General features: G+C 44.2%; 2 protein-coding genes across 3 annotated transcripts; one reads left to right on the forward strand and one right to left on the reverse strand.

Moving 5' to 3' along the window:
- Positions 1-18,041: 18,041 nt before the first annotated feature.
- On the forward strand, positions 18,042-23,912 carry LOC147465657 (ribonucleoside-diphosphate reductase small chain-like). 2 transcript variants are annotated; one of them, XM_086521208.1, is made up of 9 exons: positions 18,048-18,325; positions 18,793-18,953; positions 22,216-22,264; positions 22,344-22,470; positions 22,546-22,611; positions 22,703-22,819; positions 22,959-23,121; positions 23,207-23,277; positions 23,378-23,912. In XM_086521208.1, exons 1-9 carry the CDS (start codon positions 18,199-18,201, stop codon positions 23,493-23,495), a joined length of 999 nt encoding a protein of 332 aa, XP_086377334.1. In that variant the 5' UTR covers positions 18,048-18,198; the 3' UTR covers positions 23,496-23,912. The 2 variants fall into 2 exon arrangements, with proteins under 2 accessions (XP_086377326.1, XP_086377334.1); XM_086521200.1 differs by lacking the exon at positions 22,216-22,264 and having other exon boundaries at positions 18,042-18,325; positions 18,793-18,981; positions 22,314-22,470.
- A 5,113-nt stretch (positions 23,913-29,025) lies between these two features.
- Positions 29,026-115,314, reverse strand: LOC147465658 (uncharacterized). The gene is made up of 5 exons (XM_086521190.1): positions 114,914-115,314; positions 30,539-30,769; positions 30,328-30,462; positions 30,147-30,210; positions 29,026-30,032 (listed from the first exon to the last, which is right to left on the reverse strand). Exons 1-5 carry the CDS (start codon positions 115,185-115,187, stop codon positions 29,114-29,116), a joined length of 1,623 nt encoding a protein of 540 aa, XP_086377316.1. The 5' UTR covers positions 115,188-115,314; the 3' UTR covers positions 29,026-29,113.
- Positions 115,315-144,179: the final 28,865 nt, after the last annotated feature.

A 144,179-nucleotide genomic window follows, 5' to 3' on the forward strand; every position in this document is an offset into this window, starting at 1 on the left:
ATCTCTCTCTCTCTCTCTCTCTCTCTCTCTCTCTCTCTCTCTCTCTCTCTCTCTCTCTCTCACACACACACACACACACACACACACACACACACACACACACACACACACACAAACACACACACCCACAACCCATTTTGTTAAAGAATATGATGTTAAAGAATATGCCCATTGTGCTATGGGCGGCTGGACACTGACTATACTATGTTGTAAATATACTTTGGATAATAGTTCAAAAAAAGTGAAGAAGAGAAGAGCAGCTCGTTGAATGGCTGCTACAGGGTAACGATTGTGTGTGTGTGTCTCGATGTGTGTTGGTGTGTGTGTGTAGTCTTCTTTTCTACCTTCTCCATCACCTGCGCACTCTACAAAGTGGTATCAGAGCTCAGTTTGAGGAGCTACAGTCAACACACAGGTTTCCGCAGCTCTGGAAAACAGCAAAAAAGAGAGGTTTTTTGGTCATAACTCCCTCACCCGAACTCGGAATACAGTGATCCAGGAGTCTATCTTTATGTTTTTGGGCGTTCCGGACGCATTGGCATGCTCAGATTTGCCAAAATCTGCAATTTTCTGCAGCAAACAGCCAGTTCACACAAGCATAGGAGATGTCGAGTTTTGCACTCGGCAGTAGATTTACAGGTTACAGGTGAAGAATTCAGCATTTACACAGGTTTTGGAGAGCGACATAGAGCTTTTGCATCATGATATTGTGTTATCGAAGATTATGTTTGGTTGTTGTGGGTCCGTTATGGACAGCCGCCTATGTAAGAAAGGTTGTGGGAAGAAGTTGAGGCGGTTATATTGTCAGATTGAGTACTTTGTGGTTATGTATGGATATGCGGTCTATGTATTTTGGAAAACTGCAGCCTTTGTGAGGGTCGAGTGAGGTTTTTTGAAGCCTTGCCTTGGGAGCTTTGGTACCTTGGCAAGGTGGATTAGGTACTGGAGCGAACCCCCGACTGGCCCCGCGAAAGACCTCATACGTCGTTTACGACTATGGGAAGAAGGTGGATGTATGGATATGTGGTACAGGACAGCGTATGGATTGCATTTGCATACAGGTCCATGTGGACATTGTTTTAGAGTATTTATGCATAGTACTGAGTCAGTCTGTGGCAAAGTGAGTCAGTGGATTTTCCCTTGGCAGTGAGAGATTTTATGTCAGTGTTTATGAGTACTTTGGTTGAGATTGTCACTTGAGATATTGTCCAAATACAAACGAAACTCTGTCGAAATTTTGTCAAAATCCTTTGGAAGAAATTGAGAGAGTGAAGATGGCAGAAAGTTCAACTCAAGTCACACAGATTGTTGGAGAGAAGCTGACCAGAGAGAACTACAGCATATGGTCTTACAGGATGGAGAACTTTATCATGGGCAAAGGTTTATGGGATTATGTTACAGGTGAACAAGAGTGTCCCGAGGTTGGTTTGGAACCAAATAGAGAGAATGTTGAAGCATATAAAACATGGCAAGCAGGAGTAGAAGCTTACAAGAAGTGGATCGAGAATTCAAGGAAAGTGATGCATTGGATTTCACTATGCATTAGTGACTTCTTTATACCACATGTGAAGAAGGCTCAATCTCCAAAGGAAGCATGGGAGATACTAGCAAGAATGAACAGCTCCAATACAGAACCACGAAAAGTTCACTTGAAGCAAAGGTTACATTGTGTATGGCGAGGAAATAGATCCATATCAGATTATGTGACAGAGATAAAGCAAATACAAGAAGATCTTGCGAGCATTAATGTTGAAGTTCCAGATGATGACTTAGTTTCAGTGACATTGAATGGTTTGGGACCGGAATACAAGTCATTGGATACATCTATATCTGTTCGAGGACACATGCCTGATTTTGAAGAGTTAGTAAACCTTTGTTTGCAAGAAGAGGTAAAGTTAGGCAAGTCAGGTCCTTCTACATCAAATAACAATTCCAGAGATCAGGTTTTTTACTCTAGAGGTCGTGGAAACAATAGAGGTGGAAGAGGAAACTATGGTCGTGGAAACAATGTTGGAAGAGGTCAATGGCAAAACCAACAAAGTCAAAGTTACAATGATTATAGCCAAAGAGGCAGGGGGAGAGCCCGAACTCGTGGACGCGGAGGTGGACGATTTGTACATCCTCAAAGAGATGGATATTGTAACAGATGTGGCATTTATGGTCACTTTGAAAGAGAATGTTACACAAGGCTAAATCAAAATCGTGATCGTGGTGGAAGAGGCCGAGGTTATGGCAGACATGGAGGAAACTTTGCTGGATACAATCCTCATGATCATAATATATATGACAATAGGTCCAGTGGATATTTATTTCCTATGGAGCATGTTGTTGGAAGCATGGTGGAGCCACATCATACAGATGATTGGTATTTAGATAGTGGTGCCACAAATCATATGACATATCATGGTGAATGGTTTGACAGAAAAGAGAAGTTAGAAGAGGATGAGTTTGTCGCTACAGGTGATGATACTATGCATCGGATTACACATGTTGGTTCAGTTCCATTGCTAGAAAAAGACGGGACATACAACACATTGGGAGATGTTCTATATGTGCCTTCGATCACAAAGAATTTAGCATCAGTTGGACAAATGACAGATCAAGGGTTGCAAGTCCGTTTTAATCGTTATGGCTGCTTCATAGAGGAGTTTCACAAAGGCAGACCAGGCAAGATATTGACACGTGGAAGAAAGAAAGGCCGCTTGTTCTCATTGGAAGCTGGAGATCCATGTTTACACAGTGGTATGTATGCAAACAAATCAGCCACTCAAGATGATTGGGCAAATTTATGGCATAAGAGAATCGGTCATGTCAATTTTAGAAGACTAAAGCATATGCAATCAAATCAAATTGTACGTGGATTACCAAAGTTTGGCAGATTGAATTTTGATCATGTTTGTGAAGCTTGTCAATTTGGAAAGCAATCTCGTTTACCATTTCCAAAGAGGGGGAGAATTAGCCGAAGTCCTTTGGAAATTGTTCATTCAGATATTTGGGGACCTTGTGATCATGCTACACCAAATGGTTGTCGATATTTTATCACATTTACGGATGATTATAGCAGAATGACATGGGTTTACTTTCTCAAGGCAAAGTCAGAGGCATTTGAAGTATTTTTGGAGTTCAAAGTTATGGTTGAGAAAGAGAATGGCTGTCACATTAAATGCCTACGTACAGATGGAGGGGGAGAGTACATGTCACACAGTTTTGATGATTACTTACGTGAACAAGGCATAAGAAGACAGATTACTTGCAGATACACACCACAACAAAATGGAGTTGCTGAGAGAAAGAATAGAGTCATAGCAGAGATTGCAAGAGCCATGATGAATGAGATGAATATGCCATTAACATATTGGGCTGAAGCAGTTCATACAGCAGTACACATTATGAATCGAACACCAACAGCTGCCATTCATGAAATTTCACCTTATGAGAGACTTTATGGGATCAAGCCAACAGTTTCCTACATGAAAGTTTTTGGATGTGTTTGCTATGTTCATGTACCAAATGAAGCAAGAAAGAAGATGGAGCCAAAGGCAGTGAAGTGTATATTCTTGGGCTATCCAGTTGAAAAGAAAGGTTACAAGTGTTATGATCCTACGACAAGACAAGTTTATGTCAGTAGAGATGTCAGATTTTGTGAGCATGAACCATGGTATAAACCAAAGCCAGTGATGATAGAAGATGAGTATGAAGAGCAAGAGAATGTGCGTCATGTTGTTGATAAGCCAGGACCATCAACAAGAACTATTTCAGGACCACATATAGCGGAGGAGAGTACAGGAAGTGTCAACCCATGGAGTGGTCGTTTGCGAGATAAGAAGCAAGACGAGAAAGGCAAGAAGAAAGTGGTTGAAGAGAGTTCTGGAGATGAAAGCCTCGATGAAGAGCATGATTTACCACATTTGAGGACACCTGGAAGTAAGCATATTGAGAAATATGTACCCCCATATGCAAGAGTTGAAGAGAAGAGTGCACCACAGTTGAGAAGATCAGAGAGGGTGCGTTATCCAGTTGATAGATTGACATACAATGGTTACATGCGTACACATTATGCATACATGGTTTCACGTGTGCAACATAAAGAGCCTACATGTTTTCAAGAGGCAATTGGAAAATCAGAATGGGAGTCAGCTATGGATGATGAGATGGATGCTCTTGTGAAGAATGACACTTGGGATTTGGTTCGCTTGCCAAGTGGAAAGAAAGCAATTGGTTCAAAATGGGTATACAAAGTCAAGTGCAAGTCAGATGGTAGTGTGGAAAGATACAAAGCGAGGCTTGTTGCTAAAGGTTATCCACAAACAAAAGGTCTTGATTATGATGAGACATTTAGTCCAGTTGCAAAGATGACAACAGTCAGATTGGTGATAGCAATGGCAAGTATGTTCGGTTGGAAGTTACGGCAAATGGATGTGGATAATGCATTCTTGAATGGTGACTTGGAAGAAGAAGTTTATATGATACAGCCAGATGGTTATCAACATCCAGAGTTTCCATATTATGTGTGTAAGTTGAAGAAAGCATTGTATGGTTTGAAGCAAGCATCTAGAGCTTGGTGTGAAAAGATAACCAGATTCTTGAAGAAGATTGGATTTAAACAATCTATTGCTGATCACTCATTATTTTTGAAGCATGTTGATGGAGAGATCGTCGTTATTGTTATCTATGTTGATGACTTGATTCTCACTGGAAGTCATGCTGAGCAAATTTTGCATGTCAAGAAGAGTTTGTTGAGAGAATTCAACATGAAGGACCTTGGTGAGTTGAGATATTTCTTGGGAATTGAAATTGTCAATACTTTATCAGGAATTTGGATGATACAAAGACAATACGCGTTGGATATGCTTGAGAAGTATGGAATGACAGCATGCAAACCGGTTGATACACCTCTTGATCAAAATGTGAAGTTGTTTGATGATGGACATTACATTGAGGATGTCACTATGTATCGCAAGATGGTTGGAAGCCTTATTTACTTGACAATAACAAGGCCAGATTTGAGTTATGCAGTGGGTGTTGTGAGTCAATTCATGCAAAAGCCATGTAAAAGTCATCTTGATGCAGTGAGACGGATTATGAGATATGTGAAAGCCACTGTCAGTTATGGAATGTTTTATGAAAAGAATGGGAAGCTTTGTCTTTATGGTTACACAGATGCAGATTGGGCAGGAGATTTTATGGATAGAAGATCTACAAGTGGTTATGCATTTTCCATTGGCAATGGTATGATAAGTTGGAGTAGCAAGAAGCAATCAACTGTAGCATTATCAAGTACAGAAGCTGAATATCGTGGAGCAGCTTTGGCAGCATGTGAAGAGTCATGGTTGAGAGTACTTATGGTAGAATTTGGTTTTGACTATCTTGACAGTGTCATTATATATTGTGACAATATTAGCAGCATCATGTTGGCAAAGAATCCAGTCTACCATGCTCGCACTAAACACATTGAGGTCCATTATCACTTCATTAGAGAAAAAGTTTTGGCAAATGAGATTGATTTGGTATATGTGAAGACAAATGATCAAGTTGCGGATATATTCACAAAAGCTCTTGGAAAGGAGAAGTTTTGCTACTTTCGTGAAGCATTGGGAATCCATCATATGCAAGCTCACTCTGAGCTTGAGGGGGAGTGTTAAAGAATATGATGTTAAAGAATATGCCCATTGTGCTATGGGCGGCTGGACACTGACTATACTATGTTGTAAATATACTTTGGATAATAGTTCAAAAAAAGTGAAGAAGAGAAGAGCAGCTCGTTGAATGGCTGCTACAGGGTAACGATTGTGTGTGTGTGTCTCGATGTGTGTTGGTGTGTGTGTGTAGTCTTCTTTTCTACCTTCTCCATCACCTGCGCACTCTACACATTTGCATTTCCCTCTATTCTTGCTATTTCTTTAAATGGCATGTGCAATCACATGTGTAGAGAAAGATACACCATAAGATAGCTTTGGTGCTTTGACATGTATAAATTGAAAAAGTCTAAAAACTTACGTAAAGCAAAGTTCTCATTTTTTGGTTGCATAGAAAAGAAATTTTTAAGTACATATATCATAAGCGGTTTGCACTTTGTTCACGTGCATTGTAGCCAACACAATTATTTGGCTTTGGCAAATTGTGTTTGACCATTGCATTTAGTGTATTTGAAGTGGCTTGAATCTCTAAAACTCCAGAACCTTGTAGCTTTGTTAAAGCGCCCAATTTATTTGAAGTGGCTCGAATCTCTAAAACCCTAGAACCCTGTAGCTTTGTTAAGGCACCTAGTTTGTTCACAGTGCTCCTTAAAGTAGGCACAATTTCACCCAGGGCATGACCTTGGTCATTGTGTTGGCCCCGTAAATTCCCAAAACCTTTGTGCGAAAATTCCCAAGAAACTCCAAGACCTGTCGTTGACTCGCCTCAATCCAAGCGATGGCTGCCTATAAGTGCACTTGATTTTCCAAGATCTTTGACTGGGTCTCTTTCATTTCATCATGCAACTTCCACGCAATTCCACCCTCAACCTGATTGTTGGAGCTAAGTGTTCAAAGTATATCCACAGTGCTCAACTGAGTTGTCTCTACCCGCTCGCAGGAAGACTTGATTGCTTCAAGAGATTCAAGAACTTGTCTCTTGGTTAGCCCACCCAACGTCCGGGCTAGCCTCTTTGCACCACGCACATTACGAAGAGGAAGAGATGTCACAATGGCCTCATCATTAGTGGTTGAAGTATATACTTCTATGTGGAAGAGAGAGGAAAATAAATACATATATTTATTGAGAAAACATTGTCTCTATCATCTCTATGCGGAAAATTGAACCACTTCTTGATTCATTCTCATCTATATAACTACTATTCACTATTTCCTTCTTACCACAATGAGAGGAACTAGAATTTTAAGGGTATTTCAAGTACTTTTTAAGTACCAAGAGGTCATCGACTCATCAAAAAAGTAGTGCATGATACATGTGTCACGAATATTCTAAAGGGACAATTTTGCGACAAAGGGCTTTCTAAAACCTATTCAATTTTGAAGCACCTAAAGGTTTCTTGGTCGTGTGTGTGTGTGTGTGTGTGTGAGAGAGAGAGAGAGAGAGAGAGACGCGTGCTTGAACCCAAGGCTCCCAGATCCCCCACTTCAATTTATTGGGCCTTTGTTTTCGACCCTTGGAACATACGTACTCACATTGCATTTTGCATACATGGCCTCTCGTTCCCTCTCTCTCATGTTCACATGCTTGGCCTGAATAATGATCATTTGAAAGCTTCCAGGTGCAAGGGAGTAATTCCTTCGATTATACATTAACATTGTGTGCAATGCGTGCGTGCATTGAGGGATCTACATAGAAGCTAATGGAGCAGTGTTCGCAAAAAATCATTTTCTCAGACATACAATATTCCTTTCCTTGAATTTGCCAAGAGGAGATGTCAAATAAAATGGGTTATTATTCCGATTACACTAGTTTTCCTTTTCCCTTGCCCTGAACCGACATTTTTGGAATTGAAAACGGCATGACATTACGCTGAGACGATACATTTCCCCTTGCCCTGAACCGACATTTTTGGAATTGAAAACGGCATGACATTACGCTGAGACACATTTTTCCTTTTCCCCTTGCCTTGAGCCGACATTTTTGGAATTGAAAACGGCACGACATTACACTGAGACGATATATTTCCCCTTGCCCTGAACCGGCATTTTTGGAACTGAAAACGGCATGACATTTTGGGAAAAACAGCATCACATTATGCTGAGACGCATTTTTCCTTTTCCCGTTGCCCAAAACCAACATCACATTACGCTGAGACACATTTTTTCCTTTTCCCGTTGCCTTGAACCAACATCACATTACGCTGAGACACATTTTTGGAATTGAAAATGGCATCACATTACATTTTTCCTTTTTCCGTTGCCCTGACTTATTTCTACTAATGACGTGGAGGGCCTCTCTCTCTCTCTCTCTCTCTCTCTCTTGCATGAACCCACGGATCCCTCTCAACTCTATGTTTCACCACCTGCATACGTAGGTTATGTAGGGCCAGCTGGCTCTCTCTCTCTCTCTCTCTCTCTCTCTCTCTCTCTCTCTCTCTCTCTCTCTCTCTCTCTCTCTCTCTCTCTCTCACACACACACACACACACACACACACACACTCTCTCTCTCTCTCTCTCTCGCTCTCTCTCTCTCTCTCTCTCTCTCTCTCTCTCTCTCTCTCTCTCTCTCTCTCTCTCTCTCTCTCTCTCTCTCTCACACACACACACACACACACACACACACACACTCTGTTTCGCGTTCAATCATTCACATGCACAACTTGATCTCGTTCTCTCTCTCTCTCTCTCTCTCTCTCTCTCTCTCTCTCTCTCTTTGTCACACACACACACACACACACACACACACACACACACACAGTTTCGCCTTCAACAATATGCCATGAACTCCACTTTATTGCCTTGTTTGGTAATAATCGACTACTAATTCAGCCTTCAAGCTCATTGTGTTCGATGGTGGGTCATGTAAGCTATCTCAACAATCAGAAGCCGCACAGAGAGAGAGAGAGAGAGAGAGAGAGAGACCATGCAATAAAGCCGAAAGCCACACACACACACACACACACATAGAGGCTAAATACCTGGAGATAGTCTGGTCCTTCCCAGCTAGCTGCAGGTGCGCTCTCTCCTGGATGAACACCAGCTCGCTAGTAGCAACAACGGATCTCTCTCTCTCTCTCTCTCTCTCTCTCTCTCTCTCTCTCTCTCTCTCTCTCTCTCTCTCTCTCTCTCCCCCCCCCCTGCTTGTCAATAGGAGCTCGCCAAATGGAATGGTCTCTCTCCACTTCCCCACTCGGCTGACGGTTGGGCTTACTCCAAGCGTTGCGGCACTCCCCCACTCCGGCACCTGGTCCTCGTCCTGGCGGCTTACCACTCGCTTCACTTTCCAGCTTCACTTTCCTCTCCTTGAGCCACATGGCAGCCTTGAATCTCCTCTTCCATAATAGAGTTACATAGATAGATAGAAAAGAAATTTTTAAGTACATATATCATAAGCGGTTTGCACTTCATTCACATGCATTATAGCCAACACGATTATTTGGCTTTGGCAAATTGTGTTTGACAATTGCATTTAGTTTATTTGAAGTGGCTTGAATCTCTGAAACTCCAAAACCTTGTAGGTTTGTTAAAGCGCCCAATTTATTTGAAGCGGCTCGAATCTCTAAAACCCCAGAACCCTGTAGCTTTGTTAAGGCACTCAGTTTGTTCACAGTGCTCCTTAAAGTGGGCACAATTTCACCCAGGGCACGACCTTGGTCATTGTGTTGGCCCCCTGAAATTCCCAAGACCTTTGTGCGAAAATTCCCAAGAAACTCCAAGACCTGTCTGTTGGGGTATAAAGCCCAATGTGGTCGCCCAGGTAAGTGGGCGGGCCGCCAGGTATGTACACATATTCTTTTGTAAAAACCTAATAAGAACTCACTATGCTCTACACATTACAGTAGAGCAAGTTCACCATATCGTCGTGATCTTCTTCTCGCACTCTCTCTCGCGTCGCACTTCCGCTCGTACTCATTCAACTGGTATCAGAGCTCAGATCGAGGCTCGGGGCAGCACTGCAGGAGGCTAGAGTCACCAGCTCAGATTGGAGTGAAATTCGACAGGCGAAGACATTTTGAGGTCATCTCGGCCACCGTTCGGCTTCGACAAAGGTCTGCGCAGGCCATTTTCGACTACGTGGTCTCAGCAGGTGCAGATCCGACTCTGCAAATTTGGGTTTTTTCGGCCTACGACTGCAGGTGCTGAGGTAATCGACACTCCCAGAGTGTTGATTTGTGGCTGTCTACACATCGAAGGACGGCTCACAGTTCTTGGAGGCGTGTCACATACGACACGGGCGCATCTACACACAGACTGTAGGCAACATCCACTAGTTCATCAGGTAGCTTGTGTTTACTGCTTGATATTCCAGATTTCATCCTGACATTGCAGGTACTTCACATGGGATGTATTGTCAGAGATGATGTATGTTTATTGAGGGTTTGCTGGCTGTGAGTCACGCAGCAAACAACCGCCGCAGCGGTTACAGCATATAGTGGGAAATTTGTGGATGTATGACTTTGTGGGAAGTCTATGTACTGTCAGATTTACTGCAGCCTTTGTTGAGGGTCGAGTGAGGTTTTATTGAGCTGGGGGATTCTCGAATGTTGAGATCCTTTTGGTGATACAGGTCTTGGAGCGATCCCTCGAGCACCCTTAGATAGGCAGCTAGGATGTATTGACTGTGAGTTAGACAGTTGGGATTGCATCTTTGCTTTACTACCGTTGAGGCATTGTCACAGTCTATGCTTATAGGACAATGACAGGACAGTGAGAGACAGTACAGGTGCAGGACAGGTTTACCCGCAGCTTACAGTGTCAGAGAGACAATGTTTTTTGAGCTGTTTTTTAGTACACCAGAGCCATTTTACAAAGGAGACTGCCGAAATTTATGCAGAATCTGAAGCTTTCTTGGTTCATTTGACAGGTTGATATTGGTTCAGAGGTCAGTTTACAGGGGAAACTCTGTCGAATTTTTCCCAGGAAAGTAAACCAGTGTGAAGCGTAGCTATGGCTGGATCACAGGACACTGCTCTTTACAATATCAAGAAGCTGGATGGAACCAATTTCCCATTGTGGAAGAAGCAGATTTGGCACGTGTTGGTACAAAAGAAGCAGATAAAACCTATAAAGCTCAAGGGGATAAAACCAGAAGATATGGAAGAAGATGAATGGAGCGAAATGGATGAATTGGCACTTTCTACCATTATGCTGACTTTGGCAAAAAGCGTTTACTTCAATGTAGCAGACGAGATGTCGGCTTATCAAGCATGGTTAAAGCTGAGTGATCTTTATGAGAAGCAGAGTGCAGCTTCACAGGTATACTGGCTTAAGAAGCTTGTTGACTTGAAGATGAAAGAAGGGACACCTATGTCCAATCATCTGAATGAATTCAACACAATCTATAGTCAGTTGTCAGCTCAAGGTGTCAAGTTTGATGAACCTGTTAGAGCTATGTTCCTGTTGATCACATTGCCGGAAAGTTGGGACACTTTTCGCACAGCTTTGAGTAATTCTGCACCTCCAGATGGTTTGAACATAGCAGGTGTAGAAGGAAGTCTGCTTACTGAAGAAACCAACAGAAAGACACTGGACAAAGGCAAAGGAACAGCCTTAGTTGTCAGGGGAAGGACCAAAGAAAAGTACAAAGCTGGAAAGAGGAATCAGTCTCGTAGCAAGTCCCGCAGTGCTAAAGGCAAGAGTGACATAGAATGCTACCATTGTGGCAAGAAGGGTCACATGAAAAGAGACTGCAGAGAATGGAAAGCAGAAAAAGGCAAAGAGAAAGCTGAAGACATTGGTGAGAAGAACAAGTCCTCAGTGAAGATTCAAGAAATAAATGTGACAAACACTGTTGCAGAGGATGACAGTCTAGTGTCAGGAGACGTCTACTTCTTGAAGAATACAATGGACTCAGCTCTTCTTACAGCATCTGATGGAAATGCACTGAGTGACTGGATAATAGACTCAGGGGCATCACTTCATGTGTCTCCAAACAAGGAGTGGTTTACTTCTTATGTGACCACTAAAGATCATGTTCGGCTAGGCAATGAACAGACATGTGAGATCTTAGGTGTTGGAGATGTTCAATTGAAGTTTCAGAATGGCTCTTCTTTCACGCTGAAGAATGTGAGACATGTTCCCGCAATTACAAAGAGCTTGATCAGCACAGGTTTACTTGATGATGCTGGCTACGTCACCACTTTTGGATAGAACATGTGGAAGATATCCAAGGTTCTATGACAGTAGCACATGGAGTAAAGTCTGGAGGACTTTACATGATTTATGTATCAAATGTCTCTAAAAATGTAATCAATGTAACCGAGCAGCCGAACGTTTCTTTGTGGCATAGCCGGTTAGGACATATGTCCAAGAAGGGAATGGAAATCTTGTCTCGTTCTGGTTATTTGCCTGGCTTTTCATTTAATGATTTTGAATTCTGTGAACATTGTCTGTATGGTAAGCAAACACAACAGCCACATAAGCATAGAAGCAGTAGAAGAGATACACAGTTAGCACTTGTTCATAGTGATTTGTGTGGACCTATGCCTAACCTATCTCTAGGGGGAGCTTCTTACTTTATGACATTTATAGATGATTACTCGAGGGAAGTATGGGTTTACTTTCTCAAGCACAAGGATGAAGCATTTAGTGTTTTCAAAACGTTTGTGACACTTGTGGAGAATCAGAGTGGCAGGAAGATTAAATGCTTACGCACTGACAATGGTGGAGAGTATGTTTCAAAGGCCTTTCAAGACTTTTGTGAGTCAAAAGGTATAAAACGTGAACTTACTGCTCCTTACAATCCTCCTCAAAATGGTGTTGCTGAGAGGATGAATAGGACCATACAAGAGAAGGTCAGAAGTATGTTGTCTAATGCACAACTGCCAAATGGGTTTTGGGTTGAAGCTGTATCAACAGCTGTTCATCTTGTAAATAGATCTCCTAGCAAGGTTTTGCAGAAGGATTCAGTGCCAGAGATGGTATGGTCAGGCAAAATGCCCTCATACAAGCATCTCAGAGTCTTTGGCTGTGAGGCATATACTCACGTTCCAAAGGAATTTAAGAACAAACTTGAGCCAAAGAGTAGAAAGTGCATCTTTCTAGGCTATGGTAATTCTGGTGAGATGGGGTACAGACTTTGGGATCCCGAATCCAGAAACGTTGTCCGCAGCAATGATGTTCACTTTAATGAATCCAAATATCATTCTAAACCAGAGAGGGTTGAGGAGATTAGAAGAGTTGTCTTCTAAGAAGATGGACCTGCACGTGCAAGACATAATGTCAGGGCTCAAGAGGAGCAAGGACAGGATAGAGTGGAACCACAGGTTGTGGCTGAGCTTGAGCCACCTATTGTGCGTAGATCTGGACGTGTCACGCGACCTCCTGATAGGTTTGTTCCATCTATGAACTATGTCATGTTGACTGATTGCAATGAGCCTTCATGTTACAAGGAAGCAGTGCAAATGAAGGACTCCGGGAATTGGCAATTGGCCATGCAGTCAGAGATGACAGCTCTGCATAAAAACCAAACATGGAAGCTAGTTAAATTACCACGGGGCAAAAAGGCTCTACCTTGTAAATGGGTTTACAGGTATAAGATCACCGCTCATGATAGTCAGCCAAAGTACAAAGCAAGGCTTGTTGCCAAGGGCTTTAAGCAAGAACAAGGCATTGAATTTGATGAAGTCTTCTATCCGGTGGTCAAGATGACTACATTGAGATGCTTTCTTGCATTGGTTGCCATATTAGATTTGGTGTTGCACCAAATGGATGTCAAGACAGCGTTCTTGCATGGTGATTTAGATGTGGAAATTTACATGCAGCAGCCAGAAGGGTTTGTTGAGAAAGGCAAGGAAGATTGTGTATGCCAGTTGTTAAAGAGTCTTTATGGCTTAAAACAATCACCGAGGGCATGGTACCATAAATTCCACAAGTTTATGCTTTCTCAAGGCTACAAACGTAGTGAGTTCGATCACTGTCTATATACAAAGAAGGCTAAGGATGGCAGTTGGCTGATCCTTATTTTGTATGTGGATGACATGTTGATTGCTGGCAAGCACTTGGAAGAAATTTCAGCTTTGAAGTCAAAGATGGCAAAATCGTTTGACATGAAAGACATGGGTGAGGCAAGTCATATACTTGGTATGCGCATTGAGAGAGACAGATCAAAGAAGTTGATTTGGTTATCTCAAACAGAGTATATTGACAAGGTTTTGCAACGTTTCAATATGGAGAAGGGAAAGGCATTGAGTGTTCCATTGCCACCATATGTGAAACTTAGCAAACAAGATTGTCCTGTGTCTAAGGAAGAACAGGCTGAAATGGATAAGATTCCATATGCGTTTGCAGTGGGTAGTTTGATGTATGCAATGATTGCTACTCGCCCAGACATTGCATTTGCAGTGGGAGTAGTAAGTCGATACATGTCAAACCCAGGCAAGAAACATTGGGAGGCAATGAAAGGAATATTGAGATACCTGAAAGCTACAAAGAGTATGCGTATATGCTATGGGAGTCAGGAGCTAAGTGTAAAGGGTTTTACAGACTCAAATTATGCAGGTGACTTAGACAACCGAAGGTCTACGTCAGGGTATGTCTTTACATTGGCTGGTGGAGCAGTATCATGGCGTTCTAGATTACAAGATTGTGTTACTCAACCTACTACAGAGGCTGAATATGTTGTAGCATCAGAGGCATGCAAAGAATCAATTTGGCTTAATCGACTAGTAACAGATTTGGGAATCAAAGAAGAGATGCCTGTGTTATATTGTGATAGTCAAAGTGTTATACAATTGGCTCGCAACTGGCTCGCAATCCATTTTATCACTCAAAGACAAAGCATGTGGATGCGAAGTATCATTTCATCATGGAAATGCTCGAGGATAAGCAACTTCAGCTTGTCAAAGTTCACACCACAGAAAATCCTGCTGATCTACTTACGAAAGGACTTCCCTCAGAGAGCTTTGCGCATTTTCGCAAGCAGTTAGGTGTAGGGTAGTACATCACTTCTCTACATCTCTTGTATATTAGCTTCTCTCACACTTAAAGTACCACATTGGACTTTAAGTGGGAGGTTGTTGGTGTATAAAGCCCAATGTGGTCGCCCAGGTAAGTGGGCGGGCCGCCAGGTATGTACACATATTCTTTTGTAAAAACCTAATAAGAACTCACGATGCTCTACACATTACAGTAGAGCGAGTTCACCATATCGTCGTGCTCTTCTTCTCGCACTCTCTCTCGCGTCGCACTTCCGCTCGTACTCCTTCACTGTCATCGCCTCAATCCGAGCGATGGCTGCCTATAAGTGCACTTGATTTTCCAAGATCTTTGATTGGGTCTCTTTCATTTCATCATGCAACTTCCACACAGTTCCACCCTCAACCTGATTGTTAGAGCTAAGTGTTCGAAGTATATCCATAGTGCTCAACTAAGTTGTCTCTACCCGCTCGCAAAAAGTCTTGATTGCTTCAAGAGATTCAAGAACTTGTCTCTTGGTTAGCCCACCCAACGTCCGGGCTAGCCTCTTTGCACCACACATGTTACGAAGAGGAAGAGATGTCACAATGGCTTCATCATCAGTGGTTGAAGTATATACTTCTATGTGAAAGGAGCTTGCATCATTGGTTGCACATGCAGAAGGTATAGGTGTAGTGCAAGTTAGGTCCATTTTACTGCACATAGACACACATGGAAGAGAGGGGAAAATAAATACATATATTTATTGAGAAAACATTGTCTCTATCATCTCTATGCTGAAAGTTGAACCACTTCTTGATTCATTCTCATCTATATAACTACTATTCACTATTTCCTTCTCACCACAATGAGAGGAACTTGAATTTTAAGGGTATTTCAAGTACTTTCTAAGTACCAAGAGGTCATTGACTCATAAAAAAAGTAGTGCATGATACATGCATGTGTCACAAATATTCTAAAGGGACAATTTTGCGACAACGGGCTCTCTAAAACCTATTCAATTTTGAAGTACCTAAAGGTTTCTTGGTCCTTGGTTGGAGAGAGAGAGAGAGAGAGAGAGAGAGAGAGAGAGAGAGAGAGAGAGAGAGAGAGAGTCGCGTGCTTGAACCCAAGGCTCCCAGATCCCCCACTTCAATTTATTGGGCTTTTGTTTCCGACCCTCGGAACATACATACTCACATTGCATTTTGCATACATGGCCTCTCGTTCCCTCTCTCTCATGTTCACATGCTTGGCTTGAATAATGATCCTTTGAAAGCTTCCAGGTGCAAGGGAGTACTTCCTTCGACTATACATTAACATTGTGTGCAATGCGTGTGTGCGTTGAGGGATCTACATAGAAGCTAATGGAGCAGTGTTCGCAAAAAATCATTTTCTCAGACATACAATATTCCTTTCCTTGAATTTGCCAAGAGGAGATGTCAAATAAAATGGGTTATTATTCCGATTACACTATTTTTCCTTTTCCCTTGCCTTGAACCGACATTTTTGGAATTGAAAACGGCATGACATTACATTGAGACGATACATTTCCCCTTGCCCTGAACTGACATTTTTGGAATTGAAAACGGCACGACATTACGTTGACACACATTTTTCCTTTCCCCTTGCCCTGAACCGACATTTTTGGAATTGAAAATGGCATGACATTACACTGAGACGGTATATTTCCCCTTGCCCTGAATCGGCATTTTTGGAACTGAAAACGGCATGACATTTTGGGAAAAACGGCATCACATTATGCTGAGACACATTTTTCCTTTTCCCGTTGCCCAGAACCAACATCACATTACGCTGAGACACATTTTTTCCTTTTCCCGTTGCCTTGAACCAACATCACAGTACGTTGAGACACATTTTGGGAATTGAAAGCGGCATCACATTACATTTTTCCTTTTCCCGTTGCCCAGAACCAACATCACATTACGCTGAGACACATTTTTTCCTTTTCCCGTTGCCTTGAACCAACATCACAGTACGCTGAGACACATTTTGGGAATTGAAAGCGGCATCACATTACATTTTTCCTTTTCCCGTTGCCCTGACTTATTTCTACAAATGACGTGGAGGGCCTCTCTCTCTCTCTCTCTCTCTCTCTCTCTCTCTCTCTCTCGCATGAACCCAAGGCTCCCTCTCCACTCTCTGTTTCGCCACCTGCATACGTAGGTTATGTAGGGCCAGCTGGCTCTCTCTCTCTCTCTCACACACACACACACACACACACTCTCTCTCTCTCTCTCTCTCTCACACACACACACACACACACACACACACACACACACACACACACACACACACACACACACACTCTGTTTCGCCTTCAATCATTCGCATGCACAGCCTGATCTCGTTCTCTGTGTGTGTGTGTGTGTGTGTCTCCAACACACACACACACACACACACACACAGTTTCGCCTTCAACAATATGCCCGAAACTCTGCTTTATCGCCTTGTTTGGTAATATCGACTACTAATTCAGCCTTCAACCTCATTGTGTTCAATGGCGGGTCATGTAAGCTATCTCAGCAATCAGAAGCCGCAGAGAGAGAGAGAGAGAGAGAGAGAGAGAGAGAGAGAGAGAGAGAGAGAGAGAGGACATGCAATAAAGCCGAAAGCCACACACACACACACACACACACACACACAGAGGCTAAATACCTAGCGATAGTCTGGTCCTTCCCAGGTAGCTGCAGGTGCACTCTCTCCTGGATGAACACCAGCTCGCTAGTAGCAGCAACGGATCTCTCTCTCTCTCTCTCTCTCTCTCTCTCTCTCTCCCCCCCCATCAACAACAGCTCGCCATAGCTGGCCAAATGAAATGCCCTCTCTCTCTCTCTCTCTCTCTCTCTCTCTGCGGCTTCTGATTGCTGAGATAGCTTGAGTGGAGAGAGACCATTCCATTTGGCGAGCTCCTGTTGCAGGGGAGAGAGAGAGAGAGAGAGAGAGAGAGAGAGAGAGAGAGGCCATGCAATAAAGCCGAAAGCCACACACACACACACACACACACACACAGGCTAAATACTTGGTGATAGTCTGGTCCTTCCCAGCTAGCTGCAGGTGCGCTCTGTCCTAGATGAACACCAGCAGCAACGGATCTCTCTCTCTCTCTCTCTCTCTCTCTCTCTCTCTCTCTCTCCCCATCAACAATAGCTCGCCATAGCTGGCCAAATGAAATGCTCTCTCTCTCTCTCTCTCCTGCTTGTCAACAGGAGCTCGCCAAATGGAATGGTCTCTCTCCACTCCCCCACTCGCCTGACAGTTGGGGGCTTCCTCCAAGCATTGTGGCACTCCCCCACTCCGGCACCTGGTCCTCATCCTGGCGGCTTGCCACTCGCCTCACTTTCCTCTCCTTGAGCCACGTGGTGGCCCTGAATCTCCTCTTCCATAATAGAGTTACATAGAGGCGGCTTGCCACTCGCCTCACTTTCCTCTCCTTGAGCCACGTGGCAGCCCTGAATCTCCTCTTCCATAATAGAGTTACATAGATAGATAGATAGACAGATAGTTTCCTCTTCAAAACCGACATAGGCATTCAAATTATATACCGCACACGCGCATAATCTTCGCCATCTCCAAGGGTGTACGAGGTTCTCGCTATGCCACCCAAAATTTGAAGACATACACAGAGAGAGCGAGAAACCGAGCGATGCCTTCCACGACGGAGCTGGCCGAGCCTTTACTTGCGGACAATCCGCAGAGGTTCTGTATGTTCCCCATCAAATATCCTGCTATCTGGGAGATGTACAAAAAGGCGCTGGCAAGCTTCTGGACAGGTGAACTACTTGTATTGATGGTGTATTTTTCTCTGCATTTGTCTGTTCTCTCTCTCTCTCTCTCGCTGAAGGAGAGGTGGGCGCTAAGAGCAAGGCCACAAATTGGATTTTCTCATGCCTATCAAAAACTCGGCTAGTTTATGTGAGCACTCTGCACCAGCATTTTGCATCAATTGTCCCAGGGAGGAAAAACAATTGTCCCAGGGCATTGTTACTCATTTAAGGGTCAAAAATCTGTTTTTATTGAGGATACAATACTTTTTGACATAGTGAACTTCAGTCGTGTCAGCAATTTCAAGAAAGCATGGACTATGAGTATGCCATAAGCTTGAGATGCAGGAAAAGAATCGTGAATAGTGCCGACTCATTGAGACCTTTGAGGGTTTTCTGATTGTGCTAGTTACGTTTCTTGCAATATGCCTGTTATCAACTCTTGTTCTGCTCAATGATTTATGCCTTGCATGCAGCCGAGGAAGTGGACCTTTCAAATGATCAAATGCATTGGCTAGGGTTGACAGACGGGGAGAGACATTTTATAAGCCATGTGCTAGCATTTTTTGCAGCTTCTGATGGTATCGTGCTCGAGAATCTCGCTGTCCGATTCATGAATGAAGTACAAGTTCCAGAGGTGGAGTCCCTCCCCACCCCGCCCCCAGGTCATTTTTGAATGAACAAATGTGGGCTCTCTTCAGTGTGCAATCTAGATCTATTGTTCAAAGTTACAGAGTGCTTCTGCCCATAGACTTTACAAAAGCTGGGTGTGGCAATGTTTTGGAGCCATTTTCTTTGACCATTTTATTGAAGAACCAGGGAAAGATATGAACTAATTTTGTCACCGACTGATGTTGCATACGGATGCTTGTTTTGATTCAATTATGTCATTGAGACCCTACTGACTGACATTGCTTATAGTTTCTTGTTTCGATTCAATCATCTCATTGAGATCTTACCAAGTGACATTGCATATAGTTGCTTGTTTTGATTCATTGAGACAGGGCATGTAATAAATATAAACAAATATTTAAAAAAAAAAATGTGTTCTAGTCTTTTATTAAATGTCAGATTGAATCTTCTTTGTTTAATATAGACATGGGTGCTACGTCATTGTCTGTTTTGTGCGAGCGTTTTAAAAGTGTGCGGATGTGTGTGTGCACGGTGCAGGAGAGGGAAGAGGCAAGAGAGTGTGTAGGTGGAGTTTCCCTCCAACATGAGAGAGGGAGCTCCTTATTCTTTTTGGTATATGAAGAATAAGGAAAGGATGTACACACAGTGGGTGGGCTTTACCCCAACCACCTTCTACTTAAAGGCGATGTGCCGATGAGTGGGTTCTACTAGCTAAACTATTAGTATGTACAAGAAAATAGGTGAGAGACTCTCTCAATCTACGTTCATTGGCTCGCTCACTCGATCTACATGCAGCCATATCGGCTGTAGTGATAGGCGAGCGTGCGCATCCACGCTAGAGCCCGCATGCAAATTCCCAGCCAACTGTGTACGGTTTGCATAGCTCCACAATGCATTATGCTAGTTTCAGTCATCGTATGATTGATAATCCCTCCTATGGATAATCCCTATTACAAATGCTCCCAATGGAGTTGCTAGATCGAGCGTGGACACTAGTGCGTCGTACATGAGACGTCCGAGCTTTGACAAATGTACGCAAACCTGACCGTACTAGTCTCCTCAACGCTATGTGCATGCATTGCACCATCATGATTGCTCATCACGTATGGATGTGTCATCACCGACACGGGGATGTCTATGTCCCTCTCATCCATAGGCGGAATTGTGTGTCCTGGCATCAACTCATTAGTCTCTAGCATGAGCATATCAAAGAACTCTATGTCCGACATCTCTGTCTGTGTCTCTAGGTAGCAGACCCGCTCTACCTCTATCTGCACAAACTTTGATGACACCTGCTGTCTCACTAGAGCGCTCTACCTCGTATCTCTATAGAGTCTACTGGTATGTCTTGCATAGCTACATGCTCTGTCTCCTGAGTATACTAGAGCGCACTAGCGAAGGATACACATCTCGTCCCTCACTCAACGCATGCCAACAATAAAACCGAGACTATATTGTCTCGTACTTCAAATACATGCATAGGATATACCAAGCCAGTCTGGGCTCCCGTGGCAATTACTAGTGATCTCCAATGCATCTCGCTAGCCAAATCTCTGATGTCAAAGCCCTGAATGCCGAGAAGAGCGCTGAAAAACTAGAAAACCGGTAGTCAATGCCGTAGAGAGTATGCTGCCGGGGATGTCGGGCCGATGGCGGGTGATGCCCGGGCTCACTCGCCCCTGTGCTAGCTGCTCGTGTAATCTACTTTGGCCGCCTGTGCTTGAGCCCCTTTTCTCTGCATGAAGGGGCCTGAAGAGATTAAAAAAAAAACCTTTCTTTTTAATTTCACAAAGAAAAAATAATTATCTGTCCTATCTCTGTAGTGAGTGTGTGTGTGCACTGTGCGTGCGCGCAACACACTCACTCCCTCTATTTCCCCCTTCTCTGCTTTGTGAATTTTCAACGCTGGCCTACTTGCTTCAGATACTCAGAAAATGAAGAAAGCCTCCCCAGCGTTGCGCGTGAGCTCTGCAATTTTGTGCTACTGTGGCTGCCGGACTGCAATTCCAGCGCTGCGGACTATTGTTGCTCTTTCCTCCCTTGCTCGTTGCACCGCTATGTCTTACTGCGCTTTTACCAGCACTGCCTTGGTGGTTTAATTCGGCCCTGCTTTCGATTCTTTCTGTCATTTCTCTGCAGAGATTCCAAGCTTTGCAGATGCCTGTACTGCTGCACTCCCTTTGCCTTCTAAGCCTGCCTAGAAGGCTTTGAATTTGCCCAGCTCTACAGATCTGCAGCCGATTTTTGACTACAGAACCCGACTTCAATCTGTTGCAATGTGCATTGTGTGTGTGTGCACACACACCACCACACAACCAATGCTCCTGCTTGATTTCGCTCCCAAGCTCTGCCCGATTACTTTGCCTCCTTCAAGCTCTACAAACTTCAAAGCTCTCTTCGATTCCCTGGAGCCTTGAATCTCCAAGCTTTGCTCGTTGTTAAATTTATGCAGATCTTCAACTTCCCTGCTTGCTCGATTCCTATTGCAGATACCCAGACCTCCTCAAGATTCCATCTTGAGCTCCAAAGGGGGCTGCACACGCCGGGAGCTTCGAGCTCCGCCGGATCTATTCCCGACGTCACCGATCCGCCTTCTCCTTGTTGGATCCGGGAACATCGAGCTCGAGCCTCAAGCTCCCATAGCCGCCGCCGAGAGCTTGCCGGAGAGGGGGGAGTGCACCGTCGTTTATCACTGCCACGGCTCTGATACCGGTTAAAATACACGGATGGGTGAGTGCGTGGTGCAGGAGAGGAAAGAGGCAAGAGAGAGTGCGGGTGGAGCTTCTCTCAAGAAGGAGAGAGGGAGCTCCTTTTTCTTTTGGTATATGAAGAATAAAGGAAGGATGTACACATAGTGAGCGCGCGGCCGGCTGCCCGGTTGCAGGCAGAGGCATAATGCCTTTACCCCAACATGTTTAGCCCTTCTCATATTTTGTGAGTTCAGACCCGTATGAAGGTACATGTACAAAAAAACCTGTTGCCAATGGAAGAACTTGTGAGGATGAATGATACAGATTAGAAACAAAGTTTCTTGCCAATAATTTCTGTAAAGAGTAGTAGATTTTTCCTTTATTTCCTGCAAAGGCACAACAAAACGTGTGATTGCAAGTCCATATGCGCAATGAATCAGCTGATGGATTTTGGCTTGGTCATAGGGAGATATGGAGGTTGCATGAAGATTCTTTTCTTGTTTGTGATGGGATAAAGTATTAATAGATACTTGCAGCTCAGCTTGGTTTGTAATCCTTTGCCTTTATGCTCTGCAGGCACGCGCTTTTTATGGCTTTCAAATAGCTATTGAAAATATTCACTCTGGTAAGGTTATGGCTTCTTTTTAAACTGAGTATTCCTGTTTGTAGGCCAGGACTGTTTATGCACGACAATGTCTTGCCAGAATTATACAGCCTATTGTTGGAGACATATATTAAGGACTCGAAGGAGAAAGAAAGGTTATTCAATGCCGTGGAAACAATTCCCTGTGTCGCAAAGAAAGCTGATTGGGCCATGCGTTGGATTGGCAGGTAATTGCGAGGCATGGGCATCATTCTTTTTGTGATGGAAATCCTATGCTAATTTGATATGTTCTATTCTTCCAGTGCTACAAGCTTTGGTGAGAGGCTAGTTGCTTTTGCCTGCGTAGAGGGAATTTTTTTCTCTGGAAGGTAGCCTACCATGCAATCTATTTAGTAGAGATTCTCGACCAAAAACTGGATTTCTCCTTGCACTAATCGTGTCTCTTCTTTGCTAATCCAGCTTTTGCGCCATATTTTGGTTGAAAAAGAGAGGATTAATGCCGGGCTTGACGTTCTCAAATGAGCTGATCTCAAGGGATGAGGGTTTACACTGCGATTTTGCTTGTTTATTGTACAGGCAAGTAGTTCATCATTTCTGTTTTATAGAATTTCTGATGATCACTACTCTCATGCTTTTCCTGAGTTCCTTTTGCGCTCTTGAAAGGATTCATAGAGGTATATATGTATATAATATATTAGTGCTTATTGGTCTTCAGGTTACTGAACAATAGGCTTTCAGAGGAGAGTGCAAGAGAGATCGTGTGCGATGCAGTCAATATCGAACGGGAGTTTGTCTGTGAGGCTTTGCCATGCGACTTGATTGGCATGAATTCAATACTCATGAGCCAGTATATTGATTTTGTCGCGGATCACTTATTGGTAAGAGCTGAAATTAATGTCTGTAGCATAACAAGAGTAGAGTTTACAATTTGCTTTGGCCAGTAGTAAAATTGAGCTAACACAGGTCGCGTTGGGTTACAAAAAAGTTTTTAGAGCAGAGAACCCTTTCGACTGGATGGAGTTGATCTCTCTTCAGTAAGTTCGTAGTATAATAATATATTGAACTTCTATCAGTTCTGTTGGGTTTGTGTGTGCATCTCGCTATGTCTAGACTAGAGTTCCTTTGTTGCTGCAGGGGGAAAACCAACTTTTTTGAGAGGAGGGTCGGTGACTACCAAAAGGCATCAGTAATGGCAAAATTGAGGGATACAGACAGCAACAAGCACGTTTTCAGGCTTGATGAAGACTTCTAGGCTTATGTAATAATACCCTTTGCAGAAAGCAGGAGTGAGAGCTGCCTGTTTAATTTTGTAGCGTGTTGTTAGTCTAGTTGTTACTTGCATCAAATGATCATATAAGCCAGTCAACCTACCTTAATTTATTGCATCGGATGCTTACATTTTATTACTTGATCCCTGGCCTTGATAAATTGTGGCTCATCATACTACCTACTTTATGGAGAGACCTTCACTATTTGGCAGGAAAATTTCCCTTGTAATATAAAGAGTATGCATGCTTTGAGTGGATGTTGCATAATTTGTACTATTACCTATGGTAATGTTGCTCCGGTTTTCGACTAGAGGAGATTAGTCTGGTAAAGTGGTTTCAGGGCTTGTCAAAAACATTTTTCTTAACAGAAGAAAATAAGATGAAATTCTTCCCTTTTGCCATAGCGACAGGTAAATTTTTTGTGGCACTTGTGGCATTGTTCTGGCGTCATTAAAGCTTAATGCTCAATATTACCCAGGGGCCAGCAGTTATCGGACCTCAAGCTTGAAATTTATGCTCTGATATAAAGATGCTTGCTTATCACGCTTGCTGGCTTTAATGCTGTCAATCTTTCGCTTTCCAAAGAGGAATGTTAGTTGTCTTCTTTTCTCGTCAATGGGTACATATTCTTGCAGATGGATGAATGTGAAGGGGATGCTTTTGTTACTGGTTTCTGTACTTAGGGCTCAAGAGTAGAATGCAGTGAAAAGAGAGGACCTCTTCACAAGCCATAAAAGCTGAATTTTAGTTGCAACTTAAGGAATTCCTTGTAATATATAACTTTGTTGGGCAAGTGATTGGTTGTATGATTATCAGAACCAAAAGCTGAATACAGTTATTATTAAGGTAGCATGACCATCTTGAACGGTAGGAGGGAGTCCAATTTTATGAAAGCATCAAGATTGAATTCTCATGTATAGTGGATAGTTATACCCATCCAGTTTGTCCTCGGTAGACATGTGGAAAGCATCATTGTTGTCAACATCATCATCAAGGTTGTTTCAAAATGCATTTATTGATCTCTTTCGTACCGTACGGTATGGAACAATCCGTACAAGTCAATTTTTGAATTTCTTTTTGATGAGATGAGGCCATCGAGTGATTTCGCGAGGGTTTTTGAGCCATTTCGTAGACTTTTGGGCACATACACAGAGATGTCTTCAAAAGCTAATGCATGTAATCTTGTTTTTAATTGGAAATGTCCTAGAAAGTTCGGTGATTTAAGGTTTAACGTACGTGTATATATATATATATATATATATTTGTGCGGAACCGTACACATTCGCCACATTCAGTATGTTATGAACCACCTTGATCATCATTGTCTAACAATGGACACGGTTTTGTGAGATCATTGGATCCATACCTTTCTAAATTCTAATAATTGAGATGAATTCCAATCATTCTAGCAAAAAAACCAAACTATACGGATGCAAATAAGTATGTTATTCCAAGATGACCAAGTGCTAAAAGTTTGTGAACGAGAAATCGAAGACAAGGGGGGGTGGAAGGAAAGTCCACATTTTATTATCAATTGTGTTTTCCCTCTAGATAAGTTTCTTTAGAGAAAGCCATGTATGATCATTTCTAATCTCATCATCAATATTTGATCTTGCCATGGGTTTTATATTCGAGGATGAGAAGTATAAAAGGTTTTATCCCCTTACAAAAATGCCAATGATTCTTTTTAGGATATAATTTATGAGGATGAAACCTTTTTAATGCTCTCATTACATACAAAGAAGGTGATGAAGTGACTGCACATGAAGGTGACACAATTCATCTTGCATGGACAAGACAGAACAATAAAATACTTAGGTTTAGAGTGATCCCACTTGATTTTAGTTTATCTCTAGATTTGAAACTAGGGGGAAAAAATCTACAAGAATTAGAGACCTTAAAAAACACTACAACATTAGAGTGCCAACCTAATGGCTTCTCTATGTTAATATTAACGATCAGCAGAACACCAAGACAAGTAGACTTTTTTGGCCTCAAGTGTGACTTTTCCAATGATGTACTTGATTGCAAAGGTGGTAGTGTTGCTTCCTCTCACAATTATATTATAAATGACTATCAATACTTTGTACCTTGATAATAATTGTGTGATTCTTTCTAAAAATAATGGAGGACTAGATTATAAAACTATCAGATTGGTAGGAGTGTACCCTTTCACCATGGGAATGCATTTTAATCAAACAGTTGGATGACCATTATAGTTCTTGCGCTTTTATGAATGAGGAAATGAATATCACAATGCGAGTAAGGATAATTTTAGCTATCTCAAATAGAAAGGAAGGCCTAGTTTGCTTAAGAAACCTAGATTGGTATGACCATGTGGCTCAATATAGGTGAGTAGTTTTTGAAGGAGAAATGACAGATCACACACAAGTATTAGGGATTCGGTTTTATCATGGTCTCAAGAGCTTTAACATGATATTAGACTTTGAAATCAAGTTTGATGCATGAGTTTAGCATCCTAGTTAAATATTTTTTTGAAGCACATTCAAAGATTGGAATCAATCAAGTACAACACTAGTTAATTTTGACCCTCAAGAAAGAAGAAAAAGAGACACCGAGGCAAATCATAGATAGGCTTAGAATGTACATTTGCAACATATAATCTTCCAAAAGTGCAGTCCACACATCTTCTACAATATATATCCACATACCTAATGTCGTAAAAACTATTTACATGCTAATTTTTCAGTGAAAAGTGGTTGCTCAATTGTGTTAATTGTTTTCTATTTTAGTTTCTTTCGGAGAAGTAGCAATGCTACTCCTCGATGCTAAACTTGGCCATTCAATGTGCAGTGCTAAATCAAAGAGAATTTTCATTAGAAGTAACATGAATTTCACAGACTTTTAAAAAAATCTTGAGAATCATAAAGGGACTGAGATTACTCAATTAAATGTGATGTCCATTGACACTAAGCATTGTCCAGTTTTTAGTCACTCTGATTGGATACAACTATTTGACACCTCTATAAACTCTTTTTCCATTGAAAATGCCGATATATATATTTCCTTACTCATTCCATTGGATATGTATATGTGCTCGACCTATATGGATTGCTTTTGCATGCAACATTATTTGAGTCAAAGCAAATTACCCTTGTAGTACATCAAGAGTAGCATAATTTTTTGAGAACCTTAAAAAGAATTTTGGAGAATTATATAGGTCACTAAGGTGACTCAAATAACTGTTGTGCTTGACGACACTAAGAATTGTCCATTTTTAGCCACTCTGAGTTGATATACCTCTACTCGTCTAAAAACTCCTTTTGCATTGAAAATACCAAGAAATATGTACTTTGTTACCTCCATTGGGTATGGATGTGTTCTCTATGCACTTGATTTTCATGCAAAATCTTGGGCTTAAAAAATAATAGTTGTCTTACCATTTTGATCGAATATCGTCATGCTCCTCCTCTATATATTGCATTGGTTTCTCATGCAAACTTTTGGGTTTCAAAAATAATAGTTTTCTTACCATTTTGATTGGATATCATCATGCTCCTCCTCTATATATTGCACTGGTTTCTCATGCAAAATTTTGGGTTTCAAAAGTAATAGTTTTCTTACCATTTTGATTGGATATCGTCATGCTCATCCTTCATATATGGCTTCCTCTTTGACAAATTCAAAAGATACATTGATGTGAATGGAGGCACTTGATATGAGATTCAAGTCTATGGTCATGGATGCAAGTATGTATATGTTTGCAAAGAGCTCTGTGATTTGCCCCTCTTGATGTTGGAAATGAGAAGCCTTGATCATAGTACCTTTCTAAACTCCCATAAGGGGAAAAGAATAGTCTTTGCAAGCAAAGAGGTGGAGTTTGTTCACAATCAACTAACTACCAAAATGGGCAAGAATAGCAAGTGATAGTGAGATAAGAAAATAATCAGGGAAGTAATCACACCCTCAAATAAGTATTTCATAGGATTTGAAAACTATCAATCCTCAAGGAGAAGGAAAGACCAAGGGATACAAATAAAAGAATATGAAAGATATATGCATATTGCATGTATGTTAGAAACCTTCCTTATTTAGGGCGTCAATGCACATAAGACTTTTCCCTTTCAACACCATTCTGGCTCTTTTTTCCCCTCACTTGATTTTTTGAAAGAATTTTTTTTTCAAAATTATAGGGAGTAATACAATCCCTTTAAAATCCAAAAAGATACAATTGACCTTGAATTTGCATAGAATTATAGCTTTGCAAGTACACTTACATGTGCGCTTTAGTAAGCCCAAAAGGATTTATAGATACCTCAAAGCAAGCAAGAATTTTAAGAATTAGGGCTTGTTTGCTCCACTTGAGAATATTTGCAAAATGATCAAATAAAGAATGAAGCATGACAGAGTTCTTTCTTGTGAGCATGAAGGCTTGCTAAAACCTTTTTAGAATAGAATAGCTCTCCTTAGGAATAGAAACACAAATTTTGAAACGAGTGGTGAATTTTAGAGATTACTTCATCCCTAAACTTGACTTGTATTCTAAATAATTATTGTGTGAGAAGTAGCATTGCTGATTCCATGTATTAAATTTGGTCAATTTGTGGTAGTGAAACAATTGGAATTACCCTTGTATGACTACGAAGATTACCATGCGTTGGCAACGACAAAGACCTCAATGTAGTACTCATTGACTCAAAGATGTGTCTTACCTACTAACAACCTAGAGATTCCATTCTTCAATCACTTCAATAGGATACAAGTATTGTCGGCCTCTATGAACATGCTATAACTATTTGCTATCCCATGCTAAATTTTGGGCTGCATTGATTTGATTGATAGAGGTGTTTTAGTTTTGGAGGTCATGACCAAGGTTTCTTTTCTAAATCTAGTGAGTGGTGGCTTCTTTGTGGTTGTACTTGGCCTTTTACTAGTTTAGAGGCATCATGGGGTTTTTGTCCGGTATGGTGGCTTAAAGGTCTTTTTGAATGGGCACCCTATTTATTATCTATGGCGACTCTTCATTATTTATTTTATTTTATGGGTCGTGGGGTGTCTCAATTATTTGAACCCTTATACGTGGGTGGTTGGCGGGCACGTTGGCAGCGATTTAGCATCTGTGTACTCTCTGATGTAGAAAAGTTTGCCTGGCAGTGCTTGAGTGCTCTCTCTCTCTCTCTCTCTCTCTCTCGCTCCCGTGTTACCACAAAGAGGCACTTCTTGTCTAGCTTAAGGTTCCAGTCTCTTACGTAAAACCCAGACAAATTTTCAACAAATTAAAAATTTTTCAAACCAGAGCAACACATTTTTTGTTTTCAGACATTTTAATGACAACTCTATAAATGTTTTCCTTGAGAAATGGATCACACACATCACCTGCAAATATAATCACGAATTATAAAATAATCCATGAAAATGTAACAAATTTTCAAAACAGAGCAGTACCCTTTTTGTTTTCAGACATTTTAATGACAACTCTATAAATATTCTTCTTAAGAAGAAGGTCACACTATCAGCTACAAATATAATCATATTCATGACTGCTACAAAAAGTACTCATAAAATGATTTTAAAGAGAATTTGGGTACTCAATGGTTAGATAAGGTATCTTCCTATCATTTAAGTATGACCTCATAATATCTCACTTCATGTTATCTTTTCTCCAACCACCTTCACTTGAAGTAGATGATTCATTTGCACCATCTACAATTCTTGTGTGAGAAGTACCATTACTACTCTCGAGTGTTATACTTGGGCCTCCCATTTGTGGTGCTGAATCAAAAGAAACTGCCCTTGTATTACTATGGAGGTTAGCATGAATTGGCAAGGCCTTAACGGAGAATCCTTGAGAGCCATCAACGGCAATAAGATGACTCAAAGATTTCCATTCTCTGGTTGCTTCAATTGGATTCGAATGGGCTTCACCTCTACAAAATGCTTCCGATTCTCTTACCCGTTCCATTCGATATGGATATATTAGTCCTCCGTGTACAGTTTCTTCCATGTACTGCTTCCATGTTGGTCCTCCATGTACTGCTTCCTCATGCGAAAGTCCAAGCAGCTGCATTGACGACGGCACTTGCTGTGAGATTCGAGTTTCTGGCAATGGAGGCACGTCTTCATATTTTTGCAAAGAGCATTGTAGTCCAGTCTCTCTCAATCCCGAAGCAGAGAAGCCCTGATCAAAGAACCTTTCGGAGCCACCTTGAGGGAACACACTCCCCATGCTCGTAGGTAAAGATTTGGAGTCCATGTACGAAACAAAGTTCGCTGCATCGTAACCAGTAAATGGTATCTGGGTTAAAACTCTATTGCACAATGGTGGCTGATTCATAAAAGTCAACTGTGGCCTCGGATCCGGGAGAGTCCAACCATTCAACCGTGTGTGTAATGTGTCTATAACAGTCTCTGCATTGTTGCATAAAAACATATCATCATCGATACTCTTGTGGGACCCGACTCCAAGAATATCGTGTTCAGATGGGATACGTGACCCTTGCATGTGGTAAGGTCCAGATCTTGAATGCGATGAGAAGAGTTCATGATGACCACCTGACAAACTTGCACACCATGAAAACATGTAGTAATAAGCATCTCTTTTATCAAGAGTTATGTATGAACTCATACAAAGCAATTGAAGACGCTTAATTTAAGTAGTTTTATGCTTTCCTTACGTGGGTGATGGGTTCCCTTGCTGTATCAGTTGCAATGCTCTATTCCACGATTCATTCTGACGTTCTGAAAGTTAAAAATTCACTTGTTAAATGAATCTTGCAATGAATGTCTATGGTTTACTTCTATCCAAACATAAATTTCAAAAGCATTGAACATACAAAATGAGAAAGAAACACTTGCCTTGCTTGTGTTTATTCATATGCCCCCCCAGAGCTTGTGCTTTTTGGAATGTCATGGTGCAGAACCTGCATTTGTAGCGTTTAGAAGAATCCATCTCTTTGTCGCCCTCAATCTTGTAGTGCAACCTTTTCCGATCTGTCAAAATTGATTAAGATTATGTTAATCTCCTTACATTAGATCATTATGATGCATTGCCTTCCATGCCCACTACCTGACTTTACAGAATGTTCATCTTGCTCTTCGAGCTCATCTTCAAAAGTTGTCAATTCAGAAGTGCTGCCTGGAGGGCGCCCAAGTGCCTCCCAGCTGAAGTTCTGTAGGAGACCTGCATTAGAGCCTCCAGAAACACCTCCTAAACCATCCTCCATGTCCGAGCAGAAAAGACTGTTTGACTTTTGGCTTTCAATTTGATCACTTTCTGGAGTATTTGCATTTTCTTGAACTAAGAAACACATAACAAAAACTTAGTCGCAAAGCGTTACACAAATGCTTTCATCAAAGCTCAACAACCACAAAAAAACTTGGACCAAGTGCTCAAGGCTTGTTAGCGTATATACCAATTAGAGAAACCTTTAAGAACCAAGATTCTTTTGCCTACTTTGATGCAATTTCTAAAGGTGCAGCAGATACAATGCCATCGGATACCATACAACTTATCAAAAATAAAAGCATGTGTGCATCCACTCACTCATTCCTTTTTGCGTAAAAGTAATGTACGAATGATCCTTTGAGGATTGTTCTTTGAAAGAAGAAAAAGTTTAGCTTGCAAGGAAGTACAAAACATTGATGAAAAAGCTAAAAGTGGGGTCTGTCCAACCTTGAAGAGATAAGACTTTTTGACACGAACGAGAACAAAGGATGCTTAAAAAATATATTAGCAACAAACAAAATGTTCAAAAGTTACAACATTCCTAAGACATTACCAAGTCATGAATCAAACCTCTTCCCAAAGCTAGAGGAGGAAAAACTGGAACGAAGAGAAAAATACACCCAATAACACAAATACTCCGAGCTTACGTAAGGCCAAAAAATATATGGAATAGTGTTGTGGCCAGCTGCCTTGCATGAGCCACCACATGCCATGCATGAACTGCCTTGCATGGATCACCACCTGTCACCAAGAGGTGTATTTTTCTTGTTGCCTTCTCTAAATATGTATTGCATAATTTTTCTTTATTTTATTTTTTCTTGTTTTCCCCGAAACCCTTGAAAAGGTGCAAGTGGACATTGCATGGACAGTGTGAAACGGCTGCAGCTAAACGGGTTTCTCACATTGAGAATCTAGGTCGGTCAGTCAGTGACTGTTCGGGCCAGTTAGCGCTAAACACTTATTAGAGTATGGAAGCATACGTATAAATGGAATTTGGCCACTCAGGAAGTCACTAACAACTTTATAAGTTGGGAGAGATTAAAGAACTAAGCCGTTAGGGGCATAGTGGACACATGTCAGTAGGAGATCAACCTAGTGGTCAACACACTCTAGAAGCTGATTCCCACTTGGGGGGTGCCCAAAAGAGAGAGAGGGTTGTACTTTTCAGATTTGTGAGTGGATTTTTAGCTTCGCAGCTTTAATGGAAAGCTTGCCTTCTCCCTTGTCTGATGTAGCGCGATGATTCCGCTCTCGTGCATCTCTCTCCCTCTTTACACATATGGTAATGCCCCACTAGTTGCACTCCTCAGATGACTATTGACAGTCTTGTGGGTTTTATGCGCGTTTGCCAAGGCAAGAGCCTTTTGAACAAGAACCGGATCAGCTAATTGCTAATCCCCCACAGGTACACACAGTTCCATCGTGACAAATTGCGAAACAAGAGAGTTTTCTCGCGCGGAAACTCCTCCAAATCCAAGGGGAAGTATCCCATTGCATGCGAGAGCTCTTGAAACACTGATAGACGTGTTTGCTCTGCTCAAAACGATCCAAAAGACAGAGTTACAACTTACTGACTTTATTTGTAGGCTTAGGGTTTCGCACCTAAACTGCAAGATAACACTAGGAAAGCCTTGGGGAAGCCATGGGATGGTTATACAAGCATTTGGGTTCCTGTCAATGACAAAAAGAAGAAAATTACAGCATGCTGAAATTTAGTTACAGCTTCTAAAATGCAAGGGAATGCGACCTAGGCTTGTGCTTTTGACCTACAAAGATTTTGGCGTTGTTATGTTGCCAAAATGGGGTTGAAAACCTACAATTTTCGCCCTTGACAGGTTTGGACAGCTTGGTGAGAGTTTCTGTAAGTTTTCGGATCGTTTATTTCCATTGAATAAAGAAATACCAAAAGGGGCGCCAGTCTTTGGGGCCTACAGGTGTCAGTCTTTGTGTGAGTAACATTCTAGTTGCTAGATACATCCGTGTTCTCTATTCTTCTTAATCCTTTGTGTGAAATTATCACGTAACTGAATTAGCGCCGCCCTCTACTGTGTACTGGCCGGTTATATGGTTCCATCAACAAGATAGTCACTTTTTCTTCAAAAAGTGCAGCGTGAATTGTTGTGGGTGAAAGCAACACAGAGCATATCATTAAGGCAGAGAGAGAGACGAGATAATTGAAGAGGAATCTTGGCACAAAGAAAGTTCCTTCAACTCTTCAAGAAGAGGACAAGTTGTTTAAAGCTCAACTACTTAGCTGCATGGAAATTTTTTAGTAGTTGGTCAAGAACCCAAGGATGTAGGACTTCTTACACGCTCCTACACAGGGCATGCTGAGGCGTTGCAAGAAAAGGAGATTTCTTATGCAATGGGGTCTCTTGATGCTCGAGGGAAACCCATGTGATTGAGTAACCAGTGGTGTCCATTGATCCAAAGAAATTTGCTTTACTTGGACACGAACCGTTTGTGAATGGTCAAGGGAGTAATGAACATGCTATGTGTCAGACCCTTCCATTGTCTACTTCATATCCTGGCTATTTTACAGGTGGTTCAATGGTTGGACCTCCCATAGCTTTGCAAGGTTATATGCTAGGGAAAGTGTTTGGGACAATGCAACCAAGCATGGTCAACCCTATGTGGGGGAACATAGGTGTCTAACCAGCTTTTCAGGGTGCCTATGGTCATTTTCGAATGCTTTGGTATGGCTGGTTTTTCACAGCCATATGCCCAAAATGAAGATATGACAGATATGCCCAAAATGAAGATATGTCAAGTAAAACAGGTGATGCGAGTGTTGGATCATAAAACCTTCATGGATACATTCTTTGATGACATGATTGTCTTTTCAAAGTCTGAAGAGGAGCATAGGGATCATTTAAACGTAGTTTTCAATGAGCTAAGCAGGAACATGTTACTCGTTAATGCGAAGAAGAGTGAATTCTTTCTGGAAGACATGGGCACATTGTTTCAAAGGATCGGGTATGTATGGATCCTGCTAAAATGAAAGCAATCATTTCTAGGTTTATGTTCCTATTACCGCTGGTTTATCCGAAATTTGGTTGAGATTGCTTCTCCACTCCATGTTCTACAAGGAAAGGGAGTTATTTTCAAGTGGACAGCAAAGGAAATTTTAGCCTTTAAACACTCGAAAGAAAAGCTTACTTCGGATCCGGTTTCATTATGCCACTGATGCGTATGAGTATAGCCTTGGTGCAGTTCTAATGCAAAATGATCGATTAGTGGCATATGAAAGCAGACTTATTTTGAAGGCCGAAAAGAACTTGCAAGTTTAGGAGAAAAAATTGTTGGCAATAATTCACGCTCTCACTAGTTGGAGGACACTATCTGCTAGGGGCTGATTTTGTTGTCGAAACAAATCATCAAACCTTGCGATACTTTCTCACACATACCAAGTTGTCTGAGAAACACATGCGATGGGCAAACATCTTGTCAATGTTCATTTTCAGATTGTGAATGTGGAAGAGAAAAAGAACGTGGTGGCTGATGCGTTGTCACGAAAGCCCCAAATTTCAGCAGTGTCAATTTCGTACCATTGTGAACTAGACAAAATAAAGATACAATATGTTGAAGATTCAGATTTTGCAAGAATTTATGATCAACTTGTTGATGGGAAACATCATGAACACTATACGCTTAAGAGTGACTTTCTCATGATGCATGGAAAATTATGCGTTACTAAACAGTTACGACCAAAGGTTTTAATGGAAAGTCATGGTCCACCATATGCTGGAATTGATGCGACACTAAAAGCGGTTGAGTCATTCTTTTATTGGCCAAGATGTTGACATATTTGTAAGATCATGCCTAGTATGCCAGAAAGTCAAATTTGATAGGCAAATGCTACCAGGATTGTTGCAGCCATTGCTGATTCCTGATAGGCCATGAAAAAGCATAGCCATGGACTTTTTCTTTGATCTTCCAAGAACGCAAAAAGGTAATGATGGGATTTGGACTATCATTTGCAGGTTCAATAAGCACGCTCATTTCAATCCTGTCAGGAAGAAGATAAAGCCAGAATACATGGTTAAGATATTTATGAGCAATATCTTTTAGTATCATGGGATGACTCATCAATTGTTAGTGACGGGGAAACACGTATGACGAGGCTTTTCTAGAAGACATTATTCGAGTACATGACGCTAAAGTTCTCATCTTTGTTTCCTCCACAAACTGATAAAGAGTTAAAAGAGGCAAATTCTATTTTCCTAGATCTGAACAAATGTTATGTGTTACATGGCAACTTGAAAACACCACCTATCATTGGTTGAATATGCTTACAATAACACTGTGCATACATCAACAAGCAAGGCGCCATTTGAGATAGTGGAAGGAGGGAAGATTTCAGAAAGTCCCACCCATTTTGCAAAGTAAGGATAAGATATTTGAGGCACACAAGTATGTATAAGATATGGATGAAACATACAAGAAGATAAAGATAGCTTTGGATAAAGATAGCTTCAGACTAAGCAAAAGAAAGTTTTTGATTGTTATCGTTGTAAACTTGTATTTTCACTTGGTGATTGGGTACTTTTGCGCTTTGAAAAGGCCAGGGTAAGAAAAAGGAAAGGCAAGGAACGTTTCTTTCCAGAGCTTAGTATGCGATATTATGATCCTTTTCAGATTTTGGATAAGATCAACGATGTCGCTTACACATTAAAGCTACCAGAAGGCTGGAAAATACATAATGCTTTTCATGTCAGCCTTCTAAGGGCCTTTGTTGGTGATGTGCTAGAGAACATGTGATGAGGAACAACCCGTAGTGGAAGAATGAGATAAGAATCTACTTCTTGAACATATATTGGCACATAAGAAAAGGAAGGTTAGAGGAAAGGTTGCACGACGCTACTTGGTGAAGTACTATCCATCAATGGATGCCGAATGCATGCAAGAGTCTGAATTGGTTGATTCACCTTAGTTATTGCAACTTTATCTTGAATCTTTTCAAATGGAACCCACTGTGACTTGATGTGGCTCTATAGGGCAATGTGAGAGCATGGTGTAGTTAAGCAATTGTAATCTACTCTTCCCATACACAATTTGAGTGCAAGGAGTTTGAACTTGAGAGTACACCAGAAAACTTCTATGTTTGATATAGGTGTGATAGCCAGGTTGGTGGGATTCTTAATCGTACAACGCTACAGTTCTGGACGAATGTATATCTTTGATTCCCATCATAGAATATATGTGATATCAAGAGATATCGGCGAGTATTATTGGCATGCAAGCGAGGTCGCTTGTAGTATTTCAAGGGTGGGGTATGTCACCAGGAGGTGCATTTTTCCTATTGCCTTCTCTAAATATGTATTACATAATTTAATTTCCCGAAACTCTTGAAAAGGTGCAAGTGGAGTCTGGACATTGCATGGCGAGTGTGAAACGGCTACAACTAAACGGGTTTCTCACATTGGGAATCTATGTCAATCAATCTGTGACTGTTTGAGCTAGTTAGCACTGAATTCTGATGAGTATGGAAGCGTGCGCCTGAATGGAATTTGGGCCACTCGGCAAGTCACTGACAACTTTATAAGTTGGGAGGAATTTAAAAAAATTAAACCATAAGGGGCATAGTGGACACATGTCAACAGGAGACCAATCTGTTGGTCAACATGCACTCCAGAAGCTGATTCACAGTTGGGGGCCGCCCAGAAGAGAGAGAGAGAGGACTGTATTTTTCAGATTCGTGAGTGGATTTTCAGGTTCACACCTTTAATGGAAAGCTTGCCTTCTCCCTTGTCTCATGTAGAGCGATGATTCCACTCTTGCGCATCTCTCTCCCCCTTACACATATAGTAATGCCCCACTAGTTGGGCTCCTCAAATGACAGTACACTCTTGTGGGTTTTATGCATGTTTGCCAAGAAGGCAAGAGGCTTTTGAACAGGAACCGGATTAGCTAATTGCTAATCTGTTGGAATTAGGGTTGCAGAAGAACACACACAACTTGGAGAAGACGAAGGAAGCTCAAGGCACACAAAAGAGAGTGTATCACTTAGTGTGCAATGGAAAGATAGATAGCCTTGAGCAAGCTCACTGATGTTGTCCTACTCCCACCCTTGCGCTACCCCCCCCCCTCGCTCCAGCTCTCGCGCCGCCCCCTCGTCCCAGCCCCTCTCCTCTCACTCCTGTGACATCCCCCCCTCGCTCCAGCCCCCCTCCCCTGCCGCGCTGCTCCCTCGCTTCTTCCCCCCTCGCGCTGCCCCTCCCACTCGCTTCCATTTTGCCTGCCTCTCCCCCCTTCGTGCATTGACCCCCCCCCCCCCCCCGTTCCGTTCGCTGGCTCCTCTCCCCCTGAAGGCGCCTCTCGACTTGCTACGAAGGGTTCGACCTCCTGACATTGCTTGTCGGGGTTTCCTCAGTGGGTCATCTCCTTTCATCTCGCGTTCCTACACAACAGCAGACACGGATGGAGGCTCGTGCTCCATCCTAGAGGGACTCTCAAGAAGCCCCCTCGCTCGACCCTGTAGAGCCCACGATCCGACTTTCTCTTTCACCGAGAGAGCAAGCGAGCCTCGCAACACAGGTAGAGCGCCTTCAGGCGACCTCCGTCATTTGCAAGATCATCCATCGGCACCCGACCTAGCAGAGGAGACCTCCAGGCTCGCCTTTTAGCAGAGGTGGCAAGATCCTCGACGTTCAGCTTCTTGGGTGTTGCTATTGTCACAAAGTGATGACGTGGCTGCCCAATTGCTAGGGTTTTGATGACATGAATGTCCGACTGTTGAAACCCTATATTCTGAAAACCCTAAATTCTGTCAAAAACCCTAATCTGCAGAAACCCTAATTGCTGATGACACGTAGTAGCAGTACGGATGTCCGAGATTTGCGCCGGATGTTGCGGCAGGATTCACGCTGGCTGTACAACAGCTTTTGGGGCGATGCTTTTTGCTTTTTTCACGCAAATTGGAAACAGAGAGAGAAGAAACTCTTTGCTTTAATTTTGAAGCTCAAGAGAGCTTGTGAGAGAAAGAGCCTTTGCTTTTATTTTTAGGCTTTTGACTTTAAGCTTTTGGGGCTCTGCTTTTGGCATCCCTTGTAAAATAAATAAGTGGATTGGGCTCCCACCCTGCAAAGCATCTGGACGCAGAGTGAGAGTGAGACCCAACCACTCTTGTACTTTGAACTTTGATTAATACCAAAAGAAATACCGAAAGGGGTGCAAGTCTTTGGGGCCAATATCTCTAGGCACGGAACTCCGCCAGGCCAGTGCAATTCTATTTGAACTGTGAACTGTTTTGAAGTGGTTATTTGGTGCTGTTGCGGTAAATTCTTGACTTGGAGTGTCCAAGTCTATTACAGTGGTATTAGAGCATGGCGGATTTCTCTTCTACAGGAAATCCGATCCCAATTTTTTTTCCGCGGCACCTATGGCTTCACGCAAGAATCAGTCGACTCCCTCTGCATCCGGAGATGCGGGAAGGGATCACAACGAAGATTCCGACAGAGTATGGCCAGCCTCGGCCTACTTAGGCGAAGCGACGAGAGATGGAGCATCGTCAATTGATCGGCGATGCAAAAAGATGATGCTCAGTTTTGCGAAGGACCCAAAATTGGCAAAATATATGAGCAAGACTTCTTTTCAGGAAGTGCACGAGCAGTGGCAAAAAACAATAACACCACCCCGGAAACCCGCTCTCAAGAAACCTTCTGCTCACAAGAAATATTCAGAGAAGGAATTAGAAGAGGTGGTTGATGCACAGATTGCTCAGCTTTTTCACACGCAGAACAAAGCTAAAAAGCACGGCAAAAAGCAGAAGAAAGGCACTGACTTCCCGGGTTATTTGGGTCGTCAATCGACATTTGATAAGGCAAAGAAACAGAAGAAGCGTGTTTGATTTGAAGGAGTACCTAGTTTTTCTTCTTCCTCTTCTTCTTCTGACAGTTCTTCTAGCTCTTCTAACTCGAGCGAAGAAGACAGAGAAGGCAAAGAGCGAAGCAAGAAACAACGCTTCGGAAAGGGCAAGAAAAAGGAAAAGAAGTCTAAATCTCGCCTAGTGAGTGACAGTTCTACAGAGGACTCGTCTACAGACAGTTCAGACTCTGATGACGGCAACTTTTATTCGAACAAGAAGAAATTTTATAAAGCCAACCAGTATGACTTTCTGGAAGATAAAAGCAAGAAAGTCCGAGAGTTTAAGGAAGGTGGACAGTCAATCAAATTTGACACCTTTTCAGGATATAAAGATGCTTCGAAGGCTTTGTCTTTTATACAACAGTTTGACATCGTTTTCGCGGGAGGACGCTACTCAGAGCACTCCAAGATTCGGAGAGCTGCCTCTTATTTTAAGGGGAATGCTCGAACTTGGTGGTCCACGCTTCTTTTAAACAAGACTGCGCTAGTTAAATGGCTGAAATTTAAGAAGCTTTTTATTTCTTCTTGGCTGACTCAAGAGTATGAACGCGATATATGAGTTGCTTGGAACCATCTTCGGATGACCAAGAGAGATCCAGTGGATGCTTATTGCGAGAGATTCTGGAGCTCTTTTCTACCCGCCTCTTCATTCAAGAAGGTCTCGTTCAGAGAACAGATTGAGCGGTTTACATTGGGTCTACCTATAGAGATCCGAGATCACTGCTTGGAACAGAAGTCAGCTTCTATTCAGGAGTTGATGAGTCATGCGAAACGGGGCTTTGCCATTCACTCTGACAGTCTGACCTACCCCACCGATGAGGTCATGACACAACGAGCCGAACAGCCTTCAGCGAATGAAAGTAGAAAGAGAAAGAGCAACCCAGAAAAGAAGGATGCACGACCCAAGCTTACGACCCAAGCTTACTCCTTAGGAGAGAGCTCGCTTCATCAGGGAGGGAAAGTGCTTTGGATGCGGGGAACATGGACATATCTTCGCGAAGTGCCCTAAAAAGGCACAGAGAGAATATAATGACAAGGACGATGAAAGGCCTGAGAGTTCGAGAGCAGCTGAGGAACGTGGAAGAAAAGGCAAGATGAAAACAGGACTAGTTCCAGATTATGTGGGTACCGATCCCAACACCATGGACGAGAGTACAGAACTTTGCCGAGCTTGGGGCAACCAAGAGGCCTTGATCTTCTTTGATGGAGGAGCCAAGGCCAACTTCATTTCACCAGAATTGGCGGCACGGCTCGAGATCACTCCCGATCGGATGGGACCACTTGCGGAGGCTGTTCTAGTGGCACTCGGCAGGGACGTAGCCATTGCACCTGTCATTGGCAAACTTCGGTTGCATTGTCAGGGGTATTTGGGGCATGAGGACATTTGGGGATTCCCTGGTACCACAAGAACAACGCCGTGGTCGATTATCGGGCGAGGAAAGCGACATTGACTACAGAGAAGGGCAGAACCATTGTACTTGACATTAAACTGAAGGGCGATTCTATTCCTATTGTATCGGCTTCGGCCATTTCTAAATTAATGAAATCCAGTCTGTTTGTTTACTCGATCTCTCTGAAAGAATTGAGTGATAAGGATAGGACAAATATGTCTAAACTTGATAAAGAACGCTAAGATTTTCTCCACTCTCACACCGATTGCTTCTCAAAGGGCCTACCAGGCGAATTACCGCCTGCTCATCTTGAAGATGATACCATTGATCTGATACCTGGAAGCACACCACTGAACCGGCCACCTTAACATGTGAGCCGAGCACAGAATGAAGAGATTATGAACCAAGTGAAAGACCTCTTGGAAAAGGGTCTTGTCCAGCCTAGTACTTCACCGTATTGCTCTCCAATGTTGTTGGTTTTGAAGAAAGACGGATCTTGGAGAATGTGCATCAATTATAGAGCTCTCAACAAAAACAGATTTCCGATTCCTAGGATCGATGATATACTCGACATATTACAGGGATCCTTGTGCTTTAGTAGGATTGATTTGAAGAGTCGATATCATCACATCAGAATCGCGCCGGGAGACGTCTACAAGACAGATTTTCGGACGACTTTTGGGTTATTTGAGTTTTTGGTGATGCCTTTTGGCTTAACCAATGCTCCTGCGACATTTAACCGGATAATGGAGAGGATTTTTCGAGAGTACAGGCTATTTGTTGGCACTTTCTTTGACGATATCATTGTTTTCTCCAAGAATGAGGCAGAACATAGAGATCATCTGCTTCAGGTCTTTTAGGCATTACGAGATCACAAGTTAGTGATTAATGCAAAGAAAAGTGAATTTTTCCTACCAGAGATACACTTTTTGGGACACATTGTCTCAGCAGCAAGAGTGCAAATGGATCCGACCAAGATAGAGACTATCCGTGATTGGCCCGATTTGAGGAATGTCCATGAAGTTAGAGGCTTCTTGAGACTGTGTTCGAACTACAGGCGGTTCATTTGAAAGTTTGCAGAGGTTGCTTCCCCTTTGCATATCTTGACACAGAGAGGAGTCCCTTTCTCGTGGGGCCCCACAGAGGTGACTGCCTTTCAGACATTGAAAGAGAAATTGACTACGGGACCAGTTTTGACTTTGCCGGACTTGCAGAAGTCATTTGGAGTATATTGTGATGCTTGTGGTCGTAGTCTGGGTGCGGTCTTAATGCAAGATGGGTGCGGTCTTAATGCAAGAAGGCCATGTCATTGCTTACGAGAGCCGATTATTCTCAAGGCCGGAAATGACAGCACAGATTTATGAGAAAGAGCTTTCGGTGGTTATCCATGCTCTTACTCAATGGCGGCATTACCTACTAGGAGCGGATTTTACTATCTTTACAGACCATCAAAGTTTGCGCTACTTCTTGTCACAGAAGCAGCTTTCAGAAAAGCAGATGCGGTGGGCAAACATCTTGTCACAGTTTCACTTCCAGATTGTCCATGTGCAGGGACAAAAGAATATGGTGGCAGATGCTTTGTCTCGAAAGCTGTTGGTTTTGGCTATTTCCGTGATACATCATAGGAGCTTGGAGGATATGGTCGACCAGTATGCCATAGATACAGATTTTGCAGACGTTTTCACACGGATACGGGATGGAAAGACAATAGCGGGATATTCCATTCGGGATGGCTACTTGATGAGAAAAAACATGTTGTGCGTTACACAGCCGTTGAGGAAAAAGGTTATGACTGAATGTAGTGCACTGTCCACCTTTTACGGGTCACCGCGGCATTGCTACCACCATGAAAGGGGTAGAGAGATACTTCTTTTGGCCGAGACTCAAGAAGGATGTGGAAGAGTTTGTGCGCAGTTGCTTAGTATGCCAGAAGGTCAAGTTTGACAAGCATAAAGCACAGGGATTCTTAAAACCTTTACCCATACCCTCCCGCCCCTGGAAAGTATTGCAATGGATTTCATTTTTGATCTCCCAAGAACACAGAGTGGTCATTATGGTATCTGGAATATTATTGACAGATTTAGCAAACAGGCTCATTTCATTCCAGTGAAGAAAACAGTCAAGCCGGATCACTTAGCGAGACTGTTTGTGGCCTAGATCTTTAGATTGCATGGCATGCCTGAGACGATTGTCTCCGACAGGGACCCCAGATTTACAAGTTTGTTTTGGAAGGCAATTGGGAGAACATTGGCACGCGGTTGCAGTCCTCGTCATCGTTTTACCCGCAGACTGACGGGCAATCTGAGATTGTCAATTCAGTGGTTCTAGATTTATTGAAGTCTTATATCTCGGATCAGAAGATTCAATGGGAAAAGTACCTACCTTTGGTGGAATTTGCCTACAATAACACAATACACTCGACGGGGAAGGCGCCATTTGAGATTGTTGAAGGTGCTGCGAAGGTTCCACCCTTCCTAAGCACGAAAGATAAGATTTTTTAAGCAGATGAATATACGCGAGACTTAGATACGGCTTTTGCCAAGGTTCGCGAGGTTTTGCAGAAATCTCAAGAACGACATAAAAAGGCAGCGGATCGCCATCGTCGCGACGTGAAATTGAAGGAGGATGATTGGGTGCTCTTACGTTTTGAGAAGGCACGCCTGAGAAAGAAAAAGGGAAAGGAGAGGCTTTTTCCAAAGCTTAATATGCGATACTACGGACCTTTCCAGATCTCTGAAAAGATAAATGATGTCTCCTTCCGACTGAAACTCCTGACACTTGGAGGATTCACAATGCATTTCATGTGAATCTCTTGAAACCTTTCAAAGGTGATGTGCCTGATGATGGGGAGCCTGATGAGCAACCGGAAGTGGAAGAAAACGAGGAGATCCTTGTTCCTGAACAGATTTTGGCACATAAGGATACAAAGAATAAAGGTAAAGTCCGAAGGCCGTTCTTGGTTAAGTTCAAGAACTATCCTGCATTGGATGCAAAGTGGATGGAGGAGGAGTACCTAGCAGATACTCCTCAGATTGTGAAACTTTACCTCGAGGCTTTTGGTTTAGCATAGTCTACTCCAAATGGAACCCAGAATTCAGCTTGGCCGGAGATCTGGTGCAGTGGGATGCACAAGAGGGGAGCCACTCCGCTCCTTTGTCAACAGATGCCTCAATTTTGATACTAGAGTCACTAATGTTTCTTTGATACTGAAAGCTGACAGTATTTTGCTGTATGACTTTATGAAATGGAATTCCTGAATATGATACTGATTTGTTCTTGACTTCTTTTTTAAGTGTAGGAACTCATAGACGAAATGACTGCAGCATTTTGGTCTAATTGATCTTGAATAGACATGATTGCAATAGGGGTTAGTCAATCAGGCATCGATGAGGTTCCGATTGGATCTAGATGCGATTGCTAGCTACATTGCCGATAAATCACGGTCTAAGATCCGAATGAGTGTTGAATGTCATGTGATGTCCTGTGATGTCTAGTGATGTCCCGTGATGTGACTGTCGATTGATACATGTGCTAGATGTGTGTTCCTAGTACGTAGGTGCTAACAGTCAGTGTCTACTAAGACGGTTTATGGCCTCTGTCTGTTTTGCAGGCGTAATCGAGGGCGATTATTTTCAAGAGGGGGGTATGCCACAAAGTGATAACGTGGCTGCCCGATTGCTAGGGTTTTGATGACATGAATGTCCGACTGCTGAAACCCTAAATTCTGAAAACCCTAATTTCTGCCAGAAACCCTAACTTCTGAAACTCTAATTTGCCAAAAACCCTAATTGTTGATGAGACGTGGCAGCAGTACGGACGTCCAGGATTTGCACCGGGATTCACGCTGGCTGTACGACAGCTTTTGGGGCGATGCTTTTTGCTTTTTCTACGCAAATTGGAAACAGAGAGAGAGAGAAGAAACTCTTTGCTTTAATTTTGAAGCTCAAGAGAGCTTGCGAGAGAAAGAGCCTTTGCTTTTAATTTTAGCTTTTGCCTTTAAGCTTTTGGGGCTCTGCTTTTGGCATCCCTTGTAAAATAAATAAGTAGATTGGGCTCCCACTCTGTAGAGCATCTGGACACAGAGTCTAAGAGTGAGACCCAGCCACTCTTGTACTTTGAACTTTGATTACTACAAAAAGAAATACCGAAAGGGGCGCCAGTGTTTGGGGCCAATATCTCTAGGCACGGAACTCCGCCGGGCCAGTGCAATTCTATTGTGAATTGGGAGCTGTTTTAAAGTGGTTATTTGGTGCTGTCGTGGTAGATTCTTGACTTGGAGTGTCCAAGTCTGTTACAGCTATTACCGGATATAGTTTGAGACCCCCAAGATGGCGTCCAAGGTCATTGCGATGAGCCCCCTGGCCATGTGAGCAGTTCGAGCTCATTTTCGACAGTGATGCCATGGTTTCGACCCAGCTATCGACGTTCTTGTCGAGGAGGCAGACCTTTCCATCTCGGTTTGCTTCCCTGGCAGGAGAAGGGAGTACCTTCCGCTCCTCTCTAGGATAGGCTCAAAGATTGGGACCGTCTTAGAGACACCTCGCACGGTAGCCTCTGTAGCAGCCAAGGCTGCTGGCATACTGAAACCGGCCCATAGGGCGGTAGGCTTTGGCTTTCACTCAAAATTCTTTACTTTAGACACACACAGAGGAAGAGAGAGTACTTTGCAAAAGGAACCTGCGACGGGAATTAACACTTAAGCGCACACACGGCTCGGAAGCTAGAATGCTCCGAGCAGACGTTGACAACCTTTAGGCCCCAAAATTAGCGTCCCTTTCGGTATTTCTTTATACTTTGAGAGGGTTAATTACAAAGTAGAGTCCTGGGAATTCTTTACCTGTATCCAGCTAGATACCACCTGTTTTGGCCAAATTTCGGTAGCATAAATACCCCAAAACTTGCGCGAAACCAAGTCCCTTGCTGGAACTCACTTCCACTGGCATAAACCCTCTGATTCCTGCCCAAAACAGTAAATTCAGCACGCTGTATTTACTGGTTTTTGCCCTGTTTTCAGCCATAAACAGTCCCCGAACTGTCCTGTGCCAGTGGGGCACTATTCCCAATGGTTCTGGCGTCCGTATGGCTGAGAAACAGTCAAATTACAGCGCATACACAGTGCTGAAAACGCACCTGTACGGTGAGGTTATGACCCACACCGGTGTCTGCTTTGGAGTAGCAGTTAGCTACCCCTGTTCCTACTCAAGGAGGTTCTTGCCTCAGCACAAAAGCATGAAACCACATAGCTATACATCAGTCAAATGAAGAGCCCTCTTGTGGGGCATTACATAACTGCACGTAGGGGGGAGAGAGAGCAGTGTGTAGTGTGCAGGGCATCACTCCTAGCACCACACTGTACATAGAGTGGAACGAAAGCACTCCATAGCTCTTAACCTGACAGGTTCTCAATGAAGCATCCCCCCAACATAAATCGAGTGCCCCCTCTTCTGCGCTTGATCTGTAATGCATCTGTGAACAAATAGATGCAAAAAGGGGAAGATTTCCATGGCTGCCAAAACCTGCGTATCGCTGAAAACGCAACAAAACAGCCCTGTAAACACGCATATGATGCCTTCCAATGCTGAAAATGAGCTCCCTTGGTCCTAGGTAAAGTCATGAGAAGCTCAAAAATGGAGAGAAATGGTTGAAAAGCACAGTTATCAGTCTCCAAAACTGCTCCAAATAGTTAGTTACGAGTTTTGTTCTCCCAAACTTGGTAAATTGGCCAAAAAGTACCACTTGGCACTCATGCATGCAATTTCCCCGCATTGGGCTTCCTTATTAAAAATCTCTCAACTGGTGCATCAGTTGACTTTGTAGCAGAGTAATGAAATGTTCCCCTTGTCATTCTGAAGCTAACGACACGAATAGATTTCGTGGCCCAAAATAGCAGTTCCCTAATTTTTTGGAGATGCTTCCGTTGGGTTCCCACTGGTCTTCTGACCATCTATCCCCATTGGGACTGCATCCAAAAATGCAATGTGGCCCAACTGTCGGGTATTTCCCTTGGTGATCCCACCTTGACTTTATGCCTTTATTGAGTTCACTTCCTAGTATCCATCAACTTGCTAAGTGCGATGAGGGCACCTACATGATCTTGAACTGAGCCTAGACATCCTCTTACTTTCCGAGTTTCAGTGCCGACCAACTTTCTGTTTGCAGATGAAACTACCATTCACATTGGCCATACAATGTCCGACCGTTTGCTACTTCAAAAAGAGGGTCTCAAAAATAAAACAAAAATCATTGGAAAGAAACCAACAACTAAGGTTAGTAGTTGCCATGTCCTCGTGACATTGTGAAACAGCTGCCACGTGCTCGTGACACATACCCACAATACGTGTTCTCCTTCGGGACACCCACACTCTCCCGAAGGTCATTCTACTACCTCGTGTGAGTGGTGGTTGGCTCCGCCAGAGCGTGGAGTATTCGGGCCTCCCGAATCAGTGCTTCATTTGTTGACAGATGGGCCATCTTACGAAGGCCTGTCCACGGAGGAGGCCTCGATCTTCACCTCAGACTCAGCCCTAGCCTTCTAGGGCTAGCCAGCATCAGCAGACAAAGTCACAAGGTACTCGGGCAGACTCACCCTCTGAGCCTGGGGCTCATGCAGAGGAGGGCTAGTAACAGGTTCGTGGTTAGCGTCGACAGGGGCCACCACATCAGCCTGGCCCTCCAGGTGGTCGCCAGGCTCCAGGCCAGTAGCAGTCGGTTCCCACTGGGAACCGTTTCGACCCACTTCAGCAGGACGAGGCCCTAGCTCCACCCTCCACCTCAGCCTCACCTTCGACATCCCCTACTCCCCCTGAGGCCCCCCCCCCCCATTAGCCCCCTTGCTTCCACATCTCCTCCCGCTCCTACCCCACAGCCGACCCATGGGCCAGGACCTTCCTCGGCTGCTAGGAGATCTCTTGGCAGCACTTTTGTCATGAGTCGCTTGGCAAGAGGGACAGCCTTTCTTGCGAACCCCCCTTCTGGTGCAGACGTCTCCCTTTGCAGCAGTTCCTCGCGGACAGACGTGCTTCGACATTCGTTGTAGGTGGGACTTCTTCGCCTACGACTTCACACGATTTCTTGGCGACCCTTCACCGGACTTTGAGGCAGCTTGTTTCAAAGTTCACCTTGCAGCTAGAGGGATAGAGGCCTTGGACACAATGGTTGGCTTCTCTTTTCCCTTATGTGGCTGGGACCAGTCTGAGTGGACTCTGGACTCAATGATGGTTTGGCTGCAGGCACATGCCCTCGAGTTCTCTTATCACACGGGAGACCTAGGGGTTACAGACTTTGTGGCCACTGGCCAAGTTCTCAGTGACACCTCCAGACACTGCAAGATGTAGACACATTGTGGTACGCTTCTTTGCTGACACACAGAGCCCACCATGCTATGTATACATACATGAGGACTCCTGGACAGAGGAGGTTGCCCTGCGTACAACACGCTCTTCTTGTGCCTGGGATAGATAGTCTTTGCAATCACGCCTATCTCGGGGACGCTTGGATGCAGATTATTCCCCATCCAAGCCAGCCTCGAAGATAGCGCGGTTAGCTGCTGTTGCAACATCGGTTCTTTCTCGTTCTCCATGAGAATTGTCTCATGGAACGTGCAACGACTAGGTGGGCCCCAGTTTCAGCGTCAGCGGGGTTGATTGCGTTAGAAGCTTCAGCGATGCCTTGTGGGCGGAGAGATTGATCTTCTTATGCTGCAGGAGCATCATCTTTGTGAGAGCTGCATTCGGCGATGTGGTCCGCTTTTGCATTATCGATAGTATGAGACATTTTGGTCAGCTACATTTGGACCCGGTGGTATCTAGGGAGGGGTATGTATGACTATTGCGGACTCTTGGTAGCAGGCCTGTGTGGGCAGAGGTATTATTGTGCCTGGCAGGGCTAAATCGATTACTATGCACGTTCAAGGATGCCTCTTGGGCTTCCGGAACATCTATGCGCCCAATGTAGCAAGTGCATGTACAGAGTTTTGTTCTTTCATTGTAGAGTCTCTGCCGCATGCAGAGCAATGGTGCATTGGGGGTGACTTCAACATGCTGGAGGACCCCTCTGACAGGATAGGAGGTAGCCATGCTACTGTGCACAGGGCCGAGTTGGCAGCTTGGGAGAGGCTATGTATGACTTTTGAGGGTTTCAGATGTTAGGCAACAATCGGGCTTTGTGAGGCCTTGGGAGAGGCTATGTATGACTTTTGAGGGTTTCAGATGTTAGGCAACAATCGGGCTTTGTGAGGCCCCCAGACAGCTTGGCCTTCTCTCGCTCGAACCACACAGTTGGAGGAGTGAATCTATCTCAGATAGATCGCTTCTACGCCACTGACCACATCTATGACCTAGGTGGGTCAATTTGCGTTTTGGCTAGGACATCTTTTTCGGACCGTGCACCAGTGATCCTCACTGTGATAGACAGACAGAGGAGGGGGAGCACGATGCTACGCATCCCTGAGAGGATCTTGTTGGACTCAGAGCTCAGAGAGCGAGTGGTGGCTCTTTGGACAGAGGGCTGGGAACCGTAGCACTCCCCTCCTGACAGAGTAGCCTCTGGACTTGCTTAGCTTAGCCGCTTCTTTCTCCACGAGTCTACAGCTCGCCTGGCTGTAGCGAGGGAGGAGGAGAAGCGTCTCCGATGGGGCGTTGCTTCTTTGCAAAGGATGCAAGAGCAGCACACAGACAAGTCTTGGTTGGAGGAGCAGTTGCAACAGGCTCGTCAAGAGCTAACCAACAAAGCGAGAGGCGACATGAGTTTGCTTTTCATCGACAAGCGTCTCAGTGGACCCAAGTGGGTGACAGAGTGACTCGGGCATTCTTTGAGACGGTGGGACCCCGTCATGCGCACACCAGTGTCAGCCAGTTGAGGAGACCCAGAGGATATGCGTGCAGTTACTACTGACTTTTATTGTGACCTGTTGTCAGCAGAGCCTCAATCAGAGCGTCACGATGCATGCAGAGAGCAGGTTTGGACACAGATGCCTTGTCTAGTGACTGAGGAGATGCCCTAGAGGCTTGAGCTACCTCTTCAGCTAGAGAAGCTCCATGAGTCCCTCAAGAGCACTTCCCCGAGGTAGTTGTCCCGGTGAGGATGGTTTGACCCCCCATTTTTCTTGGAGTATTGGGACTTGCTTGGCTCAAACCTTTGCAACGCTTTTCACTACATCTTGCACATAGGAGAGATGCCTGCTGACAGCATGAGTGAGGGCTTGATCTACCTCATTCCCAAGGAGGGTGGCTCCTTGGATGAGATTCGGCAGTGGCGACCCATCACCATCATCAACTCAGCCTACAAAATTCTAGCCAAGGCTCTGAGTTTGAGGATTCAGCCACTTCTTGCGAGCATTATACGTGAGACCCAGACAGGTTTTGTCAAGGAGCGTAGTATCCTTGACAACATCTTCACTTTTTGGCAAGCGTCTACCTCGCGCGCCTCCGAGGTGAGGATCTGAGGTGAGGATCTGGTTATACTTCTTCTCGATTTTGAGAAGGCCTATGACAAAGTTGACTAGGACTTCTTAGAGGGCACTCTATGTAGGATGGGTTTCTCAGATGCTTAGATCAGAAGGGTGTCAGCTCTCTACAGACGTGCACACAGTCAGGTGCTTTTGGCAGGAGGTAGAGGAGACCAGTTTCATGCTCACACGCTCGGTCGGACAGGGGTGTCCTCTAGCCCCCTTCCTCTTTCTATTCTATGCTGAGGCGATGAGCAGATTCTTGGTTTCACAACATTTTGGTCTGCGTGGCTTGGCGCTCCCTATTCGGGCCGATGATCTACTGGATGCTGAGTTTGCCGACGACTCAACTTTGTACTTGGAGGGCCAAGAGACCAACCTGCACAGGTGTGAGTAGGCTCTAGAGATGTTCTGTTGTGCATCAAGCGCATTGATCAACTGGAGAAAGACAGTGGATTTCTAGGTTGGCAGTGCTCTTACACTTGATTGGTTACCAGGTGAGGGTTTTAGATGGATTCCCCTGGGACTGCAGTTTGCTACTTGGGCTGTCATGTTGGCCTAGGCTTGTCTCCTGAGCAACATATTGCTCTCCTTCTCCTGTCCATCAAGAGGAAGTTGTTACATTGGAGTTCGGCACGACTCTCTTTGGCAGGTAGAGTTGTAGTGGCCAACCAGGTGTTGTTGGCTACTATGTGGTACATTACATCTTGTTGGATCTTTTCGAGCTCCTCCATTGGCCAGGTAGAGAGGCTCATCAGGAACTTTCTTTGGTCAGGGCGTGACACTCAGTCAGCCCGCCAAAGTAGCCTGGTAGGTCATCACTCTACCATGTTCTCAGGGGGGGGTTGGGGATCATAGACCAAGCACAGCGAGCAGAGCCCTTCTTGGGAAGTTTCTTGTCAGAGGACTGCTTCCAAGGGAGGAGCCTTGGAAGGAGTTTTTGCTTCAGCAGCTTAGAGCTTAAGTGTCTCATGCACGAGGCCCTTGGAGACCTTCCATCAAATGGATCTTTACAGAGGTGCGCAAAGTTGGTCTGAGCAGGAGACTGGAGGATCGTTTTGCTGCGAGCCTACTTCTCTCTTGAAAGCAGCTGCGGAGTGGACTTAGTAGAGGCTCCACAGGTTGTCGAGTGCTGTTTTCAGAGGATACGAGTAGTGGGTATCTGTGGGAGGACTTGTGTCATAGATCCTGACCCAACAGCTCTTGAGACAAGCCATTGGAGGCTTTGGGCTTCGGAAAGCTGCCAGTGCAATGGTATCGTGGAGAGTGGTTTTGGAGAGACCCTTTCTCTCCAGCCGCCCACCCAGGGATCCCTTTCTTTCAGTACACTATTCGACTAGGGCGTCACATACTGGCAGCATGGAGAGAGGCTCGTCCTGCTGCAGCACTTTATTGACAGGAGAAGGGTCTCACAGTTGAGTTCTTGTCAGACTTTTGGGAGCGATTGTGGGACTCCAGACAGCCGGAGGCCAGTCACTTTGTTCCAGTGGCTAGTTGCACACAGAGCTACAACAGTGGGGAGCTGGCTAGTACTAGTGGCCTTTCGGCAGCATGTGCAGCTTGTGACCATCCTTTGGAGAGTCAGCGTCATTGTTTATGGGACTGTCCTATGGCACAACAGGTTTGGCTTCGGGTCCTTCGACCGATGCCAATCTGTGCTTCATCAAAAGACAGAGGTTTCTCAACATCACATAAACTAGACACAACCAAAGCATAACAATTTAATACATAAGATGCATGACGAGAACCTGAACGAGTACTATTAGACAAAGGTGCATCCAATTTACTGTATCGCAAAGTATGCACCAGTCATTTAGGCATACCTCTAGCCTGCTCATTCTCAGCCCTTTTCTCATCAAGTACATCATGTACATTTGCATCAGTAATAGGCTGATCTGTAACATTTTTAGAAACCTCCATAGACTGTACATTTGCCTCATTGAAATTTACATTCGAACTTCCACCACTGAAAAAAGGCAACAGTGTCATAAATGTCTTGTAAGCTTACATTACTGTCTCTAGTACATAACAGCAAGGGTTGAACAAAATCTTCCACAAACACAACATCCGGTGAAACCAAAATACACTTCGTTTGCGGATGATACAACTTGTAACCTTTGCTTTCAGCACTATAACCAACAAAAATACATTTGACAGCCTTATCATCCAATTTTCTGCGCTACGTTTGTAGCACTAAAATATACGCCAAATAGCCAAAAACACGCATGTGCTCAATAGAAAGCTTTCTATCATGCCATGCTTCAGATGTAGTCATAGATGCAACGCTTTCATAGGACACCTGTTAAGTACATAAGTGGCACACATAATAGCCTCAAGTTAAAACGAATGTGGTAAAGCTTGACTTTTGACCATACATCTTGCCATTTCCGTAAGTGACCTGTTTTTCCTCTCACCAACACCATTTTGTTGAGGCGTATAAGGCACTGTCCATTGGTGTTTTATCCCACGACTAGCTAGCGTTCATAGTAAACCTCAAGATTTCTGCAAATTTGGTGACTTCAACACTGCCCAATATTCGAATTCTACTGGAGTCTCTCAAAAGCCGCAATATATGAAGGTTCCCAAGTGAATGGATGTCACAGGCTTGGACACTCCAAGCAAGAAATCAATAGCAACACATAAACTAAAACTGCAAAATCATTGAACTTTGAGAGAGAGAGAGAGAGAGAGAGAGAGAGAGAGAGAGAGAGAGAGTCGACACGGCATGGCGGAGTTCCGCACCCAGAAGCACTGGCCCCAGAGACTGGCGCCCCTTTCGGTATTTCTTTATTATTGTGTCGCAACGGCACGACTCCCGAGGGTCCTCTGCTCTCAGACTCTGTGTCCAGATGCTTTGCAAAGTGAGACCCCAATGGTCCTTAAAAATAGTACAAGGGATGCCCAAAAGAAGAGCCCCAAAAGCACTAAACCCCAAAAGCACCTGCTCCCAAAAGCTAGCATTGAAGCCTGCCCAAAACAGCTAGCGCTTTTTGTGGAAATGCGTAAAGCCTATCACGTGGCATCCTCAATGCAGAACGCAGAAAATCTGTAGTGCTTGCCATGTCAGCATGTTAGCGCGTTTTACAAAATTCAGCCTCAAACTTCAAGCTTCTAGGTTTTAGGCCCCTCGGTCGGTGCTCCATAGGTTCTTTTAATTGGTTGGCTCAGGTTCTCTTGTCCACTCGGCCATTTCTCTTCCGTTTGGACATGCTACATCTTCACTTTGTGACATTCCCCCCTCTTGAAAGAATTGTTATCGCCCTTGATTACACCTACAAAAATAGCCAAAGGACAGAAACTTTCTTTGGTAGACACTGATTCTATGTACTCGTGCACTAGACTCCACCAATCCAGCATTTCTACAAGGACATAGTCACTGATCAATCACCTTTCTATGGAGGGTCTCAAATACAAATCCTAACCATTGTAACCATTTAGCAATCACATCCAGACCGCATTCATCTTTTCACAGATGTCTTGATCTGCTAAATCTTGTTACTATTAGATTCATATCCTTTCATTTCACATTTCAATCAAGCAAACCACACCCATTACTATCCTCACAAGATAGTTCATCCACATAGCATGCGATTCACAAAAATCACACACTTACAATGAACATCGTGTTTCAATCATTCAAATTAGCAATCTCATCCCGTCTAGAACTCTTGATGTCCCTAGATCACTGTGCAGTCATCTCATCCTTCCAAAACTCTTGATGCACTTACAACAGTATCCAATCATCTCATCTAAATAGACATCTTGATGCACTAGAATCTCATTCACTTCACAATCAGTTCACTTAGCCATCACATCCAGATCTCTTTGATCTCAAACAAATGTCTAGATGCACTAAGTTCAAATCATTCATCAGACAAAATGCTGCAGACATTTCATCTCTCTCTACATGTCTCTAACAATGCACACATGAAAGAGCACATGTTTTCAATTCAATTAAAGAAATTTCCAATTTAGCGCACACACTTCATAAAGTCATTCCGCAAAATATTGTCATCCCGTTAGTACCCTAAAATTTCAAAGAGAAATTGGTGACTTAATTCAATCTAGGCAATCTGTGACAAATGAGTGGAGTGGCTCTCTCTTGCGCAATCCGCACCACACCAGATTGAACCAACTGATTTATCGATAACTTTTGGCATAGACACTACTAAGAGCCCAAAAGTTTCAAGGTACAACTCTCTCTGAAGAGAATTTGCGAGGTTCTCCTCCTCCATCTACTTTGCATCGAGGGCCAAAAAGTGCCCTCGATCAAATTTTACGATGGACCTAGCTTACCTTTCTCTTTTATTGTGCCCTGTGACCTGTTGGCAGCCCTGCTGGCCTCCCTGTCCTTGGCACCTCAATCTGGATCTGTGGAATTCTTTTATCTACCAGCTGATTCCCTTTACTTTCTTTCCTTATGCCCTAGGACCTGTGGGTAGCCTCGCTAACCTCCCCTATCCTCAAGCACGTTAGTCTCAATCGTCGGAACCCTGAGACGCACTATCATCTAATCCCTGTTCTTCTCCGGAATCCTCTGATGAACTTGCATCTAGTTCCCTTTGTTCATCAAAACCCTCGGATGCACTACCATATGATTCTCTTACTGCTCTGAAACCCTGTGATGAGCTGTCATCCGGTTCCTTTGATTCATTCTCCACTGGAAAACACTTGCCCTATTGAGGTGGATACTATCCTGTCCGTAGGATAAGTCAATGAGTCGGACTGCATTCCAAATCCTTGCTTAGCATGTCCCATAAGTCTCTGGATAGAGTCAAACTTCTGGTCTAAACAATACTCTCAAATCTCTTTTGGCAAACCACTCCAATACCGCTCAATTTGGTCCCTCAAATTTATTTTCTGAAACGAAGACACTAGCAAACAAGTATCCCAAAACCAAAGGTAGTAGTCATCCAATGTATCTTTCTTAGTCATTCTCAAATGATGCGATGACATCTCTTTCATATATGTATGATATCCAAGTTGACATAAAAAATTTCTTGAATTTTACCCACGTCGCAGGTGCTTCTCTACATAACAACATAGTAGACCACAATATCTGTGCAGTTCCTTTCAAGTAAGATCCCGTCCTTCACACCTTGGAATGTTCTGTGAACCACCCTCCAAAGAAGGTGATGTCAAACTGCTGTATAAACTCAAGGGCTCAATGGGTGTCCTGGTAACCTGAAAACGTCTCAAACGTGACGCCTGACCCCCTTTCTTCAACTCCTTGGTCTTCTTGCTCACCTGCTCACTGTTACAAAAGGACGAGCTCTCCTCCTTTGAATTGCTAGATGGCCTCCATGCCTCCTAGACTTTTCCATAAGTCTGCTTTTCTTCGCTTTTTCCGCCTTTTCTCATCCTCACTGGAATTAGAGGATAATGAAGTATCGGAATTCTCTCAAGATGAAGAAAAATTGGATTATCCTCGAAATGAACACGGTTCTTAGATCTGCTTGCCACCTCGAAAGTCGACTTTCGGCCCAAATAACTGCGGAATTTCGCTGATTTCCTCTTCCTCTAAGAGTGCTTCAAGCCTTTCATTATCTCGCTCATCTTCTTTTCAAGAGCTCTATCGAGCTCTTTCTACAAGTACAACTTCCGCCTTTCTGCACTCGGCATTTCTTTCAGCTTCCGTCCCGATCTGAGAGGAGAGTCAATTGCCTCACGCCATCACGAATGAATCTCATCAATTGGGTAATTATTCAAGTGTTTCGCAAATTTTGGGTCTCTCGAGTACTTCATCAATCTTTTCACACATGTCAATCTGCACTTTGACGTTTGTACTCTGCTCTGGCAAACTTTCTTGCCAAAAATTTGCCCAATTCTTCATTCTTTTCTTCACTTCCCGTGCCAGGTTTCAACTTTTCTTCGCCTCCCAACTAAGAGGTGTTATCTTTCTTAGATTCTCCATGAGAACCCATGCGTGGTCTTGGGTTCTTTATGGCTTATGCCCCTTAAGACATAGCGATGAAGATGTCCATTGCGTGATGGGCCAAGACTGGGAGTGGCTAATAAGTCCGAGGTAGGGACACGAAGATTCTTTGACAAACAAAATCTTGACTACTCTGTCAGATTCTCCTGAAGAATCTATGTGCTGCAGAAAGGATTGAATCCTCTGTAGAAGAAGAATCTTTCTGAGCTTTGATACCATTGTTATAGGCTTGGACACTCAAAGTGAGAAATCAATAGCAACACACGAACAAAAATTGCAAAATCATTGAACTTTACGAGAGAGAGAGAGAGAGAGAGAGAGAGAGAGAGAGAGAGACGGTACAGTTCTGCGCCCATAAGCACTGGCCCCAAAGACTAGCATCCCTTTTGGTATTTCTTTATTATTATGTCGCAAGGGTACAACTCCCTAGGGTCCTCTGCTCTTAGACTTTGTGACCAGATGTTCTGTAGAGTGAGGCCCCAAGGGTCCTTATAAATAGTACAAGGGATGCCCAAAAGCAGAGCCTCAAAAGCCCAATTTGTGGCTTTCTTGACAATGCATTAGCCACCACATTCTTCTTGCCTTCCACATGCACAATCTGAATAGACAGAATGTTTGCCCATTGCATATGCTTTTCCGATAGCTTTGACTATGTCAAGAAGTATCGCAAGGTCTGATGATCTGTTTGGACAACAAAATCAGCACCTAGCAGGTAGTGTTTCCAACTTGCTTTTCTAGCCCTTGCAAGATTCTGCTTTCATAGGCTACTACCCGAACATCTTGCATTAACACTGCACCAATACTATTGCCACAAGCATCACACTGGACCTCAAATGACTTCCTAAGATCTGGCAAAACGATTACTGGATCCAAAGTCATCTTCTCCTTCAAGAGATTAAAAGCTGAAATCTCTTTTGTGTCCATTTGCAAGTGACCTCTTTCTTTTGCGAAGCATGTAGGGGTGAAGCTACGAACATCATGCGCAGTCTTCAACGCTGGCCATGTCTTGATTGCTTCAACCTTGGCAGGATCCACTCGGACACCATCCTTTGACACTTTGTGGCCTAGAAAGTGGATCACTTCCATGGAAAATTCACTTTTCTTGGGTTTGATGAGCAACCTGTGACTACGTAGCTCTTCGAACACAATGGTCAAGTGACGCCTATGGTCCTCTTCATTCTTGGAATAGACTATCATGTCATCAAGGAATGTACCAACAAACTTTTGATGTGGGTGGAAAATCCGGTCTGTCATTCTATTGAACGTAGCAAGAGCATTTGTAAGACCAAACGGCATCACTAGAAACTCATAACGACCAAATATCGTTCATAAAAATCTGATGGTATCCACTCTTAAGGTCTATCCTGCTGAAAATTGCCACACCCTCTAATAAACAATCAAGAATATTATCAATCCTTGGAATAGGAAACTTGTTCTTGATGGTATTCTTATTCAATGCACGGTAATCAATAGACATTTGCCAAAAGCCATCTTTCTTCTGCACTAGAAGCACTAGGGAGCAAAAGGGTGAAGAACTAGGTTGAATCAGCCCTTTTTCTGACAAGTCCTCTACTTGGCTCATAATCTCTTTCTGCTGGGTGCACCAACCCTCTAGGGAGGTCTATTTGATGGGCTACAACCTGCCACTAAATCGATCGCATGGCTGAGTAAGGGTGGCCACTCTGTTCTTTGTACAATAGTTCCCAAGCCCTTTGGGCAGCACATAACAATGCTTCTCTATCTGCTCTGTCAATGGCACAAATCTATAGGAAGTTGCTGAAAGCAGCTCTTTACAAAACTTCCAGTTGTACTCTTAAGTTTTTGCAAGAAGCTGCATTGAGTTGGTGCCAATATGTCATGGCATCAACTTCAAACTCATTTGACATCCATGCAGATACAAACATCTCTTTGAAGTAAACCCATGTGGCGGGTGTTTGTCCTTGCCATCAATAATGTCGTCCACCATGAATGCGCCTTCTCTTTCAAGAAAGTGAGAGCTTTACGGACCTTCAAAGCCTCAGTAAAATCCCCTCTACAAAGGTAGTTTCAAACTATTGGAGGAAAGTGAGAACCTTCGTCTTGTCTTCGAAACCATTCAAATTGTCAAACTTCACAGCTACGCCACCTTCTTTGTATGGTTTCAGCTTATCCAGCACTGTCAGATTGTCATAGGGACGTGTCTGTAACATAAGTACAATGCTAGGGATCATCTGTGCTCCTTGGCCATTAGCATTCTGGCCTCTTGATGCCATATTTGCCTACTGATTGGGAAAACCAGCCATACCAAAATTGCCCTGTGGCATCCCAAACTAGCCTGGAATACTCTGAAACCCTGGGAGTAAGCCGATATTCCTGGCATGTACAACTGATTTTCAGGTGCATAACCAACCATGTTTTGAAACACAGATCCACCTCAAAAATACCCATGACGTGCCGTACAGGGTGGAATACCTGATGCATAGCTTGGAAAGTAGTTCCATGTCCATTTAGACGAACATTTGGGCTTTGAAAGGTGGCTGGCTGAACTGGTATAGCCTGAGGAATTGACGTCCGAGCCACCTGTTCGTAGACATAAAAAGTTTGCCTTGGAGCCCCAACATACTCCGCAACATGCAAATGCTGCCTGCCCTGTTGGGACGCATTTGGGGCCTGTCCTTGAGCCTCAATGGGCTCTACTGGATGAGAAGGTTGCCTGGCCTATTGTGATACTCGTGGAGCTTGCACAAAATCCAGAAACCTAGGATTTTGCATCAATCGAGTAAACACGTTCACATCAACAACCAACTGTGTCCTAAACGCATCTTCATCTAGTTGCCCAGTCATTATCCGTTGAGCTTGTGGCGCATTCACATCAACAAAAGGTACAAACAATGGTGGTCGTGAACTTTCGCAAACTTTACTGGAGGAATAGCCTCTCTGTCCTGCGAAGAGGAACCCTCTTCTTTGGTGTCATTGGTCTGTCAGCCATAGAGGAATTCCAAGTTCCTGTGCTTTGTGTCTTCGCGAAAACCGACCAAGGCTCATTTCTTGAGGAAAGAGTGATACTGTCCCGCCGATGGAACCATGAAACCAGCCTATAGCCTCACAAAAGGGCGGCAAACTTTGGCTTTTACCCGATTTATACATCAATTAGCTTTACATGTACTATATGACACAAAGTAACTTCACAAATAAACGTGTAATTGGAATTCACCACTTCAAGACAATCCACGACTTGGTGGCTAGAGCGCTCCCAAGTAGACGCCGACACCATGTAGGCCACAAAGACCGGCGCCCCTTTTGGTATTTCTTTGCAAATAAGCGACCCAAACACTTCCACCTAACTCTCACCAAGCTGTTCAAACCAGTCAAGGGATGTTATTGCAGGTTTTTGACCCAATTTCGGTAGGATAACGGCACTAAAACCGTTGTAGGTCAAAAGTTCAAGTCTAGGACTGTTGTGTTTATTTGCACGTTTAGGGTTTTGCACCTAAACTGCAAGGTATTACCAAGGGAGCCTAGAGAAAGCCTTGGGGTGCTTATAAAGGGCTTTGGGCACCTTACAATGACCAAAACAGGATTACAGCATGTTGAAATTGACCTACAGCTCACAGAAAAAGTGCACGGGAAACCAACTGTATTTTTCTGTTTTGAATCGTTTTCAGCGGAGCAAACACATCTACACGTGTCTCAGGAGCTCCCGCATAAAATGGGACAGCTCCCTTGAAGTTTGGATGAGTTTTCACGTGAGAAAACTCTCCGTTTTCGCAATTCTTCGCAATGGAAATGTCACAAATTGATGACATGGCAAAGCAACCCGAACACACACCCAAGTGATGACGTGGCTGACAGTACAGATCTCCGGAATCCACGCTGACTGGCTGACGTGGCAGCTGTACGGAAACCCACGATTCGCGTTGACCTGCTGATGTGGCAGTGCGTACAGAAAAAGTAGAAAGAAAAGAGTTCCGAGGAAAAGAAGGATACACGACCCCGACTGACTCTAAGAAAGGGCTAACTATCTCAAAGAGGGGAAGTGTTTTGGTTGCGGGGAACAAGGGCACATCTCCGCAAAGTGCCCCAAAAAGGCACAAGGACAGACTGAAGACAGGCCAGAGAGTTCTAGAGCAACAGAGGAACGTGGCAGAAAAGGCAAGATGAAAGCAGGATTGGTACTAGATTGCATGGGAACCGACCCAAGCCAGATAGATGAAAGTACAGAACTTTGCCGAGCTTGGGGCAAAGTGAAAGACTAGGAAGCCCTTATCTTTTTCGATGGAGGAGAAAAGGCCAACTTCATTTCACCTGAATTGGCGGCGCGGCTCAAGATTACGCCCGACAGGATGGGGCCACCAGCAAAGGCAAGTCTAGCAGGCGCCCGGGCCTCGGACGGGATATAGCCATTATGCCTGTCATTGGGAAACTTCGTTTGCATAGTTAAGGGTATTTAGGGCACGAGGACTTTTACATCATGCCTTTGAAAGGGTGTGACGTCCTCCTAGGAGTCCCTTGGTACCATAAGAACAACGCCGTGGTCGACTATCGGGCCAAGAAAGCGACTTTGACAAATGAAAAAAGCAAAAAAATTATATTAGATGTAAAACTGAAGGGCAAGTCCAACCCTATTGTATCCACCATTTTAAAATTAATGAAATCCAATCTTCTTGTTTACTCGATCTATTTGAAAGAGTTGAATGATGAACACAGAACGAACATGTCTGAACTTGACAAAGAATGCTAAGATTTTCTCCACACACATGCTGGTTGTTTCTCTGAAGGCTTGCCAGGCAAGTTACCCCCATCTCGTCGTCCTAAGGATCATACTATTGATCTCATTTCTGGAAGCACACCACCGAACCGGCCAACTTATCATGTTAGCCGAGCCCAGACTGAAGAAATCATGAACCAAGTGAAAGACCTTCTTGAAAAGGGTCTTATCCTTCCGAGTACTCCACCCTACAACTCTCTGGTTTTGCTGGTATTAAAGAAAGACAGATCTTGAAGAATGTGCATTGATTATACAGCTCTCAATAAAATCACTATCAAGAACAAATTTTCCGATTCCAAGGATCGATGGTTTTCTTGATCGACTTCAGGGATCCTCTTGTTTCAACAAGATTGATTTGAGAAGCAGATATCATCAGATCATAATCGCTCCGGGAGATGTCTACAAGACAGCCTTTCGGACAAGCTTTGGTTTATACGAATTTTTGGTGATGCCTTTTGGACTTACCAATGCTCCAACGATTTTCAATTGAATGATGGATAGGATTTTCCGAGAGCATCAATCTTTTGTCGGCACTTTCTTTGATGATATTATAGTTTTCTCCAAGGTTTTCTCCAAGGATGAAGCAGAACCTCGATAGCATCTGTTACAAGTCTTTCAGGTATTGCATGATCACAGATTAGTTATCAATGCTAGAAAAAAGTAAAGTTTTCTTGCCGGAAATGCACTTTCTGGGACACATCGTCTCAGCAGCAGGAGTACAGATGGACCTGGCCAAGATTGAGACTATCCGCGATTGGCCAGATTTGAAGAATGTTCATGAAGTTAGAAGCTTCTTGGGTTTGTGTTCTTACTACCGGCGATTCATTCGGAAGTTTGCAGAGGTAGCTTCCCCTTTGCACATTTGTCTCAGAAAGGAGTCCCTTTCTCATGGGGACCGACAGAGGTGACTTCCTTTAAGACACTTAAAGAAAAACTAACTACTGGACCAGTGTTGGCTTTGCCAGACTTGCAAAATCCATTCGAAGTATATTGTGATGCTTGTGGTCGTAGTCTGGGAGCGGTCTTAATGCAAGAAGGCCATGTGATTGCTTATAATAGCAGATTATTTTCAAGGCCAGAATTGATAGTGCAGATTTATGAGAAAGAGCTATTGGCTGTGATCCATGCTCTTACTCAGTGGCGACATTACCTACTCGGAGCCGATTTCACGGTCTTTACTGACCATCAGAGTTTACGATACTTCTTGTCACAGAAGTAGTTTTCGAAAAAGCAGATGTGGTGGGCTAACATCTTGTCACAGTTTCACTTTCAAATTGTCTGTGTGCAGGGACAGAAAAACTTGGTGGCAAATGCATTGTCTTGGCTATTTCCGTGATTCATCATAGGAGCTTCGAGGATATGGTTGATCACTACAACACCGATCCCGATTCTTCCGATGTTTTTACTTGGATATAGAATGGGGAGATAGTAGCGGGATATTCCATATGGGATGGCTACTTGATGAAGAAAACGATGTTGTGTGTTACATAGCCGTTGAGGAAAAAGGTTTTGACTAAGTGCAATTGTCCACCTTTTATGGGTCACCGCAGCATTGACACCGCCTTAAAACGTGTGGAGCTTTATTTCTTTTGGCTGAGACTCAAGAAGGATGTGACAGGCATCAGGCACAGGGATTACTACAGCCTTTACCTATTCCCACCCGCCCTTAGGAAAGTATTGCAATGGATTTCTCTTTGATCTCCCGAAGACACAAAAGTGGGCACGATGGCATTTGGACTATCATTGACAGATTTAGCAAGCAAGCTCACTTCATTCCAGTGAAGAAAACAATCCAAAGCCGGACCATTTAGCGAGATTGTTCAATGCATAGATATTTCGATTACATGGCATGCCTGAGACAATAGTCTCCAATAGAGATCCTTGATTCACGAGTTTGTTTTGGAGGGCTATTTGAGAGAACATTGGCACACGGTTGTAGTTCTCGTCATCATTCCACCCGCAGACACATGGACAATCTGAGATTGCAAATTCAGTTGTTCTGGATTTAATGAAGTCTTACATCTTAGATCAAAAGATTCAATGGGAATTTTTTTGCCTTTGGTGAAATTTGCCTACAACAATACAGTTCACTCTTTGACGGGGAAGGCGCCATTTGAGATAATTGAAGGTGCTCCGAAGGTTCCACCCTTTCTCAGCTAAGGACAAGATTTTTGAAGCTAACGAGTACACGAGGGACTTGGACACTGCTTTTGCCAAGGTCCGGGAGGCTTTAGCGAAATCTCAAGAATGACATAAGAAGGCAGCATATCGACATCGACGAGATTTGAAATTAAAGGAAGACGATTGAGTGCTCTTATGTTTTGAGAAGGCACGCCTAAGAAAACGTAAAGGAAAGGAGCAAAGCTTAGCATGAGGTATTATGGCCCTTTCCAGATTAAAGAAAAGATAAATGACGTCTCCTTTCGACTCAAGTTGCACGATACTTGGAAGATTCACAATGCATTCCATTGAAGCCTTTTAAAGGTGATGCGCTAGTTGATGGGGAGCCTGATGAGCAACCCGAAGTGGAAGAAAGCGAGGAGATACTCGCACAAGGAAAGAAAGATGAAAGGTAAAGTGATTCGGCGGTTCTTGGCTAAATTCAAGAACTATCCCGCATTGAATGCGAAGTGGATGGAGGAGGAGGATCTAGCAGATACTCCTCAGATCTTGGAACTTTACCTAGAAGCATTCGGTTTAGCATAGTCTACTCCGATAGAAACCCGAATTTAGCAAGGGTGAATCTAGTGCAGCAGGTTTGCAGAAGAGGGGAGGCACTCCGCTCCTTTGTCAATAGATTACCTCGATTTTGAATAAGGTCACTGATGTCCCCTTTGGGTTTCAGGGATACTAATGGGTTGACCGGTATTTTGCTGTATAACTTTATGACACGGAATTCCCAAAAATAAATATGATTGATTCGTACTCTCACTTGACTTGTTTAAATGCAAGAACTGAAAGACGAAATGACTGCAGCATTTCAATCTGATAAATCTCTATAGACATGATCGCAATAAGGATTAGTTAATTGGGCATGAGTGAGGTCCGGAATGGATCTAAATGCGATTATTAAATACATTGCTGGCAGTCATGGTATGAGATTTGGAATGAATTTTTCAATGATTTATCATGTGATGTCTTGTGATGTGACTGTCATTTTGTACAAGTGCTAGATGTGTCGTGTCTAGTGCGTCGGTACTAATAGTCAATGTCTACTAAGACAGTTTATAACCTCTGTCTGTTTTGCGAGCGTAATCGAGGGCGACTACAATTCTTTCAAGAAGGGGGTATGTCACAAATTGATGACGTGGCAAAGCAACCCGAACACACACATCCAAGTGATGACGTGGCTGACAGTATAGATCTCCGCAATTCACGCTGACTGGCTGGCGTGGCAGCTGTACGGAATCCCGCGATTTGCAACGACCTGTTGACGTGGCAGTGCGTACGGAATCTCCGCGTTTTTACGCTGGCTGTATATTTTGCAGAGTTTACGCTGACTGGTTTTGGCAGCGCTCGCTTTTGGGGCCTAATTGCTTTTTAGCTTAATGCTTTTGGGGCTCTGCTTTTAGCAACCCTTGTAACCTTTAAATTGAACCCAAGGGGGCTCACTCTGCAGAGCATTTGGACGCAGAGTCTAAGAGCGAGCACTCGCGGGCCGGTTGTACTTTGCTCAAAGATTAATATAAAAAGAAATACCGAAAGGGGTGCCAGTCTTTGGGGCCAATATCTCTTGGCCCGAAACTACACCGGGCCGTGTCGACTCTCTCTTAAATTTGTGAAGTGTTTTGAAGAGAATCTCTGATGTGTCGTGTTAGAATCTCGACTTGACTTGGGGTGTCCAAGTTTGTTACAAGAACTGTGCGTACCTGTGGGGGACTAGCAATTAGCTAATCAAGTTTTTGTACACAAGGCTCTTGCCTTGGCAAATGTAAATAAAACCCACAAAAATGTACATGGTCATTTGAGTAGCCCAACAAGTGGGGCATTACCATATGTGCAAAGGGGAGAGAGAGAGATGCATGAGAGAAAATCATCGCACTACATGAGACAAGGAAGAAGGCAAGATTTCCCATAAAGTTGTGATCACCTGCACCCACTACTCACACACTCACTGTAGTTCACAATAGTTGAAAAAAATCAGCCCCCTGTTCAATTTTGGGCACCCCATCCCCTCTTGGGACGAGCTCTTCTCGAAGTTGAGTTGGCATGCAGGTTGCTTTCCTACCGCCATGTGTCCACTTTGCTCTTTTTGGTTTAATTCCTACTAGTACCCACCAACTTATAAAAGTCCTTCCGAGGGGCCTAAATGACTTTAATTGAGCCTAGCCACCTTTTTACTAGTCAGATTTCAGTGTTGATCGGCCCAACCGTCTTGTGGCTACCTGGCCTTCACATTTTCCGCAGGCGAAACTCTCGGCCATTGGCCGTTTCACACTGGCCATGCAATGTCCGTGAATTTGGGATTTCAAAAAGAGGGTCCCAAAAATTAAATAAAAATCAAGGGAAGGAAACCAGCAAGGAAGGTTAGTGTTTGTCACAGTCTCGTGACATTGACTCATCCAACTCATCGTAAGCTGATCTCTCATTATTCACACCTCCATTGTCGTTGGGTTCTTCATCCCACAACACTATAGGTGGGACAATTTCTTGTTCTTAATCGGATTCTCTATCAGAATCTATGGCATGTGCTACAAAAGGTCAAGCCTGATCCTCCGTAGATGGTCGAGAAGTTTAATCACTTGTTTGTCCATGATGATCTACCACCTACACTTCCTCTCGAGAAACTTGAGGATCATGTCATAGACCTTGTGAATGGAGCACAACCTGTAAGTAAGTTTCCATATCATTTGGACAAAGCTCATGAAGAGTAGCTAGATCACCAAATAGATGAGTTACTACATAGGGGGTTTACGCGTCCCAATCTCTAAGTCCTTTTGTTGGTCCTAATTTGTTTGTTCGTAAGGATGGCTCATCACAGTATTGTGTGGATTATAGAGCCCTCAACAAGAAGGCGGCCAATAGCAGATTTCTTATGCCTATGCTTCGACTACATCCTAGAGCATCTCAGTGGGGCAAAGGTATTTTCGAAGATCGACTTGAAGGGTGGCTACCACTAGGTAAGGATCACAAAGCGAGACATCTACAAGAAGGCCTTTAGGATCGAGTTCGGACGCTATGTCATGCCATTCGGTCTTATGCCACACTTGGTACATGTAGTTGAATTATGATACATATTTTCGTCAGCTTGATCAGTGATTTTTTATGTTTTTCAAGACATTCTTATTTTCTCTGCCACCTTAAAACATGCGACTAAGGAGTCAAAATTTCTCCCGACTACAATGAGCTATGTGTGCTATATCATCTCTCCCGATGGTATTCATCTAGACCTGGAAAAGGTAAGTGAGGTAAGAAACTGACCTATACTCGAGACTGCATATGATGTGCAATCCCTTCTTGAAATTGTGATAAAGCATATAGTTCACATATACAAAAATTGACCCCTCTTGACACGATTGGAGGTGGCCATGCTACTGTGCACGAGGCTAAGTGGGCAGCTTGGGAGCGTCTATGTATGACTTTGAGGGTTTTTGATGTTTGGCAGCACTCGGGCTTTGTGAGGCCCCAGACAGCTTGTCTTTCTTTTGCTCTAACCGCAGAGTAGGAGGAGTGAATCTATCTCGGATAGATCGCTTCTACGCCAGTGACCACATTTGTTTTGCATCCTATCAGGAACTACTTTTTCCGACCATGCGCCAGTGATTCTCCTTGTGACAGACAGACAGAGGAGGGGGGTGCGATGCTACGCATCACTGAGAGGATCTTGCTGGATCCAGTGTTGAGAGAGCGAGTGGAGGCACTTTGGATAAAGATCTTGGACACACAGTACACACCTACTGGTAGAGTGTCCTCTGGAATGGCTGAGCTTAGTCGCTTCTTCCTCCAGGAGTCTGCAGCTCGCTTGCCTGCAAGCGAGGGAGGAGCAGAAGCGTCTCCAACGGGGCGTTGTTTCCTTGCAGAGGAAACGCGAGCAGCATCCAAACAGTCCTTGGTTGAAGGAGCAAATGCAACACGCTAGACAGGAGTTGGCTAACATTGAGGAGTGGCGTCATGAGTTTAGCTTCCATCGATAGGCATCTCAGTGGACCCAGGTGGATGACAGAGTTACTGGAGAGTCTTTTGAGACGGTTGGGGCCACACCATGCGCACACTAGTGTCAGCCAGTTGAGAAGACCCGACGGGTTAGTTGCTCCAGAGCCTGGGGATATGCGTGCAATTGCTATTGACTTTTACCATGATATGTTGTTATCTGATCCTGAGTCAGCATGTCATGTTGGTGAGAACATCTGCAGGATTATCCTGTGTATAGATCTTAGTCAAGGTGACTAGACCATCCTCCAATACATGTCGTATGAAGTGGTACCGCACATCTATGTGTTTGGTATGCGCATGAAACATGGCATTTTTGGCTAAATAGACAGCACTCTGGCTATCACAACCCAACACGGGTGTATGAGCAGGCATGCCAAGTTCTTTTGCAAGTCTGCCCAACCAAATGGCCTCTTTTGAAGCCTCTGTGGCTGAAATATATTCAGCCTCAGTAGTACTCAATGCCACAATTTTCAGTAACCTAGAACACCAAGAGACTGCACCACCAGCAATGGCAAATACATATCCACTGGTAGATTTCCTAGTATCCATGTCACCTGCCATGTCTGCATCACAATATCCCTGCAACTTTAAGTCACTTTTGCCATAACAGATACACTATGATTGTGTACCTTTCAAATATCTCAGAATGCATTTGACAGCTTCCCAATGCGCTTTGCCAGGATTCGACATGTATCGACTAACAACTCCCACTGCATAAGCAATGTCGGGACGAGTGGCAACCATAGCATACATAAGAGAACCACAAGTTGATGCATAAGGGATTCCCTTCATTGCTTTCAATGCCACCTCGTCCTTTGGGCAATCTGCTTTGCTAAGCTTAGTGTATGGAGGTAAAGGTACCCCAAGAGACGTAGCATCAGCCATATTAAATCTGTCAAGTACTTTTGCAATGTACCTTTCTTGAGATAAAAACAACAATTTCAGCTTTCTATCTCTTTTAATAAGCATGCCCAAAATATGCTCTGCATCACCCAAATCCTTCATAGAAAATACCGAATTTAGCTTACGTCTCAGAGCATCAAGACTAGTGTTATGTTTCCCAGCAAGCAGCATGTCATCAACATAGAGAACAAGTATGATGGGACTACCATCTTCATCCCTTTTTGTATACAAACAATGATCTGCATGGCTGCGTTTAAAGCCTTGAGACAGCATAAAAGTGTCAAACTTCTTATACCACTGTCGTGATGATTGTCTCAAACCATACAGAGCCCTTTTCAATTTGCATACAAGTTCCTCGCGTGTAGGAACTACAAAACCTTCAGGTTGTTTCATGTATATATCCTCTTCAATGTCACCGTGCAAAAACGCTGCCTTTACATCCATTTGATTCAATTCCAAATCAAGCACCGCAACGAGAGCAAAAAGGACACGTAAAGTTGTAAGCTTTACAACAGGAGAAAAGATTTCTTGAAAATCAATTCCTTCTTTCTGTGCATATCCTTTTACAACCAATCTTGCCTTGTACTTGGGTTTTTCATCCACTATCTTAATCTTGTATACCTATTTGTTAGGAAGAGCCTTTCTCCCTTTAGGCAATGGCACAAGATCCCAAGTATCATTTGCATACAAGGATTTCATTTCCTCTTGCATCGGAAGCTCCCACTTACTGCTTGACTCACATGATTTGGCCTCTTTATATGTAAGAGGTTCGCCTTCGTCTATCAACATTACATGATCCAAAGAGGGGTTAAATCTCTGCGGTTGTCTTCTCAAACGAGTTGAACTGCGTATCCAATGATCTACATTCTCAGACAACGGTTCTACATCATAAGGCAACTCATTTTCAGCTCTATCATGCTGCTGAAAATCATTTTCAGCCAATTCAGGTGGCTGTCCATCCTCATTAGGAGGATCAAAATCATGTCCTACCTCTTCTGGCTCAAGGTTAACCGGCTGATTATCAATTTCAGCTTGCGGTAATGCATCATGACTCATGAGGCTCTTTTGCAACATCAATGGGTGGCACGGAAGGCTGAAATCTGACTATTTTCTTGTTAGCATCAAATTTTGTAGCATTTTTAAGCAATTTTGCCTCATTGAACACTACATCTCGGCTGCGTATTACCTTTCTAAATTGTGGTAACCACACACTATAGCCCATTTCACCTTCTTCCCCATAACCTAGAAAGACTCCTTTAATGGACTTCATATCAAGTTTTGTTTTCAAGTCATTGCGTACATGAACAAAAGCTTCGCAACCAAATACTCTCAAATGATCATAAGAGGCACGTTTGCCAGACCAAACCTCTTGTGGAATGTCATTTTTCAACGTACTATTAGGAGAGCGATTGCAAATATGAACTGCAGTTTTCAATGCCTCCCCACAAAACTCTTGGGAAAGATTAGCGGTGGACAACATGCAACGCACTCTCTCGCATAAAGTACGATTATACCTCTCAGCCACACCATTAGAAGACGGATTATAAGGGGCTGTCAACTCCCTTTTAATCCCATTTTCATCACAAAAACGTTGAAATTCAGCAGATACATACTCTCCTCCATTATCACCGTAGTGCCAGAAGCATGAAACTTCTTAAAAGCATTAAAAGTCTCACTCTTACTTTTCAACAAATACACCCATCCTTTCCTAGTACAGTCATCAATGAATGTAACAAAATACAATGCACCACCAAAAGACTTAACAGGCATAGTGCATACATCGGAGTGAATAAGATCAAGAGGATTACCGTTGCGAGAGACACCAGAGTAATAAGATTTCTTTTGCTTTTTATAAAGACAATCGTTACAAAAATCCAAGTTTTTGCCTTTTCATCAACCCTCTTCAAAGAGGAAAGCACATCAATACCCTTCTGGCTCATATGGCCAAGTCTCTTATGCCACAATTCCGTGTGTGAAGCAACTTCAACAACAGCAAGAAACTTGCCAGGTAAAGCTTTGTATCGAAGATAGTACAAAGTACCTCTTTTAGACCCTTTTGCAACAAGCATAGAGCCCTTTAGCAACTTCCATGAACCCCCAGCAAAGATGGTAGTATAACCATGTGCATCTAACTGGCCACACAGATATCAAACTTTTCTTAATGCCTGGTACAAACCTGACATCATTCAACACAAGCTCTTGACCATTGTTAAGAGCCAAACACATAGTACCCATTCCCTCAATATTACAAGCAAAATTATCACCAAATTATACCTTACCATAATTGCCTGCAACATAAGTAGCAAAACACTACAAAGATGGAGTCACATGGAATGAAGCACCAGAATCCACTATCCATGACTGGGATAGGCCATCATTAGCACTGAACAATGCATCAATGACATCTTTCTTCGAGATAAGCATGTCTTCTGCATTAGCTATCACCAAATCTGAGGGGCATGAAGCCACAACCAAAGATTTCCTGAACGTCTGACAACTCCTCAATGACCACCCTAGAGGATACATTTGCATTCTCAGCATTCCTGGAGGAATCACCTCCCGATTTTTCCCCTTTCTTCTCATTTTTCTTCTTCTTATCTTGCATTTCCTTCTTCCTTTCCTGCTCTTTCTTGAAATGCTGCCATCGGGTTTCTTGTGACCCTTTTTGCCACATTGATAACAAGTGACATCCTTATCCTTTGTCTTGCTCTTACTTCTATTTTGAGTCCTGTTGCCTGCATCACGCTTTTGATTTCTACCTCTTGCATTGTAGGCAGAACTGTCACCTTCCCCACTAGACTTGCGTCTAATCTCTTCATTGAGAATAGACCCTCTCACACCGTTATACGTGAGGGTGGGACTGTTGCTCGAGGAGACAACCAAGGTTTCCCAAGTATCTGGCAATGTCATAAGCAAGAAAATACCTTTCAGCTTATCATCAAATTGTTGAAGCCCACTGTCCTGCAACTGACTCAACACACCTGTAAAAGCACTCAAATGCTTAGAAGCTGACTTCGAGTCATCAAGTTACATATTCACCAACTTCCGCATCAAATGCACCTGGTTCACAAGCGTGGTGTTTTCTAAATTGGACTTTAGCTTTTGCCATATTGCATAAGCAGAGTCCAAACGCTTGATGTCCGTCAAAGTGTCATCATTGATAGCCATTTTGATGTAGGCCATAGCCTTCTTATTCAACCTGGCCTTCTTATTCAACCTGGCCCACTCTTCGTCAGACAAACTTGGCGGCTTATTCTCTTCCAATGCATCTTCACAATCCTTTAAGAAAAGGATACCTTGCATGCGTTCTTGCCAAAGGTCGAAGCCTTGACCATCGAACCGTTTGAATTCCATCAAACTTTTAGTGTCAGATGCGAAAGAGGAAGAAGCCATTTTAATTCAACCATAAGTGTATACAAGAGAGATGCAATAGGCTGAAAATTTCAGCAAATAGGAGCAACCATAAGACTTTGCATACGATAGATCACAATTTCTTTACATGAAACTGTCCAAATCTGAAATTTCAGCTGAAAAGTGCAATTTCAAGCACCTGTACTCAGCTTTTCACTCAATTTGTCGCGACAAACATCAATATATGTGATCCCACAACTTTGGTACACCTGCGTATTGCTGTTTAGACCTGTTATAACCTGTAAATCACCTGTTTTGGGCTCTTCTGACAGTTTTGGTGACCTTTTCGACTCCGGAAGCAAGGGGCTTCGCGATGGAAGCGAAATTGATCGCGGGAGAGCAATTTTAACTCGCTGTCCAACAGACTGCACATGGCTGTTTTGAAACCCTAGGGCTCTGATACCAGCTGAAAGCGCGAAGCAAAAGGTACCGGTAGGTGCGCGTCGCGATGTAGTGCAGGATTGGAGCAAGAAGCAGGAGGCGAAGTGCAACAGAGAGAAAGCGCTAGGGATCGAAGCAGAGAGAGAGAGAGAGAGAGAGAGAGAGAGAGAGAGAGAGAGAGAGAGAGAGAAAGAGAGAGAGAGAGAGCTCACGTTTTTGGGAAAAACTCAATAAGTGAGTTTTGGGTTTTCCCACTTTTATTATAAGTGACTTATGTGTCCAGGTTCATATTGAACCTGGACAAAGTATAAAAATGTACAAAAAGGGGTTATTTAAGCCTTTAACCCAACAGCCCTCAGAGCACTCCCCCAAGGTAGTTGTCCCTACTTTTTTTTGGAGTACTGGGACTTGTTTAGTTCAGATCTTTACAGCGCATTCCACTACGTTTTTCACACTGGCGAGATGCCTGACAGCATGAGTGAGGGCATGATCTACCTTATTCCCAAGGAGGTAGGCTCCTTGGATGAGATTCAACAATAGCGACCCATCACTATTCTCAACTCATCCTACAAAATTCCGGCAAAGGTTCTCAGCTTGAGGATTTAGCCACTACTAGAGAGCATTATACATGGGACCCAGACAGGTTTTGTCAAGGAGCGTAGTATCCTTGACAACATCTTCACTTTTTGGGAGACGTTTGCCCTCGCGCGTCTCCGAGGAGAGGATTTGGTGATACTCCTCGATTTTGAGAAGACCTACAACAGAGTTGACTGGGACTTCCTCAATGGGTTTCTCACATGCTTGGATCAGAGGCGTGTCAGCTCTCTACACGCGTGCGCACAATCAAGTGCTCTTGGCAGGGGGAAGAGGGGAACGCTTCACAGGGTTGCCCTCTAGCCCCCTTGCTCTTTCTGTTCTATGCTAAGGCGATGAGTAAATTTTTGACTTCTCAGCAGGTTGCCTTGCGTAGCCTCGAGCTCCTTATTAGGACAGTTTGCTCCTTGACGCTGAATTTGCCGACCACCCAGCCTTGTACTTGTAGGGCCAAGAGGCTAATCTACATAGGTGTGAGCAGGCTCTTGAGGAGTTTTTTTGTGCATCAGAAGCACTGATCAACTGGAGGAAGACAGTTGCTTTCTGGTTGGCAGTGCTCCTACACCAGATTGGTCGTTGGGTGAGGGTTTTAGATGGGTTTCCTCGAGGACTGCAATTCGTTACTTGGTTGGCTTGGACTTGTCCCCTGACCAGCAGACTGCTCCCCTCCTGTTCATTAGGAGGAAGTTGCTGCATTGGAGTTCGACACGACTCTCTTTGGCAGGTAGAGTTGTAGTGGCCAACGAGGTTGTTGGCTACTATGTGGTACATCACGTCTTGTTGGATCTCCTCAAGCTCCTATATCAGCTAGCTAGAGAGGCTGATCAAGAACTTTCTTTCGTCAGGGCACGACACCTAGTTAGCTCGGGCCAAAAGTAGCCTGGCAGGTCATCACCTTACCATGTTCTCGGGAGGGGAGAGGGGGGCTGAGGATCATAGACCCAGCACAACAGAACAGAGCCTTCTTGGGAAGTTTGTTGTCAAAGGACTGCTTCCAGGGAAGGAGCCCTGGAAAAAGTTGTTACTTCACCGACTTCCAGGTCCCTCATGCAGGAGGCCCTTGGGGTCCTCCCATCAGGTGGATTTTCACAGAGATACGCAGAGTTGGTCCGAGCAGGAGATTGAAGATCGGTTTGCTGCGAGCCTGCTTTGGTCTTGGGAGCAACTGAGGAGTGGCCTGGAGCAGCACCAGCCCACCTGCATGGAGGAGCGGTTGACAACCCCTTGTTTGGAATTCCATGGTTCGCACTCAGAGAGGCCACCTGGTTGGTAGTAGGCCTCATGTTTCTTGGGGTCCCATGGCAGAGGGCCCAGCCCGGCAACCCGCAGTCTCAACGACTGGCTTCAGTTTTAGGGTTGCCTGAGGAGGCACAGAGCATCCAGCTACGAGGCATGAGAGGGGTGCAGAGCATGTGCCAGGACATTACAGAGGCTCTACCGGCTGACTCGCTCACCCCTCTAGAGACAACAGCTCCCAGATGGATAGGGACCTTCACGCGACTGGAGGTCCTCATCATAGTTCGTGCTTGCTCAGAGTCCGTACCCCCCATGTTCATTGAGATCCAAGGAGAGGGTCGCCTATACAGAGTCTCAGTAGAGGCTCCACAGGTAGCAGAGTGTTGTTTTCAAAGGATACATGTAGTGGAGGACGTTTGTCATAGATCCTGACCCAGCAGATCTGGAGACAAGCCACTAGCGGCTTTGGGCTTCGGAGAGCTGCCCTCTGGCACGACTGTAGTGGGACCCTAGAGAGTGGTTTGTGGGAGAGACCTTCTGTTCATCCAATCACCCTTGGATCCCCTTCTTTCAGTACACTGTTTGATTGGGGCGATACATACTGGCAGCACGGAGAGAGGCTCGTCCAGCTGCAGCACTTCATTGGCAGGAGGAGGGTCTCACAATTGAGTTCTTGTCAGGCTTTTGGGAGCGGTTGTGGGACTCCTGACAGTCGGAGGCCAATCACTTTGTTCCAATGGCTAGTTGCACACAGAGCTACAGCAGTGGGCTGGCTAGTACATCGTGGCTTGTCGGCAGCCTGTGCAGCTTGTGACCATCCTTTGGAGAGTCAGCGTCACTGTCTGTGGGGCTGTCCCATGGCACAGTAGGTTTGGCTTTGGGTACTTCGACTTGACTGATGCCAGCTCTTTCCACAATGCGACAATTCACTTGGGGTGATGTAGCTTGGTCCACCCTCATGGGCCCTACGCTCCATTTTGAGCTAGCCTCCACCAGCAGGATGATAGTGATTCAGGGGGGTCGACCTACACTTCAGCCTGCCACAGAGCTTACCCCCCACGAGTGGTGCAGTGAGAGAGAGGTGTGTTGGGAGCTCGTCTGTGGCCTGACACTCGGGTTTATTTGGCAGGCCCGCTGCTTCTGCATCTTCGAGGACTTTCGGGCAGCTAGGACCGCATGTGGGAGCGCAGAGAGGCTTTTCTTTGGGTGCTCTTACGTTTTGAGAAGGCACGCCTGCAAAAGAAAAAGGCAAAGGAGAGGCTTTTTCCAAAGCTTAGTATGCAATACTACGGACCTTTCCAGATCACTGAAAGATAAATGATGTCTCCTTCCGACTGAAACTGCCTTATACTTGGAGGATTCACAATGCATTTCATGTGAGTCTCTTGAAACCTTTTAAAGGTGATGTGCTTGATGATGGGGAGCTTGATGAGCAACCCGTAGTGGAAGAAAACAAGGAGATCCTTGTTCCTGAACGGATTTTGGCACATAAGGATACAAAGAATAAAGGTAAAGTCCGAAGGCGATTCTTGGTTAAGTTCAAGAACTATCCTGCATTGGATGCGAAGTGGATGGAGGAGGAGGATGTCACCAGCGTGTGACTACTATCTATCCTTTTTGTTGATTTCTTTCTTATTATTTATTTACTTTCACTTTTTGGAAACACCCCTCGGGAAATCTAACTGCCCTACATTGCATAGCTAGTGTGGAACTGTCCAGAGGGAGTCCAGGCCTGAGCGGAAGAGAGCACTAAGGTTGGACAAGGACTATGGTTAGCCAAAGTGGGGTCATTGACTAGCCAAAGTGGAATCCTTTGCTACAAAGGCTACATTTAGTTTTGGGTGTGGCTGCAGTGTACAAAGGGGGTCAGATAACCTAGAAAGATACAATGGCAGCATCTCCTAAAATTTAGGGAATTGCTATTTTGGGACCTGAAAATGTGTTTGCGTCATTACCACCTGAATGACAAGGAGAACATTTTCTTACTCTGCCGTGAAGTCAACTGGGCAACCGGTTGGGAGATTTTTAGGCGGCAACCCCGAAACGGGAAAATGCTTGTAAATGCGCCAAGTGGCACATTCTGGTGCACTTTCCTCATGCAAGAGAAGGTGGCGCTGAATTTGAAGCTGGGAGAGGCTCATTTTCAGATTTTGTCACAGATTAAGAGCTATGGAGTGCTTGCTTTCCCTCCTATGTACAGTGCGGTGCCAGGAGTGATGCCCTACACGCTACGCACTGCCCTCTCTCCCCTATGGCAGTATGTTATGCCCCTCTAGTGGGCTTTTCAATTGACCAATGTACAGTTGTGTGGGTTCATGCGCGATTGCCGAGGCAAGAGCCTCTTGCACAGGTACTGGATTAGCTAGCGGCTAATCCCCCGCAGGTACAGGTGAATTCGGAGAGGTTTCACGCCAGAATCTCGTCCGATTCAAAGGGCAAGTAGCCCTACAGGTGCGGAAGCTTGAGGACTTGCTACGGATGCGACCGGCACGAGAAACGGAGCCCGAAACAGTAAATTACAGCCTGCTGTGTATTTTTACAGGTTTAGGGTTTTGGCCCTAAACGGTCCCTAATACCCCCAGGAGGTTCGGGGACGCGAGGAGACCGCTGTACAGGTGATCTGGCGCATTTTTGGGGCTAAAAACAGAGAATTCAGCGTGCTGCAGATTCTCGCCAGGTTTTGCAAAGTGCCCGTATGCGTCGGGAAAGTCATTCAATGCGTGGGAATACTGACTGTGAAGGGTCCTAGTACAGTTATGCTGCCGAAATCGGGCCGGAATAGTTGAAATTCAGCCAAGCTTGTGCGGGGCAGCTTGTAGGGAACCACAGCGTTAATTCCCTCTTTTAAACAATAAAGAAATACCAAAAGGAGCGCCTAAGTTAGGGGCCAATCTGGTGTCGGTCTTCTCATACAGGTGCATTCTAGCAGCCTGTATCCCTTTCCCCCGTGTTGTGTCTTGAAAGTACAGGTAGAATAGACGACTAATAATGGGTGAAAGCTAAATCAAGGTTTGAGGTAAAGTCTACCGCCCTTTTTTGAAAGTACAGGCCGGTTCCATGGTTCCATCGACGGGATTAAATCACTTTTTCCCATAGAAGTGAGCCTTGGTCATGAAGACACAGGGGATCATATACCAGACACAGGGAATAGCAATTATGGCATACAGACCAGATGATGTGACTGAAGAGGTTTCCTCTACACAGGGTCAACAGACACATGAAGTGGGTGAGTCTTCAAGACCACCACAGACGGATGATGATATATTCAGGACCCAGTTGGCTACTGCTGTGGCTATGTTCACACAAGTAATGCAGAACCCGAGGTTTTTAGCCTTTCTGCAACCTCCTCTTCCGTCTCAGCAAGTTGGGTCACTGGATCATATTCAAAAGCCTGTCAAGGCTCGAACACAGGTGATTCATACTGCAGAGTCAATGGAAACACCTGTACACTTGACGGAGAACATGCAGTCTCCACAACCTGTGCTTAAGGTGCAAGAACAGGTGGCTGAGATGCCAGTCTTTCAAGCTGTACCAGTTCAGCCAGCCACTTTTCAGCAGCCTACAGTTGGTTCTAATGGGCAGGGAAGCAACCTACAGGCTATGCAACAAGTCTTCCCACCACCTTCAGTACACCCTGGCTATTTTGGAGGTGGATCGGTATTCCAGAGCATGGCTGGTCATGCACCTGGAAATCAGTTTTACACGCCAGGAACAGTGTTCGGGGGTGCTCAAACATGATGCCGAACCCCATGTATGGTGTCACGAGCATGCTACCAGGGTTTCAAAGCACTCAAGGCCAATTTGGGATGCCATTGGCAAATTTTGGTATGGCTGGAATTACAAATCAGCAGCAAAATATGGCATTTCCAGGTCAACTAAATTGTGGTCAGGGAACACAAATGAACCCTAACAGTGTTCCCATGTTTCAGTCACTTCCATATGACAACTTAACGCCGCTGGAGAGGCCAACTCCGTACAAAGAAGGTGGCAAAGGTGTGACATTCACGACCTTTACAAGGTTTGATAACAGGAAGAAGGCTCTCTCATTCCTCCAACAGTTTGACAAGGCCTATGCAGGGGGAAACTTTACAGAGGCTTCAAAGGTCCGCAAGGCAGCCACTTTCTTGACGGGGAATGCGGGACAACTTTATTGCTGCAAGGGCAAGCTCCGTCCACATGGATTACTTCAAGAAGATTTTTGCAGCAGCATGGTTATCTGATGACTTTGAAGCAGATGTCATGACAGAATGGCACCAACTTAATGCTGCCACTTGCAAGAATCTGGATGACTACAATCGGAAGTTTTGGAAAGCTCTACTTCCAGTAACTTCCTATAGGTTTGTGCCATTGACAGAACAGATTGAAAAATACTATTGTGGCCTACCCAAAGGATTGAGAAAGTACTGTACGAAGACTAAAGTCACTACTTTGACGCAGCTCATCGAGGTAGCAAACACTGGCAATGGTTTGCTCAAGGGAAAAGATTGTGAATTCAATACTGGCGTCAAGGAAGGATCAGCCAAGAAAAATTCAACGAAGAAGCACGTTCCCAATGAGGCTCCAAAAGGGACTCAGGAGCCGGCCAACGCAGGGAAAGGCAAAGCTTCGGCTGAATCAGAAAAGGGACCAGCAAAGAAATGGAAAAGACGTTTTCCTCGCAAGTCGGAAGAGCAAAAGAAGGTCCTGAGGTCAGAGAACAAATGCTTCATCTGTGAGCAGCCTGGCCACATCGCTTACAATTGTCCTACAAAGAAAAGGCCAGCTAATTCTGAAGACAAGGAAGACAAGACAAGGAAAGAAGCCCATGGCTGGTCTAGTACCAGATATGGTGGGCGACAAGCCAAATTCAGATGCAAGTGAGCTTTGCAGAGCATGGGGAAAGGTCAGGGATCAAACAGTGCTTATCTTCTTTGATCCAGGTGCCAAAGCCAACTTCATTTTCCCAGAATTGGCTTCAAAGTTGGGAATCAGACCTGAAGAGATGGGGTATACAGCAGAGGCAAGTTTGGCATGTCCTGGCCATACAGAGGCTGTGACACCCATCATCGGAAAGTTGCGCCTACATATCCAGTCCTATGTAGATGCTGAAGAATTTTACATCATGCCACTGGATGGATGTGATGTGTTGTTAGGTATTCCTTGGTTATTTCGTGTACAGGGAATCATGGATGCCTACAACAAAAAGATCACTGTACAGAGCAGGGGAAAGACTCACATTCTGGATGTAAAGCTTAAAGGGGAGTCTATTCCCACTGTATCAGCTTCTGCTATTACTTCTGTAATGAAAAAGCATCTTTCTACGTACTTGGTTTTTGCACGTAAAGTGTCAGATTGTGATGAATCAAATTTATCTGTGCTAGATAAAGAAAGGTCAATGTTTTTACAACAGTATAGTGACTGTTTTCCCGATTCATTACCGTCTCAAGGACTGCCAGAGAGACCCGAGGACCATGCGATAGATTTGGTGCCACGCAGTAGCCCACCAAATAAGCCTCCGTACAGGGTTAGTGCAGCTCAGCAGAAAGAGATAATGAGCCAAGTACAGGAGCTATTAGGAAAGGGGCTGATTCAGCCCAGTTCATCTCCATTCTGTTCTCCAGTGTTGTTGGTGCATAAAAAGGATGGCTCATGGCGTATGTGCATCGACTACCGTGCACTGAACAAGAATACCATCAAGAATAGGTTCCCTATACCTAGAATTGATGATATTCTGGACAAATTAGAAGGAGCAGCTATGTTTAGCAAGACAGATCTAAAGAGTGGGTACCATCAGATCCGCATTAGATCAAAGGATGTACACAAGACTGCTTTTAGAACAACGTTTGGCCTTTACGAATTTCTAGTGATGCCCTTTTGTCTCACAAATGCTCCTGCTACGTTCAATAGGATGATGGACGGAATTTTCCGTCCACACCAGCAGTTTGTTGGTACATTCTTTGATGACATGATAGTCTACTTAAAGAATGAAGAGGAGCATAGGCATCACTTGGCCATTGTGTTCAAAGAGCTACGCAGTCATAGGTTGCTCATCAATGCAAAGAAAAGTGAGTTTTTTCTGGAAGAGATTCACTTTCTGGGACACATTGTCTCAAAGGATGGTGTCAGAATGGATCCTGCAAAAGTTGAAGCGATCAAGTCATGGCCAGATTTGAAGACGGTGAATGATGTCCGAAGTTTCTTGGGACTATGCTCCTATTACAGAAGGTTTATCCGAAATTTCGCTGAGATTGCTTCACCTTTACATGCTCTTCAAAAGAAGGTAGTCACCTTTAGATCGACACAGAAAGAGATTTCAGCTTTTAATATCTTAATGGAAAAGATGACTTCAGATCCAATCATTGTGTTGCCAGATCTTAGGAAGTCATTTGTGGTCCAGTGTGACGCCTGTGGTAGTAGCATTGGTGCAGTGCTAATGCAAGATGGCAGGGTAGTAGCCTATGAGAGCAGAATTTTGCAAGGGCCAGAGATGACCATGCAGGTCTATGAGAAAGTTACTGGCTGTGATTCATGCGCTCTTAAGTTGGAAACACTACCTGCTAGGTGCAGATTTTGTTGTCCAAACGGACCATCAGACCTTGCGATACTTCTTGACACAGACAGAGTTATCTGAGAAGCATATGCGATGGGCAAATATCTTGTCCATGTTCCATTTTCAGATTGTGCATGTGGAAGGCAAGAAGAACGTTGTGGCTGATGCTTTGTCAAGGAAGCCACAAATTTCAGCTATGTCAATTCCTTATCATCATGAACTTGATGATATGAGGGAACAGTATGCAAATGATGAAGATTTTGCAAGGGTCTTCGAGCAGCTAATGGATGGACAACGCCATGAACACTATCTTCTCAAAGATGGGTTCATGATGATGCATATAGGCTGAAATTTCCTGACAGTTGAAAGATTCACAATGCGTTTCATGTGAGTCTTCTCAGACCCTATGTGGGTGATGTGCCAGAGGATATGCCAGCTGAAGATCAGCCGGAAGTCGAGGAACTTGACGAGATCTTGGTCCCGGAACAGATTTTGGCACATAAAGAAAGAAAAGTGAAAGGTAAGGTTGTTAGGCGTTACTTGGTAAAGTCAGAAACTATCCACCAATGGATGCTAAGTGGATGGAAGAAGGTGAACTTGCAGAGTCACCAACTGTGTTATCACTTTACCTTGAAGCCTTCGATTTGCAACCTACCTCGACCCCTTGAGTTTCAAAGCTACATGGATTGTCAGTGTGACAATGGCTTTTGAAACAAATGATGTACATGGTATTTAAAGGGAGCTCAAATGAATACCTGTTACATGAATGTTAGAGCTGTATAGATTGTTAGTTTGGCAATTGCTCTTATGGAATGTACAAAAGTATGGTTAGTGCTATAGAAGTGAGTATTTCTTGTCAGTTTGTCAAGGATACAGTAATTGCTTCTATTAAAGAGTACATGTGTAACTGCATTCTTAAACTGTCGGTTTGGGTATGCTCGAAAGTGTTACTGGGCCCAACGTGTACTATAAGACAGTGGCAAAATGCGTAGCTACCATTTTGTCATTGGAAAGTTAGTGACTCAAAGCAATGGCAGAGTGCAAAGCTACCACTATGTCATTGGGACAGGGTTCACACACAGGCAATACATGTGTTGACGAGATGTTGAATACACTAGGGTTGACAATGAGCATGTATATGTCGTACATATGTCAGCAGATGTTGAATACATCAGTGTTGACTGTGAGCATGTACGACATAGATGCAAACGAGGACGTTTGAGATTTCAAGAGGGGGGTATGTCACCAACGTGTGACTACTATCTATCCTTTTTGTTGATTTCTTTCTTATTATTTATTTACTTTCGCTTTTTGGAAACACCGGCTGCAGTGTACAAAGGGGGTCAGATGACCTAGAAAGATACAATGGCAGCATCTCCTAAAATTTAGGGAACTGCTATTTTGGGACCTGAAATGTGTTTGCGTCATTACCTCCGGAATGACAAGGAGAACATTTTCTTACTCTGCCATGAAGTCAACTGGGCAACAAAAAAAAAACGGCAAAACGCCTTGCTGGTGCACACAAAGATTAGAAAGGTTAAGCTCGTAGTACATGACCGGGTTTTTGCGTTCTCTGTTGCTGCCCGCTCCCTCCCCCTCGCCATCGCTGCTTCCCCCCCTCCTCCCCTCCTCGCCATCGCTGCCCCCCACCCCAGCCCTCCGTAACCTCCTGCGCGCAAGCCCCTGGCCGGCCCCGCTGCACTCAATCCAGCCCGCTGCCCCTCCCCGTCGCCTGCACAATGCACACTCACATCCCGGCCCTGCGCCCTGTCCTCCCTCCGCTGCTCGCTCAGCCTGCCCGCCCAGTCACCCCCTCCCCCGCCGTTGCCCTATCCATCCGCCATCCTTTCGCCCGCCTACCCGCAGTTTTTGTTTTTTTGGCCTTTCGTCTCGCCTTTCCTGCTTGTCGAGCCTCGCCAATTACCTTGGCGTGTTTGATCCAGCAGGAGCTTCCCCCTTCGTCTTCAATTTTTCGCCTCTTCTCCGCAGCAACAGACACAAATGGAGGCTCAAGCTCCGCCACAGAGGGACTCGCCTGAAGCCCCCTCGCCCGACCCCGCTGAGCCCACCATTCGACTTGCTCTTTCGCCGACAGAGCAAGCGAGCCTTGCCGCAGAGGTAGAGCGTTTTGCAGGCGACTTCGGTCATCTGCAAGGTTCTCGGCACTCGACCTAGCAGAGGAGAGCTGTGAGACCTTCTCCAGGCCCGCCTTCTCGCAAAGGTGGGCAAGATCTTGGATGTCCAGATTCTCGGACGGGGGTACTACCAGATCGAGTTCGAGACTTCCGAGATGGCCTCCAAGGTCATAGCTATGAGTCCACTGGCCATCCGAGCATCACGCGCCCACTTTCGACAGTGACGACATGGTTTTGACCCGACTTCGGATGTGCTAGTAGAGGAGGCAGACATTCCCATCTCAGTCTGCTTTCCGGGTTTACGGAGGGAGTACCTGCCACTTCTCTCCAGGATTGGCTCCGCCATCGGGACTGTCCTGGAGACACCTCGTACGGCAGCATCAGTAGCTGCCAAGGCGGCTGGCATCCCTTCAGTTCGAGTTTTGGTCAGAGATACCCACCCGGTCCCGAAGGTCATTCTTCTGCCTCGGGTGAGTGGGGGTTGGTTTAGACAGAGTGTGGAGTACTCGGGTCTCCCGAACCAGTGCTTCATTTGCAGACAGATGGACCACCTAGCGAAGGCCTGTCCACAGAGGAGGCCACGACCTGCACCTCAGCCTCAACCCCAACCTGCCAAGGCTGGGCCACAGCCGCAGCCAGCGGCACAGCGCACAGATTCAGAGCCACCCTCCGAGCCTGGGGCTCCAGCGGAGGAGGGTGGCAGCAGGCCCGCGGCCGTCGATGCCAGGGGCCACAGCGATAGCCTGGCACTCAGAGTGGCCCTCAGGTGCCTACTCAGCAGCAGTGGGTTCCCACGGGGAACCGCTTTGGTCCTCTTGAGCAAGAGGAGCCCCCTACACCAACCTCCACCTCCACTTCACCCTCGCCATCCGTCCCACCTTCAGAGTTCCCCTCCCCCCCCCCCCCCCCCCCCCCCCCCCCCCCGGCCTCTGCTCCCGTCCACTCCCCACCTTGCCCCCCTGTATCTGTTGCCCCACCCCGCTTCTCTTCTCCCCCCCCCCCCCCCCCCCCCCCCCAGCTCCTTCTCCCCCTCCTCCTGCTTCAGTACCACAGTCGACTCAGGAGACCGGTCCCTCGCAGGCGGCTAGGAGATCTCTTGGCAGCGCCTTTGCCACGAGTCACCTAGCGAGAGAGGGTCAGCCCTTCTTGCGGCCCCCTTTGCAGATTCATACATCTTCCCTTGCAGCTATCCCTGGGGGTCTGACGAGCATTGACCTCCGACGCCGCTAGGATTTCTTCAATTACGGGTTCACTCACTTTCTCGGCGATTCTGCAACAAACCACGAGGCAGCCTGCTTCAAGGTCCATGCTTTGTTCCTCGCTGCTAGGGGGACAGAGGCCTTGGACTCAGCAGTTGGTTTCTCCTTCCCCCTCTATGGTAGGACCGAGACAGAGTGGTCCCTCGACTCAGTGGTGGGATGGTTGCATACACAGGTTCTCAAGTTCTCTCACCACATGGGAGAACTTGGAGTTACAGATTTGCTGCAGACTTTGTGGCCACTGGCCAAGTTTGCGGTGACACCCCCAGACTCAGCAGGATGTAGGCACATTGTGGTGTACTTTTTTGCTGATACGCAGTGTATGCCTTGCTATGTATACATTCATGAGGACAGAGGAGGTTGCTTTACGCACGGCTCGCTCTGCTTGGGCTTGGGCCAGGCACTCACTGCAGTCTCGCCTATCTAGAGGACGCTCGGATGCGGGTTACTCCCCATCCAAGCCAGCCTCGAAGATAGCCCGTCTTGCTGCTGCGGCAGCATCTGTTCTCTCTCGCTCTCCATGAGGATCGTCTCGTGGAATGTGCAGGGACTAGGTGGGCCCCAGTTTCAGCGACAGCGGGGCCGATTGCGTCAGGAGATTCAGCGTTGCCTTGTGGGAGGAGAGATTGATCTCCTTATGCTTCAGGAGCACCATTTGTCTGAGAGCCGCATTCGGCGATGTGGTCAGATTTTGCGTGGACGTTATGATACCTTTTGGTCAGCTGCTTTTGGACCTGGAGGCATCCAGGGAGGGGTATGTATGACTATTGCGGACTCATTGCAGCAGGCCATTGTGGGCAGAGGGATTATTGTGCCAGGCAGGGCTCAGCGGATTACTATGCAGGTTCAGGGAAGCCTAGTGGGCTTCCTGAACATCTATGCGCCCAATGTGGCGAGTGCTCGTGCAGAGTTTTGGTCACAGATTGTTGAGTCTTTACCACAGGTTGACCATTGGTGTGTAGGAGGGGACTTCAACATGTTGGAGGACCCTTCTGACAGGATCGGAGGCAACCATGCTACTGTGCATGGAGTCGAGTTAGCAGCTTGGGAGAGGTTGTGTGTGACTTTGAGGATCTCGGATACATGGCAGCACTCTCGCTTTGTGAGGCCTCCAGAGAGTCTTGCCTTCTCTAGATCGGACCGCAGAGTGGGAGGAGTGAATCTATCGCGGATAGATCGCTTCTACACTAGTGACCACTTCAGTGACCTGGGGGGATCAGTGGGCATCCTGGCCGGGACATCCTTCTCGGACCATGCACCAGTGATTCTCACAGTGGCAGACAGGCAGAGGAGTCGGAGCACGATGCTTCGCATCCCAGAGCGGGTCTTGTTGGACTCAGCACACTCAGAGAGAGGGTAGAGGCTCTCTGGACACAGGGCATGGACAGCCAGGCTCTACCTGCAGACAGAGTGACCTTAGGCCTAGCTCAGCTTAGCCACTTTTTTCTCCAGGAGTCTCTGGCTCGACGGGCTGCAGCGAGAGAGGAGGAGCAGCATCTCAGACGAGGCATTGCTTCACTACAGAGGATGCAGGAGCACCATCGAGACAGTCCATGGTTGGAGGAGCAGTTACAGCAGGCTCGACAAGAGCTTGCTTGCACAGAGGAGAGGCGTCATGAGTTTGCCTTTCACCGACAGGCATCTCAGTGGACTCAGGTGGGTGACAGAGTTACAGGTGCTTTTTTTGAGACAGTGGGACCTCGACACTCGCATGCCAAGGTCAATCAGTTGAGGAGACCCGATGGGTCAGTTGTTTGTGAGCCCGATGATATACGTGCAGTTGCTACTGACTTTTACCGTGAGTTACTGTCGGCTAAGCCCAAGTCAGAGCGACAGGATGCATGCAGGGAGCAGGTTTGGGCACAGATGCCTTGTCTTGTGACTGAGGAGATGCGCCAGAGGCTAGAGATGCCTCTTCAGCTTGAGGAGCTGTACACGGCTCTTAGGGCCCTCCCTTGTGGTAGCTGTCCTGGTGAGGATGCGCTGACTCCCAGCTTCTTCTTGGAGTACTTGGACCTGCTTGGCCCAGATCTTTGTAGTGCCTTTCAGTACATTCTGCACACAGGAGTGATGCCGGATAGCATGAGTGAGGGCCTGATTTACCTTATTCCAAAGGAGGGTGGCTCCTTGGATGAGATTCGACAGTGGCGCCCCATCACCATCCTCAACTCAGCCTACAAAATTCTTGCCAAGGCTCTGAGTTTGGGGATTCAGCCACTTTTGGAGAGCCTTATACATGGGACTCAGACAGGTTTTGTCAAAGGAACGCAGTATCCTTGACAACATCTTCACTTTCTAGGAGGCTTCTGCCCTGGCACGGCTCCGTGGGGAGGACCTTGTGATTCTTCTTCTCGATTTTGAGAAGGCATACGACAGAGTCGACTTGGACTTTCTAGAGGGCACGCTCCGCAAGATGGGCTTCTCAGATGCTTGAATCAGAGGGGTGTGAGCTTTGTACAGACAGGCTCAGAGTCAAGTGCTTTTGGCAGGAGGTAGAGGTGAGCGCTTCATGCTCACACGATCGGTCAGACAAGGTTGTCCTCTTGCCCCCTTTCTCTTTCTGTTCTATGCGGAGGCGATGAGCAGATTTTTGGTGTCACAGCAGGTTGGTCTGAGGGGCTTAGCACTCCCTATACGGGGAGATGAGCTTCTGAACGCTGAGTTTGCCGACGACTCAGCCTTGTACTTAGAGGGCCAGGAGGCCAATCTACAAAGATGTGAGCAGGCTTTGGAGACCTTCTGCTGTGCATCGGGCGCATTGATCAACTGGAGAAAGACAGTGGCTTTCTCGGTTGGCAGTGCTCCTGTGCCAGATTGGATGCCAGGAGAGGGTTTCAGGTGGATTCCTCCAGGGACCGCAGTTCGGTACTTGGGTTGTCAGGTTGGTCTGGACTTGTCCCCCAAGCAGTAGATTGCTCCTCTTCTCCTGTCCATCAGGAGAAAGCTGTTACATTGGAGCTCAGCACGACTTTCGCTGGCTGGTAGAGTAGTAGTTGCCAACCAGGTGTTGTTGGCAACTATGTGGTACATCACTTCTTGCTGGATCTTCTCGAGTTCTTGTATCAGCCAGGTAGAGAGGCTGATCAGGAACTTCCTTTGGTCAGGTCGCGACACTCAGATTGCCCGAGCCAAGGTGGCTTGGTCGGTCATCACACTTCCTTGTTCTCAGGGAGGGCTTGGGATCATTGATCCTGCACAGCAGAGCAGAGCCCTTCTTGGGAAGTTTGTCGTCAGAGGACTTCTTCCAGGCGAAGAAGTCCTGGAAGAAGTTCTTGCTGTAGAGGCTTCGTGCCAGGGTGCCTCAGTCAGGAGGCCCTTGGCAACCTTCGACCAGATGGATCTTTACAGAGTTGCGCCGAGTTGGTTTGAGCAGGAGACTGGAGGACCGATTCGCTGTGAGTTTGCTTCGATCTTGGGAGCTCTTACGGTGTGTCCTAGAGCAGAGACGGCCAACGTGCACGGAGGAGCGCCTACGGCAGCCCCTCGTCTGGGACCCCATGGTTAGCACTCAGAGAGGCCACTTGGTTGGGAGTCGGCCTCATGTTTCTTGGGGTCCCATGGCAGCAGGTCCAGCGCGCTCTCTAGGTGACTGGCTAGAGTTCACAGGTTTGTCAGAGGAGGTGCAGGCTGTTCAGCTACAGGGCATGAGAGGGGTGCAGAGCATGTGTCAGGACATCTCAGAGTCAGTTCCAACTGAGTGGCTCACGCCTCTTGAGCCAGTAGCACCCCGGTGGATGGGAGCCTTCACACGACTGGAGGTTCTCATTTTAGTCAGGGCTTGCTCAGAGACTGTCCTAGCCCTGTTCTTCGAGCTTTAGGGTGGGGGACGATTACAACGAGTTGCAGTAGAGGCCCCGTAGGTAGCAAAGTGCTGTTTCCAGAGGATCCGAGTTGTGGGCATCTGTGGGAGGACTTGCGTCATAGACCTTGACCCAACAGCTCTTGAGACCGGACATTGGAGGCTATGGGCTTGGGAGTGTTGTCCACTGGCACAAGTACAGTGGGATCCTGGTGAGTCGCTATGGAGGGACCCCTTCTCTTCTGCAGAACGCCCAGGAGTCCCCTTCTTTCAGTACACTGTTCGGCTTGGACGTCATATACTTGCAGCACAGAGAGGCCCGCCCCGCTGCAGCACGTCATTGGCAAGAGGAGGGCCTCACAGTCGAGTTCTTGGCAGCTTTTTGGCATAGGCGGTGGGACTCCAGACAGCCGAGGCGCGTCACTTTGTTTCAGTGGCTGGTTGCACACAGAGCCACAGCAGTAGGGAGTTGGCTTGTGCATAGTGGTCTCTTGGCCGCATGTGCAACCTGTGACCAGTTGGAGGAGAGTCAGCGTCACTGTCTTTGAGACTGTCCCTCGGCCCAGCATGTGGCTACGAGTTCTTCGGCTGATGCCTGCCCTCTCCACGGCTCGACAGTACACTTGGGGGGCAGCGGCTTGGTCCACCCTCACGGGCCCGGCACTTCAGTTTGAGCTATCTTCCACCAGTAGGATGATAGTGATGCAGGGGGGGCGACCTACACTCCAACCTGCTACAGAGCTTACTCCACAGGAGTGGTGCAGTGAGAGAGAGAAGTGTTGGGAGCTCATCAGTGGCCTAGCTCTCTGGTTCATTTGGCGGGCCCGCTGTTTCCGCATCTTTGAGGCTCGCCCTGTGCCACCAGCAGAGACTGTTCGTGACTTTTGGCTAGAGCTGATCCATACTCTCAGAGGACAGCTTGAGGGACTACAGGGCAGCTCCGACCGCATGCGGGAGCGCCGCGAGGCTTTCCTTCGACTCTAGCGCCCTGGGCCTTTCTACACTATAGTCCAGGGGGTGCTCAGATGGCACTACTGTCCACCTGTGTGGCTCTTCCCTCCTCCCATCTCTTGATTTAGCCTCATTGTATATATGCTGTTTTTTCATTGGGAGAGTCTCCCCATCATGCTTGTTGTAGCCCTCTCTCGCAGAGGTGGATGTAGCCCTATGGGCAGTTTTCATTAACTAATAGAAGGATCTTTTTCTCGAAGGAAAAAAAAAAAGTCAACTGTGCAACCGGTTGGGAGATTTTTAGGCGGCAACCCCGAAACGGGAAAATGCTTGTAAATGCGCCAAGTGGCACATTTTGGTGCACTTTCCTCATGCAAGAGAAGGTGGCGCTGAATTTGAAGCTGGGAGAGGCTCATTTTCAAATTTTGTCACACGTTAAGAGCTATGGAGTGCTTGCTTTCCCTCCTATGTACAGTGCGGTGCCAGGAGTGATGCCCTACACGCTACGCACTACCCTCTCTCTCCCCTATGGCAGTATGTTATGCCCCTCTAGTGGGCTTTTCAATTGACCAATGTACAGTTGTGTGGGTTCATGCGCGATTGCCGAGGCAAGAGCCTCTTGTACAGGTAATGGATTAGCTAGCAGCTAATCCCCCGCAGGTACAGGTGAATTCGGAGAGTTTTCACGCCAAAAATCTCATCCGATTCAAAGGGCAAGTAGCCCTACAGGTGCGGGAGCTCGAGGACTTGCTACGGATGCGACCGGCACGCGAAACGGAGCCCGAAACAGTAAATTACAGCCTGCTGTGTATTTTTACAGGTTTAGGGTTTTGGCCCTAAACGGTCCCTAATACCCCCAGCAGGTTCGGGGACGCGAGGGGACCGCTGTACAGGTGATATGGTGCATTTTCGAGGCTAAAAACAGAGAATTCAGAGTGCTGCAGATTCTCGCCAGGATTTGCAAAGTGCCCGTATGCGTCGGGAAAGTCATTCAATGCGTGGGAATACTGACTGTGAAGGGTCCTAGTACAGTTATGCTGTCGAAATTGGGCCGGAACAGTTGAAATTCAGCCAAGCTTGTGCGGGGCAGCTTGTAGGGAACCACAGCGTTTATTCCCTCTTTTAAACAATAAAGAAATACCGAAAGGGGCACCTAAGTTAGGGGCCAATCTGGTGTCGGTCTTCTCATACAGGTGCATTCTAGCAGCCTGTATCCCTTTCCCCCGTGTTGTGTCTTGAAAGTACAGGTAGAATAGACGACTGATAATGGGTGAAAGCTAAATCAAGGTTTGAAGTAAAGTCTACCGTCCTTTTTTGAAAGTACAGGCCGGTTCCAGAGGACCTGGCAGATACTCCTCAAATTGTGAAACTTTACCTCGATGCTTTTGGTTTGCTCCAAATGGAACCCAGAATTCAGCTTGGCCGGAGATCTGGTGCAATGGAATGCACAAGAGGGGAGTCACTCCACTCCTTTGTCAACAAATGCCTTGATTTTGATACTAGAGTCACTGATGTCTCTTCGAGCTTCAGGGATACTGAAAGCTAAACAGTATTCTGCTGTATGACTTTATGAAATGGAATTCCTGAATATGATACTGATTTGTTCTTGACTTCTTTTAAGTGCAGGAACTGATAGACAAAATGACTGCAGCATTTTGGTCTGATTGATCTCGAATAGACATGGTTGCAATAGGGGTTAGTCAATCGGACATTGATGAGGTCCCGATTGGATCTAGATGCGATTGCTAGCTACATTGCCGATAAATCATGCTCTAAGATCCGAATGAATGTTGAATGTCATGTGATGTCCTGTGATGTCGAGTGATGTCCTGTGATGTGAGTGTTAAATTGGTACATGTGCTAGATGTGTGTTCCTAGTACGTAGGTACTAACAGTCAGTGTCTACTAAGACGGTTTATGGCTTCTGTCTGTTTTGCAAGCGTAATCGAGGGCGATTACAATGCTTTCAAGAGGGGGGTATGTCACAAAGTGATGACGTGTCTGCCCGAGAGCATGCGGGAAACCCTAGCCCTGACTGCTGCTAAAAACCCTAACCCTAAAACTTGCAAACCCTAAAATCTGCCAGAAACCCTAACCCTAAAACCTGTCCTAAACTCTAACCTTAACTCTAGCAGCAGGGACAGATTTCCGGATAATGTGCTGGCATGCTGACGTGGCACCGTACGGAAAAAGCATCCGGCATTTGCGGCGCTGTTTTTCAGCCCATGCTTTATGTTCTACGCAAATACAAGGAGAGAAAGAGAGAAGATTCCATTGCTTTATTTTATTAAAGCTCTGAAATCTACAAAATAGGCTTGGGATATTTTTGATGGTCTTTATGCAAGTCGCAATGAGGCTAAAATTGTATTGTTGCATAAAGAGTTCATTCAGAAGTTTGCAGAGCTAGCTTCACCTTTGCGTTGTAAGAAGGCCAGAGAAGATTTTGCTTTTGATTTTGAAGCTTTTGGGGCTCTGCTTTTGGCATCCCTTGTAAACAATAAATAAGCGGTTTGGGCTCACTCTGCAGGGCATCTGGATGCAAAGTCTGAGAGTAAAACCCTAACCGCTCTCTTGTACTTTGATCTGATTAATACATAAAGAAATACCGAAAGGGGCGCCAGTCTTTGGGGGCAATATCTCTAGGCATGGAACTCTGCCGGGCCAGTGCAAGTCTATTGTGATCTGTGAATTGTTTTGAAGTGGTTATTTGGCGCTGTCGTGATTGATTCTTGACTTGGAATGTCCAAGCCTGTTACAATTACAGTGGTATCACAGCTTCAGGCATGTGCTTTTCTGAAAGCAAACCGGTCCAACCAAAGAGTAGACTCAGCAAGGTGGCGCTTCCAAAGTTTACTAGAAATTTTATTAAAGAATCTTCGTGGCCCCCGACCCTCGACTTATTAGTCAGTCCACCCTTACTCCATTGCGCATCAGGCACGCTCCCGTGTTCATCCCTCTATCTTACAAGGCATAAGCGATAAAGATCACTTGCAAGAGAAGGATCAAAGATTTTTCGAGCCGCTGTTTTTCTCAGAGGTAGTGCCATGCAGTGGTGGATGTCTATAGCTACCAGGCCACACACTCCAAGGACTTGGCAAGCTTTCAAGAAAAATTTTACCCGAAGTTACATGCCTTCCAACATCTTCCTTCGGAGTGCAGCTTCTGAAAGACTGGGGTATCTTGAAATGCTTGCTACAGAAACCCTAGCACATTACAACTTAGAGTCTTTGGACATCTCTCAGCAGGTGTCTCCTCTTGAACCGATAACCTTCGGAGTGCAGCTTCTGGCAAAGTGGGGTATCCTGACTGAAACCCTAGCAGATTATAACTTACCGTCTTTGGACATCTCACAGCAGTTGTCTCCTCTCGAATCAATAACCTTGGAGACCCAGTGTGATTGCTATATCTTGGGGCTACCACCACTGCCACAGGAACAGTTTGTCGACGTTTGTTTCAACTATTCAACAGCTTATGGACCATGCTGCGGTCGGCTATGACCTTATGGAAGAATCCTAACCCAAGTTTTTTGGTCCGGGTTGAAAGTCAATCGGTGTTTCAAGCTCGACGGATTACAAGATTGCTTTTTAAGTTTGAATCTGTTTGGAAAGTTTTTTGGGTGATCCTGTTTGGAAATTGTTTGGAATGGACAGTATCTGTTTTGAACCTGTATTGGTGCTGATTTGAATTGTTTGACTCCGGTTTTATTATTGTTTTCAATGATTGGTGATTTACTCCCGGATGGAGTAGTGAGCAATGCTGTTTTGGTATTGTCTGAACCTCGGAACGACGCAAACGGGATGTCTGGGGAGCGTTTCGTTGTATGCTGGAGAATCTCCAAACGACGTAGACGGGATGTCTGAGGAACGTTTGGTTGTATGCTTGAACCTCCAAATGACACAGACTACAGTCTAGGGAACGTTTGATTGTAAAAGGCCCCTATATCTCCCCGCCCATACCTTGTTAGGTTATGTGGGAGGAGTGATGAGGGAGTCGTTGAACAACTCATGGCCCAGACCTGGATGGTTATTTGCGGGCATAGTGACATAAAAATGCCGTTCGGCCCTCCGAAACCCCGAAACGGCCGAAACATTTCAACAAAACGTGCAAAACGAGTTGATTTTTTTTTTGGGTCCGCTTGTTGACCAATTGACCTCAAACCACCCGTTTGGGGATTTTTTAAGCCTTGTGCAAAGGCTGCCTCAAAAAATCGATACCTTGTTCACTGGTGACTCAAGTCTCACATCTAGATTTTGGTATTTCACATGTCTTCAGGTGAATTTGCATGTATATGCAATGTATAATTATAGGTACATACATGTAAAACAAAACCTGCGTTTCGCTTTCTTTGAGCTTCGAAACGAAACGTTTCAAAAACCTCGAAACGCACGAAACCCCAAAACATTTCATGTCACACTGTTTGCGGGGGGGGTGTTCATCAGCAACTTTATGTTTCTATGTCTTGTAACATGCATATGTGAGCATTTGTGATGTGCCAACCATTGAATATTCCTTATTGGATGAGATTTTTTTGGGAAGCCAATGACCAAGATATCAAAGCTCCAATCTGGAATGAGAATATACTCCTTATTGGATGAGATTTTTCTGGGAAGCCAACGACCAAGGTATCAAAGCTCCAATCTGGAATGAGAATATACTCCTTATTGGATGAGATTTTTCTGGGAAGCCTACGACCAAGGATATCAAGAGCTCCAATATGGAATGAGAAAATTGATTGTCCCTCGGAATGACCCTCAAAAAATTTTGAGCTAACTTGAGTTGTTTTGGAGATATGTTGTAATCGCAGACGATTGCTTTCTTTCAAGAAAGGGGGATGTCACAAACTGCTCATGTACCGAGTCATTGAAGAACGGAGCCAACCTACAGATCTCGGCCGAGGGGCCTAAACCCTAAGAAGAAGCAGTAGAAGCAGCAAAAGATGTTTTACCAACTTATAAAGTCTTACCGAGTTGCCTATTTTTAAAGAAGAGTTCCCACCAGCTTCCGACCAATGGAATCGATCCCAGCCGAGGGGCCTAAAACCTAGAGGAAGAAGAAGAAGAAGAATAAACAAAAGGAATCCCCGACCAACTCACAAATCAGCGGCCAAGGGGCCTAAAAACCCTAAAAGTCAAAGAAAACTTGTTTAAAGCGCCCGAAAGTGGCCGAAATGAAGTCAGACAAGTTTATAACCTCAAAATATGATGATGTGGCACCTGTACAGACATCCTGGAATTTGTGGCAAATTTTTAGGGAAATCCCGAAATTTCAGAAAAGTGTTAGCTTTTCATATTTGATGCTTTTAAGCTTTGGGCCTTTAAATATGAGCCTTGGCGGCCATCTCTGACACTCTTCAGAGCGCAAATTGCAGAGGAGGTGCTCCGTGGTTGTTGTACTTTGCGAATCAGTAATAATAAAGAAATACCGAAAGGGACGCCGGTCTTTGGGGCCAACGCGTCTTGGCTTGAAACTCCGCTGCGCCCTATTGTCTTCTATCTCTTTCCAGTTGTTAAGTACTAAAGTGTTGTCAAGTGTGTAGATTTCCGCTCTGTCTGTCTTTCCGTCCGATCAGTCGTTGGAAGTGATTACACTAGCCTCCCCTGTCCATTGGCACATCAGTCTCAATCATCCAAACCTTGAGACGAACTATCATCTGATCCCCTTTCTTCTCCGGAATCCTTTGATAAACTTGGATCTGGTTGTGAGTGGAAATTTTTGCTCGTTGCTGTTGCACTCGCTCGCGCTTGCCATTGCCATTGCTCCAATCCCCCTAGCTCTCCCTCGCTCTGCCCTGACCCTACCTCAACATCTATGCGCCCAATGTGGCAAGTGCACGTGCAGAGTTTTGGTCTCACATTGTAGAGTCTCTGCCACATGCAGAGCAATAGTCACTAGTGCATTGGGGGTGACTTCAACATGCTGGAGGACCCCTCTGACAGGATTGGAGGTAGCCACGCTACTATGCACGGGGCTGAGTTGATAGCTTGGGAGAGGCTATGTATTACTTTGAGAGTTTCGGATGTTTGGCAGGACTCTGGCTTTGTGAGGCCCCCAGACAACTTGGCCTTCTATCGCTCCTCGCTCGGGACCGCAGAGTGGGAGGAGTGAATCAATCTAGAATATATCGCTTTTACGCCAGTGACCACATCTGAGACTTGGGTGGGTCACTTTGCATTTTGGCTAGGACATCTTTTTCGGACCATGCACCAGTGATCCTCATTGTGACAGATAGACAGAGGAGGCGAAGCACGATGCTACGCATCCCTGAGAGGATCTTGTTGGATTCAGGGCTCACAGAGCGAGTGGTGACTCTTTGAACAGAGGGCTTGGACATGCAAGACTCTCCTCCTGACAGAGTGGCCTTTGGACTTGCTTGGCTTAGTCGTTTCTTTCTTTAGGAGTCTACGGCTCGTCTAGCTACAGCGAGAGAGGAGGAGTGGCGTCTGACGGGGCGTTGCTTCCTTGCAGAGGATGCAGGAGCTGCACCCAGACAGTCCTTGGTTGGAGGAGCAGTTGCAGCAGGCTCCAAGAGCTTACCAGCATAGAGGAGAGGCGACATGAGTTTACTTTCTACCGGCACGTGTCTCAGTGGACCTAGGTGGATGACAGAGTGACTAGGGCGTTCTTTGAGGCAATGGGACCCCGCCATGCGCACATCAGTGTCAACAGTTGAGGAGACCTGACGGGTTAGTGGCTTCATAGCCAGAGGATATGCGTGCAGTTGCTACTGACTTCTATTGTGACCTGTTGTCAGTAGAGCCTCAATCGAAGCGTCAAGATGCATGCAGAGAGCAGGTTTGGGCACAAATGCCTTGTCTTGTGACTGAGCAGATGCGCCAGAGGCTTGAGCTGCCTCTTCAGTTAGAGGAGCTCCATGAGGCCCTCAGAGCACTTCCTTGAGGTAGTTGCCCTGGTGAGGATGGTTTGACTCCCAATTTTTTCTTGGAGTACTGGGACTTGCTTGGGTCAGATCTGTGCAACGCTTTTTAGTACATCTTGCACACATGAGAGATGCCTGACAATACGAGTGAGGACTTGATCTACCTCATTCCCAAGGAGGGTGGCTCCTTGGATGAGATTCGGCAGTGACGACCCATCACCATTCTCAACTCAGCCTACAAAATTCTAGCCAAGGCTCTGAGTTTGAGGATTCAGCCACTTCTTGAGAGCATTATACATGGGACCCAGATAGGTTTTGTCAAGGAGCGTAGTATCCTTGACAACAACTTCACTTTTTAGGAGGCGTCTGTCCTCGCGCACCTTCGAGATGAGGATCTGGTGATACTTCTTCTCAATTTTGAGAAGGCCTACGACAAAGTTGACTGGGACTTCTTGGAGGGCACTCTACACAGGATGGGTTTCTCAGATGCTTGGATCAGAGGGGTGTCAGCTCTCTACACACGTGCACACAATCAGGTGCTTTTGGCAGGAGGTAGAGGAGACCGTTCCATGCTCACACGCTCGGCCAGACAGGGCTGTCCTCTAGCCCCCTTCCTCTTTCTATTCTATGCTGATGCGATGAGCAGATTCTTGGTTTCTTAGCAGGTTGGTCTGTGTGGCTTAGCGCTCCCTATTCGGGGCGAGGAGCTATTGGATGTTGAGTTTGCAAACGACTCAGCTTTGTACTTGGAGGGCCAGAAGGCCAACCGGCAAAGGTGTGAGCAGGCTCTAGTGATTTTCTGTTGTGCATCAAGCGCACTGATCAACTAGAGGAAGATGGTGGCTTTCTAGGTTGGCAATGCTCTTACGCCTGATTGGTTGCCACGTGAGGATTTTAGATGGATTCCCGCAGGGCTATAGTTCGCTACTTGGGCTGTCAGGTTGGCCGACTGGTCTCCTGAGCAGCAAATTGCTCCCCTCCTCCTATCCATCAGAAGAAAGTTGTTACATTGGAGTTCGGCACGGCTTTCCTTGCCAAGCAGAGTTGTAGTGGCCATCAGGGGTTGTTGGCTACTATGTGGTACATTACATCTTGCTGGATCTTTTCGAGCTCCTACATCAGCCAGGTAGAGAGGCTGATCGGGAACTTTCTTTGGACAAGGCGCGACACTCAAATAGCCCGGGCCAAAGTAGCCTGGCAGGTCATCACTCTACCTTGTTCTCGGGGGGTTGGGGATCATAGACCCAGCACAACATAGCAGAGCCCTTCTTGGGAAGTTTGTTCTCAGAGGACTGCTTCCAAGGGAGGAGTCCTGGAAGGAGTTTTTGCTTCAGCAGCCTAGAGCTCGAGTGCCTCAGGCACGAGGCCCCTGGAGACCTTCCATCAGATGGATCTTCACAGAGATGCGCAAAGTTGATCTGAGCAAGAGACTGGAACTGCAGCAGTCACGACGAGACCGCATGGACCACCACCAGATGGTGTCTTGGCAAGAGGTAACCTCATCCTCTGTAAAAAACTCAAACCATGTGGCTGCTGTCCACCCAAAAACGCAACTGCAAGGTGATGAAAACGCTGCTGTCCAGCGAATTTTCAGCGTGCTCATACGCTCCCAGAGGGGTCCGCAGCGGTGCAGAAGGTCTGGGAAGGGTGGTGAATCACTGTCACTGCCCCTGATGAGCTGTAAACAGAGAAAACAGCAGGTGTTTATGGCTGAAATCTGTAGCAGATGAAGAGGATTATTGGCGGCAACGCACCGGATGCAAAGCCGTGTGGAAGGCAAGATCCAAGTGAGTGGGGCTAGCGCTCCTCCTCTTCTGCAGGCGTTGCCCAGCTGTTCTGAAAACACAGGTATTTCCGCTTTTAAAACGCAGATGTGTCCAAAACGCAACTGCTGGCTGCTGAAAACGCAGGTGGAGGGAGGAGATTTCTGGCGAGGAAAGTGCCCAAAGGGGCTAGCACTGGCTGCCAGAAGCAAAAAACGCAAGCATATTTGCAGAAAACACTGGCTGATCTGATTTGATCCGCGATGAAAACTCTACAAGTTCCATCGCTGGCCTGGCTTATGCAAAAACGCTGGCAAATCTTCTTGGGAGGAGTACCTGATGCAAAAGGTGATGCACCTCGTTGCTAATACCATGTGATGACTGAGCTCTGATACCATGTGAGTGCGTGCGTGCGGAAGCGAGAGAGAGAGAGAGAGAGAGAGAGAGAGAGAGAGACACAACACTTGTGTGGATAGGGGGCGATCAGCCCCCCACTGACCTACAATAGAAAACGCTGCTCTAGGAGAGAGCCAACGTGATGTACAAATGCCAGATGATATGAGATGGGTACCCCCCTGGCTCCATATATATGAGTGCCCAAGGGAGTCCATACTGGGTGGGCGGCCGTCCCAAACCTCAGCGGGCGGAGACACTAGTCGTACAAGGAAGTGCCCTAGACCTGTGTGAAGCAGCAAAGTGCTATACAATAATGACGGGAGCACTATGAACGGGGATACTTGTAAGGCCACCAAGAACAGATTCTTCTGATGCGTCACATCGGATGGGTCACAGGGAGCATCGGGAAGAAGTATTTGACCGTCCGGGAACGGACATCTCTGATACGTCATAGGATGAGTGACAGAGCATCGCAAAGGAGATTGTACCAAAAGTTCGGTAGGAAAGGACTAGGTGATGGATTTTCCTGATGCGTCAGAGGGTGGGTGACGGGAGCATCAAAAAGGGAATATTCCATAGTCGAGAGGAAATTTCGGACTGTGTTAGAATTGTGCACAAGGATGAGCAAGCACTTGAATGAAGATGGGTTCAGAGGGAACTGTGAGGAAAATACAGTTGCTTTCTGAGAAAGCACGTTGCTTTTCGGGAAAGCAGGTTGCTTTCCTGCAAAGAAGTCTATGTCTGCATTGCATCCGTGCATGTGGGTACATCCAGGGACGCCTGGGAAATGTTTTGTAAGCATTGTTTTCAACTTATAAGGTTTTATTTAGTTTTTGGAAAGGTTCATACCATTATTTTTTTCTTTTAAAGACCGGCCGCCCACTTATGAGGCCGCCCACTTCATAAGTGGGCAGCCACCCTTAAAATAAAAGAAGAGCAAATCAAAAGAAAAACCCGGCGCCTTGTCCAGCTTTGGCGACCCTCCTCCCCTATTCACGCCTACAAGACCACCCTATTCCTGCCGGCTGCAAGGAGCTACAAAAGCAGACCTCTCACGCTCTCACGGAATAGAAGAAGACCAGTGTTTGCAAGCAGAAGACGCCGCTACAGATTTCAGTCGCCAAGATGAAGCTGCCAATGATTGCCCATGGCTGTCTTGATTGTACCAGATTCCGCCAAGACCCGGTAGGTGAGTTCCAACGCAAAGAAGTGCCTACAGAGAGTGTTTTCACCACGACATTATGCTGTTTTTCTCTGTTTTCAGCCCATCAACATCGTAGACGGGGCTGATTTACGAGAAGGAACCCGAGAGCACACCTCTTCTGTGTGTAGGATTGGAAGAGAGAGATTATCTGCAACGAGAACTCTGCCAAGAAATTGTTATTCGAGAACCGAAATGCGTTTCGAGTATCGAGACCTTACAGGTAGCGTTTTTCATGTTATGAGCTATGAGTATTTGTTTGCAAGTGTACTTCCTCTTCATGAGGGAGTAGGAATAGAGGAAGGCACGAAGGCGAAAAGCGCTCTGAGGAACTAGAGCCAGATCAACCCAACGGTTTCGTACCCGGAATTTGGGAGTAGATCCATGGATTTGAGAGTGGTAGACTCTCAAGTTGTGATCCAAGAGTCGAAGATTCCCAAGGAAGGACTTCGTGTCCGAGAAAGCAGAGTTCTTCTGCAAGAAGAGGATTCTGGGAACGCCAAATCTCGGATTTGACATCCGGGTATATTTGACGACGGGTTTGCTCTGGGACCAAGTCGAGGGATCATTTGGTTCATCGTTTTCGCTCTGAGGATCTTCAGAAGGGAAGTAAATCTTCCGAGTTCACAAAAGCTCTAATATAGCATGAGCTTTATGTACACTTTTGGGTACATGGATAACACATGAAGATGCAGACCTTGCTGTCAAGGTGAGTCGACTACCATTTGAATTTTTTTTAGCTAACCAGAATGAGATTAGTAAACTTCCTTTTCAGGAAGTGAAATGGCATTTGAGATACCTCACTCGAGCGCCTTTTTGTGCGCAATGATATTCCAACATGAGAATCTCTATTTCAGATGTGTTCGGTTGCTTTGAGTTTCTCTACTGAGAAGGGGTATTCTGATGGTCGATGATCATCAAGTATGCTACGTGGATTACCCACTACAATAGCGAGTTATGGTTGTAGCATAGGCTTCTTCATAAGCAAGTCAAGTACCATTGGCATACTGCTAGTATGAACATGAATTATTTTATTTGTGCATGTAATGATCGGCCAATTGTTCCAAGACGGAAAGAAAGACCTTAACCACATATGGGAGAACACCCCTGCGATCCAAAGTGGGTTGGCTCTACTGTGAACCAAGTTTGAACGTACGTTCAGAAAATGCTATGGCTAGAATCCTATCTGCCTAAGATTTTGCAAGCCGGCATTGACGCTTGCAAGGTGAAACATTTTTATGACCTCTACAAGGAAAAGACATTGATGAGCGTCAAGAAAAACACTGGTGGTGGTAACACCCGCAGGAGGAAAAGATGGAAAGAAGTGCCACTGTGCACAAGGGATCTTCGGATTGGAACAATCGGCCTATAGTGAGCGAAGGCCAAAAACAAAGAACTTTCTCTGGTGAGATGGCAGACTCTGTCACAGGCTTGGGCACCCCAAGTCGAGAATCCAACACGACACACCAGAGAATCACTTAAAATACTTCAAAACTTTAAAAACACGGTTCAATTTTGGATCGACACGGCTCGGCGTAGTTCCATGCCCAGAGAGATTGGCCCCAAAGATTGGCGCCCCTTTCGGTATTTCTTTTATATTAGTGCTTGAGCAAAGTACAACTCCCGAGGGACCTCATCTCTTAAACTCTGCATCTAAACTGAAGAGTGAGGCCCTTGGGCCCTTTTTATTCTTACAAGGGAAGCCAAAAGTAGAGCCCCAAAAGCAATTAAACTCGAAAGCAATGAGTCCCAAAAGCAATTGGCTCCAATTAAAAAGCTGCCATAAAAAGCACCAAGGCAATTTACGGAATTCCGTACAACCCTGCCACATCAGCTTGACAGCAATCAGCCCTGCCACATCAGCCCTGCCAAGTCGAGTTTGCTCTGGGACCAAGTCGAGGGATCATTTGGTTCATCGTTTTCGCTCTAAGGATCTTCAGAAGGGAAGTAAATCTTCCGAGTTCAAAAAAGCTCTAATATAGCATGAGTTTTATGTACACTTTTGGGTACATGGATAACACATGAAGATGCAGACCTTGCTGTCAAGGTGAGTCGACTTTAGTACAATCTGCCACGTTAGCCTGCCAACACGTTTTGCAGGATTCCGTACTACTGTCCCCACCAGCCTGTCTGTACGCTCTCTACCACGTCATCAAGTCTACCCGAGTGGTCATGCCGCATCATCACTTTGTGACATAACCCTCCTCTTGAAAGAATTGTAATCTCCCTCGATTACGCCTACAAAATCAGACATAAGCCATAAACCAGTCCAGTAGACACTGACTCTAAGTATCGATGCACTAGACGACACAAATCCAGCACTTGTACAAAGACGACAGTCACGTCGCATTAGATCTCATTCTAATCACATCACAAGACATCTCATGACAGATCAAATCAATCACAGAAAAATTCATTCCAAATTTCAGAACATGACTGCCAGTAATGTATTTAGTAATAGCATCTAGATCCGTCCCGGACCTCAATGATGTTGAATTAAATAATCTTTATTGCGATCATGTCTATAGAGATTTTCCACTCAAGCATTGTCGTGTGCGAGTAATCATTTCCGGGGATCCCAATCCATCATTAAGTTCATACTGAACAGAGTGGTCCAATCATTTAGTTCTAGCTGTGTTGCCATACCATCCCGCAGGAACTCTCGATGCGCTCACAACAGTTCCATTGAATCAGTCGTGATTCAAAATTCATGATTCGTTATCAGGTCATTCGGGAGCTATAATTGCTCCAAAATCATCATCATCTCATTCTTAATCTTGTTATCTGCTCACAAATAGCAGGTTCTTTCATAAAACATTAGTTTCATTCAAAATTCAAAATCACGTTCCAAAAAAGTCTTATTTCTTAAATTCATAAAGAAAAAATATTGCTAATTCATCCAAAATTTTCTATCAAAAATTTGTTCTAGAACGAGTATCGCCTCGTCCTGTTGGTATTTCAATCTGTCAGTCGTCCAGATTCTTGTGCCTTTTTGGAGCACCCTGTAGCGATATGCCTTTATTCTCCACATTCAAAACACTTTCTGCTTTAAAATATTCATCTCTCTGGTCCTCTGTTAGTCGAGGTTGTCTATCTCTCTGTCGTCTGTTTCTGTTCCGACTTGTCGAAGGTTCATAAGTGAAGTGTTAGGTGCAGCGGAATGAATGTTGTACTTTCTCAAGATGAGTGCTCCGAACTGTGCTCAAGGTTCCTTTTGTTCTTATGGAAGGTAGAGCCTTCCGTTCTTAATGAGAGAATGCTATGATCACAAACAAAGTGAATGGACACTGTGCGTGCAAGTGTATGAGACTGAGAGATAGAGAGAGAAGAGAGATATGACACCAGAGACGTAAAACCCTCCTCCGAAGGCCCCACTCTTGTCAACGAGAGTGGTCTACTTATGATTGCACAATCTGGTACAAACGGTATGCATGGGACTGATGCAAGTCTAGGCTATGTCGACGATGACGACGGGGATAACGAAGTCGACCTAAGGGTTGAAATCTGCAATCTTTCTACTGCTGTCCAAAAACGCTATGGGCTGAAATCTGCAACTAGTCCAAAAACGCTGATTTGGGGGTTGTTTTCTGTGGTTCTTTGACGCTGAAAATCTGCAGGTTTTAGGGCTGAAAACTGAGGTTTCTTAAGGCTGAAAACTGAGGTCTTTCCGGGTCGAATCTGCTACTTCTTTAGGGGCTGATCTTGACGGTCTTTAATGATGGAAACGCTACATGCTGAATCTGCAAAGGGCTGAAATTGGGACCAAAAACGCTAGAGGCTGAAGTTCCCAAAAACGCTAGGCTGAGGTTTTTTGCTGGCGAGGATGCTGATGCAAAAACGCTATCTGCTTGGATCTTCTGGCGAGGACCTACTGATGCAAAAACGCCAGGCTATGGTGTTGACTAAAAACGCTAGGTGAGGGAAGGTCTATGGCGATGGTTCTTGCTTCTTGCTTGGAGGAAACCACCAAGGGTCTTGTTGGAGAAGTTGCCTGCTGAGCTTGGCTCCTGTTGCCTCTTCTACCAAATAGTGCTAGCTCTAGTTTGCTTATATACAAACTTGCAAAATTGCCCTACCTACTTTCCAACAAAAGTCACTTACAAATAATAAGTGAAAAATGTCAAAAAATTGGTAAAATAGGCTAAATGCACAGGAAAATTCCCTTGAAGGATTCTGATGGATTCTAATGGGAATGCTTATGATCATGCTGTGTGCAACCAGAGGATATGCATCTACACTAAGTGTTTGGGCATGCACGGTCTACAAATAGACTCACAAAAGTGCCAGATCACTTCTAAATCTAGACTAACTGGACTGACTGAACCCTGATCATGCTGTAGCTTGTCCACGGACACATAGGGTTGGATGTGTCACATGACATCCCTCCTTTTCAAAGTGAGGTATTGGTACCGAATTGTATGGCGTCGAGGGAGATCGCCAATAGCATCCGGAATCCTAGAAGGGACTCTTCGCCGGCCCACTCTGATGTGTGGGTCGTGCGGTACTTGAACTTCATAAAGGTCTGCAACGCTTGCTTCTTTGGGCCGCGCCGAAAGCGACACAAAGACTTCTGTGGCTTCTTCGATGCTTCGACTTCGTCTAGAGTCATGCTTCTTTCTTCTTCAAGAATCTCCATGGCTGAAAATTCCTGAAACCACTTCCAACACAAAAACATGAACATACCCATTCCATGTAAAGTGAATCGAAAAAATCTCGTCTTCCTCAAAGACTGTGCATGCAATGTAGATGAACCAAGAGACAGAGTGCCAAACCGTTCACCACACACACGCAAACAATGAGATCGAATCTCTCTTTTGATCTAGAGCAATAACTGTGGCAATTCACAACGGAAATGCCCATGCCTGGTGCTCATACTTTCATGTGCTCTTTCTACAACTGTGTCATGCCAAGGAAGAGACATGGAATGTGACTTCCTTTGCAATTCTTTCTTGGTGTCTGCGCTCCATTTCTGCTCTTCTTTCTGCGTGTCTACGTTCTATTTCTGCCATTCTTTCTACATGTCTTGCTTGGCAACTTCCTTTCCATAAACATCTAGTCTAAAGCCTCCATAGGAGTTAGTGCAATTCTTGACGTAGATGGGGAAGGGGGAGGGTCGGAAAAACCTCCTGGTGGGGAAAATTCCTCTTCGCTTCTCTCATGCTCATCACCTCCAAGCGAAGTATCCATTCTGCTTCGAGTGATGACAATTCTGCAATCGTGGGTTCTTGTGGGTTCTTAAGTTCACGAGGAACTTGGGTTCTTGGGGTTCTTGGGTTCTTAAGTTCACGAGGAACTTGGGTTCTTGAGGGTCTTGGGTTCTTGGGGTCTTGAGGTTCTTGAGGTTCTTGGGGTTTTCTTTCACTTGCAAACCGTGTTTGAGAAGGATCTTCTCTTCACACGAGTTCTACTCCTTTCTGCGGGCTTGGCGGCCTTGCGCTCACACCAAGGTTGCTTTTTCCCACCTCACATCGATTGGCCGGCCGCTAAGTGCACGGTCCGCTCTCAATGAGTGAAAAGAGACACAAGGGGAGACTGGATAAGCCCTTCTTTCTTGGGATTCCTGTCACTCTTCAAGAAACACGATTAGGAATCGACACGCCCAAGCGAACTTGGGTTCGTGCGACCGCAACAAGCAAAAAAAATTATTGTGATTCTTGTGGTTCTTTCCTTGAGTGATACAGAACACTGTCAAAGCTCTGATACCAATGTTAGGTGCAACGGAATGAATGTTGTACTTTCTCACGATGAGTGCTCCGAACCGTGCTCAAGGTTCCTTTTGTTCTTATGGAAGGTAGAGCCTTCCGTTCTTAATGAGAGAAGGCTATGATCACAAACAAAGTGAATGGACATTGTGCGTGCAAGTGTATGAGACTGAGAGATAGAGAGAGAAGAGAGATACTACACCACAGACGTTGTAAAACCCTCCTCCGAAGGCCCCACTCTCGTCGGTGAGAGTGGTCTACTTATGATTGCACAATCTGATACAAACGGTATGCATGGGACTGATGCAAGTCTAGGCTATGTCGACGATGACGACGGGGATGACGAAGTTGACCTAAGGGCTGAAATCTGCAATCTTTCTACTGCTGTCCAAAAACGCTATGGGCTGACATCTGCAACTAGTCCAAAAACGCTATTTGGAGGCTGTTTTTTGTGGTTCTTTGACGCTGAAAATCTGCAGGTTTAGGGCTGAAAACTAAGGTTTCTTAAGGCTGAAAACTGAGGTCTTTCCGGGCCGAATCTGCTACTTCTTTAGTGGCTGATCTTGTCACAAAACGGGAGCATACACGAGCACTTAGAAATCTGAAAAATAAAATACTTTGCAAATGTGAGAGAAGGGAGAAGATCGACACAGTATTGGGGACCAGAAGATGGGTTGGTCCCCCCCCCGTCAAGAGTATTCTTTATTCAGGGAGAATTCATATACAAGCACGAGAACCCGAGGAAACCCCTCTTTTCTGTAATCTTAGACCCGAAGATCGTTCTTTCCCGTAAAAGGGCTTGGGCACAAGGCCGTTCTTTCCCGTAAGGGACTTAGGCGCGAAGCCATACTTTCCCGTAAGGGACTTAGACGCAAAGGTAGTACTTCCCGTGAGGGAGGATTCCTGCAAAACAACCACACAAAGCAATACTCGCAATGTGTAAACGACAAATTATACATGTTGCTCCTCGCTCAAGGAAGCAACTTCTGCACTCCGTCGACACACGAACTCTCGCAGATTTCCGTTGCCGGCGCTTGCTCCAGAATCCTCAGCGCTAACTCCTTCTGCTGCTCCTGGCATGTACAAAACTGGAACGTTTGCTGCCTTTTTATAGGCCCGGGCACCCGGGGGAAATAGGGCACAAAAAGCAGAAGCTCTGGCGCTTCTAGAGAAAGGAGAGAGAGAGAGCTCGTTGTTTCTGGCGCTTCTAGAGAGAGGAGAGAGAGAGCTCGCTGTTTTCAGCCCTGCGTAGCTTATTAGCGCTGGGTTTTTAACGTAGGCTTTTTTAGAAGAGCCTTGCTTTATTTTATTATAAGAGGGCTCGTCACTTAAAAGTGACCGGCCACTTTATAAAATAAAGTGTGAACCTGTTCAAACTTGAAAACCACTCAGTGAGTTAGAAACAATGCGACACAAACACATTCCAGGCGTCCCTGGGTGCAGAACACGGGCACAGATGCAATGCAGACACAGACTCCTCGCGGGAAAGCACCCGCCCTCCCGCGAATGTTCCTGCTTTTCGTAAAAGCTTCATTTAACCAATCTTTATTCTTGTGCTTGCGTTCTTATGCGTATTTTCTTACTCAGTTCGGATTTCCTCCTTAGCCTACGGAATGCCCTCTTTCTGGTGCACCCGTCACCCATCATGTGACGTATCAGGGGCACTCGTAACCCGGCCCTTTCCACCAAACTTACGGAAACTCCTTCGCCATGTTTACCGTCACCCATCAAATGACACATCAGAGTTGTCCGTTCTTGATGGCACTTCCTGTAGCTACAATCTTTTAACAGTTCTTAGTGTACACAATAAATATCCTAGAAAAAGAGATTAATCATTAAAAAAATTAAGAAAATAGTCCAATTAGCAACATCCCTCTGGCTTCTAAACAGTTGACCTCCACTGTAGTGCTTGGACATATACCTCCAATATCTCAGGATAAGCTGCTAATTCCTCCTGCGTCATCCACTGAGCATCTAAATTCGAATAGTTCTTAAACTTAACCAATTACTTCCGTGTTATCTTTCCGGACTTGAGGGGCCTCTCCTGATGATTTACTATCTGCTCCGGTTGGAGTATTTCTTCTGTTTCCTCAACCTCAGGAGGTTCCTCAGCACTTGGCTGACTCGGAGGCGGTCCCACATATGGCCGGAGTAAACTGACATGGAAGGCATTATGGATCCTCCAATTAGGTGGTAGCGCTAATCGGAAGGTGACATCATTCACTTGCTCAGTGATCTTAAACGGCCCATAATAACGGGTAGAAAGTTTTAGCACCTTTCCCTTATGAGAGGCTTGTTTCTTAAGTCTTGCCTTCTCAAACTTGAGTAAGACTAACTGTCCGACTATTAAGTCTAGATTCCTCCTGTGCTTGTCTGCAGCTTTCTTATGCTTTTCCTGAGAGCGTAGAATAGCTCTCCGAACTTGCCCGTAGGCTGTGTCCAAGTCCTGGACAAATTCATCTGCTGCAAAGATCTTATCCTTAGTTAAAAGGATCGGTGGAAGCAAAGGCTTACCATAGAGAATCTCAAAAGGTGCTTTCCCCGTCGATGAGTGTATGGTATTGTTATACGCATACTCGACAAGAGGCAAATATTTCTCCCAGTCAGATTGCCGGTCTGACACATAAGCTTTTAACATATCCAATACTGTGGAATTGGCTATCTCACTTTGCCCATCCGTTTGAGGATGGTAGGCAAATGAAAAATTCAGCTTCGTACCAAGATTATCCATCAAGGCACGCCAAAAATTTCCTGTCATGCGAGGATCTCGATCACTCACAATGGACTTAGGCATTCCATGATGCTTAAAGATTTGTGCTAGAAAGACCCTAGCCATATGATCTACTTTGATCGTTTTCTTGACTGGTATAAAGTGTGCTTGCTTGCTAAACCTGTCCACAATGGTCCAAATCGCGTCATTTCCAGTTTGAGTTCTAGGGAGGTCCATGATGAAGTCCATGGCAATACTTTCCCAAGGTTCATTAGGCACAGGCAATGGTTGTAGCAACCCAGGCGTCTTATGCCGATCATACTTCACTTTTTGGCAAACCAAGCATTCCCTGACATACTTATCAATGTCTGCTTTAAGGCTAGGCCAAAAGAAATATCTTTCCATTGCTAAGGTCGTAGGGAGAATACCCCGATGACCCGCATAAGGCGAAGCGTGTGCTTCATCCATGATCTTCTTTCTTAATGGTTCCGCCACACATATGGCTTGATGGTGGTAGAGATAACCATCCCGAATGGAATAGGGAAACTCATTCTCTCCACGATGTAGCTTTCCCCAAACGGTGGAGAAGTCTGGATCATTCGGATACAAATCCGGTAGTGCTTCTAATTCTTGATGATACACCGAAGTGATAGTGTTCACCCTTGGCCGCCTAGACAATGCGTCCGCGACCACATTCTTACTCCCAACCGTGTGAAGGATCTGGAAGTGAAAAATAGACAAGAAGTTTGCCCATCTCATCTACTTCTCAGATAGTTTCCTTTGCGTAAGAAAATACCGCAAACTCTGGTGATCAGTCTTGATCACAAAATCTGCTCCTAGAAGATAGTGCTTCCAGTTGGATAAGGCGTGAATCACAGCAGTGAGTTCCTTTTCGTAGATTGATGCATGCAACTCTGCATCCTTAAGCCGTCTGCTTTCGTAGGCCACTGCATGGCCTTCTTGGTTTAGCACTGCTCCGATGCAATCGCCTGAAGCATCGCAGTGAACCTGAAATGGTTTCCTTAAGTCAGGCACTATCATAATAGGTCCATGGCTAGCAAGTACTTGGGCCGATCAAAAGCTCCTTCTTGTCTCGATCCCCATCTGAAAGGAATCTTCTTCTTTGTCAAATCATGAAGTGGTCCTGCTACATGAGCAAATCCTCGGACAAACCTTCGATAATACGAACATAATCCCAGGAAGCTACGTACATCATGTACCGTAGTGGGAATAGGCCAATCTTCTACCACTCGGATCTTGGCAGGATCCATACTCACTTGATTGTGAGAGACTATATGGCCGAGATAGTGTATCTCTGAGAGAAAGAACTCGCTCTTCTTTGCATTCACATGCGACTCATGCTTTCGCAATTCTTGAAACACTAGGTCCAAGTGCTTCCGGTGTTCCTCTTCTGACTTAGCTTCCGGTGTTCCTCTTCTGACTTAGAGAAGATGAGTATGTCGTCAAAGAATACTCCCGTAAAAGATCGATACGGGCTGAAAATGCGGTCCATCATGCGATTGAACGTCGTAGGAGCATTGGTCAAGCCGAAAGGCGTTACCAAAAATTCATAGAGTCCAAAGGTTGTGCGGAAAGCAGTCTTATGGACATCCTCAGGGGTGATCCGTATCTGATGATACCCACTCTTTAAGTCTATGCGACTAAAGACACTTGCACCCTGCAACTTATCAAGTATATCATCAATCCGAGGGATCGGAAAGCGATTCTTGACCGTGATCTTGTTTAAAGACCTATAGTCTATGCACATTCGAAACGTGCCATCCTTCTTCTGCACCAGTAGAACTGGAGAGCAGTAGGGTGAAGCACTTGGCCGTACTAACCCTTTCTCTAGAAGCTCGTTGACTTGCTTCAAAATTTCCTCTTGCTGAGCAAGACTCACCCGATAAGGGGGTTGATTGGGAGGCGAGCTACACGGTATGAGATCTATGCGGTGATCTTTCGGGCGTACCGGAGGTAGTTCATCACGGAGTGTTTCCGTGAAACAATCTTTGTACTTTTCAATAAATTGAAAATGCTTAATTTCCAGACTAGAGAGTGGATCCCCACTAGTTTTATCCTCACGTGCAAAAATCAAGTAAGCAGAAACAAACTTCTTCATTTCTTTCTTGATGGAGATATGACTTACAATTGGGAACTGCCAATCTCCTACATCAGCATGAATCTTTATTTTCTTACCCCCATGATCAAAAGTGAGGGTCTTTTCAACATAATCGAGGATAGGTGTCATGTGGAAGTACCATGGCATACCCAAGATGATATCACATCCCTCGATGGGTGCCATCAAAAATGATTCGCGGTCCTTGTACTCGCCAATCCGAAGATTGAGTTGTCCTTGCACAGGAGTTGCATTGGTTGTCAACCCCTCGAATGCCGATCCGGATGTAACCGGTGTGCCAAGCTGAGCCGATGTGAGGCACAAACGTTCCGCAGTATCCAGGGAGATGAAGTTATCCGTGGATCCTGGATCATAAAGAATCAGTACTCGCTGGTTGTTCAGAGACCCCCAGCCCTTCAGAAGCTGACGCTTCCCCTTCTCCGTTGCTGTGTTTCCTTGAACATTTGGAATTGAGTTCGAGCTTGGTGGAGCGGGTTCCTTCCTTGCTTTGTCTTGCCTCGTAGAGGCTTGTTCTTGCCGTTGCTGCTTTAGAGGGCAGTCCGGCTTCATATGTCCTTTCTCTCCACAGTAGAAGCATCTTCCTTCCTCTCTGAAGGTTTGGAGTTGAGTAGGAGAGAGATACTTAGTTCGCTTGCCATTGCCCTCTGGCTTCTTAGAATGATCATGGTCCCTAGATGGAGGACGTTTTCTTCCTTGGCCCCCTTGGTCATCGTAGACCCCTCTTTGTCTTGCACGGTAGGTGCTATGCTCCATTTTTCTGGGTGTCCCAGTTGAGTGCAAATCCTCCGCAATGATTGCTGACTCCATCATCCTCTGAAGAGTGTCATGCGGATACACTTTCATACTCTTTCGAAGCTGCGGTTGGAGACCCGCTTCGAACTTTCGTTTCTTTTCCTCGTCGGCAATCTTCATGAAGGGAGTGACCTTCAGAAGAACCGACCAATACTTGTCCACATAGGTAGTGACTCTCTCATGTTCCTTCTGGGCGAGCCAGTCCCATTCCTTCCGTATGTCCTGCTCAAAGTCAGGCGGAAGAAACTGTTCATAAAATTCAGATTTGAATCTCTCCCAAGTTCTGGCCTGAGAACCTTCCAGAATCTTGGCTAACCACCAATTACTTGCCGTTTCCTTGAGGTGCATCCCCACATGGCACAATTTGGATCTTTCTGTGAAGTGCCCATTGGTAAAGGCGACTTCAAACTGTTTGATGAAGGACAGTGCTTTGGAGATATCTCTCCGTCCGTTGTAGGTTTCGAACTTGATGTCCTTGTCGCCCGATTTGAAGACTCTCATGCGATGTTGAGACTTGCGACCATGCTTCTTGAATCGAGGCTTATCTTTGGGTTGATGTAGGGTAGTAGTAGCGGCTTCCTTCTTCTGACGAGACGATCGAGACATAGAAGTATAATCAGGAGAGTAAGATGGAGATGAGATAGAGATGTCCTTGCTCTCGTCTAGCAAAGAGAGCGCTTTTTTCCTGGCCTTTCCTTGGAGTAGGCCGTTCATTCCGATCCGAAGATCCTTTGTGCACCTCGGCACGTTCTTCTTCTCTTTCCTCCTGTGGTCTCACGCCAACAGTGTGGTCTGGATGCCCGACTGCATCGGTTCCATTCGTTCTCTTCATTCCGCCCAAGAGCTTTTGGACATCTGGCAGTAGTAAGATTTGTTGCAAATTCGCAAGCTGAGCTCGCACTTGCTGAAGCTCCTCTTCAACGCTTCTCCCTTGGCTCGACATGGTTCTTCCCGTTCTTCTCGGAATCGTCCTTCTTTGCAGAGAAAGAGAGGAGTCCGAGCTCTGATACCACTGTCACAAAACGGGAGCGTACACGAGCACTTAGAAATCTGAAAAATAAAATACTTTGCAAATGTGAGAGAAGGGAGAAGATCGACACAGTATTGGGGACAAGAAGATGGGTTGGTCCCCCCCCCCCGTCAAGAGTATTCTTTATTCAGGGAGAATTCATATACAAGCACGAGAACCCGAGGAAACCCCTCTGTTCTGTAATCTTAGACCCGAGGGTCGTTCTTTCCCGTAAAAGGGCTTAGGCACAAGGCCGTTCTTTCCCGTAAGGGACTTAGACGCGAAGCCGTACTTTCCCGTAAGGGACTTAGACGCAAAGGTCGTACTTCCCGTGAGGGACTTCCCATGAGGGAGGATTCCTGCAAAACAACCACACAAAGCAATACTCGCGATGTGTAAACGACAAATTATATCTGTTGCTCCTCGCTCGAGAAAGCGACTTCTGCACTCCGTCAACACACGAACTCTCGCAGATTTCCGTCGCTGGCGCTTGCTCCAGAATCCTCAGCGCTAACTCCTTCTGCTGCTCCTGGCATGTACAAAACTGGAACGTTTGCTGCCTTTTTATAGGCCCGGGCACTCGACGGAAATAGGGCACAAAAAGCAGAAGCTCTGGCGCTTCTAGAGAGAGGAGAGAGAGAGAGCTCGCTGTTTTCAGCCCTGCGTAGCTTATTAGCGCTGGGTTTTTAACTTAGGCTTTTTTAGAAGAGCCTTGCTTTATTTTATTATAAGAGGGCTCGTCACTTAAAAGTGACCGGTCACTTTATAAAATAAGGTGTGAACCTGTTCAAACTTTGAAAACCACTCAGTGAGTTAGAAACAATGCGACACAAACACATTCCAAGCGTCCCCAGGTGCAGAACACGGGCACAGATGCAATGCAGACACAAACTCCTCGCGGGAAAGCACCCGCCCTCCCGCGAATGTTCCTGCTTTTCGTAAAAGCTTCATTGAAGCCATCTTTATTCTTGTGCTTGCGTTCTTACGCGTATTTTCTTACTCAGTTCGGATTTCCTCCTTAGCCTACGGAATGCCCCCTTTCTGATGCACCCGTCACCCATCATGTGACGTATCAGGGGCACTCGTAACCCGGCCCTTTCCACCAAACTTACGGAAACTCCTTCGCGATGTTTACCGTCACCCATCAAATGACACATCAGAGTTGTCCGTTCTTGATGGCACTTCCTGTAGCTACAATCTTTTAACAGTTCTTAGTGTACACAATAAAATATCCTAGAAAAAGAGATTAATCATTAAAAAAATTAAGAAAATAGTCCAATTAGCAACAGATCTTGACGGTCTTTAATGATGAAAAACGTTGCATGCTGAATCTGCAAACGGCTGAAATTGGGACCCAAAACGCTAGAGGCTGAAGTTCCCAAAAACGCTAGGCTGAGGTTTCTGCTGGCAAGGATGCTGATGCAAAAACGCTATTTGCTGGGATCTTCTGGCGAGGACCTACTGATGCAAAAACGTCAGGCTATGGTGCTGACTGAAAACACTAGGTGAGGGAAGGTCTATGGTGATGGTTCTTGCCTCTCGCTTGGAGGAAACCACCAAGGGTCTTGTTGGAGAAGTTGCCTGCTGAGCTTGGCTCCTGTTGCCTCTTCTGCCAAATAGTGCTAGCTCTAGTTTGCTTATATACAAACTTAGCAAAATTGCCCTACCTACTTTCCAACAAAAGTCACTTACAAATAATAAGTGAAAAATGTCAAAAAATTGGTAAAATAGGCTAAATGCACTGGAAAATTCCCCTGAAGGATTCTAATGGGAATGCTTATGATCATGCTGTGTGCAACCAGAGGATATGCATCTACACTAAGTGTCTGGGCATGCATGGTCTACGAATAGACTCGCAAAAGTGCCAAATCACTTCTAAATCTAGACTGACTCGACTGACTGAACCTTGATCATGCTGTAGCTTGTCCACGGACACATAGGGTTGGATGTGTCACGTGACATCAAGTTACCCGAATGTATAGCAAATCCCCGCTTGGCATGTCCCATCAACTGTTGTAGAGACTCGGACTTCTTTTCAAGACAATAGTCTCGAATCTCTTTAGGAAGTCCACAGCAAAACCGTTCAATCTGTTCCTTAAAACTGATCTTCTTAAAGGATGAAGCAGGTAGAAAGACATCCCAAAACCTCTCACAGTAGGAATCCAAAGACTCTGTCTTGACCATCTAATTGTGGTTCCAGTTAGTAATCACATCTGGTTCGTATTCTTGTGTAGCCATGAAGAAATAAAGAGTTTCTTGAATTTCAACCACTTTGTTGGTGCTTGTTTCCTTAACAAAAGAGTGGACCACCATGTACGTGCATTGCCTTTGAGAAAGAATGTTGCCCGTCAGATCTTGGAGTGCCTTGTATAGTGGCCTCCAGAAAACGCTATATCAAACTGTTGGATAAAGGCTGAAGCCTTGGGAGCATCTCGAAACCCTAAAACGTACTCAAACTTTACTGCCTATCCTCCCTCTTTGAGTTTTTTAACCTTTTTGCCCTTGTCGTCGAGGAAATCATACTGATTGGCTCTGTAAAAGTGCTTCCTCTTTGCATAAAAGATATGATCTTTCCGTCGTTTCTTTCCCTTTCTGTCCTCATCACTCGAGTCGGAAGAAGATTAAGTGTCCAAACTGTCAGAAGAAGATGAGGACGAACTGGGCAATCCTTCGAAGCGTACATGCTTCTTTTGTTTTCTCGCGTTTTCAAACGAGGATTTTTGACCCAAGTAACCGGGAAAGTCAGTTCCCTTGTTACGTTTCTTCAGTTGCTTCTCTTTTGACTTCAATAGTTGGTTGACTCGTTTTTCAACAGAATCCTCGAGTTCATCTTCAGTAAACATCCATGGAACAGTAGGTTGCTTGAGAGCTGACTTGATTGGAATATCAATGGCTTTCTGCCAATGGGTGCGCACCTCGTCAATTATGTGCCGCGTCAAAAATTTCGCATACTGAGGATCCTTCGCAAATTTGAGCATCTGCTTTGCACACTCATCAACCTTCTCTTGACGTTGCATCTCCATTAGCTAACTCTACATAGGCCGAGGTGGCCTGTATTCGTATTCTGCCAATCCATTCAAATTTCCGTTCAGCCTCCTAATTCAGAAATATCAGGAGGGTTTGTCTGATTCTTGCGGGATTCGTTGTTCGAATCCATGTGTGTCGCCATAAGAGGATCGGATTTCCCAGTAGAAGAGAAATTGACCGTGCTCTAATACCACTCTCAACGGCTTGGGCACCCCAAGTCGAGAATCCGACACGACACACAAGAGTATCACTTAGAATACTTCAAAACTTTAAAATCACAATTCAATTTGGGTCGACACGATCCGGTGTTGTTCCGTGCCCAAAGAGATTGGCCCCAAAGACTGGCGCCCCTTTTGGTATTTCTTTTATACTAATGCTTGAGCAAAGTACAACTCACGAGGGGACCTCATCTCTCAACTCTGCGTCCAGATGCTCTGAAGAGTGAGGCCCTTGGGTCCTTTTTATTCTTACAAGGGATGCCAAAAGCAGAGCCCCAAAAGCAATTAAACTCAAAAGGAATGAGTCCCAAAAGCAATAATCCCAAAAGCCATTGGTTCCCAAAAGCAACATGATGCCACCATTGCCAAGGATCTAATTCCAGTCACCAGCTACAAGAACAATCTCATCTCACCTTAAGAGATCACCTAAAAATGAATAAAGATAAGGATCATGTATGATGTTGAAGACATATTCTTCCTTAGAAGACATGTCCTTTTGTGCTACAATGATTGCGGTGTTTCTGACCTTTGCAGGCTTCCCTTTGCATCCGGCTTGAAACTCCTTTTGTAATTCTCTTAGACATGTGATCATATCAAAACATTGGTTGCACATATTTTTTTGGTAGTCGCAAGACTAATGGTGAGTCAACAACCTTGGTCCAAACACAATCTCCCCCCACGTGATAGTACTGAGTGTCCCATTGTTAACCAACAAAGAATAGAAACCAAATACATGAAAACAACAAAATGACCATGTCGTCTACATCACACTGCCTCGCCATGTAAATCTCTTTCTAGATTACTTGCATCTTACGTGTATTTTTGTATGGATGTCAGGCTTGACTAATGCAAGTTGCTCTATTGCACTTGCAAGCACTTTGTCAAGGATACCTGGTCATAGATTGATGCCAAATGGTTCCAAATCTTCTTGGCATTTATGATCACCTTTGCATTTTCTTGCAATTTTTCCATATGGTTCAAGATAATGAAGGACCATACTTGACCCATGAGCATTAGACACATTTCCTCAGCACCCACTCATCCTCCAAATCCAACTAATTCTCCATCTCCTGCATGATGAGAATCCGAGATTGTACAAGTTGAAAACTGCCACCATCATCATTCACCAAAAGGTTGAAACTATACGAACTTTACAGTTAAAATCATTTCAAAGACACCCTTTAACTAGACATGGGTCAAAAAGGAAACAGCTTAGTCCGCCTAAAAAGCTAGCGCCCTTACAATATGAGACCAATAATTTGATCACAAGCTGCATAGTACGTGCTTTGGGGGACCGATGCTGTTCAAGATAATGCTTGCAGGGCGTTACAGAGATGAAAAGGTCCACATTTTGATGCCTTGAAGCACCTTGCATAAGGGAAGATGAGGCAGGTAAAAAAGCGCATTCACATTCTGTTTTCCCTTCAGCCGGATTTAGATGAAAAACCTTGTGGGATCAAAAGAGAATATGAAGCTTTGGGTGCATTCATCTCACTGAATCGTGCAGAGAAAAGATGACAAATTTGAATCGCACACAGAATACCAAAGACAATGTTGATGGCAGTAGCGCAAACTCAGAGAAGTCAGTTATCTAAAAGATGCAGGAAAACAACAGAAAGCTTAAAAGGAGGGCAAAAACGGATGCATACCAGAAATGATGTCAGTAAGGCAAGCAGAGACGAACTCTGATGAGTCAGGAGGGGGTGTCGAAACTGCAGGCCCGCTTGTAGCTTGTTGCTGCAGAGCTCCCTCGTCAGCTTCCAGGTGTTCTTCAACTTCAGCATCTGCGCGTGCTGCTTGTTGCATAGGCGGCCATGTCTGCTGCCTCACATTATGCTGCTCGTCGGTATTGACACTCTTTCTAGCGCCATGAGGGTTCTGTGCGCTTGTGTTGTTGTTCTCACCCACGTGCACCTCACTCATGGTGTCCTCGTTGAGGCTTGCACCATTGGTACTGGTCGTACAGAGGTACAGAACGTAGTACGAGAAAAGGGTTGCGGGTACGTAGCCTTTTCTCGTACTATTTTCAAGCCTTTTGATAAGGGGAAAAAAAAAAGACATGCGGAAAGTTGGAAACTTGAACGTAGACGTGGAGCGCAGGGCACATGCAGCCCTGAGCCACCCATTCCACTGTTCGGATTTTTGCAACCTCACACAAATGGAGTTTTCAAGATGAAAATTTGAGAGATTGAGCTAATTTTTACTATTTTTACACTAATTTTCTCAAAACCTTCCTCTTTCGCATTTTTAAATTTCAAAGCAACACGATTGTAAGATGAGACCCATTTTACCCAAATAGTGCTCTCTCTCTCACACTCTCTCTCTCTCACACTCTCTCTCTCTCTTTCACTCTTGTTATATTACATGTATAATTTTTACTATTTTTACACTAATTTTCTCAAAACCTTCCTCTTTCGCATTTTTAAATTTCAAAGCAACACGATTGTAAGATGAGACCCATTTTACCCAAATAGTGCTCTCTCTCTCACACTCTCTCTCTCTCTTTCACTCTTGTTATATTACATGTATATTACAATGTACATTACCCTAGCTTACTCATGATGAGTTGGGCAGCTGAGTCCATCCCTTTGTCTGATGTTAGGATATCCTTCAGCATTCTATTTCTGAGCATGGTAGAGTATGGCTGTCTTTTATTCCTCTCTCTCTCTCTCTCTCTCACATATATATATATATATATATATATACTTATACTAGTACGGCCAACCACCGAAGCCTCTCTCTCCCTCTTTATCGCGTGCAAAGGGGCTTGTTTTTGTTTTGGACTTTAGCCTTCAGGTCGCAAATTGCGACACGTGTAAAGGGCTCCCCCTTCCGCTATGTTATGTTAGTAGATACACACTCTCTCTCATAAGCCTTCCAAAGGTAGCAGTGGTCGAGAAAAGTGCCTCAACTTACAGTCGTGTTGCTTTGTAATTAAAAAATGCATGTTGAAGAGAACCCCATAATCTGAGCAAGCGTAAGCGAGCAAAACCCTCAATGTTTTTCTACACAATTCCGCAACCTAGTCATCACACAATAGGATTTCTTTCAATGAAAACAGTTTCCTTGTTTTCTTAGCCAAGAATTCTACAATTTTCTATTTGCTTACATTTTTTCCAAGAGGAGAGCTTGTTTACAAGTCACATGCATGCCTACCAATCTTGCAATAAAAATTGCCACTTATCAATAAAAAACTCTCGTCGCCTAGGCTACAAGCAACGATGGAAAAACAAAATTTCTTCTAGTGAAAATATAATGAGAAAATTATTTATAGATGCTTAGCACAAAGTGTTCTTCAATGTACAATACTACTTTATGTTCTTCACCCTCTTGACCTCTTTGTGAAATTTAAATAGTTTATCATTCTACAAATAGGCCTCCTACTTATAATTATAAAGAATAGCCATCCTCACCACTAAAGGGCACGGAGCCAAAGCGGTGGGATCAACGGCTATTGATCCCCGCGTGGATCTCGAGGCGATTGTGTGGTTCACAAAAAATTGCGGCGCCCCATGCACCCCCGCGAGTCAAAGCTACGGCCTCCCACACGCAAGTTCGACCTCCCATACGCAAGGCTCATGCGCTATCCACTTTGCCCGCACGCACATTGTGACCATGGTGGGAGACTTAAGCATGATAAATAAACTCGCTCCCCATGCAATTTTTGTCCAAGTTTACCTTTCGGCGTCCGAGTTTACTTTTCGGCGATCTAACAATCCACGATCTCTCGATGTCTGCATTTCCACTCGCGCGTCGTCGATCCCATGGCCGGAGCTTCATTTAATGCTCCGTGCCCTTTAGTGCTAAGGAATAGCCATTGGCTTGCAATAGATTTACCTCATGACTTTGCACATTTGTGACCTTTGTGACCTCCCAAACACTGAAAGCATGAGCTGGTGGTCCCTCAACCATGTCATGAACCTTCCAAGCATGCTTGTTATTGGTTGAGACCTTCCATAAAGCCTCATGGGCACAAACCAAAAGGTAGATAGATACTAGTACGACCGGCCGCCTTTGGCAACCTCTCTCTCTCTCCCTCTTTATCGTGTGCAAAGGGGCTTTTTTTAGTTTTGGACTTTAGCCTTCAGGTCGCAGATTGTGACACGTGTAAAAGGCTCCCCCTTCAGCCATATTATATTAGTAGATTTCTTGCAAGTCCAAAAGCATAGAGTTGTCGCCCCTTTTTGACATCGAGTGAATACTCATTGATGAGTCGGCCAAATGAATTGTTTTCATTTGATACTATACCAAAGCAAGTCATTTGTCTCATGCAAGCTCTATTCTTCTTATTGTTCAAATGGTATTTATTACACGAACCTCTAGCCATGGCTCACCCCCATCACTAAAAGCTTTCTATTTGTTACCAACACTCACCCCCCCTTCAGTACAAGAAGCCTTTTGGAGTTATGAAGGCCTTCAAAATAGCGGGAAGCGCATAAGAGACGACTCATTGTCACTTATGTGACACCCACTAAAAAACCTTTTTTTTTAAATCGTCTATCATCACGAGGCAAAAAGGAGTCATTATAAGCATCGCATATGTAATGAAAATTTTGAAATGCCATTTGTGATGTTTCTGGCGTACAACAGACGTTGTTTACACAAAGCAAATCAAATTTGAACTTTTTTGGCAGAGGTCGCAAGCAACGATTTTTGAGCTCCTGCGTGTCCATCTATGTGTGTGTGTGTGTGTGTGTGTGTGTGTGTGTGTGTGTGTGGGTGTGTGTGTGTGTGTCCCATAGCGACTCAACAAGTGACACCCATAGCTTGGTAAGATTCTTCTCGCATACACACACATGCATACATGCACGCACACAATGTTAGCTGCACCTATAACTTATGAGCCCAAAGCTACATTTATGGGCCATGGTTGTAAAATTTGCTATTCTTTTGATCAATTTGAACTACATAGATTCAATTGTATCTAATTTGTTAATTTCCAAGTCTATATGTGTAACTGTGACCCGAGTGTATAGGGGCTAACTGCTTGTAAGTTGTATCAGCCTAAACTTTAGCCACATGTGGCCTATGAGCTCCACATGAGATCATTTAATTTTACTGCATACCATCTGGCTAAGGTATAGAAGCCATTTATTAAAAAAACTCTTTTAAGTTTTGGATAGTGAAGAACACGATGTTGTCTCTTAGCGTTGTTTACTCTCCCTCTTCCTTTTGATGCTTGTATCTCTCTTGTGGATTTTCTGTTTGGAGTGACATCTGCTTCTACCCATCCATAAGTGAAATCTCTATGCAACAACGTAAGTTTCCTCGCGAATTCAAATAAAGTAGCCATTTTTCCTATTTGATTTCAAAAGCTTTCCTTTGATTTCTTTCTTAATGCTAGAGATTTGGCTACCTTAACTACCAAATAAAGAGGTCCTCCTAGACCCCATTCTCTGCATAATGCTTATCACATAGGAAGAATAATATAGATGGATCCAGAGTAAATTTTAGACATGAATAGGCGGAAGCTATGACACATAAATTTTGGGAGGTTTTAGTGTAGTGAAAGGGTTACAAGGCTGAAGAAGCTTCTTGGGAGGTCTAGGGATGCCTTATTACTCAGTTCCCTCACCTTTCTTAATGTGATTTTATTCCTTTTTTAAGCCATTCAATCTTCCCTAGCCCATGTAATCAATAAATACAATCTCTATCTTGTTAATTTTTGTGTCTCTCAAGACATGTATTTTTTTTTGCAATATGACTATTCTTGCTAAATGATATCAAGATCATTGTTATCCTTTAAATCTTGTAACTCTATCTCAAAACAAATGGTTGATTTTTGATATTATAAAATAAATATATAAAGTACATTACTTAAGACTATAATCCTCTCAAGGGCTTTCTCAAAATACAAAAAATAGGAGACTAAAAAAGAATCTAATTAATTATATCCATCAATGTGAAGTCTCTGAGAAAGATTCACTCAAGATAAGGACAAAGATCTCAATAGTAAATACATGATGATCTTGTCAAAGGGATACAACAAGGATAGAATTTTTAAAAAAAAATACAGCTTAATAAGCCCCGTCCATCTTATGATCACAAAAGCAACTTGGCACAAGTAAGGCACATATGAGGTAATTCATATGTTGGAATAATTTGATGAGTTATCATAGCACCCATCCCATTGTCATGAGGGTGATATGTCAAAAAGACCTCAAAGACGTAATCCAAAAATGGGATAAAGGTATATGTTTTTGCGAGGAAAAAAATTGTGCAAACAAGAAGATCTGTTGTGAGAACCCACAAAACATTCACCTCAGCATGCAATAATATTGTGGCCTCAAACCCATAATTTCAATGACCATAGCCATGACCATAGCCAAGCAAACACTATTCCAAAAGTGATCTCGACCCTAGAGTTTCACCCTTGTTATGCCTTGATATGTCCACCATTTGTTATGTGCTACAGAAGTTCCCAAGTAAGGGAAGAAGAAGTGCTCATATCACTCCACAAAGTTCATCCTTATAGACTCGCTTCCTTGTTTGAAGATGAGGAATGGCCACTAATTAAACTAACTTTTGATGCAAAGTCATAAAAGAGACACTAATAATGAGTGAGGAGACACCCTAAAGGATTAAGAGATAGACTAAGGTAAGATTACTACAAAGGACAAAGATGGATTAAAAGAGATAGACTAAGATAAGATTACTACAAAGGAAAAAAATGGATTGCAACTTATATAGAAGAGGAGACTAGCATAATCTAGAATTCAAAGGTGTATCTTGCAGCTAAAGCTTTACCGCCTTCCTTTGTTATTCTAATTGAGAACAAATTCTTTTTATTGGGCAGTCTTTCAGGAACTCCTCATAGATTTACTCTTGATCAATGCATCTAAGCCACCAACTTAAGACAAAATAGTTTTACTTTCAACGGTGATACTAATTCAAGAACAACCCTGCAATTGGATAATAATTAGTACAATTTAGGAATAGTGTTAGGAGACCTAGGCCTAAATTGAAGCACCAAGGGATTAAAAGTTTTTTGAGCAACTTCTTAATCGCTAGAAGAAGTTGCATGTTCAAGTTGCAATCGTAAAAAAGAGGGAGAGGGACGGGTTTTGGGGATTTTAGACTCCCAAAGAGCACTCGAGGCTCACTCACGATAAGATTTTGGGACTACACCATGGAAACGTGGGTAATGCATGTGAAATTAGCTTTTTCATCTCAAAATTTAGATAAAATGGGAACATATTAGTGATAAGGGAATATAAAACTTGTAGAAGGAGTTTTGATAAGGAGAAAAGGGAATATGAAACTTGTAGAAGATGTTTGGATAAGGAGAAAGGGAATAGGAAACTTGTAGAAAGAATTTTGATAATGAGAAAAGTGTTGGCAGGACGTAGCATAGCTCAATCCACCGACATAACGTCAATCCAATGGATCAAAACCCGTCTAGTGCATGGAGGCATGGAGTCAAAAGAATGTGCAAGAGAGGATCCCAATCAAGAGAGAGAAGAAGAAGGGCATGCAATGCTAATAGAGAGTGCTACTCAATGCCTACTGTCTAATCTACTCTAATCTCACAAATCAAGTGGACAATGGTGCACACTCTCATCAATCACTCACACACATAGATCAAAAGCTCAATGAGCTCACAATTCAAGTAAAAGAAAAGAGAAATGAGATTGGAAAACAACAATTAGAGACTAATTAACACTTAACCACACACCATTAACACAAATGACAAAGAGATAGAAAAGTAAGAGCACTTAGCTTTCCATTGCATGACATAGAAAGAGTGGAAGCACAAGTGGAAGCTCCACTACAAGCATCACCATCTCCACCTTCTTTACAAGCTTTCTATAAAAGCTCTACTCTCATGAGGATAAGTGAAAAAATGACTGTAAATACATCAAAAGTGTATATACACATGATATGTCTATCAAAAAATTGATGTAGAGCTTGTAAATACATCAAAAGTGCATATACAAATGATATGTCTATCAAAAAACTGAAGCATTGTATGCTAAAAATGGCAGCAGTGAAGGTCATCTGTTGCTTCCTATTGGCGCTGCTAATATTCTCCCCTTCCTAAGATTTGTCGCCCTTGACAAATCCATGTCGTGGTAGATGCTCGAGGAAGAATGTGCCTACAAAGGAAAGACAATGATGAGGTAGCAAGCTGAATCATATGGCAATGAAGCATAAGGGGAAGGCAAAGCACATATGGTAATGAGTAAATGCAAAGAATTGTGGAATGTTACACTGCCATTAAGGAAAATTAAATTGCTCTTGCTGAAATTAATTAATCAAGAGTTTTGGGCTTATAGATGAGTCTATCAATTAGTTAGCTACGACTAAAGGTTAAAATGGTCACTCTAGTACTAGTTAAGTTAGGAAAATGATCTAAATGCAAAGATTCCCTAATTGTGTCTGTCAGCCTAGATTAGCTAACAAACTCTCACAACTCCAAAGGAAAGCTTTAATCTTTACTTGAAGCTCAATGGAAGACTTTTTCATTTCATTTTTCTTGATTTTCATTTATTTTTCACTTTTCTCACATTGATTCAAAGTCATTTGTCGTGTGTGCTTATTTTGTATGCCCGGGGCTTATTGGTTCTCAAGGAAAAGCGCCCCCACTAGGAACCTCTAAGACTCTAGTACCATAGGCAATACATGTGAGTGAAGTACCAAATTCAAGCAGGGATTTCTCCTCCAGTGTAAGATTTTATATTCGTGGAAAAAAAAAATTGCTTCCATTTCTGTTGTATTTTTACTAGTGTTCTTTGTTGTTTAAGTGAGCAAGCCTCTTTATGCCTAAAAAACTCCTAAGGTTCCAAACACTCAAATAATTTTACCAACTCGGGCTAGCAGTCAAGTAAATGAGTTAACCTAAAGTCACGGCCTCCTAACCTCAAGGCTCGTCTATAAGACTAAACTATAGGTCAATTAACTAAAGCAAGGACAAATCTATACGTCTATAATGGCAGATAACAAAACATAACTTAATGCACTCAATCAAACCATGGAAAACCACAATCAGTGAATATAAATGTCCACAAACATGAATCATGGAAAGTAGTACATCTAGAGGTATGTGATGTGTCTCCTCAATAGATGTGGAAGCAAACTTGTGATGTTGAAGCTTGATCTATCCACGCTGCGTGAAAGTTGAAGTCCATCTATGGTGCAAAATCATAAACAAGACACTACCACCTAGAAAAATGTGTCAGCATAGAAATGAGAGTTTTATTACCTAAATACACCCTATACTAAGGTCTCATACGTGGATGCCTAGAGGGAAAAAACCCAGATGAGAGTTTCATTACCTAAATACAAATAAAAAGAACGTTGTACTAAGGTTTCATACCTGGATTCCTAGAGGGCACCCAAAGGGGAAAAAGTACCTCTAGTATATGTGCATGTGTCTAGTGCACCATAGTCAATTTGTACAAGTCAAGGGTCTAGTGCAACTAGGAGGGATAAGAGAAATCGCTCAAAACAATAAAATATGCAATCTCCTAGCTGTCTGTCTAGGAGTCATCGTCTGGCTAGCACCTAGATCCATATGGATAGTAGGATCTGTAGGACAACTAATGCGTGTAGGGATGACATCAGCCTGTGAGTGTGTGGTCAATGTACTCTATGGCTCAAGATCCCTCAATGGCTGACTCCTACCTAGCTCCAAGTCAATGGCATGGTCACTGGAAATCTCAAGTGAGCTATGGCTAGGATCAACTTGTGGTGTGATAGCCAGATCTTTAATGTCTGCAGTGTCTCTATGAACGTATGTCGAGCTCTCCTCACATGTGGTTGTGAATATCTAGCTCGTCTAACTCTAGGTCTAGACTGTTTCGTAGTAGATGGCCATTGTCATCGTTCGTGAACGTCTTGTATATTGTCGTGGCCTCTCTACTGGACATCTCTATTGTAATGTATTTTCTCTAGGAAGCATAAAAGAACTATGAGTGCTCAATCATCCTGGAGTGTGCTACTATGCGACCTCTAGGAACCCAAACTTGTTTATGTCCCTCATGAAATCTATGTGCCTCTAGTGACCATCTAGAAGCTAACCGTGTGATGAACCATCATGTGCTCTGTGGCTTGCTATCCACACAAGTTTGTCATGAACTAGAAAAACATCTATCACGAATCTCTCTATGGGGAACATAAACCTATCTAGTCCTATGGTTAGCTCTATGAGTCAAGCTATGGCTAGAATCCCTCATGTGCCCTGCTACACTGGGGTGTAGAGGCTAAACTAGGCTCCGATGGCTCCAATATCTGTGGTGTGGCCTCTACTATGGTCTTGTCAACATGGTCTATAGGAACCTAATGTGAAAATGTCTCACAAGTCATATTTGCACGCTCTACAATCGAGAAATGTGGTTGTGTCTCTACAAGAATAGATGTCTCTATGGCAACATCTGTATGATGTGGCTGATCTGTAGGTGAACCACTCAATAATGTTTCACTCTCCTACATATCAAGATGGTAAGCAACACATGTTGGCTCTATGTCATCAGTCTCATATTGACCGAGGCTATGAAGCTCACTCTATGGTAGGCTAATCTCTCAAGCTACATATAGGGGTGGCATAGATCTAGAAATCTCTCATGAAGGATCACAATCACTCATGGGTCTAGGAGGTGATCTATGACCTGATTGGGATGGAGCTGTCGTAGGTAGTCTAACTCTATAACGTGCTCAATCGATCAATAATCTAGGTGCTATCTCAATTCGGTAGTCAGCACATACATGACATGATCAGTGCCCCTATATACTCACTCTGGAGGATCTTGATCAAACATAAGCATGACACTCACACTCAAAGGTAACTCACCAGATGTGCTAGACTCTCAACATATGTATACGTCTACTCAAGTCTATACAACTCTACCAATGTCGGATGAATATGCGTATCTAGGGACTCATCATAAGATAAAGACTGTATGGTCTATAAGTGAATCTCAAACATCGGCAAGTACATCGCATCAGACTCATCTCTAAAGGATTGTGGCATGCCTGGGCTAGGCATAACCCGCACTAGCTAATGTGTGGGAGGATCTTGGAACAAAGCACTTGAGTTTCTCAAAGAAACTCGATCTGCTTAGATCATGAAATATGCACAATCCCATCCTCTCACCACACAAGACTAGCATGGGTCTATCTATTTGTAGAGTAGTGGCTAGTAACTGTAGCTCGTCTCTCGTCGTAGGACTCATGTCGCTCATCAAAACTATAGTCTCATGTGACACAACTCTATCATGGTCACGTGCATCAATAATCTCCTCAAATGTAGGCTCTTGTGGGACATCTACCTCTATGATAGGTGCACTCAAATCATCAGCAAGTGTAGAATCTAGCACGCTATCCATCTCTATTGGCGTCTTTGGCATAGGACGAATCTCAATAGGCTATGCGTCCTCTCTAGAACAAGTAGCAACCTTTGGAATAGTCACTCTCGATGGCTCTACGACAAAGCCCTCTGGTGTACTCATCCTATTGTCAATTTGGGCATTTGTCTCCTTCATCTCAATCACTCTAGACCTCAACTAATCAACTATGCTCGGAGGCAAAATTTGTCTATGTGATGGAGGTTTGGGAGGTGACTTGGTAGGGGAAATCTATCTAGTAGGTGTTTGTAGACTCTGTGTGATTATCACTACAGGATCCTGGCCATGTTGTGGAGAATAGGGCAATCCAATTGCCAAGGAATATCGAGAACCATCCGTGTCCCTATAAATCCTATCGCAAGGATCTCCAACAAGATACACCATAATGCTCAAGGCTGGTTCAAAACGTCTTTTGGTCTACTCTCATCGATATCCACGTCCACACTCATCAACATAGGTCAATGTGTGCTCCAATCTATGTAACTGCACTATCCTAGGATGTACCTAAGTGTCTAAACAATCATCGGGATGTGCTCTATCCACAACATTGTATGGGCTGATCGACAGAGATATGTATGTGCCCTTGAGCTCATCAGTAAATAACTCATTCAAACTGGGATTCAAACCAAGGTGATGTGTAACATTTAATGGCCTAGTAACTTGTGTGTAGCGGAAAATAGCATGAACATAATGAGCATTTCATTAGAATAGATTCCTAATGAGCATAACAAGAGTTCTTGGGTGGAGAGAGCAATAAAAAGCATAACATCTAGTTAGATAGTCATGAACAATACTTCAAAAGAGAGAGAAATTAAGACACTGACAACAATTGAGGACCGGATTTACATGGAGCTAGTCCCCCCTTCAAAAGGCTTTGTATTATAGGTTTCCCCCATCAAGAGAGACAATTTACAATACAATTCTTTGTGTTCCTAGCTAGTGCAATGAAGATGGAAGCTTCAAGCACTAAGCAAAACACTTATAAAACACAACATCAACTCTCTCACGGTCTCAGACCCAAGAACTCACACACCTTCGAAGATGGTGAGAGCTAGCGGGGTATGAGAGTAGATTGAGAGGAAGGAGTAGTCTTACGAGAAAGATGTAAATCTCCTCACTTAATCACTCATATTAGCATAGCATAGCTTAGTAATTAGCATGGTAGAGGAGATGAGCATGCATTGAAGCTTGGCTCTTGGTTGGATTGCATCACAAAGCCAAGAGCTATTGGTGTAGGCCTCCCTTCTCATAAGCTTGGAGTAGGTGATAAGATTTCCATTAAAGCTTGAGAAGGAGAGAGAGAGTCTTCTCGCTTTACACATGAGCTAGTGTGAGTGTGTGTGGAAAAATGCCTTGATAAATTCAGCCCCCTTTCTCTCTTGGTCGACCCCTCATGCTCAATATTGAGAAAAAAATGGCTGCTTTGTTAGCTCGCTGCTAACATCCCCTCCCCCCTCCTACTTGGGGATTGGTATGGAGTGAGATTTGGAGTGAACTTTTTCCCTCTTTTTGCTTACATTTCATAGCTTTCTCCATAAGCTTTAAGGATTGATATGGAGCAAACTTTTGGAGTGAGTTTTTTTTCCAGTTTCTCCCTCTCTCTCTCTCTCTCTCTCTCTCTCTCTCTCTCTCTCTCTCTCTCTCTCTCTCTCTCCTTATCTCTCTCTCTATATATCGATAGATATCTCTCTATATGCCCCCTCTCTCCTTCCCTCTATAAATATAAATATCTCTCTTCCTCTCTCCCCCTTTTCTCTCCCTCTCTCCCTTTGTCCCCCCCCCTCCCCCCTGTGTGTGTGTGTGTGTGTGTGTATGTATAGATCTATTTCTCTCTTTTCATCTCTCTCTCTCTCTCTCTCTCTCTCTCTTTGTATCTCTCCCTCTTTATCTCTTTCTCTCTCTTCCTCTCTCCATGTCTCTCTGTGTGTGTAATGGAAATGGCCTATGAACTTGGAGAATAACGGAATTAAGAGAATTAGAGTGAGCATTTTTATGAGACTACTCTGAGAACATAGAGGGTGAACTTAATTAGCAGTAGCAACATAACCATATATTTAATTAACTTGGCATGAACAATACTTTTGCAAGAGAGAGAGTTACAAAACTTGACAACAATTGAGGACCGGATTTATGTGGAGCCGGACCCCTCTCCAATAGGCTTTTGTATTATAGATTCTCCCAACAAGAGAGACTTGGTACAATACAATCATGCATCACAAGCATAACATAATCTTGTAAAATCATTAACCATCCCCGGCCTCAAACACCTTCGAAGGTGGAGAGAGCTAGCGGGGAATGAGGGTAGGGAAGAGGAAGAAGAAGTAACATACAAGAAAGAGATAGTTCCTCACTTATCATCACTCTTCTTGCATAGCATAGCATAATAATGATGATGAAGAAGATGGCAAGATTAAGCATTGGAGCATGGCTCTTGGTTGGATTTGCATTCCATAGTCAAGAGTGTTGGTGTAGGCTCTCAACATCTCAACAAGCTTGGAGAACGAGATGGAGCTCTTGCACTTTGCACCTCACACACACACACACACACACACACACACACACACACACACACACACACACACACACACACACAGAGAGTATACTCCACAAGCTAGCCCCTAGCTTCCTTGGTCTATTCCCCCTTGTAGCTCATGAGAGAATTTGATTGGACCCCTACAAGCTTAGACAATCACATGCTTTAGTTAAATCAAGCAACCATGCTAGCCTTGGGACAATTGTTCCCCTTTCCCCTTTGAGAGAGAGGACTTGATAAATGCATATACAATTAATTAAATTAGCTAAATTATCATTGGACCCCTTGAGAGGCCAACCAATACTTTAGGTACACCATGAGGGCAACATGGAGAGGAACTTGACAAGTGTCCTTGTTGCTTCTTTAGATTTTCCTTGTTTGAGGGTGTGTGTGTGTTCTCTCTCATGCTCCTACAATGAGGGCTCATCCCCCCTTTTTGCTTCTTTAGACCAAGCTTGTCTTGTATGAGGGTGTGTGAGCCCACACACTGTGTCTATCTCCTTCTTCGTGTTGGCTCTCTGTGTGTGTGCTCTCCGATCCCAACAAATGGTATCAGAGCTTGGTAGTGAGAGCATTGAGAGCTTCATCATCATTGTTGAGTGTGTTGAAACTTGCTGCTGTTTCATTGTCGTTTTTCGATTTCGCGCACGCGCGCATTTCTAAAGAGCAGAAGGTTTTTCTGAGCTTGGCATTGGAAGGTTCAGCACTCCGCGAGTATTTTCACGAGGAGTCCTGACGTTTAACCCCCCTTTCGGAGCCATTCGTGCCATTAGAAATCCCATCCGAGCTACAGACTAGGAGCTGCATTTTTCAGCTCTCTTTGGTAGTTTTCTGCTGCTAGAGCTTCCATAGCCATTACAAGTGCCATTGTTGTAGTGTCTTCCACTTACGTGAGCCCACAGCTCATTTGAGAGTGTGTAGCCTCTTCTTGGAGTGGCCTCATACACACAAATAGAGTGGGAGTTTGGCGACATTGTCTTCTTTGACTACAGGTACAGGTACAGGTACGGGTACAGGTTACAGGTTACAGGGAGCTTTGGATACAGGTTTCTTCTGTGGTTACAAAACATGTATTTTGACTGTGGGACAGCCATGTATATGGTTGTGGTTTGAGTGGGAGCTTCTACTCTTCTGGGCAGTCTGTTTATGCGTGTTCTTGAGCTACAGGTTGACATCATCTATGTATGTTGATGGATGTGGATATGGCAGTTTGACAGACACTCTTTATGCATGATATTGTGGAGATTTGGTTCACTTATACATAGAGCGGGTTTGCTCTTGCTTGCAGTGTTGCGGTTTGAGTACGGATAGGTACTTGGTTGACAGTAGAGATTGGACTTCGTTGAGCTTGTGCATTGGTTATATGCTCACTTGGATCCATTTATGCTCACGGATTTGTGTAAGCTTGGTCAGCTTATGTCTCTATTGTGGTTATTCAGACATGGAGTATGTTTATGCCTCTATGACAGCTCATTGTTGATGCATTTTGTGGCACAGTTTGCCTAGGCCGGTTGAGTTACAGGTGTCACGAGTTTATGCATTTGTTTGTGGATTTCTACGTACGTTTTTTGACCATATTATGGGCTGATTTATACTCTGTGCGTTTGCTCTTTGATTGAGCAGCAGGTGTTGTCAGATTTGCAACACTACTTTGTTGTGGCAGTTTGTTGGTTGGTTACAGGTTTCTCATTGTTGCATTCTTGTTGTAATGGGCACTAAAGAGGACACAGTTTTCAATATTGAGAAGTTGGATGGTGCTAACTTCTCATATTGGAAAGATCAGATTTGGGATGTCTTGGTGCAGAAGAAACAGATTCGACCTCTAAAGTTGCAGGGAGTTAAGCCAGAGAACATGGAGAGGGATGATTGGGAGGAGTTGGATGAGATGTGCAGGTCTACCATTAGGCTTTCCCTTTCAAAGTCTGTTTATTACAATGTGAAAGATGCACAGGGTGGAGCTTATGAGCTATGGCAGCGGATTTGCGATATGTATGATAAGCATTCGGCTGCTTCTATGGTGTATTGGATTAAAAAGCTTATTGATTTGCGAATGGAGGAAGGTGCTTCCATGAATGCGCATTTGAATGAGTTCAATACAATTTTCAGCCAACTTGCTACGCAGAAAATTACGTTTGAGGACAATGTAAAAGCTATGTTTTTACTTGTCACGTTGCCTGAGTCATGGGACACATTTAGGACAGCCATAAGTAACTCGGTTCCTGCGGATGAGTTGACAAGTACTAATGTGGAGTCTAGTCTTCTCACGGAAGAGATTAATCGAAAGAATAATGCAGGTAGTAAGTCTTCTAGTGCAATGGTTGTCAGAGGCAGGACTATGGACAAGTATAAGTCCAACAGGGGTAAATCTAGAAGCAAGTCCCGTGCAGGCACAAGTAAAAAGGATGTGGAATGTTTTCATTGTGGTAGAAAAGGCCATTTCAAAAAGGATTGCTACAAGTGGAAAAGGGAAAATGGAGATGGTAAGAAGAAAGACCATGATGCTAAGGACAAGCCTAAATCCAATGTCAAGATTGAGGAGTTAAATGCAACACAGGGAGAGTGTAGCTCTCAAGATGACCATGTATGTGCTCCGACTAGTGCTACTAGTGAAGAGCTTGGTGATGTGTTGCTTGCATCCTATTTTGATGACGCTTTTCTTCTCACTCATGAGCGTAGTATGCCTATGGATTGGGTCATTGACAGTGGTGCTTCCTTTCACGTTACGCCTCATAGGTCGTGGTTTCATGACTATGATGCTTCGAGCACAGGTACTGTCAGGATTGCCGATGGGCGTTCTATGCAGATTCATGGCATTGGGGATATTCATTTGGCTATGCCAAACTCTACTACGTTTGTCTTGCAGCGTGTGAGTCATGTGCCGGCTCTTGCAAAAAGCTTGATTAGCGTGGGTCAGTTGGATTCACTTGGTTTCAATGTATCTTTTGGTGATGGAGGTTGGAAGATCACTAAGGGCAGCCTTGTTTTGGTTAAAGGTGCTAAGAGGAATACGTTGTATTCCCTTTGTGTAGCTAGTGTGGCTGATCACATTGTGGGGATCACTGAGCAACCTCCTGCTTCTTTATGGCATCAGCGTTTGGGGCATATGTCACTAAAAGGTTTGAAGTTGTTGGCACGTGCGGATTACATTCCCGTTTCAGATTTTGGTGGTTTTGAGTTTTGTGAGCATTGCCTTTATGGTCGACATGCTCGGTCTTCTCATAAGAAAAGTGTTCCACACAGATCTTTGGAAAAGCTAGCTTTGGTGCATAGTGATGTATGTGGGCCGATGCCCAATGCTTTTCTTGGAGGTGCTATGTACTTTGTTACGTTCATTGATGATGCTAGCAGGAAGGTATGGGCATACCCCATTCGTAAGAAGGATATGGTGTTTGATATATTTAAGCAATGGTTGGCTCTTGTTGAGAACCAATCAGGTTGTAAGTTGAAGTGCTTACGTACGGACAATGGGGGTGAATTTATGTCTCATGCTTTCACAACATTATGTGTTGAGAAGGGTATACGGCGCGAGCTTAGTGCTCCCTATACACCTCCTCAAAATGGTGTGGCAGAGCGCATGAACAGGACTATACAGGAAAAAGTCCGTAGTATGCTTTCTATGGCTGGTTTGTCAAATGGATTTTGGGCTGAAGCTGTTGCCACTTCTGTGCATTTGATAAATCGTTCACCTAGTGTTCCTTTGGGCTTCACAGTGCCTGAAGAGGTATGGACAGGTTTGTCACCTTCGTGTTTTTGGCTGTGAAGCTTATGTACATGTACCTAAGGCAAAACGCAGCAAATTGGATCCAAAGAGCAAGAGATGTATCTTCTTGGGTTATGGTAGCTCTGGTGAGATGGGTTATCGATTGTGGGATCCTATTGACAGGAAGATTGTGCGCAGCCATGATGTTGTTTTTCATGAGGACTCTATGTATAGAGCATCACTACGAACGGTTGAGGTTCGGCGTGTGATATTTGAGGAGGATGGTCATCGGTATGATGGTCCCATGGCTGCTCGTGGGCAGCCCATTGACCCTCAAGTGGGAGATCAGCCCTTGTTGGGAGATCATGTAGATGTGGGACAGCCCTTGTTGGGAGATCATGTAGATGTGGGACAGCCAGATGCACCTCCTGCACAGTCTTTGAGGCGTTCAGAGCGGCGTGCAAGACAGCCTCAACGTTTTGTGCCTTCTATGGATTATGTATTGTTGACTGACCGCGGGGAGCCATCATGTTATGATGAGGCCATGTCTAGTGTTGACAAGCTCAAGTGGGAGCAGGCTATGCAGTCAGAGATGGATTCGTTGATCCAAAATGAAACGTGGGAGCTTACTCCTTTGCCAAAGGGTAAGAAGGCACTACCATGCAAGTGGGTTTACAAGATAAAATTGTGTTCAATGGATGCAAAGCCTAGGTACAAAGCAAGGCTTGTGGCTAAAGGATTCAAGCAACAGAAGGGCATTGATTTTGACGAGATCTTCTCCCCAGTGGTGAAGATGTCTACTTTGCGTATGTTGTTTGCTTTGGTAGCTACAGAAGACATGGAGTTGAAGCAAATGGATGTAAAGACAGCTTTCTTACATCCGGACTTGCACGAGGATTTGTACATGGAGCAACCAAGTGGGTTTGTTATTCATGGTTCAAAGAAGATGGTATGCCGGCTTCTTAAGACCTTGTATGTGCTGAAGCAATCATCTCGTGAATGGTATCGTAAGTTTGATGCATTCATGAGTTCATTGGGCTATGTACGCAGTTATGAGGACCCATGCCTCTATACTCGCAAGGCTGCAGATGGTAGTCTTATTGTTTTGGTTTTGTATGTGGATGACATGCTGATCGCAGGGAAGTGTATTTCTGATGTGGATGCCTTGAAACATAGGCTACATGAGACCTTTTCCATGAAGGATCTTGGGGATGCCAGTCATATTTTGGGTATGCGGATCACTCGTGATCGTTCTCGCAAGATGCTCTTTCTTAGTCAGAAAGAGTACATTGACAGGGTGCTTGAGCGTTTTCATATGGAAGGGGGGAAGGCCATTAGTACCCCGTTGCCTCCATATGTAAAACTCAGCCATGATGACTGCCCTCAGATAGATTTGGAGACTACAGAGATGTCTTAGATTCCCTATGCGTCAGCTGTTGGTTCCTTGATGTATGCCATGGTGGCTACGCGTCCAGATCTTGCTCATGCAGTTGGTGTGGTTAGCATGTACATGTCTAACCCGGGCAAGCGTCATTGGGATGCAGTGAGAGGTATTCTCAGATACTTGAGAGGGACTTCAGAGTTGTCCCTATGTTATGGTGAGAAGGATATGTATGTTTGCGGATATACAGATTCAGACTATGCAGGGTCAGTGGACTCGAGGAAGTCTACTAGCGGCTATGTGTTCACAGTTGCAGGTGGTGGACCGGTTTCGTCGGCATCACGTTTACAACCATGCGTTGCTTTGAGCACTACAGAGGCTGAATATATGGCTGCCACTGAGGCTGCCAAGGAGGCCGTATGGCTCTCACGACTAGTGGGAGATCTTGGTATGGCTGGTGATGCTCCGATTCTACATTGTGATAGCCAGAGTGCCATAGCGTTGGCACGGAATCCTGTCTTCCATGCGAAGACAAAGCACATTGAGGTGAAGTATCACTTCATACGAGAGGTGCTAGAGGACAAGCACATAGAGCTTGTCAAGGTACACACTGACGATAACCCTGCTGATCTACTCACGAAGTCGTTACCCTCACAGCGGTTTGCACACTGTAGATCGCTGATGGGTATGGCTTGACTTCTTTTGCTGTACTTTGGCCACTTTAAAGGCACACTTCCTTTAAGTGGGAGATTGTTGGGTTAAAGGACCGTGTGCCCGGCTGCCCATTGTTCAGTCGCCCATGTACAGCCATTCATTTACTCATTCATAATAACTATACTCATAACTACACATTGTAGTGTGAGTACCGCCCCGCCACACACTGTGTCTATCTCCTTCTTCGTGTTGGCTCTCTGTGTGTGTGCTCTCCGATCCCAACAGTGTGTGTGTTCTCTTTCATGCTCCTACAATGAGGGCTCACCGCCCCTTGAGTAGGGATCTTGTTGACTTTCGGGAACACCTTGAACCCCTTAAGCACCTTAGTCATGGAGCACCTTAGCACCTAAGTCATTAAGAACCTCAAGCACCTTAGTCAGCAAACACGAAAATCACCTCAAGCACCTTAGTCAGCAAACACGAAAATCACCTCAAGCACCTTAGTTAGTAAGCACGACAAGCACCTTAGTCAGCAAGCACCTCAAGCTTGGGCCATGTTCCTATCTCAAGCACAACCCTAGCTTGTCTAAGGTCAAAGGACTTTTAACACTAACCTTGGGAGGTCTTTAATGAAGCTAACCCTAAGGTCTTTAAGCTCCATTAGCTAGCCTTGCTCTTTGACAGACCATCTCTCATTCGGACCCTTTTAACCTTGGCCCCGTGTTGAGATAGATCCATAAGCACATGTCTAAGGTCAAAGGACTTTTAACACTAACCTTGGAGGTCTTTAATGAAGCTAACCCTAAGGTCTTTAAGCTCCATTAGCTAGCCTTGCTCTTTGACAAACCATCTCTCATTCAGACCCTTTTAACCTTGGCCCCGTGTTGAGATAGATCCATAAGCACATGTCTAAGGTCAAAGGACTTTTAACACTAACCTTGGGAGGTCTTTAATGAAGCTAACCCTAAGGTCTTTAAGCTCCATTAGCTAGCCTTGCTCTTTGACAGACCATCTCTCATTCGGACCCTTTTAACCTTGGCCCCGTGTTGAGATAGATCCATAAGCACATGTCTATATTCTAACCCTTGTTCCCATTTATTCTCCCACATTAAATGATCAGTTTAATATGAGAAAACCATTTGGGTTGGTTAAATATTAGATTTTATGACTGTGTGTGCGCACGCAAAAGAAAAATATAAGCCCAAAAGACAACAGCTTCTTCCATAAGGTTCACAAAAAATGTAGACACATATCAAACCATTTGCTTCACAAGATCAAACTCCTCAGCTGAGAGCAGTTGAGGAGTCTTCCTTTGGAGTACAAACATTTTTTAAATGGGGACAAGAGTAAAAGCAATATGCTATGTTTTTAAGTTAACACTAGAATGGTAACCTAACAGGACATAAAAGTGTCCTTTCAAGGTTTTGGGAAAAAATTCCAAAACCATAGTAGATCCACTCATTTTGAAAAATCCTTTCATGAGCTTATAGTTCAATAACTACTACATATGGAAAAAATGAGAAACTTGTAATTTTTCTCATCCCTTGGTCACTACAAGCCTCCAAAGTTGATGGACCATTGCATTTTGTCCAAATCAGCAATTTCTTACGGTTGATTGTATATAAATAAGAGTGGAGATTTTTGTAGGACATGAGATAAAATGCCCCGTTAACTTCAATGGGTTGGTGACCAAAACATATGGTTGCTTTTACCTCACTAAATTTTTTTTGGGCAAAAAAAATAGGTACAAAAAAGTTTCATTTTTGCCATTCTGCAGACCTATCATCAACGTTTCTATAGTCACGCTAAATACAGATACTATATACATGTTTTCTTAGTTCCCTTTGGGCCTCTGGATTCAAAAGGAGCCATGGAGCATGTCAAAAGGATAATGGATTTCTTACAATTGGAACCTTGGGGGCAATGATAAAGTGCTAAATACAGCAAACATGAAAAAACTGGGTTTAGCATTATGACCTCTAGAAACCCATAGAAACTACTCAATATCTAGCCAAGTTTGTAGTCTATGATCAGATATGGTCACTACCTACAAAATACACACAATTGGCCTAAGAAACTAGCAATATTGAGAAAGTTATACTTGCTACTCTGAAATGTATCGTATTCTTCAGCAATCAAAAAACACAACCATCATCATATACTATGCTATATAGCATATTAGGTCCCCCAAAACTCAAGGAAGATTAGCTTTATGTTATACATTACACTTACACAATCAAAATTGAATTTGGATATCAAGAAAGCCACCAAAAAAATAATAAAAGTGCTAATTTTGGCTAAAAAACAGGATTATGCAATTCTTGTAAATTGGTCATAACTTTCAATTTTAACACTTAGCTCTCCCTACAAGCATCAAAACATGTTGAGAACTATGAAGGCCTAACCTCTAGCCATCTAAACCTCACAAACATGAAGTTTAGAGTGGTATAGTTGCCAAAAATTGAAAAAAAACCAAAAACAGGACCGTTTTTTCACACAGTTTAGGTTCAAAAATGTTGTGCAAGAGTAAGGTTAATGGTGGGATCGATACTCAAAAAAAAATGCTAAGTTTTTTTCAGCTCATAAGGCAACTTTGTGGATATATAGCACCTAGAAATTCATTTTCATACTCTTCAAATAATTCAAGCAAAATGGTCACTTAACAGGACACAAAAGTGTCCAAGGACATAAAAGTGTCCTGTTACCATTCTAGTGTTAAAGGGTACCCATAAATATTACGATGGGTCCTTTTACAATTCCGACCAAATGTACTAGGGTGGATTTGCATGGGCTAGAGTTGGCTCCAACTAGTGAGGCATGTAGAGTGTTTGCATGGGCCATGATTGATAGGCAACATTAAATGAGGATCAATGATCTCGCTCTACCAAATGGGAGAGTTGCAAGTTCAAATCCTTGTTTACTAGCACCATAGGTAGCGGCCTACCTTTGCATGGAAATTTGGTGGCGATCTCTTTTGAAAATCACATTTTGAATTTCCTAGCCCGCTCAACTGACTGCAATTGGTTCCACTTTCTTCCACATGGCGATCGCTCTCCCTGTGAATGCTCACCCTCTCATCGAAAGTGTTTGCAACACCATTGGACTTGGGTATTGAGGACGGGGGTGGTACCCCCGCATGCAGATGCCCTCTTAATGTGTCTACTAACAAAATATGCTCAAAATTCTCCACAATGAGTGATCACAACATCACTACTAACAAATCACATTAGAGTAGATTCACACACAATTGTGGAAGGGGTAGAGCTCACATGAGCAAGTTCATCCCTTTATTCACTGTGAAATTGGGGACCTCTCATATTTTCCTCTCGAAGACGGGGGTAATCTCCAACTCTAGCAAGTCGGAGCAGTGAGCAAGGCATGCAAGATTGTTGACGCACACGAAGCGAGGGTAGAGCCCCAGCACATGGATTCACCCTTACATCAATTGGTAACTTTACTATTGTGACTAGACATGTCATATTGTTCACAACATTATTACTAACACTACCAAGAACTAACCTCTTTAGTGTCCTATTGCCCATAACAATGCAATCCAAGGGCAGGTCCACTACATCATCATACATTCATACATCTTATCCCTTGCATCACCCTAGTACACGTTAAATATGACCACAAGATCCTTCTGCCAAGCCTCGTTCTATAGAAAAATCTGTGTGTGTGTGTGTGTGCGCGCGTGCGCCACACACACACACACACACACACACAGATGGAGTCCTCTGAGAAGAAGGGGTTGCCTCTAGGAAGTGCAAGCAGGAGGGACATGGTAGAAAAAAGGTGAATAGTCTTGGGGGCCTATTAGACTCAATGGTGATGGTGGTGAGGCATGCATAGGGAATGACAGAGGGTCAATTGAGCGATTATTTCTAGGACTATGGTGATGTAGCACAGGTGCTCCTGGTGGAGGAACAAGCATACATCTTTGTCACCTTCCAGGAAAAGGAGACGGCGTAGGGTACACTAATGTTTTCCCAAGTGGCACCTCAGCAAGTCGGTCTTTCCACTCAACTAATGCTTGTTGATGGACATGATGATGCGTATGCAGATCATGGTAGTTAAGTATACCCTCATGTTCATGTGGTTGAGTAGGAGGTTCAATGAGATCAACCAAAATCTACTGATCATCAATAACATTGCCATCCTTATGTACACATTTACGTAAACAACTTACATGGAATACCCGATGAATACGAGAGTGCACGGGTAATGAAAGTTTGTAGGCCATATCATCAACTTGCTTGAGTATTTTAAAAGGCCCACAATACCTCGGAGATAATTTAGGTGTTGGCCCAATCTTAGGACTTTCTAAATACTTTGGCACATGCAAAAATATATCTTCCCCATTCATGAAGGTAGCTTGTCGATGTTTCTCATCAGCATACTTTTTATACCAACCTTGTGCTTGTCAAACATTTTGACAAGCTAGTCTTAGCATTTCCATATGGTCTTGGAGGAAATCCATGACCTATTGAAGATTTTTAGTCGCCAACCCCACTGTAACCACTGACCTACGTTGAAAAGGACTAAAACCAGTCGTGACATGCTTAGCACTATTGTCAGCAATCTTGAGAATAGGAAGATAATCTTCACAATCCAATTTCTTCTTGCTAACATATGCTTGTATCATATCCTCTAGCACTTGTTTGACTCCTTCAGTCTGACCATCCATTTTAGGATGATCTTCAGTATTTATATTGTGTTGTGTACCCAATCATTTAAACACAACCCTCCAAGAGTGACTGTTAGACTTTGGATCACGATCACTCACAATGTTACTTGGCAACCCATACAACCTATACTCATTTCCCACAAATAACATAGCTAACTCTGGAGTTTTCACTGTGGATTTGGTTGGAATAAACTTACGAAGTTTAGTCAACTAGTCTACAACCACCCATACCGAGTCATGACCTCGTACAATGTTTGGTAAACCCACAATGAAATCCATAAAGATACTTTCCCATTTACCATTAGGAATCTCCAATGGATGCAAGAGACCCCTTGTCTTCAGATGCTTTTCTTTATTTACTTGACATTTTTGGCAATGCAAGACATAGTCTTGAACATAGCTGTGAAAACCTAGCCAGTAAAACTATCATGTTATGAGATCATAAGTCTTCTTAATGCCCAGGTGCCCTGCACTTGGACTATCATGACAGACTCTTCCCTTGTGGAGTAGGTACCCATCATCTCTGGAAAAGTTCTTCCATCTCTGCAGCTCATCACTCAAAAGAGGAGAATTGAGTGCGGAGGAGGTGCACTACCAACATTAGAGTGAGAAGGATCCCTCATTTGCACATGGCTCCACACTTTGGAGTATGCCTTGTCATACTCACATTTTCCCTTGAGAGATTCTAGAAACTCACTTCGAAGCTTGGCACAGAGAAGAGAGCGATCTCAGGCATTTGACTAATAGCATCAACTATCACATTGTATCATCCTTTATGATATCGAATATCTTTAATAAAATCTGAAGATCCCAAGAAAATCTATAGCTCTTCTAGGTTTCTGGGAGAAGGCCACCTTCGAATGGCATCCACTTTGGATTGATCCATGTGTAGTCCATTAGCTAAAATAACATGCCCTAAGTAATGCATTTCATCCTTGAGAAAATTACACTTTGATTCTTTGGCATATAACTTATTTTCTCGTAAACAAATCAAAACCTTGCTTTGGACGTTGTAAGTTCTCTTCCTTAGAGGTACTATACACTAGAATGTCATCAAGAAAAAAGATAAGAAACTTGCCCAAATATGGTTTGAATACACTATCCATAAGCATCATGAAAGTTGCGAGCACGTTGGTGTTGGGAGAAAGGGGGGAGACCGATTGCTTAGAACACTTTAACAATTACTCACACACATCACCATCAACCTGTCAACATCTTTCCCCAATTTCGAAGCACGCACGCGCACACACACACACACACACTAAAAGCATAGAATTGACATAGACAAGCTGTAAGAGGGTGTAAGAGCATGGAAGAGAATATGCAGACTTAATTAAGGAGTACATAACAACACAGAATAGCTTAAGAGATGGGATATGGAAAATTGAGAGCATCAACACAAGAAATGCTTAAAATCATAGCCCTAAACTCCACGACACCTCTCTTGTGGAGTTGGTACTTGATATTTGATATATTATTGGTGTCAAAATTGGAGGTCCCTCTTTCACACTTTAGTTCCACTTAAGTAATGAGTAATACACCTAGTTATTTCATGACCCTCTTAGGGTGGGTTCTCACTGTCCTATTTACAAAGAAGCCATAGTGGCTTATTTCTAAAGTACTGTGCTAGGATAAAATGATTAAGAGAATTATTATTTGCCGACAACTCCTCGTCAACTCCCATAGTTCAAATCTACAAACCATCATGCACTCGCTATTAGTAAAGTTCAAATAGCAAGCACATAATTAACCAATAAGCCAGCTATCCCAATTGCAATTAACCACATGCAACAGGAGGGTGCACAGTCTCGTAACGTCCCTCCCACCAGGGATAGCAATTATCCTTAGTTGCTCACTAAAGAATCAACTGGACCGTGAGTGATGGAAAGTGTGGAGAAGGTCGGGAAGTGGCGGAAAAAAATTTCAGGCATCCATTTGGCATCCTCTAGAGGGTGGACTTTAAAGGTCAAAAGATACTGGTTATAAATCGTGCCAATGCGTATGGTGGTGGTCTCGTGATCAACTATTTGTGTAGGGATGAGTTGTTCTTCTTGGTCCACAAGTGAATGTGGATCCGCATAAATGTGATCTGTAAGTAGGGGTCCTCTGAAAGGTCTTAAAAGACTAATGTGGAAAGCATTATGAATGTGCCAATGTGAAGGTAGGTCTAAATGAAATGAAACATCGTTGATCACAACAAAAAATTTTAAAGGTCCGTAAAAACAAGGAGCAAGTTTAACAAAAACATGAGTATCAACACTTTTGATCCTTCGTTTTTCAATGCGAAGCATAACATAATCACCTTATTTGAATTGGTGTGCCTTGTGGTGCTTGTTAGCATGCTTAGTGTAAAGTTATTGTGAGTGTTTAATGGCAAAATGCACACTTGCATAAATATCATGAAAATTAGCGGTAAAATCATCAGCGGCGGCAGACACAATATTGGAAAGACGGGAAACAGGAGTAGGCAGAGAATGACCATAAACTATTTCAAATGGAGATTTACCTGTGGTAGTGTGAGTGGTGTTGTTGTATGCAAATTGTAGAATATGCAGGTAATCATCTCATTGCTTGGGTTGAGAAGAAACATAATCTTTTAACAAGTCAATGATGGTACAATTAGTGACTTCGGTTTGACCATTAGAGGTGTCAAGATTTTCAAAAACAGTAGTCCAAAAAGCACTATAAAATTTGGAATCTCGATAAGATATTATAACTTTAGGCAATAACTTTAGGCAAACCATGATGTGAAAAGATAGCTTCAAGAAATAAAAGTGCAGCTTGATGTGTTGTGAGTGTTTTCTTACAAGGAATGAAGTATGCTTGTTTGGAAAAACGGTCAATGATAGTCCAGAACATATCATGCTTGTTGTGAACAGTGAGTGGAAATCCAGTGACAAAATCCATTGAAAATGTTCCCAAGGTTTTTTAGGAATAGGGAGAGGGTGTAAAAGTCCCAATTTCTTACCTGTTGTTGCTTTGACCTTTTTGACAAATTAAACAAGTTGAAACATACTGTTTAACATCAGTTTTCATAGTAGGCCAAAAGAAATCATGACATAAGTTTTGAAAAGTAGCAGCAAATCCTCTATGTCTAGCATAGGGTGGTTTGTTCAACACTCTTCAATGATCAATGTACGAAAAGGTTTAGTTACAGAGAATTTCTATTTGAAATAAAAAAAGTTTTCTTGAATGGTGTATTTAAAAAATGTGTGCACAGAGTTCTCTATCATATGCAACCATGTGGTTTTGAAATTATCATCATGTGCATAAGTGTCAGGCATTGAATCAAATGAAGTACTTGTAATGGTTGATAGATTATTATGAGAGGGTCTTCAATTCAAAGCATCATATACAACATTCTCCTTACCAGGTTGGTATTGAATGTTTGGTTGAAAACTTTGAATGAAGCAGCCCACTTAATAGGCCTATCATCTATTAAGGGTTGAGACAGTGAATACTTGATACTTTGTTGATCAATTTTGATTATTAAATCAACACCCATGAAATAGTGCTTCCAAATTTTCAAAGCATGTAGAACAACAATCAACTCTTTGTCATATGTACTAAATTTTGCTTTAGATGGTTTAAACTTACGACTTTCAAATGTGAATGGATGGTTATCTTGCATAAGGACTGCACCGATACCTTTTCCACTAGCATCAGTGACAATGACAAAGAATGGTCAATCAAAATCAGACAATTGCAATACCAGGGCATTCATCAAAGCATTCTTGAGTGCATTAAAGGAAATTTCTTTTCTGCAAATCAGTCCATACATAAGGAGAATTTTTCTTTAACTAGAGAGTGAGGTAATGAGATTTGTAAGAAAAGTTACGTACAAACTTCCTATAATAACTACATAGACCAATAAAAGAACGAAGTTCATGCAAATTTTTGGGTTTACACCATGATTGAATGGATTTAATTTTCTTAGGGTCTACATGGATTCCCGTGCCCGATACAATGTGTCCCAAATATTCAATTTCAATCTGGAAAAATGAATTCTTTTCAGGATTCAGATACAAGTGGTTGTGTGCAGGTAGTCAAATACACATGTTAACTGCTCTTTATGTTCTTGTTCTGATTTACTGAATACAAGCATGTCATCAAAGAATATAATCACAAAATCTTGATGGTCAATAAAAATTATGTTCATCATACGTGTCAATGTGGCTGGTGCATTTGTCAAACCAAATGGCATGACAAGAAATTGATAGTGTCCCGTTTGTGTTCTTGAAAGCAATTTTGTATGCATCTTGATCAAACATTTTGACTTGGTGATACCCTGATTTGAGGTCAATTTTTCTAAAGATGTTTTCTTCTTTTAGTGTTTCTAATAGATCATCCACTCTAAAAATGGGAAACATATTCTTGATGCTAATCTTGTTTAAAGCCTTGTAGTCAATACACATACGAAAAGTTCCATTTTTCTTCTTAACAAGAAGTATTGGAGCTTTGTATGGTGAACTACTAGGTCTTATAAGTCCTCAATCAAGAAAGTCAGTGATTTGAGTTTGTATCTCCCTGTGTGTAGTTGGATTTACACGATAAGGTGCTCTACAAGGAGGTTCACTACCCGGTATAATATCTATTTTGTGGTCTTCTGGGCGTGAAGGTGGTATTCCACGTTGTAGATCATGCATGAAACAGCTTTGAAATTGTGAGAGAAAATCATCATGTGAGGTTTCGATTTCAGCGAAAATTTGATTTACCAACACTAGATATATTTTCCCTTGTTTTCAAATGGCTCTTTTGGCTTGAGTGTGAGAAAGGAGTGGAATTTTTTTGATGTGCTAGTGTTGCTTGGAAGGATAAATTTTTATTATTATGACCGAGAGACATGGTACACGTTGCATAATTAATCAATGGATCAAATTCATGACGAAATGACATTCCCAAAATCATATCAAGACCATGCAATGGTGCTACCAAAAATGTACGTGCTTGTGTAAATTCACCAATGCAAACTTCAACAGTGACTTGGGTTTTGCAATTAACACGTTGATTATTAAAAAAAAATTTGACCTTGTGAGGTGAAGAAATTTCAGAGAGAGATAGTTATTGTGCCAACCATACAAAAATTAAATCATGGCTACTGCCATCGTTTAAAAGAATGGTGACACTTTCACCCTTGCACTTTAAAAAAAGTGTGAGGAGATATAGGAGTACCTGAAGATGGGTTTCATCGTGATCATACTCAAAATCATATCCCTCACCGTAATTAACTTCCACTTCATTGTCATCGGGATTAGCATCTTCGATGAGGTTAACAATAGCACAATTGGGCAATTGTTGTTGAAGGGTTTTTGGCTTGGATTTTGGTTGACTCTATTGGATTGGACATTGCTCTTAACAGGACCTTTTGGGCACTTATCTGCATAGTGAACATATTGAAAGAATCTGAAACACTTCACCTTTTTATTACCATTAAAGTTTTAAAGTGGGACGTTAGTTGAAAGAAGTTTGGTTGCCTCATTGCTGCATGTTGTTGTTGTTGATGCTATGAGGTTGAGAAGTTGTAGCAGAATTGTCAAATCTGCATCTCTTGAAAAAGGTGCGGCTTTGATGTTTGTTCCTGTCAAAGTTAGGAGAGAAAGAAGCTCTCTTGTTATGGTTAGTGTTAGTAGTTTGTTCTGTGTGAGAGGGTTGTCCACCTTTCTTCTTCTCCGCATTAATGACCAAATTAATAGCCTTTGAAAGTGAATTTGGATCAAACATATCTACCTCATCACCAATTTCTAGTACTAAGCCAGATATATATTTACGCTTTAATTTCCTGCGAGACAGACATGTCCAATAGCGTGCAATTGATTAAATAGTTCCAAAAATGATCAGTATAGCCTTGGACATCTTCATTTCGACCCTTTGAATTAAATCCCAATGACGTCGTGCTTTAGCTTTATACTATGTGGGCAAAAATTGAGGTAAAAACAACTTTTTTGAATGCATGCCAGGTGCGTGGTCTTTTTCTGTGCTGTTTGGTGGTGTTCCACCATAGTGCAGTGCTACTGGTGAGATGATTTGATGCACATTTTACCATTTCACGTTTGAGAAAGTCTTCATCATGAAAATAGTCATCTAATTGACAACCCATGCTAGCATCTGTAGTGCCATGAAAACCCTTGAAAGTGAATGCTTTTCTGCTAGTTTTGCTTGGGTGCCGGTGCAAATTCTATGCGTGCAAAATGCAATAATTTAACTTCAAGTTCTTGCCTTCGCATGCGTTCATACATGAGGGATTGTTGCAGATTGGCAAGCTATTCAGCAATTGTGGGTGCTTGTGGAAGGTGTGCCATGATTGCTTGCTTTGTTTTTTTAAAATTTATATGTGTGTGTTTAAAAATAATAATTAAATTGGCTATATGGAGATAATTATAGATGCAGTATGCAAAATAAGTAAGAGAGAATAAAGGAAATGACAGAAATGAAATGTACTTAGCTTAAGATTGCATTGGTGTCCAGTCCAGAATGGAGATGTGCGAGGAAGTTTCCGAAAAGGTGAGCGGTTAGACGGTTGGTCTGTGAGTCGGTGGAGTTCGCGGCATCCAATCTCCCGTATCCCAAAAATAATGGCAATCACAGTTGGTAACGTAAGGTTATTTTCACTGTAACATT

Source organism: Adiantum capillus-veneris, chromosome 1 (assembly GCF_014529385.1).
Source record: "Adiantum capillus-veneris isolate H3 chromosome 1, ASM1452938v2, whole genome shotgun sequence".
Lineage (NCBI taxonomy): Eukaryota > Viridiplantae > Streptophyta > Polypodiopsida > Polypodiales > Pteridaceae > Adiantum > Adiantum capillus-veneris.

What these genes read in the sequence shown, in the direction of transcription:
- LOC147465658 (XM_086521190.1), bottom strand. Translation starts at nt 115,187, where the DNA reads ATGAGTGAGGTGCACGTGGGTGAGAACAACAACACAAGCGCACAGAAC. An exon ending in TGAACATTCTGTAAAGTCAG is followed by an intron (nt 30,463 to 30,538) that starts GTAGTGGGCATG and finishes CAATTTTGACAG; the next exon opens with ATCGGAAAAGGTTGCACTAC. An exon ending in CAAGGGAACCCATCACCCAC is followed by an intron (nt 30,033 to 30,146) that starts GTAAGGAAAGCA and finishes ATGGTGTGCAAG; the next exon opens with TTTGTCAGGTGGTCATCATG.
- LOC147465657 (XM_086521200.1), top strand. Translation starts at nt 18,199, where the DNA reads ATGCCTTCCACGACGGAGCTGGCCGAGCCTTTACTTGCGGACAATCCG. An exon ending in GCTGGCAAGCTTCTGGACAG is followed by an intron (nt 18,326 to 18,792) that starts GTGAACTACTTG and finishes CCTTGCATGCAG; the next exon opens with CCGAGGAAGTGGACCTTTCA. An exon ending in GCCATGCGTTGGATTGGCAG is followed by an intron (nt 22,471 to 22,545) that starts GTAATTGCGAGG and finishes CTATTCTTCCAG; the next exon opens with TGCTACAAGCTTTGGTGAGA.